Source organism: Salmo salar, chromosome ssa13 (genome assembly GCF_905237065.1).
Source record: "Salmo salar chromosome ssa13, Ssal_v3.1, whole genome shotgun sequence".
Classification (NCBI taxonomy): Eukaryota; Metazoa; Chordata; class Actinopteri; order Salmoniformes; family Salmonidae; genus Salmo; species Salmo salar.
Genome location: NC_059454.1, coordinates 105,394,744 through 105,516,639, shown reverse-complemented (window position 1 = coordinate 105,516,639; position 121,896 = coordinate 105,394,744). Strand labels below are relative to the sequence as shown.

General features: G+C 46.1%; 1 protein-coding gene across 10 annotated transcripts; it reads left to right on the top strand.

The window, feature by feature from the left end:
• Positions 1-1,987: 1,987 nt before the first annotated feature.
• On the top strand, positions 1,988-102,366 carry LOC106568497 (probable E3 ubiquitin-protein ligase HERC1). Of its 10 annotated transcripts, none has more exons than XM_045692611.1 (81): positions 1,988-2,303; positions 8,211-8,410; positions 8,668-9,450; positions 13,988-14,083; positions 14,379-14,564; positions 15,013-15,168; positions 15,361-15,516; positions 16,097-16,193; positions 16,617-16,760; positions 18,905-19,032; positions 19,262-19,406; positions 20,151-20,322; positions 20,712-20,846; positions 22,905-23,070; positions 23,314-23,439; positions 23,844-24,077; positions 24,379-24,531; positions 24,748-24,880; positions 28,740-28,940; positions 29,400-29,615; positions 31,685-31,858; positions 32,346-32,460; positions 33,007-33,133; positions 36,085-36,280; positions 36,413-36,710; positions 36,904-37,022; positions 37,331-37,587; positions 38,316-38,519; positions 41,977-42,097; positions 42,417-42,657; positions 43,054-43,220; positions 47,513-47,674; positions 47,835-47,932; positions 49,055-49,153; positions 49,347-49,514; positions 50,327-50,566; positions 50,757-50,838; positions 50,995-51,225; positions 55,981-56,293; positions 56,839-57,564; positions 57,741-57,904; positions 58,151-58,364; positions 59,010-59,188; positions 60,326-60,409; positions 62,267-62,453; positions 64,823-64,950; positions 69,864-70,072; positions 70,359-70,624; positions 70,799-70,851; positions 71,148-71,345; positions 71,614-71,794; positions 72,614-72,878; positions 73,169-73,394; positions 73,587-73,852; positions 74,092-74,219; positions 74,430-74,554; positions 74,819-75,037; positions 75,256-75,383; positions 77,741-77,940; positions 79,005-79,119; positions 79,404-79,535; positions 79,686-79,787; positions 80,071-80,244; positions 81,187-81,480; positions 81,924-81,989; positions 82,607-82,732; positions 82,889-83,027; positions 83,107-83,288; positions 84,922-85,077; positions 88,769-88,891; positions 88,983-89,085; positions 89,431-89,600; positions 90,774-90,912; positions 91,872-92,041; positions 92,417-92,586; positions 95,216-95,381; positions 95,617-95,693; positions 96,941-97,193; positions 97,553-97,705; positions 97,811-98,116; positions 99,283-102,366. In XM_045692611.1, exons 2-81 carry the CDS (start codon positions 8,249-8,251, stop codon positions 99,466-99,468), a joined length of 14,649 nt encoding a protein of 4,882 aa, XP_045548567.1. In that variant the 5' UTR covers positions 1,988-2,303; positions 8,211-8,248; the 3' UTR covers positions 99,469-102,366. The 10 variants fall into 10 exon arrangements, with proteins under 10 accessions (XP_045548567.1, XP_045548565.1, XP_045548568.1 ...); XM_045692609.1 differs by having other exon boundaries at positions 36,085-36,295; positions 55,984-56,293; XM_045692612.1 differs by having other exon boundaries at positions 36,085-36,295; positions 56,863-57,564.
• The last annotated feature ends 19,530 nt before the right edge of the window (positions 102,367-121,896 follow it).

Genomic DNA, 121,896 nt, shown 5'->3' with positions numbered 1-121,896 from the left:
GTGCTGGGTCACCTCCTGTACTCCCTGTTCACTCATGACTGCATGGCCAGGTACAACTCCAACACCATCATTAAGTTTGCCGATGACACAACAGTGGTAGGCCTGATCACCAACAATGACGAGACAACCTGTAGGGAGGAGGTCAGAGACAACAACCTCTCCCTCAACGTGATCAAGACAAAGGAGATTATTGTGGACTACAGGAAAAGGAGGACCGAGCACGCCCCCATTCTCATCGACGGGGCTGCAGTGGAGCAGGTTGAGAGCTTCAAGTTCCTTGGTGTCCACATCACCAACAAACTATCATGGTCCAAACACACTAAGACAGTTGTGAAGAGGGCACGACAAAGCCTATTCCCCCTCAGGAGACTGAAAATATGTGGCATGGGTCCTCAGATTCTCAAAAGGTTCTACAGTTGCACCATTGAGAGCATCCTGACTGATTGCACACCTGCCTGGTATGGCAACTGCTTGGCCTCCGACCGCAAGGCACTACAGAGGGTACGGCCCAGTACATCACTGGGGTCAAGCTTCCCGCCATCCAGGACCTATATACCAGGCGGTGTCAGAGGAAGGCCCTGAAAATTGTAAAATACGCCAGCCACCCTAGTCAGTTTGTTCTCTCTGCTATGCACGGCAAGCAGTAGCAGAGTGCCAAGTCTAGGTCCAAAAAGCTTCTTAACAGTTTCTACCCCCAAGCCATAAAACTCCTGAACAGCTATTCAAAGGGCTACCAAGACCCCTCTTATTGTCTATGCATGGTCATTTGAACTCTACCTACATGTACATATTACCTCAATTACTTCGAGTAACTGGTGCCCCCGCACATTGACTCTGTACTGGTACCACCTGTATATAGCCTCGCTATTGTTATTTTACTGCTGCTGTTTAATTATTTGTTACTTTTTTTCAAAATTTTTCTACATATCTATTTTTTACTTAGCACATTTTTCTTCTTAACTTCTTAAAGCATTGTTGGTTAAGGGCTTGTGAGTAAGCATTTCACTGTAAGGCCTAAGCCTGTTGTATTCGGCGCATGTGACAAATAAAGACAAATTAGATTTTTGCGTGTATTTTGTATTTGTAATTATTGTGGCTCTCCATTATCTACCCTTCCTGTGATCCAGCAAAATTAACTTAAGGCAGTTATATACAATTTTAAAATCATTAGCTACAATACATTTCACAACAGAGTTCACAAAACATTAAGTGTGCCCTCAGGCCACTACTCTACTACTACCACATACTAGCAGTCTAAGGCACTGCATCTCAGTGCTAGAGGTGTCACTACAGAAAGTGGTGCAGCAGTCTAAGGCACTGCATCTCAGTGCTAGAGGTGTCACTACAGAAAGTGGTGCAGCAGTCTAAGGCACTGCATCTCAGTGCTAGAGGTGTCACTACAGAAAGTGGTGCAGCAGTCTAAGGCACTGCATCTCAGTGCTAGAGGTGTCACTACAGAAAGTGGTGCAGCAGTCTAAGGCACTGCATCTCAGTGCTAGAGGTGTCACTACAGAAAGTGGTGCAGCAGTCTAAGACACTGCATCTCAGTGCTAGAGGTGTCACTACAGAAAGTGGTGCAGCAGTCTAAAGCACTGCATCTCAGTGCTAGAGGTGTCACTACAGAAAGTGGTGCAGCAGTCTAAGGCACTGCATCTCAGTGCTAGAGGTGTCACTACAGAAAGTGGTGCAGCAGTCTAAGGCACTGCATCTCAGTGCTAGAGATGTCACTACAGACCCTGGTTCAATTCCAGGCTGTATCACAACTGGTTTTGATTGGGAGTCCCATAGGGTGGTGTGCATTTGGCTCAGTGTTGTTAGGGTTAGGCTGTCATTGTAAATAAGAATTTGTTCTTAACTGACTTGCCTAGTTAATAAATATAGGTTAAATAAAACATATACAACATACAGTATGTGTATTTCGCCAATAAACCCGAAGAAGAATCTTGGTCTCGCGTGACGGTTTCCATGTGTTCTCGCTGACGCCCAAGCGTGATGGGCTGTGCTGTTCGTATGATGCTGTTTTTCATGGCAACCAGGCAGAATACTGTTGTTTCGTCCTGGCGAGACCGAAAACATTTAGCCGGTGCCGTGTCGGAGACTGACTTAATGGAAACCCGGATGTCTTAACTTGTTACTCATTTGTATTCATTAATTCTAGATACAGAATTATTTGCAAAACTTGTTTTCCCGTTAGCTGTCAACTGCAGTGGCACTGTAACGTTAGTTGCCAGCTGTAGCTAACGTTAGCTAACTGAGCGTACGAGGAAAGCAGAGACCGGGTGTGAATAACACTGACAACAGAGGTAGGGTTTTATTTTGAATGCATTTGTGTATGCAGTGTGTGTAGTTATGCCAATAGAAAAATCACCGTTACACATAATTTTGTGTTACAAAAACAACAATTGTTGATAGCTAGCTAACTTGGCTTGTTGCTAGCTAGCAATGCTATCTAATGTCAGAATGACACAGTGCAGTCTGTACTGCCATATCCTATTAGTCAAGATAGCTAACTATAGCTAGGTTGAGTATGGTTAAAGAGCAGTTGTCAACCTAGCTACATAGAAAGCTAAGACCTGATAGGACAGTAACTAGCTACTAGCTTGCTGCAACACAATACAGAGCTGCTAACGTCACACAATGCAGATCTGGTGCTGATTATACAATGACAGCTGTCACTGTACCAAATCACTGAATAGTTTAGGTATTGTATTGTACCTATGCAACTTAGCTAGCTTTTACAGTAGCTAAGTGTTTAGAATACCCAGCTAGTCAATGTGACTGCAAGGATAAAAGCTTGACCAGAATCCACTTTAGTCACCCTCCTGTGACTTTTATGTCTTGCAAAACAACAACGTGAGTTTATTTATTTATTTTTCCCAGCTGAATTTGTTTTCAGGAGCACATGGTCATCTTGTAGTAGATTAGCTACACTTTGAAACAGAGGTGGCACAGTATGTAAACACTTCCATACAGTCATTACACAGTAGGTAGTGTAAAACATAGAACACAGAATTTTCGTCCAATCGATTCTTCCTAAATTCGCCCACCTTTCTCAATCAATGAGAGAAGATTTGAAATAGACAAGATGGCGGAGTCTACTACATGTCTACTACATTAGCAGTTGACATTTTCTCACACTCACTGATTTGTTTTCTGCTTCCTGAAAGCCTGTCTGCAATGCCAGGATACCAGGGGGAATAGCTGTCAAATTCAAACCTGTCTTTCAAGTCACAATCATGTCCTTGGTGTTTGAATGTTAGTCATGCACTCTCATATTGTGGTCTTCTGATGACAGAAGAGTATTCAGAGACAAGTGATCAGCTTTCCACAAACCTCTGTCACAGATTCTTTGCTTCATGTAGCCTCAAGGTTAGAGCATTGGGCCAGTAACTGAAAGTTTGCTGGTTCGAATACTGGAGCCGACAAGGTGAAAAAAATAAATAATAATCTGTCGCAGTGCCCTCTAGCAAGGCTCTTAACACTAATTGCTCCAGGGGTGCTGTCCAATAGTGACCCCACTTGGGTGTCTCGGGAGTTGGAATATGCAAAAAAAAAAAAAAAAAAATCTGAATTTCTTCTACACACTTATAAATCAAGGCACCTCCTTAATGATAATAATAATTATTGTTGTCTCAGTTGTTACAGTTGCCACTGGTTTGTTGACAATGAGGAATCATGCCATTGTTGTGTCATTCGTCCCAACCCATCATGCATTGCTTTTAGGCCATTTTGCAGCTGAATTTAACCTTGGTGTATCTTACTGTTGCATCTCAGCTTAGTAAATGTTAGCTAGTCCTTAGGTATGTTGAAACCTGACATAGGGATTGAGTGATATACATTATTTACTGCAGTCTGAGGCAATCCTCGTAAAAAGGCTTGCTTCCCGCTTGTGGCTAGAAAGAAGCTTGTTCAGGCCACTTTTCTCTCTGTAATTGATTATGGTGACTTGTATATGCATGCAACGTCCTCTGTCTTATAGAGACTGGACTCTGTTTATCATGCAACCTCCTCTGTCTTACAGAGACTGGACTCTTGTTTATCATGCAGCCTCCTCTGTCTTACAGAGACTGGACTCTGTTTATCATGCAGCCTCCTCTGTCTTACAGAGACTGGACTCTGTTTATCATACAGCCTCCTCTGTCTACCAGAGACTGGACTCTGTTTATCATACAGCCTCCTGTGTCTACCAGAGACTGGACTCTGTTTATCATGCAGCCTCCTCTGTCTTACCAGAGACTGGACTCTGTTTATCATACAGCCTCCTCTGTCTACCAGAGACTGGACTCTGTTTATCATGCAGCCTCCTCCGTCTTACAGAGACTGGACTCTGTTTATCATGCAGCCTCCTCTGTCTTACAGAGACTGGACTCTGTTTATCATGCATCCTTGCTCTTTATTACAAAAGCCAAGTCACTCACCCACCATTGCACCTTGTACCAAATGGTAGGTTGGACCTCACTTTATATGCGTAGAAAGATACATTTATATGTGTTCATCTACAAAGTCCTTTTGGGTAAACTCCCTCTTTACCTCTGTAGTCTGGTTTCCTTCACCACCAGCAGGTCAACTCCCTCTTTACCTCTGTAGTCTGGTTTCCTTCACCACCAGCAGGTCAACTCCCTCTTTACCTCTGTAGTCTGGTTTCCTTCACCACCAGCAGGTCAACTCCCTCTTTACCTCTGTAGTCTGGTTTCCTTCACCACCAGCAGGTCAACTCCCTCTTCACCTCTGTAGTCTGGTTTTCTTCACCACCAGCAGGTCAACTCCCTCTTTACCTCTGTAGTCTGGTTTCCTTCACCACCAGCAGGTCAACTCCCTCTTTACTTCTGTAGTCTGGTCTCCTTCACCACCAGCAGTTACCATACCCGGTCTGCTAGGTGGTTGCTACTTAAAGTCCCCAGGACATTCACACTATTAGGCAAGACTGCATTCTCTTCTTGTGCACCAGAGGCATGGAATAGTCTACTATCCATGCTTCATCTGGATATGTTAGTGCCACTGAATGAATTTAAAATATTGTTGTGAGACTCTGTTACAGAGGACTTTTTTTAGGCTGGATCATGTTGTATTGTTGTATGTTTTAGTTCTGTAATGTACTGATTGTAGCTGCCGCCTTGACCAGGTCTCCCTTGAAAAAGAGACTCTGGGTCTCAATGGGCTTTTCCTGGTTAAATAAAGGTTAAATAAAATATATAAATAAAACTAACTCCATTAGCTAGTCTCATGAACACCAATTAGGCCTGGTTCTAGACAATTAGGCCTGGTTCTAGACAAAAAAATTGAACATACTTTTTAGGACTAGGCCTAATTAGTGTCCGGGAAACCGGCCCTAGGGTCTGTTATTTCAATACTCTGTGTATGGCGACCTAAGCTTTTTGCCTCCGGTCACCTTACTATTTGCCTTTTATTATTAGTAACATGTAACCTAACCTGCACATTTTGCTCTTGCATATAGTAAATAATCAGAGACCGCCTGACCAGTCTGAACTTGTAGGTCAACCTGATACTAGACAAAGTGTGAGGCCTCTCCTATTGACATTCATTTTAATAATGATACCCCCCCCCCATGCCCAATATAGGTCCGTCTGTTGATCCAGATGGTTGGTCAGGTGCTGGTTCAGGGATGTTGCAGGGTCAGCCAGGGAGGGCTAGGTCAGGCCTGACGAGCTATGTCAAGACCTTTACTGTAACTTTGTTGCCTCTTTTAAAAGAAGCTTCCTGTTATTTTTGTCCACTGGAAACCATAAAGGCCTAGGGCTGTGCTCTAGGCAAGCTGCCTGCCTCATGCCTGTCTGTTGGGCCTCTATTCTGACTGTTGAGCTGCAAAGAGAGAGGCTCACTCTCAGACTTCAGTCAGCCCATAACTAGCTCTCACTTCACTAATGCTGCATAATGTTAATGTATTACAGTAAGAGTTCTATGAAGGCTGTTAAATCTTAATGCACTGTGCTGTGCATCGAGTTCAATTGTCTATTGTGATGTTGCTGAGAAATCTCAACACTCCGTGTACGTACAAGGCAGAGTTGAGCGGCAACGAGTGTGGGTGGACTGAAGCTCCGACTATATCGAGTCACTGTCAGTCGATACTTGTAAAAAAATGTCAAATCTTAAAGCCTTACTGTGTACCGATATTTATCTTGTTTAAAGTTGGGCTTGTGTGTGTTTGCTGAAATCCATAGTTTAAAAAAATATGTAAAACTTGAGTCAAATACAACCACCGACTGTTTCCTAGTTTCTGTTGCTCTAAAATGGCTCTAAGACATAGATTACACTATGTAATCTGACCTTCAGTTGACGCATGCGCTGAGTTGTCATTTTAGAGCGAGGAAAACAAGGAAACGGTCGATGGTTGTATTTGACTCAAGTATGGAAGGATGGATGCCCCCAGACCTCTTCGTTAGACCAGAGAAAGGCTACTGTACTGGACAGGCTCATCCAAGCTACTGTGTTGGCCTCTGGGCATTGTAGAGACTGAGGTAACCATTGAAAGGTTTGACTTTTATCTGTCTAAAGGGAAATTAAGGGACTCTCAAGCTATTGAAACAGTTCAAGGAGATGGTTGCAATATTACCCTAGGCGTTGGCAGCACTTGGGGAAAAAAGTATACTCCAAGACTAACAAAAAAAAACGCAATTAAACTCTTATTAGCCTGCTCTTACCTTATCAGCAGTAATAACATAATTTGACATGCTTTGTTTGCTCACAGGATCACGTCTTAGGCCTATTATCAATATTATCGATAGGCCTGCTGTGGTGTTGTGTAGCTTATTGGAGTTCAAGGCTTGTGATCAGAGAGGGGTGTTGCACTAAGCAGCGTTTGTAAGCAGTAGATTGTAGAACAAGACGTCTGGAAGGTTAGTTGGCTAGACATAGAGGGTTTAGAAGAGACTGGGTTCAATGGGATAGTGTGTCATACATTCATGGTCATGTGCCTACTGCCCTGCTGCTAGACCGTTGCTTTGCTGTGCTGTGGCGTGACACTGAAACAGAATGTATTTAAAATAGAGAATCCTATTACCGTACTACTGGTACTTTCCAGCTGCTGACCAGTGACTGCTGCCACCAACTGTAATGTAAATGAATTATTTACAAGTCACAGCACCATATCGATCAGATCAAGACGAGGGATTCCTTTACTGAAAGGCCTTGAATCCAAGGACATTTCAGTTAATTAAGCTATTTTCATGTCATCTCATGTCCTAAGAATACTTTCAGACCACTTTAAATCAGATTCAAGTTTCAGTGTTTTAATTAAGGATCTGCCCCTTTTCCCCCCCTATTTTCACCTGAAATGACATACCCAAATCTAACTGCCTGTAGCTCAGGACCTGAAGCAAGGATATGCATATTCTTGATACCATTTGAAAGGAAACACTTTGAAGTTTGTGGAAATGTGAAATGAATGTAGGAGAATATAACACAATAAATCTGGTAAAAGATAAAACAAAGAAATAAACATGCGTTCTTTGTTTTGTATTTTTTTTGTTCCATCTTTGAAATCCAAGCGAAAGGCCATAGTGTATTATTCCAGCCCAGGTGCAATTTAGATTTTGTCCACTAGATGGCAGCAGTGTATGTGCAACGTTTTAGACTGATCCAATGAACCATCGCATTTCTATTCAAAATGTTGTATCAAGACTGCCAGAATGTGCCTAATTGGTTTATTAATACATTTTCAAGTTCATAACTGTGCACTCTCCTCAAACAATAGCATGGAAATCTTTCACTGTAATAGCTACTGTAAATTGGACAGTGCAGTTAGATTAACAAGAATTTAAGCTTTCTGCCAATATCAGATATGTTTATGTCCTGGGAAATGTTTTTGTTACTTACAACCTCATGCTAATCGCATTAGCCTACGTTAGCTCAACCTTCCCGCGGGGTCCCACTGATCCTGTAGAGGTTTTAATGTGCTAAGCTTTCGTTCAACAACAACTTTCGTCGGGGCATACAGCCAAATACAGTGATAGGCCATAGCTTTTATAGTGGTAGTGTTTAATAATTTTACCTTATAACATAATTATACTGTATGAACCAAGGTGTTTTCTCAAACTCCCTCTCTCCTTCGGTCTCGTCTCTGACAGCTGGAATAACTCCAGTGTAGATAATGATCAGGAGAAATGTTGCCTTGATTTTGGTATCTATAGCTTCTAGTCTAACCTTATTAACCAAGGTGCTTTCTCTTTCTCCCCTTCATCTGTTCCTGACAGCTGTAATAACTCCACAGTGTAGATAATGATCAGGAGAAATGGTGCCTTGCCAGACCCACGTGATGCTGAAGTGGCAGGAGCATCTGAACAGCTCCTGGGCGGCGGAGGACAGCCAGACGGCCACGCGCCAGGGGGCTGCAGGACTCTACGCCAAACTGCTACACAATAAGGAGGTGGTGGGGGTGGCCCAGCCTGTAATGGTAAAGGGACAGAACGTGCTCAACTCGCATCCTCTTGCATATATTATATAGCCTGAGTTCCAGTCTGTTTGTGCTTTCATGCCAACCCCCTGTCACTCATTGTCATGACAATAACAGCAATGGAGCAGGCAAGAGCATAGACTGATCTGGGACCAGGTTCAATATTAGGAAGGTGTTCCCAATGTTTGGTGTACTCGGTGTACATTTCAAAATACTTGAATATAAGTTGCAGTTAAAAGGTTTGTTTTTAATTTCAGGACTTGATTGGCCCGCGCCTGCCAGACTTCCAGTATGAGTCCAGTGCTGCTGAGGAGCGGGAGGAGTACCTGTCATCGTTACTCCACAGCCAGCGCTGCCTGGCCCACCGTGTGCTGGCCCGGACCCCCTATGCCCTGGGCCTGCACCACCGCCTCGTGGTCCTCCAGCGGATATACTACGCCCTCCACAGCAAGTACCACGACCGCTTCCGGGCTCCTGCTCCCCCTCAGACCATGGCTAGCCAGGACAGCGGGGCCATGGAGCCTGCCTCGGAGCCCTGGCTGCCTGGAGGAGCATCCAGAGTTAAATCAGGGACGGATGTTCTGATAGAGATGGGCGTACGGACAGGACTGAGTCTCCTCTTCGCCCTGCTGCAGCAGAACTGGCGGTACGCCCGTGAGGACCCTGGAGTGGCGCTGTGTAACGATGTGTTGGCTACCGCTTCTTCTGTCCTAGCCTCCCTGCCCCCTCTCTCTCTGGCCAACGAGAACAAGATCCCAGCGGTGGGGCTGGACTGCCTGGCTCAGGTGGCAGACTTCCTGAAGAAGACGTCTGTGAGCTCTGTGAGTGGAGGGGCAGATCGGGCGGGACGCAGGCTGGCTCTGGAGCTGCTGCTGGGCCTGGCTGTACAGAGGGGCTCCCTGAGATTCCTGCTGGAGTGGGTGGAGGTGGCCCTGGCTGCCTCTGCTTCCTCCTCCACGGGGTCACAACAGTTACAGTCAGAGGGAGGAGTAGGCTATGACCTCATCTATCAAACACTTCTTCAAATGAGGCAATACTCGGTACGTACGTTCCCTCACCTTGACCTTCTCCTTTCTATTCAGGGTAGGTTTCATCAATAATAGCAGTGCTCATGCTCTGCTATTTATATATAGATGATGTGTGCGTCCCAAATGGTATAGGGGCTCAGGTAAAAAGTAGTGTACTATATAGGGAATAGGGCTCTGGTCAAAAGTAGTGTACTATATAGGGAATAGGGGGCCATTTGGTACCCCTAAAGTGTAATATTGGGGGGGGGGTTCTACTAAGCTAACTTATGGAATTATTTAACAATGGTCATACCCAAGGATCATTTAGCGATTTCATTTAGGATTTTAGGACCCCTTTAGGTATATACAGTACCAGTCAAAAGTTTGGACACACCTACTCGTTCAAGGGTTTTTCTTTATTTTTACTATTTTCTACATTGTACAATAATAGTGAAGACATAAAAACCTAAGAAATAATACATATGGAATCATGTAGTAACCAAAAAAATGTTAAACAAATAAAAAATATTTTAGATTATTCAAAGTAGCCACCCTTTGCCTTGATGACAGCTTTACACACTCTTGGCACTCTCTCAACCAGCTTCATGAGGAATGCTTTTCCAACAGTCTTGAAGGAGTTCCCAAAAATGCTGAGCACTTGTTGGCTGCTTTTCCTCCACTCTAAGGTCCAACTCCTCCCTAACCATCTCAATTGGGTTGAGTTTGTGTAATTGTGGAGGCCAGGTCATCTGATGCAGCACTCCATCACCCTCCTTCTTGGTCAAATAGTGTGTTTTGGGTCATTGTCCTGTTGAAAAACAAATGATAATCCCACTAAGCGCAAACTAGATGGGATGACGTATCACAGCAGAATTCTGTGGTAGCCATGCTTGTTAAGTGTGCTTTGAATTCTAAATAAATCACTGACAGTGTCACCAGCAAAGCTCCATCACACCTCCTCCTCCATGCTTCACGGTGGGAATCACACATACGGAGATCATCCGTTCACCTACTCTGCATCTAACTCGTAACACAGCGGTTGGAACCAAAAATCTCAAATTTGGTCTCATCAGACCAAAGGACAGATTTCCACCGGTCTAATGTCCATTACTCGTGTTTCTTGGCCCAAGCACGTCTCTTCTTCTTGTTGGTGTCCTTCAGTAGTAGTTTCTTTGCAGCAATTTGACAATGAAGGCCTGATTCACGGAGTCTCCTCTGAACAGTTGATGTTGAGATGTGTCTGTTACTTGAACTCTGTGAAGCATTTATTTGGGCTGCAATCTCAGGTGCAATTAACTCCAATGAACTTATCTTCTGCAGCAGAGGTAACTCTGGGTCTTCCGTTCCTGTGGTGGTCCTCATGAGAGCCAGTTTCATCATAGCACTTGATGATTTTTGCGATTGCACAACGTTCTTGAAATGTTCTGTATTGACTGACCTTCATGTCTTAAAGTAATGATGGACTGTCATTTATCTTTGCTTATGTGAGCTGTTCTTACAATAATATGGACTTGGTCTTTTACCAAATAGGGCTTTCTTCTGTATACCACCCTTACCTTGTCAGAACACAACTGATTGGCTCAAAAGCATTAAGAAGGAAATACATTCCACAAATTAACTTTTAACACACCTGTTAATTGAATTGCATTCCAGGTGACTACCTCATGAAGCTGGTTGAGAGAATGCCAAGAGTGTGCAAAGCTGTCATCAATGCAATGGGTGGCTACTTTGAAGATTTTCAAATATATACATTTTTGTTAGATTTGTTCAACACTTTTTTGGTTACTACATGATTCCATATGTGTTATTTCATAGTTTTGATGTCTTCACTATTATTCTACAATGTAGAGAATAGTAAAAATAAAGGAAAACCCTTGAGTAGGTGTGTCCAAACTTTTGACTGGTATGAATAAAACGCAATGAATAACAGATTCGTAGATAGGAAAACAGTTAAAATCAAATCAAAATGACGTTGTTTTTGAAGCGATTCTAAGAAAGATCAGTAAAGTATTTATATACAGTGCATTCGGAAAGTATTCTAAAATGTATTAAGTAAAAAAAAATCTCATCAATCTACACACAATAGCCAATAATGACAAAGCTTAAACAGGTTTTTAGAAATGTTTGCAAATTTATAAAACTATATCTATTCTGACTTTTTGCCAGAAGACTAAACATTTTGCTCAGGTGGTTCCTGTTTACGTTGATCATCCTTAAGTTGTTTCTACAACTTGATTGGAGCCCACCTGTGGTAAATTCAATTGATTGGACATGATTTGGAAAGGCACACACCTGTCTATATGTGGTCCCACAGTTGACAGTGCATGTCAGAGCAAAAACCAGGTCGAACGAATTGTCCGTAGAGCTCTGAGACAGGATTGTGTCAAGGCACAGATCTGGGGAAGGGTACCAACACATTCCTGCAGCCTTGAATGTCCCCAAGAACACAGTGTCCTCCATCATTCTTAAATGGATGAAGTTTGGAACCACCAAGACTCTTCCTAGTGCTGTCCGCCCGGCCAAACTGAGCAATCAGGGGAGATGGCCTTGGTCAGGAAGGTGACCAAGAACCTGATGGTCACTCTGACAGAGCTCTAGAGTTCCTTTTTAGAGATGGGAGAACCTTCCAGAAGGAAAACCATCTCTGCAGCACTCCACCAATCAGGCCTTTATGGTAGAGTGGCCAGACGGAAGCCGTTCCTCAGTAAAAGACATGACAGCTCGCTTGGAGTTTGCCAAAAGGCACCTAAAGGATTCTCAGACTATGAGAAACAAGATTCTCTGGCAGCATCATGCTGTGGGGATGTTTTTCAGCGGCAGAGACTGGGAGACTAGTCAGGGTCGAGGGAAAGATGAACAGAGTAAAGTATAGAGAGATCCTTGATGGAAACCTGCTCCAGGGCACTCAGGACCTCAGACTGGGGCGACGGTTCACCTTCCAACAGGACAACAACCCTAAGCACACAGCCAAGAAAACGCAGGAGTGGCTTCGGGCCAAGTCTCTGAATGTCCTTGACTGGCCCAGCATGAGCCCGGATCTGAACCCGATCGAACATCTCTGGTGAAACCTGAAAATAGCTTTGCAGCTATGCTCCCCATCCAATCTGACAGAGCTTGAGAGGATCTGCAGAGAAGAATGGGAGAATCTTACCAAATACATCTGTGCCAAGCTTGTAGCATCATACCCAAGCAGACTCGAGGATGTAATCGCTGCCAAATGTGCTTCAATATTGTACTGAGTGAAGGGTCTGAATACTTATGTAAATGTTATATTTTTTTTGTATTTGTACTACATTTGCAAAAAATACCCCATATGCCATTATGGGGAATTATGTGTAGATTGTTTAGGAAAAAAATGACTTCATCCGTTTACAGCCTTTTTTTTTTTTTAATGTGGAAATAGTCAAGGGGTCTGAATACTTTCTGAATGCACCATTTTTTTTACTCATATTTAACCCCTTTTTTTAGGCACTAAACTATTTCCATATGGGTGTACAAAACATTAGTTTTAACAAGTGACATCCATAAGGAATCATAGCTTTCATCTGGATTCACCTGGTCTGTCTCTGTCATGGAAAGAGCAGGTGTTCTTAATGTTTTGTACACTCAGTGTGTGTATTGTGGAGGGTACTAATGCAGCGGGTGGCAGCGTAACATTTCCCCTCGTTGTAAATCATATTTACTTTTTCATTTTACTGTGTATCCTGGCCTGATGCCTGCAGCTAAAAGCCTGGTCCATTCCTCAGTGTGGTGGTGCTGCCTCGTCTGTCTGTGTGTCCACTTGATTTACTAGTCACTTAATCAATAGGAAATATTCCACCAGAAAGCTTTTATCTTCTGGGTGATAAAGAACTCCACCAGCAACTTTTCAAGTGGATCTCGAAATGTAGATATATATGACAGGGTGGTAATGTACCAACAGACTGGTTTTGAGATATTATTTCTGTGGTATTGTTTTATTGTCTTCCCAACAGACTGGTATTGAGATATTATTTCTGTGGTATTGTTTTATTGTCTTTCCAACAGACTGGTTTTGAGATATTATTTCTGTGGTATTGTTTTATTGTCTTTCCAACAGACTGGTATTGAGATTTTTTATGTGATATTGTTTTAGTGTATTTTCTATAATTGGCGGAAGGCTATGAGAAGTGGTAACTGAAGGATGTCAGTTGTGAACTGTTAAGTCTTCTCTTTGTAGTAAAACATTACCTGTACCTCCTTTTTCATTGTCCTTCAAGCCAAATGGGCTCAATTGTCCTGGAACAGTACCCTCTAATGTTCTGTCAGTGTCCTGGAACAGTACCCTCTAATGTTCTGTCAGTGTCCTGGAACAGTGCCCTCTAATGTTCTGTCAGTGTCCTGGAACAGTGCCCTCTAATGTTCTGTCAGTGTCCTGGAACAGTACCCTCTAATGTTCTGTCAGTGTCCTGGAACAGTAGCCTCTAATGTTCTGTCAGTGTCCTGGAACAGTAGCCTCTAATGTTCTGTCAGTGTCCTGGAACAGTACCCTCTAATGTTCTGTCAGTGTCCTGGAACAGTACCCTCTAATGTTCTGTTTTTATTCCCTTAGGGTTTCCGTGGAGACTCTCTCAATTCTCAGGCCCTGAAGAAGGATGCAGATGGACTCTGCAGTCTCTCCCACGTGGCTCTCTGCCTGTTTGAAGAGGTTGGTTGGACTAAAGCAATTAGAAATATCTGTGTTTTCTAGGTCTGGATCTGAATGATGACTGACAGCATAAAGCTATGGCAACACTGTATTCAATACAGTTCAGTGAACTTCATTCATCCCCCAAGGGCTTATTATTTCTGTCAGTTATACTGTAAGATACGGATCGAAAGACAAACATGCAGTAACACTTACTAAATATTTTACATCAAGCAAGACAGGCTGTTTATCTGTTTGACAGATTAGACACTGCAGCACTGTATGTAAATGTTCTTCCTTCCCCTTTCCTCATCAGATCTGTAACCTGGCATCCAACTGCTTGTGTTCGTGCAGCGCGGGCTCAGCCACCCCTGGTGGAGTGGAGAACGATGCTGTCATGGTGTATGTGTGGGGCAGCAACAGCTCTCACCAGCTGGCTGAGGGCACCTTGGAGAAGATCCTACAGCCCAAACTGGCACAGGGCTTCAGCGACGCTCAAATGGTACTCTACAACCCTGTCGAGCCTCTTTCACACTGTAGGGCCAAATATGATCAAGCCGAGCTGTACTGGGCTAGCCTGGCTATGAATCCACCATAGTTACTGGAACTTTGCTGGAAAGGACAATGTGAAAATGAAAATATTTGAGCCAGCACAGTACGGTTCAGGTGGGCTCTCTAGTGTGAATCGGGCATCTGTCTGACATGGTGGACCGCAATCTGTTCTGTCAGCTCCGAGTCATGGTATACACTTACCAAAGCGTATATTAAAAACACAGCTTCATCTGTCTCCTTGATCAGCTCACGGAAACAGGACAATAAGTTGATTACTTGCAGCTAAATGCATTTGAATGAATCAGAAATAATGTCATAAATGTCATGTCCAGTTTGAGATGATTAGTTCTGTTGAATGACATGTTTTCTCTTTCCACTTCATCTTTCCTCTGTTCTAGATTGAAGCGGGACAGTACTGCACGTTCTCTGTGTCCGCGGACGGCTCAGTGAAGGCTTGTGGGAAGGGCAGCTATGGCCGGCTGGGTCTGGGAGACTCCAACAACCAGTCCATGCCCAAGAAGCTGGCCCTGGAACCCCCGAGGAACATGTGTAAGGTAAAAGACTCACCATAACGTTGGCCCTGTGCAGTAGATCACCTGTTGGGTGTCGACGAACTCCGGAGATTCAACATGTAGAATAGTTTGGAAATGTACAGAACATGACTGTGAAGAACATGACTGTCTGTGGTCAGAGGCGATAGGGCACCTGCTGATTTGAACGGTTTGTCGTTCTGTTTTGTGCTTTAGGTTTCCTCGTCCAAGGGCTCTGATGGCCACACCCTGGCTGTCACAGGGGAGGGAGAGGTCTTCAGTTGGGGCGACGGAGACTATGGGAAGTTGGGACATGGAAACAGTGCCACTCAGAAATACCCCAAGATAATACAAGGACCTCTGCTGGGCAAAGTAAGCCTGCAATGGAGACTAACCCGTGCTCATTGTGTTTTAGGATGGATGTTGTCTCGCGGTACAGGACGTCACAGCGTGGTCTTTCAGTACAGGACGTCGTCACAGCGTGGTCTCGCGGTACAGGACGTCATCACAGCGTGGTCTCGCGGTACAGGACGTCATCACAGCGTGGTCTCGCGGTACAGGACGTCATCACAGCGTGGTCTCGCGGTACAGGACGTCACAGCGTGGTCTCGCGGTACAGGACGTCACAGCGTGGTCTCGCGGTACAGGACGTCACAGCGTGGTCTCGCGGTACAGGACGTCACAGCGTGGTCTCGCGGTACGGGACGTCACAGCGTGGTCTCGCGGTACAGGACGTCACAGCGTGGTCAGGACGTCACAGCGTAGTCTCGCGGTACAGGACGTCACAGCGTGGTCTCGCGGTATAGGACATCACAGCGTAGTTTCGTTTGAGAATCGGCTTGAATCAGTTCTGGAATCGAGGCTAGGATGAAAGCAGACATTTTTATTGAATACCCAAAAAGAAAACTACTTCCCACTTTTCATATGATTCGTCAATGTTTTCTACTTTCAGGTTGTGGTGTGTGTCTCTGCTGGCTACAGACATAGTGCTGCTGTAACCAACGATGGAGAGCTGTACACCTGGGGAGAAGGTGACTTCGGCAGACTGGGTAGAGTTCCTGTTCTTTTCATTTCAAACATTGTATGGAATTGACACTGCAATAACATCATCAGACAGAGCACCTTTCAGTGACTTCTAGATGTATTTGAAAACTGCTTTAGAAAATAAATGTTTGGTTATTATTATCAGACAAGTAAAAGTGATGGACGATGACGATCTTTCTCTCTGTCTCTCCAGGCCACAGTGACGACCACAGTCATGACGATCTTTCTCTGTCTCTCCAGGCCACAGTGACGGACACAGTCATGACGATCTTTCTCTGTCTCTCCAGGCCACAGTGACGGACACAGTCATGACGATCTTTCTCTGTCTCTCCAGGCCACAGTGACGGACACAGTCATGACGATCTTTCTCTGTCTCTCCAGGCCACAGTGACGGACACAGTCATGACGATCTTTCTCTGTCTCTCCAGGCCACAGTGACAGCCATAGTCGTAACGTGCCTACGCTGGTGAAGGATATCAGTGGAGTGGGTCAGGCGGCCTGCGGTAGCTCTCACACGATGGCTGTGGCTCAGGACGGACGCATGGTGTGGTCTTTCGGAGGGGGAGATAACGGTATTATACAGAGATGATGTCTTTCGTAAGGGGGAGATAATGGTTTGATACATAGATGATAATGTCATTCTGAGTGGGAGATAACAGTATGACACAGAGATGATAATATCCTTCGGTGAGGGAGATAACAGTATGATAGTGATGATAATGGTTCTCTGAGGGGGAAATAACGGTTTGATACAGAGATGATAATGGTTCTCTGAGGGGGAGATAACGGTTTGATACAGCGACGATAATGTCCTTCTGAGGGGGAGATAACAGTATGATACAGAGATGATAATGTCCCGAGGGGGAGATAACAGTATTACATTTAAATCAAATCAAATGTATTTATATAGCCCTTCTTACATCAGCTGATATCTCAAAGTGCTGTACAGAAACCCAGCCTAAAACCCCAAACAGCAAGCAATGCAGGTGTAGAAGCACGGTGGCTAGGAAAAACTCCCTAGAAAGGCCAAAACCTAGGAAGAAACCTAGAGAGGAACCAGGCTATGAGGGGTGGCCAGTCCTCTTCTGGCTGTGCCGGGTGGAGATTATAACAGCACATGGCCACATTTACGTCATTTAGCAGACGCTCTTATCCAGAGCGACTTACAAATTGGTGCATTCACCTTATGATATCCAGTGGAACAACCACTTTACAATGGTACATCTATATTTTTTTATTTTTTTTATTTTTTGGGGGGTGTGTGTTAGAAGGATGATACAGATATATGATGATACAGATATAATAATGGTTCTTTGGCGAGGGAGATAACAGTATGATAGAGAGATGATAATGGTTCTCTGAGGGGGAGATAACGGTTTGATTCAAATCAAATTTGATTAGTCACATGCGCCGAATACAACAGGTGTTAACCTTACAGTGAAATGCTTACTTACGAGCCCCTAACCGACAGTGCAGTTAAAAAAAATAGGGATAAGAATAAGAGATAAAAGTAACAAGTAATTAAAGAGGATCAGTAAAAAATAACAATATATACAGGGGGATGCCGATACAGAGTCAATGCAATGTGCGGGGTTACCGGTTAGTTGAGGTAGTAGGTAGAGCTATGCATAGATGTCAGGAGTTCAGGAGTCTCATGGCTTGGGGATAGAAGCTGTTTAGAAGCCTCTTGGACCTAGACAGGGCCTTCCTCTGACACCGCCTGGTATAGAGGTCCTGGATGGCAGGAAGCTTGGCCCCAGTGATGTACTGGGTCGTACACACTACCCTCTGTAGCGCCTTGCGGTCAGAGGCCGAGCAGTTGCCATACCAGGCAGTGATGCAACCCGTCAGGATGTTCTCGATGGTGCAACTGTAGAACCTTTTGAGGATCTGAGGACCCATGCTAAATATTTTCTCCTGAGCGGGAATAGGTTTTGTTGTGCCTGCTTCACGACTGTCTTGGTGTGCTTGGTGAGGTGGACACCAAGGAACTTGAAGCTCTCAACCTGCTCCACTGCAGCCCCGTCGATGAGAATGGGGTCGTGCGCGGTCCTCTTTTTCCTGTAGTCCACTATCTTCTCCTTTGTCTTGATCACGTTGAGGGAGAGGTTGTTGTCCTGGCACCACACGGCCAGGTCTCTGACCTCCTCCCTATAGGCTGTCTCATTGTTGTCGGTGATCAGGCCTACCACTGTTGTGTCATCGGCAAATTTAATTATGGTGTTGGAGTCGTGCCTGGCTGTGCAGTCATGAGTGAACATGGAGTACTGGAGGGGCCTGAGTCCGTACCCCTAAGGGGCCCCTGTATTGAGGATCAGCGTAGCGGGTGTGTTGTTACCTAACCTTACCACCTGGGGGTGGCCCGTCAGTAAGTCAGAGGTGATAATGTCCTTCGGAGGGGGAGATAAAGGGTTGAGACAGCTGATAATGTCCCTGGGCTGGTCCAATCACTTGTACAGTATATGACATTTCACTTAATCTCTCCTCTAAATACCAGACACTAACAGAACACATTATTAAAATACTCCTATCATGCATTCTCCATTTCACACCGTCTGTTTTACAGTAGCTCTATGGTCATGGTTAGTCTGGGCGCCAGTCTGGAATTGTCGTGCCAAACAACAATGGCAACGGAGTTGCCAAAAACACAAACTGATCTGAGACCAGGCTACCAGGGTGTTCAGGGTGACTGATTTTGCTGTATTTGGTGTGGCAGGTAAACTGGGTCATGGGGACACTAACCGTGTGTACCGGCCCAAGGTGATCGAAGCACTGCATGGGTTCATCATCAGGAAGGTGTGTGCTGGGAGCCAGTCATCTCTGGCTCTGACCTCTGCTGGACAGGTACGGTACTGCTCACTCAACGCCCCTAGTTCATGTTTTTTAAACATGTTATAACTGCTCATCCTGCTACAGTATGTCAGCTTTAAACCAGCTAAATAAACACTAAAATATTAACATACATTTTACATGAACACATTCGGTCTTATTTTCTCATGCAAAATCACAGCTAAAGGCCTCATAGTCATTTTGTCTACTGTTCCTGAACCCTGATCTCATTGTTCCCTCTCAGGTATTTGCGTGGGGCTGTGGTTCATGTTTGGGCTGTGGCTCCTCTGAAACCACATCTCTGAGACCCAGGTTCATCGAAGAGCTCAGTGTGACCAAGATTATCGACATTTCCTGTGGGGACAGCCACTGTCTGGCTCTGTCCCATGGTGAGAGACTAACAGATGGCCATGTTTGTAAAAGTTCTTCATGGGTCTACAATGATACCGTTCACTGACACCACTAAATCAGATTCAGATTTAGCCTACCATCCAACCTCCTCGTCATACGGATCCAGTAAATACAGACAATAACACATTATAAACTTTATAGCCTTCCCTGTAGCTCAGTTGGTAGAGCACGGTGTTTGCAACACCAGGGTTGTGGGTTCGATTCCCACGGGGGGCCAGCACAGAAAATAATGTATGAAATTGTATGAAATGTATGCATTCACTACTGTAAGTCGCTCTGGATAAGAGCGTCTGCTAAATGACTAAAATGTAAATGTAAATTATTAACTGGATGGTTCGAGCCCTGAATGCTGATTAGCTGACAGCCGTGGTATATCAGACCGTATACCACGGGTATGACAAATTATGTTGGTAACCAGTTTATAATAGCAATAAGGCACCTCGGGGATTGTGGTATATGGCCAATATACCACGGCTAATGGCTGTATCCAGGCATTCCGCGTTGCGTCGTGCTTAAGAACAGCCCTTAGCCGTGGTATATTGACCATATACCACAACCCCTTGTGCCTTATTGCTTAATTATAACACATTGTAAAGCCTCCTAACATAAAGTGTTTAGCAAAACGCATTACTTTTTCGGCTACTTGTATTAACATAAACTTGACTTGAAGACATTGAAAAATTGGACACAATCATATTCTTCTATTCCCTTCCTCCTGTCAGAAAATGAGGTGTATGCTTGGGGGAACAATGCCATGGGGCAGTGTGGCCAGGGGCACACCTCCACACCCGTCACCAAGCCGAAGAAAGTGATTGGTCTAGAAGGAGTGTCAATCCAGCAGATCACCGCTGGCACTTCCCACAGCCTGGCCTGGACCGCTGTCCCCACTGACAGGTATGAAGGAGGACCTCAGGGTCTTGTTCATTTGGAAAACAAGTATTTATTGGACAAGTTCAAATGGTTACCTCCCTGTTTCACCGTTTTTTCTTCCAGTGGTGCCTCCTGAACACTACCCAGAAAGAGTAACCGTTTGAATTGAAAACAGTCAAGCTAGCTATATGTATTCAAAGCCACATCTATCCTTGTTTGATGGATGAAAAAAAACAGAGATTTTCCGTCTAACAGCTATTTGTCTCTCTGTGTTTTTCTGATCTCATCTTGCAGCTCAGGCATTGCATTATTCATTGATGTGTTTATAAAATGAGTTATTCCTGGACAGGCAGGTTGCTTGTTTCATTATTTATTTCCTTATTTAATTGTTTATTTTCTCCTGGGCTGGACAGGCAGTTGGTGGCATGGCATAGACCGTTCTGTGTGGACCTGGAGGAGAGCACCTTTACCTACCTACGCAGTTTCCTGGAGAGATACTGTGACGGGATAGGAGGAGAAATGCCCCCTGCACCCTTCCCCTCCAAGAGGTAAAACAACATGCCCCCTGCACTCATCCCTTCCAAGAGGTAAAACAACATGCCCCCTGCACTCATCCCTTCCAAGAGGTAAAACAACATGCCCCCTGCACTCATCCCTTCCAAGAGGTAAAACAACATGCCCCCTGCACTCATCCCTTCCAAGAGGTAAAACAACATGCCCCCTGCACTCATCCCCTCCAAGAGGTTAAACAACATATCCCTTTCCTCTCCAAGAGGTAAAACAACATATCCCTTCCCTCTCCAAGAGGTAAAACAACATATCCCTTTCCCCTCCAAGAGGTAAAACAACATATCCCTTTCCCCTCCAAGAGGTAAAGCAACATATCCCTTTCCTCTCCAAGAGGTAAAACAACATATCCCTTTCCTCTCCAAGAGGTAAAACAACATATCCCTTTCCTCTCCAAGAGGTAAAACAACATATCCCTTTCCTCTCCAAGAGGTAAAACAACATATCCCTTTCCTCTCCAAGAGGTAAAACAACATATCCCTTTCCTCTCCAAGAGGTAAAACAACATATCCCTTTCCTCTCCAAGAGGTAAAACAACATATCCCTTTCCTCTCCAAGAGGTAAAACAACATATCCCTTTCCTCTCCAAGAGGTAAAAGAACATATCCCTTTCCTCTCCAAGAGGTAAAACAACATATCCCTTTCCTCTCCAAGAGGTAAAACAACATATCCCTTTCCTCTCCAAGAGGTAAAACAACATATCCCTTTCCTCTCCAAGAGGTAAAACAACATATCCCTTTCCTCTCCAAGAGGTAAAACAACATATCCCTTTCCTCTCCAAGAGGTAAAACAACATATCCCTTTCCTCTCCAAGAGGTAAAACAACATATCCCTTTCCTCTCCAAGAGGTAAAACAACATATCCCTTTCCTCTCCAAGAGGTAAAACAACATATCCCTTTCCTCTCCAAGAGGTAAAACAACATATCCCTTTCCTCTCCAAGAGGTAAAACAACATATCCCTTTCCTCTCCAAGAGGTAAAACAACATATCCCTTTCCTCTCCAAGAGGTAAAACAACATATCCCTTTCCTCTCCAAGAGGTAAAACAACATATCCCTTTCCTCTCCAAGAGGTAAAACAACATATCCCTTTCCTCTCCAAGAGGTAAAACAACATATCCCTTTCCTCTCCAAGAGGTAAAACAACATGTCCCTTTCCTCTCCAAGAGGTAAAACAACATGTCCCTTTCCTCTCCAAGAGGTAAAACAACATGTCCCTTTCCTCTCCAAGAGGTAAAACAACATGTCCCTTTCCTCTCCAAGAGGTAAAACAACATATCCCTTTCCTCTCCAAGAGGTAAAACAACATATCCCTTTCCTCTCCAAGAGGTAAAACAACATATCCCTTTCCTCTCCAAGAGGTAAAACAACATATCCCTTTCCTCTCCAAGAGGTAAAACAACATATCCCTTTCCTCTCCAAGAGGTAAAACAACATATCCCTTTTCTCTCCAAGAGGTAAAACAACATATCCCTTTCCTCTCCAAGAGGTAAAACATGCCCCCTGTTGATAAGAGCGTGACTCTAGTAAGACCAAGGTCATGGGTTCAATTCTTGCAGTGGTCAACAAACCTATTTGTGTATGTCAAAACAGAATAAGCATTTACACCTTGTTGTTCTGTAATCACTTTAGAGATAACAGGGCCAATGATCTTACCAACACAACATTAGCACAAATGCCTCTCCTGAGAGGAGTGATCATTTTATATGGTTATGAACGCTCCCTCTGTCTCTTCCTCGCTCCCTCCCTCTATTCAAGGGAAAACTTGGCACAAGTCTAGAGGCATGTAGTGAAGCTGGAGGACATATGGCCTCATCTGAAGGACAGTTACAGTTACTGAGACTCTCACTATCTCTTTCTCTCGCTCTCTCTCCTCTCTCTCTCCCCCTCCCTCTGCCTCTCTCGCCTCTCTCTCTCACCCTCCCTCTGCCTCTCTCTCCCCCTCCCTCTGCCTCTCTCTCCCCCTCCTACTGCCCTCTCTCTCCCCCCTCTGCCTCTCTCTTCTCTTTCTATCTTTCTCTCTCTCTGTCTCTCTCTCAGGGAGCACCACCAGTTTGTCTTGCTATGTATGAAGCTGCTGTCCATCCACCTCTCTCTAGCCCATGCTGGGGGCACAGGGGCCACAGTTCTAGGGGCCCAAGGGAGGCCCCTCCGAAACCTGCTCTTCAGGCTCATAGACTCCAGTGTACCTGAATCCATACAACAGGTACAACAGACACGATTAATGTCACCATATCAAGCATATCTTAATAAAGACACATTAGCTAGATTTGTGAAAGAAGTAACTTAAATGGTAGTAATTATTCTAAGCTTTTCAATAGACTCATTAGAACTACTAATGCAATTGTTTGCAGGCATTCAGGGTCTACTATTTTCTGTTGTATATATCCCCAGAGGTCCCCAGCCAGTGCTGAACTATCACTAAGATGTGTGTGTGTGTGTTCCTCAGGCGGTGATGAACACTCTGTCCATCGGAGCGTCTCTGCTGTTGCCCCCCCTCAGGGAGAGAACTGAACTGCTCCACTCACTACTACCTCAGGGCCCAGAGAGCTGGGAGAGCCTCTCTAAAGGACAGGTAGCTAAACACACCTAGCCTAGCCTACTGCTTACCTCAGGGCCCAGAGAGCCTCTCTAAAGGACAGGTAGCTAAACACACCTAGCATAGCCTAGTGCTACCTCAGGGCCCAGAGAGCTGGGTGAGCCTCTCTAAAGGACAGGTAGCTAAACACACCTAGCATAGCCTAGTGCTACCTCAGGGCCCAGAGAGCCTCTCTAAAGGACAGGTAACTAAACACACCTAGCCGAGCCTACTGCTACCTCAGGGCCCAGAGAGCCTCACTAAAGGACAGGTAGCTAAACACACCTAGCATAGCCTACTGCTACCTCAGGCCCCAGAGAGCTAGGAGAGCCTCACTAAAGGACATGTAACTAAACACACCTAGCCTAACCCTTCATATCCCATCTCCCTCTCCCCCCTAGCGTCTGCAGTTGGACATGGTTCTGAATAGCCTCCAGGAGCAGTCCCATGTGGCCTCTCTGCTGGGATACTCCTCTCCTGGGGAGCTGACTGCTGGGGCTGGCCCCCTGGGGCCACCCCTGGCCCTGACCTCCAGCCCAGACCGGCCCAGCCCCAGCCCAGAGGCCCTCCACGACCATCTCCACCTGGCTGAGATGCTGCTCAAGACCCTGTTGCTCAGCATCGGATTCTACACGGTACAACTGGCAGTGGGGGAGGTCTAATGCATTAACACATGTATTTGTGTGGAATAGATTAGAAACGTTGGTTGTGACATCTATTAAATTGTTTGTGGACCATCACAAGTATGCTGTAGTTTTTCCCTTTTGTATGAATGTTTATTTCCTCCATACACGTAGAAACATGATAGGTGTTCGTTAAAAACCCCATGTCTCCAGCTTCTCATCTATACATGTGTCAGCAAAAGTTTAATAGGGGGTTGTAACTGGAGCTGGGTAATAATGGACTATCTCTTGCTGTGTGGTGCCTGCCCTGCAGGAGCGGGCGTTTGGTGAGCTGGAGAAGAACAGTGACAAGCAGCAGTCCAGCCGGTCCCAGAGACAGACAGACCCTCCCTCTCACTTCCACAACCTCCTGTCAGCCCTGCACAAACACCTGCTGGCCCATTGTTACAGCCAGACCAACACAGAGGTACTGGTCCATTGTTGGTACTGGTCCATTTTTTACCTTCTACTGTACATGGTTAGATTTTCTTTAGTTTGACATTCTACAGATTTAGCGTGAGATACATTGCTGGAGCCATCTTGGAAAAGTGGCATAATGATGTCATGTATTATTGAATTATAAAAGAGTATGCGAGGTGCTGTGAGGTGCTCAGTTCCTTATTCCTCCTGTCTACCCCTCTAGGATGACAGCAGTGTGACGTTGCTCCACAAACACCTATGCCTGCTGCTACCCTACACTGCCGAGACCTTCAGGAGGTCCACCATCTTACTGGAGGAGAGTTCTCTGGACAAGCACGTCATCCACAAGCTACACAGTAAGATAACCATGCTTTATCCTGCAATGTCTTATGCACAAATCGTCACAGATATAGCCTACATAACACTTTATAGATCTGCACATAGAACAGAAGCACGTAATCCACAAGCTACACAGTAAGTGATCGATGCCTTATAGACTTCGTTTTAAGCATTAATCACAGATAAATCACCATTATGCTATGTTGTATACCAGAAATGCTGGAAGAAGATTCCGGAACGCCAACGAATTGCCTTCCATAATGTTTCATGCTGATTCGTTTCAGAGCACTATCGCCAACAGTTTCAGAATATTATACACATCCACATAACACTCTTTCCTTCATTTGTATAAATCGACCCCACCGTGCGGGTGTCCGGGGTCACTCAGTCAGAGCACTGTAACTCCTCCAGTGATGAAGACTCAGGACTGACTGACTCAGTGTGGTTTAAAGATGTTGCTGCGACCAGCCAGATGTTACTGTAGCGTTCTGTTCCAGTCAATACCAAATCAAATTATATTGGTCACATACACATGATTAGCAGATGGTGTTGTGAGTGTAGTGAAATGCTTGTACATGCAGCTTTTCAGGATTCACCCAACACTAGGCAGCTATTGTACATGGGTAGGGCTGTTGCGGTGACTGTATTACCGCTACACCGGCAGTCGTGAGTAATGAGCGCAGTAAAAATACCGTCGAGTCACGGTAATCTCCTGTTATGCACTCTGGACATGCGTTTTGTAGTACCCAACTCGCTAATGATCCTCAGGTCGCTACTGGCCTGTTAGTCAGGACTCTATTTTCCCTCTAACCACTCTGACATCAATGCAAATTAAATCTAAAATCACATCAAACACTGTATCGTGCTTTTAAAACTCACCTCACTGTGATTTGATCTATTTTAAAGATGGAAGTTCAACAGCAGGTTGAAACTGAGTGTAAAACATGGTCCTTGTGGATGTTGTTTTAAAGCCTAACCTATTGAAATGGACAGCACTTTCTAAGGAGGTGATTCATTCAAAACACCCAGATGAATATAAGAGTTTATCCATATGCATAGGCCTATATATGAGCCCAAGCCTGAAAAAAACCCTGAATTAAAATAATGATTGTGCCATTATACAATACATAGCCCACTGAATATTACACATGGCAGAAAACATTCAAAAAAGACTGATTGAAGATATCTTACATAAAGGTACATAAATGGTCTAGCCTAAATTAAATTCAGAGTATGCCTACAGTTATAGTGAATTAGTATTTGATTTTGAATACCCTAGTAGGAATAGGGCATTTTTTGTAATTTTCATAATGAATAGGCTGACCCGTTACCTTTAGCTACAGAATATCTCACCACCGTGTGTTTCCATCTGCTCTCTCTCCTTCATTCCTTTCTCCAGTGTGCAGAGAGAGGGGCTGTCAACAGTTGAATTAAATATCTTTCTTTATGACAACATGTTACAATCGATGTTCCTGAGCAGATTTCACTTAGTTTCCCAAATTAAGCACTGGGTAGCTTCAGGAACAGGGGTTGGAGAGCACATGGCATAAAGAGTTTGGGTGGAATATCACTTGTTGCACGGCGAAATATGAGTGAAACGATCCGGAGGGAAAGTGGCATCCAGTCGCTTTTCCAGTGCATACGGATGACATGTATTTTTCCCCTTGTCCCTGTTCCTGCCCATTTCATAATGGGCCCTTTTTAAATCAAAACTAATTTTACATCCTAGTAAAGACAAGATTAAATTGAGAATAGTCTGATGGGTGAAAATATGATCACTTGATTAGAGACCAGCGTTTCCAGCCAGAGGCAAGGAACAGAGAGCAAGCTTTTTTTTTGCTACTTTCTCAAATCATCAATAGCCTGTAGTCACACCATGCAGCCCATACAGTGCCTTGCAAAAGTATTCATCCCCCTTGGCGTTTTTCCTATTTTCTTGCATTACAACCTGTAATTTAAATGGATTTTTATTTGGATTTCTTGTAATGGACATACACAAAATAGTCCAAATTGGTGAAGCGAAATGAAAAAATAATGCATATGTATTCACCCCCTTTGTTATGAAGCCCCTAAATAAGATCTGGTGCAACCAATTACCTTCAGAAGTCACATAATTAGTTAGATTGCACACAGGTGGACTTTATTTAAGTGTCCCATGATCTGTCACATGATCTCAGTGTATATATACACCTGTTCTGAGTCTGCAACACCACTAAGCAAGGGGCACCACCATGCAAGCAGCACCATGAAGACCAAGGAGTTCTCCAAACAGGTCAGGGACAAAGTTGTGGGGAAGTACAGATCAGGGTTGGGTTATAAAAAATATCAGAAACTTTGAACATCCCACGGAGCACCATTAAATCCATTATAAAAAATTGAAAGAATATGGCACCACAACAAACCTGCCAAGAGAGGGCCGCCCACCAAAACTCATGGACCAGGCAAGGAGGGCATTAATTAGAGAGGCAACAAAGAGACCAAAGATAACCCTGAAGGAGCTGCAAAGCTCCACAGCAGAGATTAGAGTATCTGTCCATAGGACCACTTTAAGCCGTACGCTCCGCAGAGCTGGGCTTTACGGAAGAGTGGCCAGAAAAATACATTTCTTAAAGAAAACATAAACAAACACGTTTGGTGTTTGCCAAAAGGCATGTGGGAGACTCCCCAAACACATGGAAGAAGGTACTCTGGTCAAATGTAGCTTTTTGGCCATCAAGGAAAACACGATGTCTGGCGCAAACCCAACACCTTTCATCACCCCAATAACACCATCCCCACAGTGAAGCATGGTGGTGGCAGCATCATGCTGTGGGGATGTTTTTCATCAGCTGAGACTGGGAAACTGGTCAGAATTGAAGGAATGATGGATGGCGCTAAATAAAGGGAAATTCTTGAGGGAAACCTTTTTCAGTCTTCCAGAGATTTGAGACTGGGACGGAGGTTCACCTTCCAGCAGGACAATGACCCTAAGCATACTGCTAAAGCAACACTCGAGTGGTTTAAGGGGAAGCATTTAAATGTTTTGGAATGGCCTAGTCAAAGCCCAGACCTCAATCCAATTGAGAATCTGTGGTATGACTTAAAGATTGCTGTACACCAGCGGAACCCATCCTAATTGAAATGTTTGGAGCAGTTTTGCCTTGAAGAATGGGCAAAAATCCCAGTGGCTACGTGTGCCAAGCTTATAGAGACATACCCCAAGAGACTTGCAGCTGTAATTGCTGCAAAAGGTGGCTCTACAAAGTATTGACTTTGGGGGGGTGAATAGTTATGCACGCTCAACGTTTCTGTTTTTTTTGTCTGATTTGTTGTTTTACAATAAATGACGTAAATGTAATAAAAAATATTTAGCATCTTCAAAGTGGTAGGCATGTTGTGTAAATCAAGTGATACAAACCACTCAAATCCATTTTAGTTCCAGGTTGTAAGGCAACAAAATAGGAAAAATGCCAAGGGGGAGTGAATACTTTTGCAAGCCATTGTATATGTTTTGATTTCTAAGACATTCTAAGGTTTATATCATTCACAACTAAAGTTGCCAAATAACTCTAAATCTAGCAAATAGGACCTGTTTCAAAAATTTTTTGCTCAACATAGCAACTTCATATGCGTATTCTCGCTCAGGAATGGGGAAAAATATCCTTTCATTTCATTCTTCTTACTATAAAATAATTTAATATAAAATAATGGCACAGGACTTATAAGCGTATCTCATCTGGTGTTGCGGTAATACGGTCACTGCAACAGCCATAAATACAACTTTTTCCTCATTTGTGTTACTTAACTGGAGACGTAGCGGCCTTGACGTACCACATAAGCTGACAAAGCTCTTCTGAATCTCCCTCCCTCCTCTCTCCCCCCCCTCCCTCCCCCTAGCGGTGCTCCTGAGCTCTGTAGCGGGCAGCCTGCTGTGCCAGGTCATGTATTCCCTGTTGCTGCTACCCCTGTGGGTGGTACGCCCGCTGCTCACCCACCTGCTCTGTCTGCTGGAGCACCTCAATGAGTTCAACTGCCTGCTGCCAGACACCGCCCTGCTGGAGGAGAGGGAGCTGGAGGCAGCGTGTTCAGGACCGCTGGGTAGGTGTCGACTGGAGGCAGTGTGTTCAGGACCGCTGGGTAGGTGACAACTGGAGGCAGTGTGTTCAGGACCGCTGGGTAGGTGTCAACTGGAGGCAGTGTGTTCAGGACCGCTGGGTAGGACATTTAGGGGGGTAACTTCGTCCCCAGACTGGCTAATTGCCCAAAGCGTGTCTGGGAACAAGATTACTAGGGGGAGACATCCTGGTTCATTACTACTGGTTTCAAGCCCCTGACAGTATGGACCACCAGACCAGTCATGGATAGCCAATGGCATTGTTCTGTTGGGACACTGAGAGACAGGAAGAAAGATGGAGATCATTTAATGAACAGGAAGGGAAGTAACTTTTTGTGTATTAACAGAACGTCTGATTTTTAAGATGATTGCTGCTAAGAAGTAGAAAATGTAGCAGGACCTCCTTAGTGTCATGATGTTATGGATTAATTCTGTGCTTCCAGATGACGCTGAAAGGGCAGGTCCTAGCCACGGAGGGGCGGAGGACGACGGATGGGTGTGGCTTCTGGACCTGGAGAGATCTGTGGCTCTGGCGATTGGACGCTGCCTGGGCGGGATGCTGCAGGGACCGCCTCCCTCTGTCCAAGAGAGGACGTCAGAATACTGGCTCTGTAACCCTCTCCTCAGGAACGGACTGGAGATGGACTTTGAACAACTGGGTGTGTAATGACACACACACAAACATTGACCTGTATGGGAATGTTCGTTCTAGTAATTCTATTTCTATGACATGACACACACCAACTATGATGAACAGCATCCGTTCAATCTTTAAAAAGATTTCAATCTCAAGTCTAATTCCAGGTCAAGATCATCAGAAAATAAACTAGTTGTGGGGTGTTTAGGTTGTATATTTAAATGTATTTTATTTAACTAGGCAAGTCAGTTAAAAACAAATTCTTATTTTCAATGATGGCCTAGGAACAGTGGGTTAACTGCCTTGTTCAGGGGCAGAACGACAGAATTTTGTCTTGTCAGCTCGGGGATTCGATCCAGCAACCTTTTCGGGTTACTGGCCCAACGCTCAAACCACTAGGCTACCTGCTGGTTACTGGCCCAACGCTCTAACCACTAGGCTACCTGCTGGTTACTGGCCCAACGCTCTAACCACTAGGCTACCTGCTGGTTACTGGCCCAACGCTCTAACCACTAGGCTACCTGCTGGTTACTGGCCCAACGCTCTAACCACTAGGCTACCTGCTGGTTACTGGCCCAACGCTCTAACCACTAGGCTACCTGCTGGTTACTGGCCCAACGCTCTAACCACTAGGCTACCTGCTGGTTACTGGCCCAACGCTCTAACCACTAGGCTACCTGCTGGTTACTGGCCCAACGCTCTAACCACTAGGCTACCTGCTGGTTACTGGCCCAACGCTCTAACCACTAGGCTACCTGCTGGTTACTGGCCCAACGCTCTAACCACTAGGCTACCTGCTGGTTACTGGCCCAACGCTCTAACCACTAGGCTACCTGCTGGTTACTGGCCCAACGCTCTAACCACTAGGCTACCTGCTGGTTACTGGCCCAACGCTCTAACCACTAGGCTACCTGCTGGTTACTGGCCCAACGCTCTAACCACTAGGCTACCTGCTGGTTACTGGCCCAACGCTCTAACCACTAGGCTACCTGCTGGTTACTGGCCCAACGCTCTAACCACTAGGCTACCTGCTGGTTACTGGCCCAACGCTCTAACCACTAGGCTACCTGCTGGTTACTGGCCCAACGCTCTAACCACTAGGCTACCTGCTGGTTACTGGCCCAACGCTCTAACCACTAGGCTACCTGCTGGTTACTGGCCCAACGCTCTAACCACTAGGCTACCTGCTGGTTACTGGCCCAACGCTCTAACCACTAGGCTACCTGCTGGTTACTGGCCCAACTCTCTAACCACTAGGCTACCTGCTGGTTACTGGCCCAACGCTCTAACCACTAGGCTACCTGCTGGTTACTGGCCCAACGCTCTAACCACTAGGCTACCTGCTGGTTACTGGCCCAACGCTCTAACCACTAGACTACCTGCTGGTTACTGGCCCAACGCTCTAACCACTAGGCTACCTGCTGGTTACTGGCCCAACTCTCTAACCACTAGGCTACCTGCTGGTTACTGGCCCAACGCTCTAACCACTAGGCTACCTGCTGGTTACTGGCCCAACGCTCTAACCACTAGGCTACCTGCTGGTTACTGGCCCAACGCTCTAACCACTAGGCTACCTGCTGGTTACTGGCCCAACGCTCTAACCACTAGGCTACCTGCTGGTTACTGGCCCAACGCTCTAACCACTAGGCTACCTGCTGGTTACTGGCCCAACTCTCTAACCACTAGGCTACCTGCTGGTTACTGGCCCAACGCTCTAACCACGAGGCTACCTGCTGGTTACTGGCCCAACGCTCTAACCACTAGGCTACCTGCTGGTTACTGGCCCAACGCTCTAACCACTAGGCTACCTGCTGGTTACTGGCCCAACGCTCTAACCACTAGGCTACCTGCCACCCCAAATTCTTCTTTGAACTCCTCACCATGGTAGTAATACCTTCAGAAGTATTGTCCCCTCAGCCAGTAACTTGCAGGTAACAGGGTAAAAAAAAAGTCATATTGAGACAAATACGTGCCCACACAGTGTTGAATTCTTCTACAGTTTATTGAGTGCAGAATTTCACCCCGAAGGCCTTCGTCAGGCTTTTCATTGTAATAATAAGTGCCTGTGTTATTGTGTGTCTGTGCCTGCAGACTCCAGCACAGCGTGGCTCACCGAGGCAGTGCTGCTTGGCTGTCCTGATGCCAAGCTGGCAGACCTGAGTTTGAGCGAGGAGAACAGCATGTTGATGGAGTTGGCTCTAGGATCGTCTAGAGAGCCTGCCGGAGGCCTGTGGAGGAAGATGAAGGAGTACGCCATCAGCAGGGGTAGGACTAAGAGGAGACATACACAGATGCACACACACAGACACAGATGCACACGCGCACACACACACACAGACACAGACCACACACACACACACACACACACACACACACACACACACACAGATGCATGCACGTACGCACACATATACGTACACCCACCACACTCACATGTACGTACACACACACACACACACACACACACACACAGCAACACTGTGACATCCTGTGTGGGTGATAATGACTTCAGTGACTGTGAGGGGCTATTCATAAAGTGTGTTGTTTCCAGAGGAAGGACGTTTTATCAGATTATAAAATCATAAAAGCAGAATCTCTTGTCTACAGTATTTTCTTCTTGGGTTCGTCATTCATTAGAGTTATTCTGAATGAATATGATGCTGACATCACCATCAACCCAATACCTTTTTGAAACCTCTGATTTTAGAGAGGTCCTAGGTCATTTGTGGCGTTTGTGTGTTATCTTTGGCAGATTGGGATAACAGCGGTCCCTCGGGTGATTCCCTGTTAGAGACGGCGTGTCGCTGCAGCCTGGCTGCTCTCCTCAAACACACAGGGCTACAGGATGAGGCCTACTGGCAGGACAAGTGAGTGGAGCTGCTTAAATAAGCTGTGATACGATTTTCAAATACAGAGATAAAAGTTTTTCTTAAGGGGATACTGTTCGATTTTGGCAATGAGGCAATTTATCTAGTTCCCTCGTAGATACCATGTTTATGTCTCTGCGTTGCTAACTCACGCTAGCCCAATTGCTGGCTAGCGTTAGCACGATGACTGGAATATTATGGGTATCTGCCAGAATGGTACTAGATCCCCATAGCCTTCCAGTCATTGCGCTAATGCTAGTTAGCGCAATGAACACAGAGACATACAAATCGCATCCATTAGTTCATCTGACTCTGGGGTAGTAGACAAAGGGCCTCGTTGCCAAAACCGATATCCCTTTAATTCTCAGGTATTGAAACCCTACATTTGACCCATTTCTGACTTGATTTCAATCTGTAGCTGGATGTTTTATGAGATGTATCCAATATGGGTCTCTAGAGCAGATGAAATGGCTCCAGTCCTGCAATGTGTAGTGTGTGTGCCAGGAGAATGATGTATCATAACGTAATACCTCTTCTCCTTGTCAGGTACGAGCCGTGTGAGATGCTGATAGAGATCTATGAGATGGTGTATAAGATCAGGAGTGCTCTGCTGGCACACAAAGACTCTCCAGTGACGACAGCCAACACACAGGTCCTGGCTAACAGTAAACAGGTAGGACTACAGTCAACACACAGGCCCTGGCTAACAGTAAACAGGTAGGACTACAGCCAACACACAGGCCCTGGCTAACAGTAAACAGGTAGGACTACAGCCAACACACAGGCCCTGGCTAACAGTAAACAGGTAGGACTACAGTCAACACACAGGCCCTGGCTAACAGTAAACAGGTAGGACTACAGCCAACACACAGGCCCTGGCTAACAGTAAACAGGTAGGACTACAGCCAACACACAGGCCCTGGCTAACAGTAAACAGGTAGGACTACAGCCAACACACAGGCCCTGGCTAACAGTAAACAGGTAGGACTACAGCCAACACACAGTCCCTGGCTAACAGCAAACAGGTATTACCCATGAACTGATAGCTACTGGACAGATGTGCAGGACTGTTAGCCGGGATTCTTCCTATGGCATTGAGGAGTACATCATATCAGTCATTGGCTTCATCAATAAGTGCATCGATCACGTCGTCCCCACAGTGACCGTACGTACCCCAACCAGAAGCCATGGATTACAGGCAACATCCGCACTGAGCTAAAGGCTAGAGCTGCCGCTTTCAAGGAGCAGGACTCTAACCCGGAAGCTTATAAGAAATCCCGCTGACGAACCATCAAACAGGCAAAGTGTCAATACAGGACTAAGATCGAATCGTACTACACCGGCTCCGACGCTCGTCGGATGTGGCAGGGCTTGTAAACCATTACAGACTACAAAGGGAAGCACAGCCGAGAGCTGCCCAGTGACATGAGCCTATCAGATGAGCTAAATCACTTCTATGCTCGCTTCGAGACAAATAACACTGAAACATGCATGAGAGCATCAGCTGTTCCCGGAAGACTGTGTGATCACGCTCTCCAAAGCCGATGTGAGTAAGACCTTCAAACAGGTCAACATTCACAAGGTCGCAGGGCCAGACGGATTACCAAGATGTGTACTGCGAGCATGCGCTGACCAACTAGTAAGTGTCTTCACTGACATTTTCAACCTCTCCCTGTCCAAGTCTGTAATACCAACATGTTTTAAACAGACCACCATAGTCCCTGTGCCCAAGAACACCAAGGTAACCTGCCTAAATGACTACCGACCTGTAGCACTTACGTCTGTAGCCATGAAGGGCTTTGAAAGGCTGGTCATGGCTCACATCAACACCATTATCCCAGAAAACCTAGACCCATTCCAGTTTGCTTAACGCCCTAACAGATCCACAGATGATGCAATCTCTATTGCACTCCAAACTGCCCTTTCCCACCTGGAGAAAAGGAACACCTATGTGAGAATGCTGTTCATTGACTGCAGCTCAGCGTTCAACACCATAGTGACATCAAAGCTCATCACTAAGCTAAGAACCCTGGGACTAAACACCTCCCTCTGCACCTGGATCCTGGACTTCCTGACGGGCTGCCCCCAGGTGGTAAGGGTAGGTAACAACACATCCGCTATGCTGATCCTCAACACATGGAGGGGTGCGTGCTCAGTCCCCTCCTGTACTCCTTGTTCACTCATGACTGCATGGCCAGGCATGACTCCAACACCATCATTAAGTTTGCCGATGACACCACAGTGGTAGGCCTGATCACAGACAACAACGAGACATCCTATAGGGAGGAGGTCAGAGACCTGGTCATGTGGTGCCAGGACAACAACCTCTCCCTCAACGTGATCAAGATAAATGAGATGATTGTGGACTACAGGAAAAAGAGGACGGAGCACGCCCCTATTCTCATCGACGGGGCTGCAGTGGAGCAGGTTGAGAGCTTCAAGTTCCTTGGCGTCCACATCTCCAACAAACTAACATGATCCAAGCACACCAAGACAGTCGTGAAGAGGGCACGACAAAACCTATTCCCCCTCAGGAGACTGAAAATATTTGGCATGGGTCCTCAGATCCTCAAAAGGTTCTACAGCTGCACCATTGAGAGCATCCTGACTGGTTGTATCACTGCCTGGTATGGCAACTTCTCGGCCTCCAACCGCAAGGCACTACAGAGGGTAGTGTGTACGACCCAGTACATCACTGGGGCCAAGCTTCCAGCCATCCAGGACCTCTATACCAGGCGGTGTCAGAGGAAGGCCCTAACAATGGTCAAAAGACTCCAGCTACCCTAGTCATAGACTGTTCTAGCAGTACCGGAGTGCCAAGTCTAGGTCCAAGAGGCTTCTAAACAGCTTCTACCCCCAAGCCATAAGACTCCTGATCATCTAATCAAATGGCTACCCAAACTATTTGCATTGCCCCCCCCCCCTTTTACACCGCTGCTACTCTCTGTCATCTATGCATAATCACTTTAATAACTCTACCTACATGTACATATTACGTCAATTACCTCAACTAACCGGTGCCCCCACACATTGACTCTGTACCGGTACCTCCTGTATATAGTCTCGCTATTGTTATTTTTGTTATTTTACTGCTGCACTTTAACTACTTGTTACTTTTATTTCTTTTTCATATTTATTTAACTGCATTATTGGTTAGGGGCTTGTAAGCAAGCATTTCACTGTAAGGTCTACTACACCTGTTGTATTTGGCGCATGTGACTATTAACATTTGATTTGACTTAATGTCAAGACAGTTTTCTGAATGATATCTCCATTCAACCTGAAGAGCTACAGCTCTCTCTCATGTAACTGTCTCATGCTGTCTCTCATGTGTCTGGCTCATGCTGTCTCTCATGTGACTGGCTCATCCTGTCTCTCATGTGACTGGCTCATGCTGTCTCTCATGTGACTGGCTCATGCTGTCTCTCATGTGACTGGCTCATGCTGTCTCTCAAGTGACTGTCTCATGCTGTCTCTCATGCGGCTGGCTCATGCGGCTGTCTCATGCGGCTGGCTCTCTCATGCTGTCTCTCATGCGGCTGGCTCATGCAGCTGGCTCATTTTGTGTCTCATGTGACTGTCTCATATGTAACTGTCTCATGCTGCCTCTTCTATTCCTTCCAGAGTCCCAGTGGGCAGGACCGGCAGGAACCGGGTCCCTCTGGTAGGGAGCAACAGGCGGACCGGGGGAAAGATCAGGACCCTGAGCTGGGGGGTCACGGTGGAGGTCACGGGACTCACCAGGGAGGGCAGTTCCTCCCCACGACTGCAGAACACAACCAGGAGGAGGGGCCAGAGGAGGACACAACCAGCATCAGCAGTATGTACCTGCCGGGTAAACTGGGCCATGTCTTTGGTCTTCGTATGTCGCATGATGATTTTGAAGTGTAGTACACACACACACACACTCTCACACCTAAATCTCATCTCCCCATCCCTGTTTGCCCAATAGAGGTCCTCCAGTGCTTCCTGGCCACGCGGGAGGCCATGCAGCTGCAGCAGAACGAGACTGTCTACGAGTCTTCCGGGACCTCCACCCTTCCCAGCAGCGCAGAGAGCCCCGGCACCCCAGAAAGAGAGCCCCCTAACAGGCAGGGCTGGGAGCGGCGGAGGGGGTCCGAAGAGGGCATGTCATTCCCTGTAGCCTGCCACCTGGTTGTGTCCCGCTGTGTGTTTCTCCTCCTGGGGGTCCGGCCCGCGTGGCAGGAACAGAGTGAAGAGACGGGGCAGGCGGAGAGCACTGGAGCCAGGTGAGTGGGTCTGTGGATGGGAGGGAAGGAGTCAGGGTGTGTGTGTGTGTGTGTGTGTGTGTGTGTGTGTGTGTCGTGGGTGGGGTTGTTGGTTTGGGCATTGGTATCAATATGTTTGTGTATATTTCAGTACATTAGCCCTAGTATTCATTGATTTTTAATCTACTATATATACCTGGTCTGCTTTCTACAGGAAATCAACTTCATCTACAGATTCTCTACTCAGCCCAAAGACCGAACAGAGCAGATTCACCATGGGCAGTAGAAAACCATCTGCAGGCCAGTCCAGAAACTCCTTCAAGAATAGAATGGGTACTAAATGACTTACTGAATATGATCTAACTATCAATCCAGGAAGTACACAGTCACACACACACACACACACACACACACACACACACACACACACACACACACACACACACACACACACACAACCCGTCACAGCAATCCCCAAATGATATCACACAATAGAAGATGGAATGAGAGGTCTAGGTCCCGGTTTCTGTAAAGCACTTTTGTGACAACCGATGATGTAGAAAGGGCTTTATAATCACATTTGATTGATTGATGAATGAGAGGTCAACTATATAACCCCTGGTCCTCTGACCCTGACTCAGGTCTACCACTGTGTTCCCTGGGCATCATGAAGGATGCGTGGGAGCGGTTACGCCAGTGCATCAGCCCCACTACCAGCTCCATGTGCCAGGGCGGGGCAGGCAGCTCGCCCAGCGTGCTCAGCCAGGTCTTTCACTTCCTGTGTGGGAGCCTGCTCCGTCCGACCCCGCCCTCCTCGTTACTGGAGAGAGAGGCAGGCAGCCAGGCAGACCCCAAGGCCATCACACTGGCCATGTACCAACAACAGCAGAGGGCAGAGGTAAGAATTGATAAAAATCGATACAGTTACACATCGCAATATTATTTTTGGACAATATTATTATCGATATTTGCCTGCAAGTATTCATTTAGTCAAAAATAATAAATAAACTACTGTAGGTAGCGTTAGCTAGAGCTAGTTGGCTGTACCGGCGCCAAGACGCCAATATTTCTCATCCCATTGCTTGTTTTCCATCTTGTTTTTAAATAGCGAGCTAATATGTTTTCAGCACTTATTTCCTTGGCTGATCAAAACTCCATGCTCTATCTTGTTTCTCTGCAGCAGACTTAGTGATCAATATGTTTGGAATTAAATTGTAATAAATAAAATTGCAGAATTGTACCAAACAAACATAAAATTGTGAGAATCGCAATACATATCGGCACCTAAGTATTTTTTATATATCGTAAGGTCCCTAGCAATTCCCAGCCCTAGAAACTAAATACCTTCTTTTAGTGACTGCGCTAGTGGTGGGTCTATTTTCCCTACTGCAGCATTGTAGAATCATTATCAAAGACTTGAATATAAGATTTTTATTTTATTTTAACCATTTATTGAGAACGCATTCTCTTTTACAAAACAACAGTAGTCGTCCGTTCATTCAACATGGAGGGTTACAATAATGTTAGTAAAACACTGTGTTTCTCTATGCTTCTCCTGTGCTCAGGTCATTCAACATGGAGGGTTACAATAATGTTAGTAAAACACTGTGGTTCTCCTGTGCTCAGGTCCGTCTGGAGGCGTTGTGTCAGATCTCTTCCTTCCTGTCTGAGATGGAGGAGAAGAGTAGTGGTTCAGGCTCCTCTCCTCCCCTGCGGTTCCCTGGCTTGTTACGATCTGTTCAGCTGCAGTTCCTGTCTGGCTGCTTCGGACTGGGGACACCTATCACAGGCTGCCAGTCTGGAGACAACGACCAGATGAACCACTACACTGTAAGTTAGACCAGATGAACCACTACACTGTAAGGTTAGACCAGATGAACCACTGCACTGTAAATTAGACCAGATGAACCACTGCACTGTAAATTAGACCAGATGAACCACTGCACTGTAAATTAGACCAGATGAACCACTGCACTGTAAGTTAGACCAGATGAACCACTGCACTGTAAGGTTGACCAGATGAACCACTGCACTGTAAGTTAGACCAGATGAACCACTGCACTGTAAATTAGACCAGATGAACCACTACACTGTAAGTTAGACCAGATGAACCACTACACTGTAAGGTAGACCAGATGAACCACTGCACTGTAAATTAGACCAGATGAACCACTACACTGTAAATTAGACCAGATGAACCACTGCACTGTAAATTAGACCAGATGAACCACTACACTGTAAGTTAGACCAGATGAACCACTACACTGTAAGGTAGACCAGATGAACCACTGCACTGTAAATTAGACCAGATGAACCACTACACTGTAAGTTAGACGAACCACTACACTGTAAGGTAGACCAGATGAACCACTACACTGTAAGGTAGACCAGATGAACCACTACACTGTAAGTTAGACGAACCACTACACTGTAAGGTAGGCCAGATGAACCACTGCACTGTAAATTAGACGAACCACTACACTGTAAGGTTGACCAGATGAACCACTACACTGTAAATTAGACCAGATGAACCACTACACTGTAAATTAGACCAGATTAACCACTGCACTGTAAATTAGACCAGATGAACCACTACACTGTAAGGTAGACCAGATGAACCACTACACTGTAAATTAGACCAGATGAACCACTACACTGTAAATTAGACCAGATGAACCACTGCACTGTAAATTAGACCAGATGAACCACTACACTGTAAGGTAGACCAGATTAACCACTACACTGTAAATTAGACCAGATGAACCACTACACTGTAAGGTAGACCAGATGAACCACTGCACTGTAAATTAGACCAGATGAACCACTACACTGTAAGTTAGACCAGATGAACCACTGCACTGTAAATTAGACCAGATGAACCACTACACTGTAAGTTAGACCAGATGAACCACTACACTGTAAATTCAGTTACATATCATCAAATCAAATGTATTTGTCACATACACATGGTTAGCAGGTGTTAATGCAAGTGTAGCGAAAAGCTTGTGCTTCTAGTTCCAACCATGCAGTGATATCTACCAATTCCACAACAACTGCCTTGTACACACAAGTGGAAAGGAATGAATACGAATATGTACGTAAAAATATATAAATGAGTGATGGCCGAACGGCGTAGGCAAGATGTGATAGATGGTATGGAGTACAGTATATACAGTGAGGGGAAAAAAGTATTTGATCCCCTGCTGATTTTGTTTGTTTGCCCACTGACAAAGAAATGATCAGTTTATCATTTTAATGGTAGGTTTATTTGAACGGTGAGAGACAGAATAACAACAAAAAAATCCAGAAAAACGCATGTCATAAATTGATTTGCATTTTAATGAGGGAAATAAGTATTTGACCCCCTCTCAATCAGAAAGATTTCTGGCTCCCAGGTGTCTTTTATACAGGTAACGAGCTGAGATTAGGAGCACACTCTTAAAGGGAGTGATCCTAACCGCAGCTTGTTACCTGTAAAAAAGACACCTGTCCACAGAAGCAATCAATCAATCAATCAGATTCCAAACTCTCCACCATGGCCAAGACCAAAGAGCTCTCCAAGGATGTCAGGGACAAGATTGTAGACCTACATAAGGCTGGAATGGGCTACAAGACCATCGCCCCTCAGCCTGGGGCTCCATGCAAGATCTCACCTCGTGGAGTTGCAATGATAATGAGAACGGAGAGGAATCAGCCCAGAACTACACGGGAGGATCTTGTCAATGATCTCAAGGCAGCTGGGACCATAGTCACCAAGAAAACAATTGGTAACACACTACGCTGTGAAGGACTGAAATCCTGCAGCGCCCGCAAGGTCCCCCTGCTCAAGTAAGCACATATACATGCACGTCTGAAGTTTGCCAATGAACATCTGCATGATTCAGAGGACAACTGGGTGAAAGTGTTGTGGTCAGATGAGACCAAATTGGAGATCTTTGGCATCAACTCAACTCGCCGTGTTTGGAGGAGGAGGAATGCTGCCTATGACCCCAAGAACACCCTCTCCACCGTCAAACATGGAGGTGGAAACATTATGCTTTGGGGGTGTTTTTCTGCTAAGGGGACAGGACAACTTCACCGCATCAAAGGGACGATGGACGGGGCCATGTACCGTCAAATCTTGGGTGAGAACCTCCTTCCCTCAGCCAGGGCATTGAAAATGGGTCGTGGATGGGTATTCCAGCATGACAATGACCCAAAACACACGGCCAAGGCAACAAAGGAGTGGCTCAAGAAGAAGCACATTAAGGTCCTGGAGTGGCCTAGCCAGTCTCCAGACCTTAATCCCATAGAAAATCTGTGGAGGGAGCTGAAGGTTCGAGTTGCCAAACGTCAGCCTCGAAACCTTAATGACTTGGAGAAGATCTGCAAAGAGGAGTGGGACAAAATCCCTCCTGAGATGTGTGCAAACCTGGTGGCCAACTACAAGAAACGTCTGACCTCTGTGATTGCCAACAAGGGTTTTGCCACCAAGTACTAAGTCATGTTTTGCAGAGGGGTCAAATACTTATTTCCCTCATTAAAATGCTAATCAATTTATAACATTTTTCTGCGTTTTTCAGTTTTTTTTGTTGTTATTCTGTCTCACTGTTCAAATAAACCTCCCATTAAAATTATAGACTGATCATTTCTTTGTAAGTGGGCAAACGTACAAAATCAGCAGGGGATCAAATACTTTTTTCCCTCACTGAACATATGAGATGAGTATTGTAGGGTATGAAAACATATATCATCACTGCACAGGGACACCCACCATAGTAGTAAATAGTAATTACTTGAGCAAACACGAACAAGTTGGGGCGGCAGGTAGCCTAGTGGTTAGAGCGTTGGGCCAGTAACCGAAAAGTTGCTGGATCAAATCCCCGAGCTGACAAAGTAAAAATCTGTCCTTCTGCCCCTGAACAAGGCAGTTAACCCACTGTTCCCCTGAACAAGGCAGTTAACCCACTGTTCGCCTGAACAAGGCAGTTAACCCACTGTTCCCCGGTAGGCCGTCATTGTAAATAACAATTTGTTCTTTACTGACTTGCCAAGTTAAATAAAGGTTAAATTAAAAAAAATATTAAAAAGTTGATGCTGGTGGTATGAACAATGCATTAAGGAAGGGGTAAGGGGACCCATCACATGTAGAAAAGTAAGTCTTTACTGTGTGCTGACAAGGATAAGATGACTCACTGGCACGTGCTAACTACTCAACTGCTGAGGTCTAGCTCTGCCAGGTGGCAATAGTCATTTCAAGTTGATTGTGTAGTATTTTAATGTTATACCGATGTCTTTCTGTCCCCAGTCTGGGACCCAGTCAGCGTCTATGTTTACCCAGAGAGAGCTGCAGTCTGCTGCCCACACCCTCTACCAGCAGGTGGTCCGAGTCCTGAGACAGAAGGTCCTCCTGGAGAGGGAACAGACAGGTTGGGGTCCAAATACTATATGACACATTTACTTTAGACTGGTTCAAGATCTGTTTGTTTCCGTATAGCCAACTCTTTTGGCCATTGGCAAGACGGCACAAACAGATCTGGCTACAGTAACACGATTCCAGGGTCTGCTTCCATACATTCATATCTCCATCCCTGACAGTGATTTCCCCTTGCCTGATCCCAGATATGTTTGTGCTGTCTTACCATCTCGATCATAGGAGTTGCCTCCACAGCATAAACAGGTCTGAGATCAGGCTAGCAGTGAGTGTCCCCAGACTTGAACACTTTTTGTATTCCCTCCCTCTCTCAGGCTCCTACCAGCCCCTGCTGTTGGCCACAGTGTTTGCCTTGAATTTCCACTACCAGCCAGTAGATCTGGTGGTGGTCTGTAAGTCTGGCATCCTGGAGATCCTGTCGTTGCTGACAGACAACACGTGTGTTCTGATGAACCAGCGCTGGCTAGCAGCCTCTGTGTCAGGAAGCATGCTGCTGAATGGAGCCGTAAAACTGGCCTGTGCCCGCCTACTGCAGATACTGGCCATCGCTGCTAGGTGAGTAGACTCGACAGGGATGAGGAAAGGAACTAGGAAAGGAACTAGGACGCCAGGTGAGAATGCTGCCGAGTAGAGCTGTCGAGCTGGCCTGCTGGCCATCGCTGATCATTATATAGCTGCCTTGCTTAGTGCACAACAGCAGGATATGGCATCTAGGACACTTAGAATCCCACCAGATGTATTTATTTAACCAGCGACCTTCTAGTTGCAGACCTGGCTTCTCTAACGTCTAGACTACCTGCTGCCTAACTGAAGTCCACCTCTGTGTGTGTGTGTGTGTGTGTGTGTGTGTGTGTGTGTGTGTGTGTGTGTGTGTGTGTGTGTGTGTGTGTGTGTGTGTGTGTGTGTGTGTGTGTGTGTGTGTGTGTGTGCGTGCGTGTGTTCTGTCCCCAGTTTGTGTGAGGACTCCCTGCCTCTGGACGTGTCTCAGGCCCTGCTGGATGTGATGCGTGAGCAGCTCCAGAGTCTGTTACACATGGTCCACCAGCAGGAGGCGCTGGAGAACACAGCAGCAGAGGAAGCAGACCAGGACACCTCCACCAAGAGGATTCGGATAGAGGGTGAGGCAACGTTAGAGGGGAAAATACTTACTTTTACTTAGGCCTTTAAATTCCATGGACAACATAGGACATCATAGACATCATAGGTCGCGTAGAGTAGTCCAGAAGGCTAAACTGAAAAACATGAACCGAAACTTAAGCCTATATTAACCTTGACCTCTACCAAATATAACAATGGCAGAGCCGCAAAAGCACTTCTGTGCAAGGGTTTATTTACATAGTGATTCTGAAAGAAGAATTGTACTGCCACTAAAGTATACATTATGGGGACAGCTAAACAATGCTGCCACTAAAGTATACATTATGGGGACAGCTAAACAATGCTGCCACTAAAGTATACATTATGGGGACAGCTAAACAGTACTGCCACTAAAGTATACATTATGGGGACAGCTAAACAATACTGCCACTAAATTATACATTATGGGGACAGCTAAACAGTACTGCCACTAAATTATACATTATGGGGACAGCTAAACAGTACTGCCACTAAAGTATACATTATGGGGACAGCTAAACAATACTGCCACTAAAGTATACATTATGGGCACAGCTAATCAGTACTGGCACTAAAGTATACATTATGGGGACAGCTAAACAATACTGCCACTAAAGTATACATTATGGGGACAGCTAAACAATGCTGCCACTAAAGTATACATTATGGGGACAGCTAAACAGTGCTGCCACTAAAGTATACATTATGGGGACAGCTAAACAGTACTGCCACTAAAGTATACATTATGGGGACAGCTAAACAATGCTGCCACTAAAGTATACATTATGGGGACAGCTAAACAGTACTGCCACTAAAGTATACATTATGGGGACAGCTAAACAGTACTGCCACTAAAGTATACATTATGGGGACAGCTAAACAGTGCTGCCACTAAAGTATACATTATGGGGACAGCTAAACAGTACTGGCACTAAAGTATGCATTATGGGGACAGCTAAACAGTACTGGCACTAAAGTATACATTATGGGGACAGCTAAACAATACTGCCACTAAAGTATACATTATGGGGACAGCTAAACAGTGCTGCCACTAAAGTATACATTATGGGGACAGCTAAACAATGCTGCCACTAAAGTATACATTATGGGGACAGCTAAACAGTACTGCCACTAAAGTATACATTATGGGGACAGCTAAACAGTACTGCCACTAAAGTATACATTATGGGGACAGCTAAACAGTGCTGCCACTAAAGTATGCATTATGGGGACAGCTAAACAGTGCTGCCACTAAAGTATACATTATGGGGACAGCTAAACAGTACTGCCACTAAAGTATACATTATGGGGACAGCTAAACAGTGCTGCCACTAAAGTATGCATTATGGGGACAGCTAAACAGTACTGCCACTAAAGTATACATTATGGGGACAGCTAAACAGTACTGGCACTAAAGTATACATTATGGGGACAGCTAAACAGTACTGCCACTAAAGTATACATTATGGGGACAGCTAAACAGTACTGGCACTAAAGTATACATTATGGGGACAGCTAAACAGTACTGCCACTAAAGTATACATTATGGGGACAGCTAAACAGTACTGGCACTAAAGTATACATTATGGGGACAGCTAAACAGTACTGGCACTAAAGTATACATTATGGGGACAGCTAAACAGTACTGGCACTAAAGTATACATTATGGGGACAGCTAAACAGTACTGCCACTAAAGTATACATTATGGGGACAGCTAAACAATGCTGCCACTAAAGTATACATTATGGGGACAGCTAAACAGTACTGCCACTAAAGTATACATTATGGGGACAGCTAAACAGTACTGCCACTAAAGTATACATTATGGGGACAGCTAAACAATGCTGCCACTAAAGTATACATTATGGGGACAGCTAAACAATGCTGCCACTAAAGTATACATTATGGGGACAGCTAAACAGTACTGCCACTAAAGTATACATTATGGGGACAGCTAAACAATGCTGCCACTAAAGTATACATTATGGGGACAGCTAAACAGTACTGGCACTAAAGTATACATTATGGGGACAGCTAAACAGTGCTGCCACTAAAGTATACATTATGGGGACAGCTAAACAGTGCTGCCACTAAAGTATACATTATGGGGACAGCTAAACAGTACTGCCACTAAAGTATACATTATGGGGACAGCTAAACAGTACTGCCACTAAAGTATACATTATGGGGACAGCTAAACAGTACTGCCACTAAAGTATACATTATGGGGACAGCTAAACAGTACTGGCACTAAAGTATACATTATGGGGACAGCTAAACAGTACTGGCACTAAAGTATACATTATGGGGACAGCTAAACAGTACTGCCACTAAAGTATACATTATGGGGACAGCTAAACAGTACTGGCACTAAAGTATACATTATGGGGACAGCTAAACAATGCTGCCACTAAAGTATACATTATGGGGACAGCTAAACAGTACTGGCACTAAAGTATACATTATGGGGACAGCTAAACAGTACTGCCACTAAAGTATACATTATGGGGACAGCTAAACAGTACTGGCACTAAAGTATACATTATGGGGACAGCTAAACAGTGCTGCTCCATCAACAGCTCAATGAAAAAGGTTCCCTCTTGATCTGAGAGGCTCTTTTTGTAGGGGAAGCCCCTCCCACCAGATCATACCAAACTCATGAATGAATTAAGCCATTACAAACATCAAAGCCTACATTTATCAGTCAGCTAAACATATCATGAATTATCTTCATTTAACCTTTGCGATCGGTTTATCATAATACTATATAGCACAATATAATACATTTACATAACCCCATCGATACTGACATGGTGTCTTCCAATACACACATTCACATGATCGTGCAATTCGGGACAGGCTCTACAAAGCCAGCCTGATTGCTGTAGTTCGGGTCCTTATTCCAGCAGACCCAGAAGCTACAGACGGAGAGAGAGGAACAGAAACAAACAGTTCTCATCCAAAACATTGATAAGTACAATAATGACTAATGAATAAGTGTTGCTGTCATGACACCAACAGGACAGGGTAAGCCCCGTTGTATAATGTTTTCAGTTTACTTTCTGTTCACTTCCTGAATTGTTTTCCTAAATTGACTGAATTGAAATGGAAGTGACCCCAACCCTGATTGCAACAAATCCATGAACACAGAGAGGGAGAGAAACAGACATACTGAACCCTCTCTCTGCTGTTTGATAAATTTCATCCAGTTCACACACGTTAGTAACCTTGTCTAGTTCATTAGTGGGGAGGCAGGCGGACTCGTTAGTGGGGAGGGGCAGACAGACTCGTTAGCGGGGAGGGGCGGGGCAGACGGACTCGTTAGCGGGGAGGGGCGGGGCAGACGGACTCATTAGCGGGGCGGGCAGACACTCATTAGCAGGGGAGGGGCGGGCAGGCGGACTCATTATCGGGGAGGGGCGGGCAGACTCGTTAGCGGGGCGGGGCAGACGGACTCGTTAGCGGGGAGGGGCGGGCAGACTCGTTAGCGGGGCGGGGCACACTGACTCATTAGCGGGGAGGGGCGGGGCAGGCGGACTCGTTAGCGGGGAGGGGCGGGCAGACGGACTCGTTAGCGGGAGGGGCGGGCAGACGGACTCGTTAGCGGGGAGGGGCGGGCAGGCGGACTCGTTAGCGGGAGGGGCGGGCGGGCGGACTCGTTAGCGGGGAGGGGCGGGCGGGCGGACTCGTTAGCGGGAGGGGCGGGCGGGCGGACTCGTTAGCGGGGAGGGGCGGGCAGGCGGACTCGTTAGCGGGAGGGGCGGGCGGGCGGACTCGTTAGCGGGAGGGGCGGGCAGGCGGACTCGTTAGCGGGGAGGGGCGGGCAGGCGGACTCGTTAGCGGGGAGGGGCGGGCAGGCGGACTCGTTAGCGGGGAGGGGCGGGCAGGCGGACTCGTTAGCGGGGAGGGGCGGGCAGGCGGACTCGTTAGCGGGGAGGGGCGGGCAGGCGGACTCGTTAGCGGGAGGGGCGGGCAGGCGGACTCGTTAGCGGGAGGGGCGGGCAGGCGGACTCGTTAGCGGGGAGGGGCGGGCAGGCGGACTCGTTAGCGGGGAGGGGCGGGCAGGCGGACTCGTTAGCGTGGAGGGGCGGGCAGACCGTCTCATTAGCGGGGCGGGGCGGGCAGTAAGGGAGAGAACCTAACAGGTCGGTTATGACTTTAATGTGTGTTCTGAGTGTAAAATAAAGTATTCACTGTTCGTTAACGCCATTGTTGGGGCCCAGTATGAGATGTTAGCTGGAGTGGACATAATGTCAGGTGGGATGAACCTTCACAGTTTACATTTCTCTGTAGGGATGGAGGTGGTGCGGAGCAGTAGAGTCATTGAGTCTCAGCTCGCTGACTTCTTGGTATTCCTGAGGCGTATCCTGTCGCTAAGGGTGACCAAGAGAGTTTCTGCCTTCATCAAGTGGATCGATCCACTCATGACCATCATCTCACATAAGTGCTCTTCGGGTAAGGGCTGAACGCAGTCAACAACTCCGTTTTGTTTCTCTTTACACTGCGGAAGATTGTGGGGATGTGTCATGTCTCTGCACTTGTATCGCCTTTTAAAATGTTTAATCAAATATAACTTGATCAGCTGCTTGAAATGAAGATGTGACGTTTCCATTAGGTTCTCCACGATTCCGGAACTTGAGAACCAAACTGCTAGCCTTCCACATTCTGGAAGGTCTGTTACCGGCCTGTTCTGATACAGCACAGATTGAACAGGTGAGACCACAGAGTATTCTACTGTCACTGTCTGTCTGAGACCACAGAGTATTCTACTGTCACTGTCTGTTTGAGACCACAGAGTATTCTACTGTCACTGTTGTCTGTCTGAGACCACAGAGTATTCTACTGTCTCTGTCTGTCTGAGACCACAGAGTATTCTACTGTCTCTGTTGTCTGTGTCTGAAACCACAGAGTATTCTACTGTCTCTGTCTGAGACCACAGAGTATTCTACTGTCTCTGTCTGTCTGAGACCACAGAGTATTCTACTGTCTCTGTCTGTCTGAGACCACAGAGTATTCTACTGTCTCTGTTTGTCTGAGACCACAGAGTATTCGACTGTCTCTGTTTGTCTGAGACCACAGAGTATTCGACTGTGTCTGTTTGTCTGAGACCACAGAGTATTCGACTGTCTCTGTTTGTCTGAGACCACAGAGTATTCTACTGTCTCTGTTGTCTGTGTCTGAGACCACAGAGTATTCTACTGTCTCTGTTGTCTGTGTCTGAGACCACAGAGTATTCTACTGTCTCTGTTGTCTGTGTCTGAAACCACAGAGTATTCTACTGTGTCTGAAACCACAGAGTATTCTACTGTCTCTGTTTGTCTGAGACCACAGAGTATTCGACTGTCTCTGTTTGTCTGAGACCACAGAGTATTCGACTGTCTCTGTCTGTCTGAGACCACAGAGTATTCGACTGTCTCTGTTGTCTGTGTCTGAAACCACAGAGTATTCTACTGTCTCTGTCTGTCTGAAACCACAGAGTATTCTACTGTCTGAAACCACAGAGTATTCTACTGTCTGAGACCACAGAGTATTCTACTGTCTGAGACCACAGAGTATTCTACTGTCTGAGACCACAGAGTATTCTACTGTCTGAGACCACAGAGTATTCTACTGTCTGAGACCACAGAGTATTCTACTGTCTCTGTCTGTCTGAGACCACAGAGTATTCTACTGTCTCTGTCTGTCTGAGACCACAGAGTATTCTACTGTCTCTGTCTGTCTGTCTGAGACCACAGAGTATTCTACTGTCTCTGTTGTCTGTTTGTACCTGCCAGTTATAAAGAATGGAACTAACTTTTTTTCTCGTCTTCCACTTTTCCCCTCCCTCCCCTTCAGATTGTTGATCAGCTGTTTGGACTTCTCTCAGTGTGTATGTGGGAGGAGCCTTTAGCTGTGAAGAAGAACCAAGAGAAAACAGCAGAGCGCTCCAACAGGGTATTCACAGTAACAATATAATGGACATTTTATGAACTTGGTGTTGAGTTTGAGTAATGTGGTCCTGTGTATCCCAGTTGGTAGCTTAAAAGGTCGTGGGTCATGAACTTACTGTAAGATCGTGGGTTAGGAACCTACTATACTCTTAAGTCACTTATGATAAAAGCGTATACATGTTCATGCTGTGTTCCAGGACCCAGGGAGTGATGATGAGTCTATTCCTATTGGAGACTTCTCCTTTGACCCCTACAAGCTGATCTGCTGCTCGTTGGAGAGCGGCAACGTCCTGTCTCATGGATCAGGAGGGAAGGGGTACGGCCTCGCCACCACAGCCATCAACTCCGGCTGCTTCATATGGAAGGTATTAAAGTACTTTATTTAATGAGTCAAATGTACAGGATAATATAAGATGGATCAGGAGGGGTATGGCCTCGTCGCTACCGCCTATCCACTCCATCACCTCAGGCTGTTTTTTATGGACGGTAGACTGACCTGAGCAAGGTCAGGCACAGAATCTCTAATCTTGATCGTACGGAGTAGTAGTATTTTAGGATTCAAGGTGAGGCACAGAATCTCTAATCTTGATCGTACGGAGTAGTAGTATTTTAGGATTCAAGGTGAGGCACAGAATCTCTAATCTTGATCGTACGGAGTAGTAGTATTTTAGGATTCAAGGTGAGGCACAGAATCTCTAATCTTGATCGTACGGAGTAGTAGTATTTTAGGATTCAAGGTGAGGCACAGAATCTCTAATCTTGATCGTACGGAGTAGTAGTATTTTAGGATTCAAGGTGAGGCACAGAATCGCTAATTAAATCAAATTGTATTTGTCAGATGCGCAGAATATAACAGGTGTAGACCTTACAGTGAAATGCTTACTTACAAGCTCTTAACCAACAACGCTTTAAGAAGTTAAGTAACAAATAATTAAAGAGCAGCAGTAAAATAACAATAGCGAGGCTATATACAGGGGGTACTGGTGCTGGGGCACAGGTTAGTCAAGGTAATCTTGATCATACTGAGTATTTAGGATGCGTGATTCTGTACAGTTCGACTACAATGTCAATGATGTCAGACATACACAATGATTAAAACATATGTTAAGTTGCCTAAATCATGAAATCGGGCAACATTGTATCCTCCTAATTCCACTTCTTCATCACCCTCCTCCAGTTCAACATCACCAAGGAGAACAAAGGGAACGAGGGCACCTGTATCGGAGTGTCTCGCTGGCCCATCCGGGACTACAACCACCGCACCACCACAGACATGTGGCTGTACCGGGCCTACAGCGGTAGTTTGTACCACGGAGGGGAGCTGGGCCGGGCCCTGCCATCCTTCACTCAGGGAGACACCATCACCTGCATCCTGGACATGGAGGCTAGGACCATCTCTTTTGCCAAGAACAACAAGGTCTGTATACTTTACATCCTGGGGAGGAAGGGAATTCAATTCAACCCAATTAAATTCAGTTTAAAAAGGCAATTATTACGATACAATATAATACTTTTATTGTCCATTTCCATGACATTTGTTGCTGGCAGGCATAGGATATTCGTCGGAATATCATTAGGACATGCCTAATATTGTGTCTTGTTGACAGGAGCCTAAGCTGGCTTTTGAAGGTGTGGAGGCCACGGAGTTGTACCCTTGTGTGTTATTCTACAGCAGCAACCCTGGAGAGAAGTGTGTGTGTGTGTGTGTGTGTGTCTTTAATTGGCTCTTTTAATACAAGGTAGATGTCTATGTAACATTTTGAAGATACTAAGTTACAAGCATAATACTATCAGTCTGCTTTCAATGGACTAAAGCAGGACTCACCACTACCGTGCTCTACCCCTAGGTGGCGCTGTGTGACCTCCAGATGAGAGGCATGCCCAGTGACCTGCTGCCTGGTGAACCACTGTGTTCCCCCCGCACCACAGTACTGCTGGAGGCCACGGTTCAGCTCCTCCGCAGGCTGCACCAGTGTGACGGCTACTGGACACAACACATCAACCAGCACATGCAGAGCCGGCTGGAGCTCATAGGACCGCTCATGAAGGAGGGAGGCCTGGGGACCATCAAACATGGTCAGCCACTGGGCGCACACACTTAGCAGTATGATACATTTAGCTTTTTAGTCATTTAGCAGACGCTCTTATCCAGAGTGACTTAGTTAGTGCATTCATCTTAAAAAGCGAGGTAGGACAACTACATATCACCGGCATAGAAAGTACATTTTTCCTCAATAACGTATCAATCAAGTGCTGGTTGTTATTTTTTTATTTGAGGGAGGGGGTCGCGATGAGGAGGATTATTTAAGATACTGTTTGAAGAGGTAGGGTTTCAGATGTTTTCGGGGAGATGGACAGGGACTTTGCTGTCCTAGCTTCAGGGGGAGCTGGTTCCAACATTGGGGTGCCAGGACAGAAGAGCTTGGACTGGGCTGAGCGGGAGTGCCAAGAGACCTGCGGTGGCAAAACGGAATGCTCAGGTTGGGGTGTAGGGTTTGAGCTTAGTCTGAAGGTGGGGGGGTGGGGGGCAGTTCCTCTCGTTCTGTCGGTAAGCACCACAGTCTTGGTTTTGTGGAGTGTGCGCAGGAGCGAGGTGACAGAACTTGGGAAGGTTGAAAACCAAGAGCGCTGCAGCGTTCTAGATCAGTTTCAGGGTTTTATGGCACAAGCGGGGAGCCCAGCAGTCCAGACGGGAGAAGACAAGTGCCTGGATTAGGACCTGTGCCACTTCCTGTGTGAGGTAGGGTCATACTCTACGGATGTTGTAGAGCATGAACCTGCAGGAGCGAGTCACTGCTTTGATGTTTGCAGAGAACAACAGGGTGTTGTCCAGTGTTACGCCAATGTTCTTTGCACTCTGGGAGGGTGACACTGGAGTTGTCAACCGTGATGGAGAGGTATTTGAGCGAGCAGGCATTCCCCCCCCCCCAAGGAAGAGCAGTTCCGTCTTGTTGAGCTTGATGTGGTGGGCCGACATCCAAGTTGGGTGTCGGCAGGAGAAAAATATTTAAGTGTCACCCGCATAGCAATGATAGGAGAGACCATGTGAGGATATGACGGAGCCAACTGACTTGGGGTATAGAGAGAAGTGAAGAGGGACTACAACCGAGCCCTGGGGGACACCAGTAGTGAGAGTACGTGGTGCAGACACAGATCCTCTCAATGTCACCTGGTAGGAGAGACCTGCTAGGTTGGATGCAATACAGGAGTGTGCAGAGCCTGAGACGTCCAGCCCTGAGAGGGTGGAGAGGAGGATCTGATAGATCCTGAGACGCCCAGCCCTGAGAGGGTGGAGAGGAGGATCTGATAGATCCTGAGACGCCCAGCCCTGAGAGGGTGGAGAGGAGGATCTGATAGATCCTGAGACGCCCAGCCCTGAGAGGGTGGAGAGGAGGATCTGATAGAGCCTGAGACGCCCAGCCCTGAGAGGGTGGAGAGGAGGATCTGATGGTTCACGGTGTTGAAGGCAACGTATAGATCTAGGAGGATGAGAACAGAGGAGAGTCAGATTTGGCAGTGCGGAGAGCCTCCGTGACACAGAGAAGAGCAGTCTTGGTTGAGTGACGTGTCTTGAAGCCTGACTGGTTAGGGTCAAGAAGATCAGTCTGAGATGAGAAAGTTGATCAGAGACAGCACCCTCAAGTGTTTTGGAAAGAAAAGGATATAGGTCTATAATTGTTGACGTCAGATGATTAGAGTGTTGGTTTCTTGAGGAGGGAAGCAACTCGGGCCATTATGAAGTCAGAGGGGACTCAGCCAGTGGTCAGGGAGGAGTTGAGGGAATTCAGGAATGGGAGAAGGTCTCCAGAGAGAGTCTAGAGAAGGGAGGATGGCAGGAGGCCAGACCTCACTAGTCAAGAGAGAGGGGGAGAAAGAGGTCAAGGCTTTACGGTAGTTCTATGTGAGTTGAGACCAGTGGACTCAGTAGGCTGAGTGAATGAGTAGCGGATGTCGGGAGGCGGTGGGAGGAGAAAGTAGAAAAGAGTTTCCTATGGTTAGAGGCAGAAGCTTGAAATGTAGTGATAGAACGTGGCTTTAGCAGTGGATACAGAGGAAGAGAAGGGACTGAAAGGATAATAGGTCCTCTGGAAGTTTAGTTTTCCTCCATTTTTGCTCAGCTACCCGCAGCCCTGTTCAGTAAGCTCGCAATCGAGCCAACCTGGAGGAAAGGGGACAGTGCAAATCATGGGATGAGGAGAATAGTGTCGAAGAGGCAGAATCAGGAGACAGGAGGGAGAAGGATTTAGCAGAAGGGAGAGATGATAGAAGAGGAAAGAGTAGTGGGAGAGAGAGAGAAGATTGCGTCCGCGCATGACCATCTGGGTAGCGGCTGAGTGGTCAGGGTTGGAGGAAAGGGAGACAGAAAAGGAAATCAAAATAGTAATCTGAGACCTGGAGAGGGGTTGCAGTGAGATCAGTAGGAGAACAGGGACCTGGAGGGGGGTTACAGTGAGATTAGTAGGAGAACAGACCTAGAGGGGGGTTACAGTGAGATTAGTAGGAGAACAGAGACCTGGAGGGGGGTTGCAGTGAGATCAGTAGGAGAACAGGGACCTGGAGGGGGGTTGCAGTGAGATTAGTAGGAGAACAGACCTAGAGGGGGGTTACAGTGAGATTAGTAGGAGAACAGAGACCTGGAGGGGGGTTACAGTGAGATTAGAAGGAGAACAGAGACCTGGAGGGGGGTTGCAGTGAGATCAGTAGGAGAACGGAGAGGGGTTGCAGTGAGATCAGTAGGAGAACGGAGAGGGGTTGCAGTGAGATCAGTAGGAGAACAGAGATCTGGAGAGGGGTTGCAGTGAGATCAGTAGGAGAACAGAGACCTGGAGGGGGGTTACAGTGAGATCAGTAGGAGAACGGAGAGGGGTTGCAGTGAGATCAGTAGGAGAACGGAGAGGGGTTGCAGTGAGATCAGTAGGAGAACAGAGATCTGGAGAGGGGTTGCAGTGAGATCAGTAGGAGAACAGAGACCTGGAGGGGGGTTACAGTGAGATCAGTAGGAGAACGGAGAGGGGTTGCAGTGAGATCAGTAGGAGAACAGAGACCTGGAGGGGGGTTGCAGTGAGATCAGTAGGAGAACGGAGAGGGGTTGCAGTGAGATCAGTAGGAGAACAGAGACCTGGAGGGGGGTTACAGTGAGATCAGTAGGAGAACGGAGAGGGGTTGCAGTGAGATCAGTAGGAGAACAGAGACCTGGAGAGGGGTTGCAGTGAGATTAGTAGGAGAACAGAGATCTGGAGGGGGGTTGCAGTGAGATTAGTAGGAGAACAGAGACCTGGAGAGGGGTTGCAGTGAGATTAGTAGGCGAGCAGCCTCTAGTAAAGATTATGTCAAGCTCATTGCCTGCTTTTTGAGTTGGAGGGGATTGGGAAAGGGTGAGGTCAAAAGAGGCAAGGAGTGGAAATAAATTAATCGAAGGCAGATGTCGGGAGGTTGAAGTCGCCAAGAACGAAGAGCGGTGAGCCATCGTAAGGAAATTAGCTTATCAAGGTGTCAATCTCATTGAGGAACTCTCCCAGGGTACCTGGTGGTCGATAGATGACAATGTTAAGCGTGAGTGGACACGTGACAATGTGGAATTCAAATGAGGAAATGGACAGGTGAGGGAGAAAGAAATCTCCACTGAGGAGAAATGAGTAGACCTGTGCCACCACTGCGACGACCAGATGCTCTCGGACTATGGGAGAAAACAATCAGATGAAGAAAGAGCAGCTGGAGTAGCAGTGTTCTCTGGGGTGATCCCTGTCAGGGACAAGTAAAGAGACTGAAGGGCAGCATAGGCTGAGATGAACTCTGCGTTCTTGATCGCAGATCAGCAGTTTCAAGCGCTGCCAGAGACCTGAGAATTCCATGGTTTGTGCGCGCAGGGTACACTAAATTATAAGGGTAGCAGCCGAGAGGTGAGGAGCGTCTGTAAAGCCTACAGGGAGAGGTGCGAACAGGTATAGAAAACACACAGAGCTACAAAAAGAGCAAAATGAGAATCTATAAATAACTAGGTAATATACTGAGAGAGTGGTGTGGAGCCTTCCACGAACAACTCGGGAAGAACTTACAGCTGCCACTGCGAAACCAGTGGAGAATGAAGAACTAACACTAATTGCCAATTGCCTAGCAGACGAGGAGAGCACACCTCCCTGTACTAATTGCTGATTGCCTAGGAGAGGTGAAACCACTCCCCCCTCCAATACAGCCAATGGTTACCAAAACAAGTCACACATTGCCCTGTCCCTTGATCCTGGTTGATGTGTCTACAACTATCTGCAAATGATGAGCAGTCATCAGTCATCAGTTCACACACCAAAGTAGACTACTGGGAAGACAGGCAGCACTTAAAGTAGTTGGTCCTAGCTAGGAAAAAGACAGTACTAGACCACAACAAGTAATCACTCCTGGAGATATCAGGAGTCCTCTAGATATAGTATATATATATATACATATATATATATAGAATGAAGTACGCTGAGATGGCGGCTGAGAAGTTGGTTATATATACTCAGAAAAGAGATGAAACCCCTCCCTCTCCAATACAGCCACTGATTACCAAAACAAGTCACACATTTACACACCTGAATACGAATAGAGAAAGAGCTCAAACTAACTGTAGCTATGCAGCATTGTCTGCAAGGCTAGTGGGATTTGAAGACGTTTTTACTATGCTATGATCGTGATGTGGTTGTGGTACCTATTTTAGTTGAATACACAGATTTAAGTCTGTATGTTCTGCTTCAGTCTATATCTGACTAAAATGTAAATGTAGCCTTAAAAAGATGAAAAGTAACTGTCACTATTCAACAATGAGTTTCTTTATCTGATTGGTGTTAAAACCAGCAGGCCCGAGACCTAAGGGAATTGATGAAAGGGAGAAGAACAAGGAGCAGGTCGGGAGTTGTGTTGGAGATGAGACTGTAGACCCAGGGGACTTGGTGACGGGACCCTCAGGCCTCTCTGAGACCCAGCTGGGTGCTTTGTGCTCTGAGGTGTGGCCGGTGCTGGCCCTGATCGGAGGAGTGGACAGTGGGCTCCGTGCAGGGGGGCTCTGCCTGCACAAACCCAGTGGGAGAAGGGCCACCCTGCTGGGGGTACTGAAGGAAGGAAGCCCCCTAGCCAAGCTTCAATGGGAGGAGGCTGACCTCTCTGTCAGGTATTACAGTAGAGATTGCACACACACACACACACTCAAATGTAGAGAATTGTTTTCATGCACATTGCTGTTTATTTCTAGACTTTTGTGATAGCAAAGCAACAATAGATGTCTTACAATATCTGTATCATTAATTCATCTCTCGCTCGCTCGTCTGTCTGTCTGTCTGTCTGTCTGTCTGTCTGTCTGTCTGTCTGTCTGTCTGTCTGTCTGTCTGTCTGTCTGTCTGTCTGTCTGTCTGTCTGTCTGTCTGTCTGTCTGTCTGTCTGTCTCCAGTTCCATCCTGTTGTGTATGTCTGTCTGTCTCCAGTTCCATCCTGTTGTGTCTCTCTACAGTTCCATCATGTTCTGTTGTGCATGTCTTTCTTTTCTGTTTATTTCTGTTCTGTTTTAATCATGTGTCTTTCCCTCGGTTACCTAATTCACCCTTCTTACCTTTCCTTTTTCTTCCTTTTTGTTTCTCTTCTTTTTTTGTCCTCCCTCCTTCATCCCCTCCCCCCCTCTCCATCTGTTTCATGTCCTGGTTCTCTCACCACTAACCAAAGCTTCCTGAATTCTTGGTCACCCAGCGACACCCCGCTCTCCTCCTTGGAGCCCTGTGACGTGCCCCAGTGTGACGTCAGCAGATTCCGAGGCCTCAAACCCTCTGTCCTCTTAGACCTGATCTTCCTGACTGGCCTCCTGGAGGAGCAGGAGGAGTCCCGGGGACGAGGAGGCGGCGCAGGGAGAACCAGGAAGAGCTGCTCCTCCGAGCAGGAAGAGGAGGGATGGAGCATCCCTCGGAGCGTGCTGGAACGCAGGCTAGATGGAGACATCACCCGCGTCATGATGGACGATGATGACATTGAACGAGGCACAGGGCTAACAGAGGAGAGGGAGGAGAGGGAAGGAGAGAGGGAGAGGAACAGTCACCCGTCCCCAACTAGAGCTCTCTCAGAGTCCTGTGACGAGCCAGAGGAGGGTAGTACTTCGTCCTCCTGCCCCCCAACTCCAACCCCAACCCTACCAACCCCCTCCCCCCATCAGACCAAGCCCCAGACAGATGTCTTCTCCCTGGAGCTCCGGGCTGTAAGGGTTTCCTACCTCCTGCTGGGAGCCTTAAAGTCCCTGGCTGTCATCCTCAGCAGTGGGAAGTTTACTGACCTGCTGCTGGTGCCAAAGCATCAAGACCCCTCTACTGCTGCCCTCCTGACCAGTAGCAGCCCTGACCAGGCTAAGCCAGGGGACTCTGGTTTGAGCCCTGGGGACGACAGCAACGCTGCTGAAATGAGGTAGAACAAATTCAGAATATAATACGTATATATATGATTCATATAGTGCTTTTCAAATACCCAAATAAAATGACATTTACATATACATTTAAAAACAAGCATTTATAAAATAAATAAAAAACTATCTAGCATAACTGTGTCGTTGAATTCCAGTATTTCCATGGTGGTGTTCCTAGGTCTGTACTACAGTTTATGGTGCGGAGCATGGTGAAGTGGGCTGTGCGGCCCTGCCCTATCAGACAGACTGTTGCCCTGTCAGACCTGGAGAGAGCTCAGGTCCTAATCTTCAAAGGAACTCTCAACAGACTGCAGGAGGACAAAGGAGCCAAAGACCGTAAGGGTACTAGTACTGTTATTATTGAGTTATAGAAAATGTAATGTTCAAAATAGACGTATAGTCCTCTGTTTTGGCTAGTCGAATATGGCTTCATATTTCTCTCTGGGTTATTGGGTAAAAGGTTAAGCTTAACGAGTGGTACGAAATTCTTGTTTTTTAGACTTGTTCAAAATTCAAGTTCTTGCAATTCAGCTTGTTTCTGCCGCTGAATAATAATTTAAAATAATTTTCTCTAATTTCTCCCTGTAGAGCCTGGTCACCACTCCTCGTCCCAGCCGTTGTCAAAGTCTTCCAGCTCTGTGTCTCTCTACAGCACGGGGTCAGAGGGCACCGCCATCTTCGGTCAATCAAACGGAGCCTCTGCCTCGTCCTCCACCAATGACCTGGCTGCTTCTCTGCTCTCTGCGCTTCAGGCTGATGGCCTGGAGAACTTTAACCCCTTCATCCCCATCAACTTCCTGCAGTGAGTACAGATCCATACATAGATTCTATTTCTATGTCATTTTATTTCTATGTTATGGTACGTTTAGTCATTAATGAAGGTTAATGTCTGAATCACAGTAGTTCTCAGTCCTTTTCAGGGTACACACACACACACACACACACACACACACACACACACACACACACACGCATGCAGGCACACACTTTCCGTTGACAGCCTGGGTTATTGATGTTCTTGCTCCAGATCCATATCAGTAGGCAGCTCGTCTGAGACACAGAAGACTCAGAGTGGTGGTGAGTGTGTGAAATGAGACTGTGCTCAAGGCTTCAGCTCTGCTGCAACTCCCCTGGTTCTGATCTAACTGCTGGCTTCCCAAAGACAAGCAGACTTACAGCACAGTTCAACTCTATGAGGCGGTTTCCTGGACATTTTCAATGGAGCAATCGGACCCAACATGTTAAATGTAACAAACGTTTTCTACCTCTGATGATGAGGCTATGAAGAGAATTGGAAGCCTCTGTTGTCACTGTGCTCCATTCTGTGGGCTCCCTCTGTCCAGGAACTTCTAGTCCTAACACACAACCAGCGGTGCCTCTGTATCTCAGCTGTCTTTGTGCTAAATGCAGCCCACTACCACTGTGTTGTTGGCTTGGCTTCCTCTAGGCGGATGGTGTTAGCACGGTTCCCTACCCTGGCTGGCCTGGTTAATAACCCCCCCATGTTGCACGGTCCTGGCCCAGGCTTCGGCCTGGCCACCTCGTCTTCCTGTGAGGGCTTCACAGAGCAGCAGACCAGCTTCATGGAGCCCTGCGCTAATACTCAGGCCAGGAGCCATGGCGCGGGTAAGAAAAACGCTTGTAGAGAAATACATGGAAGATTGAAGGCAATTTGGCTGCGTTTAGACAGGCAGCCCAATTCTGATATTTTGCCCAATTATTGGCAAAAGATCTGATCTGATTGGTTAAAAGACCAATTAGTGGCAAAAGATCAGAATTGATCTGCATGTGTAAACAGCCTTTTATGGTGTGCTGCCCATCTCATTCAAGATGAGAACCAGTCACATAGCAACACGGACCAACTAGCCTGGTCCCAGATATGTTAGCAGTTGGCTATACAGCGCAGACAGATCTGAGAGCAGGCTATAGATCAACTCCGCTCTGTCAATAACAGGACAGGATAGATACTTGCTCACGGGGAACTTTATGTCTGCCTGTTGCATGTCATGGCATGTTGAATGACATGTCCAGCTAATGTTCATTGTCCAGCTGGTTATTTGTGTTATGGGTGCTTTGACAACCAGAGTTTGTGTATTTGTATATGAAGAGTTGATTGATTGTATGCATGAAATCAGTTTGTCATCTACTCACATTGCTTGAATGGAACCATGAATTTGTGTTGAAAATGAACAGTCCTAAATAGAACAGCAGGGAAGCCCTCTACATAGAGAATTCATCCAGTTCTTTCTGTATAAAACCAAATATTTTTTACGATGGTGACAATTGTTTTGAGAAAGGTGCAGCCTGCTCAATGAGTTCACACTGATCTGCAAATCAATATCGGGACTTCCTGTGGTAAAATAAGTTAACTTTTTTTGTTTGTAAGGACTTTGAGTGCTGTTACTGCAATACTACTTACAATGCATTCGGAAAGTATTCAGACCCCTTCCCTTTTTCCACATTTTGTTACTTTACAGCCTTATTCTAAAATTGATTCAATATTTTTTTCCCCTCATAAATCTACACACAATACCCCATAATGACAAAGCAAAACCAGGTTTTTATACATCTTTGCAAATGTATTCAAAATAAAAAACAGAAATAACTTATTTACAATATATTACTACTGAAATACTTTTGCATTTCAGCCCGATAGGAAGTTGTCGTTGCCTTCATTGTATGATGACATGTCAAACATTTTACTGTCGATGACAGATTTGTTGGCTTGTTTTTCTTTTACCTTTTTTTCTCCTCAATTTCTAGAACGGCCTCAAATGTTTGTCCCAGTCCGCTTACTAGAAATGGGCTTCTCTATGAGACATATCTACAAGGCCATGGAGGCAGCAGGTATTGCTGTCGCTGCGCTCTGTGTGTTTAGTGTGGTGTGTAACTGTGCTCCATCCGCTTTCTGTGTTGTAGGCTAGTTCCTGCTTTTCCAGAGGGGTCTGGGTTTCTTTCTTTTAGGCCTACTCCTATGTCTTTCCACTTTGCATGTGGTCTATCGAAACGTGTCGTAGTATAGACACTAGTATTTTACAATCAGGGGTTGGAACCAAAATTATTTTCCAATCGTTTCGTTCTGAAAATAACCATTATTTTATTAATTCCATTCCACTGTTCTGACAAGGAAAATAACGTTCTGAACCGGTTCAACCCTCCTCTTTTTTTTTTACATTTAGCTTGACGTTAAATTACTTCACCAATCAGTGCGGATAGAGCAGCTTGCTATGGTGCGGGCAAGCTATAGTTGTTTACATGCGTGATGGACAGACAAGTGTAGGGCACGAGATGCGACTGAACTTTTTCTGGTGGGGAGAGAGGTTGGAGGAGAAGGCTTCGCTTGAAGCGCTGGGCATCTTGTTATGACATGCATTATATGAATTAGGCCTGCAGAATTATACCTATGGAGGAGCGACTTCTATGGAGGAACTTTAAAATGTCTTTCAACTCCCGAGAGTTGGCTTAATGTTGGACAAGAGTTTCTGTAGCTTGCTAACAAGCTTGTGTGTGCAGAGCGGCACCAGAATTAAAAACACTTCTTACCTTTTTGTAGTTAATAAATCCAATGTGAAACGTGATAACTATAGTATCCTTAATTAGCATTAAGAAAGTTAATTCCGTTCTTCTCTACTAAAAAATCTCTCTCTAATTTCTGAATCACGCTGCTACATCAGTAGGATACAGTAGCCTATGCTTCGGAGAGGGAGAGGCAGGTAACCTGCACACGCGCACACACACACTGGCAAAGATTTTCAGCTGGCAGGCAGACACTGGAAGAAGTTTCTGAGTGACAGAGTGAAGGCTTTGCGAAGGCGCTTTGTTGCGTTTTTTTGTGGACTGGAAAAGAAATCCTAAAACATGAAATAACGTTATTATCTGGTTCCCATTCTTTTTTTAAAAACGGTTCTGTTCCAGAACAGTATAGATCACTTTCATTTCCGGTTCTGATTCCGTTCCTCTAAAAATGTTTTTTTTCTTCTGGTTTCTGATTTTGTTCCCTGAACTGGTTCCAACTCCTGATTTACAATAGACATAGATGTTGTTAGGCATTTTTTCATTAGATTATAATCAAAAAATTATATATCGTGATTCATGAATTTAACTTTTTCAAACCAGCCAGCAAATATGTGAAATGATAGGCTCATGGTGATACAAATGGTAATTTTCTGTTCCCTCTCCTTGGCATACTGTACCCCACTCAAATCTGTCTGGATCCTCTCAATTAAGCCCTGTTAACCAGGTTTCTGGACTACTTTATCTACTTTTACTATATAATGAGAAAGCATTTTAGATATTGATATTGATTCATATACAGTTCAGGTTAATTGTAAACACCACTGTTTGGTTAAGCACATGAATCCGCACGTGCATGTTTTCAATACAAATTCTATTTTATTCTTATCCAATAAACCTAGCCGTTGAATTAGATTCAATAGGACCCTCACTCTCCATTTCTCACACTTTTGTTTGACTTCTTTACTCCTTCGCTAGTGCTGTCGTCCTTCTTCCCGACATTAGTTTGGATTGAATGTACTTACATCACAAACTTTCCAATCTAACACTCTGTATAATGTGTCCCTTTCAAATGATTGACTTTGACTTCTATTGTCATTGCCTTTATGCAATATCCCCCCTTTTTAAAAAAGGGCCTGCGTCCCCTCACTTGGACTTGATCTCTTACCTCTCCTTGACCTTTGACCCCAGGTGTGGCTGGTGAGGTAGACTCGCGGACCATCGAGGTGCTGGCTAGCTGGATGTTGGAGCACCCCCTGACTGAGGAGCTGCAGATGGAGAGCCAGCCAGCAGGACCCTCCACCACTGAAACCCCCTCCCCTGACGGACCGGAGACCGTACAGTGCCCCGAGGCCCCCACCAGCGAACCCAACGAAAGGTCAGACACAGAAACAACCTTTTTGTTTTCTTTTTTTTTTTTTTTGAGTTATTAAGGGTAGTAGAGCTGTGTTGATGAATCAGCTATGAGTTATTAAGGGTAGTAGAGCTGTGTTGATGAATCAGCTATGAGTTATTAAGGGTAGTAGAGCTGTGTTGATGAATCAGCTATGAGTTATTAAGGGTAGTAGAGCTGTGTTGATGAATCAGCTATGAGTTATTAAGGGTAGTAGAGCTGTGTTGATGAATCAGCTATGAGTTATTAAGGGTAGTAGAGCTGTGTTGATGAATCAGCTATGAGTTATTAAGGGTAGTAGAGCTGTGTTGATGAATCAGCTATGAGTTATTAAGGGTAGTAGAGCTGTGTTGATGAATCAGCTATGAGTTATTAAGGGTAGTAGAGCTGTGTTGATGAATCAGCTATGAGTTATTAAGGGTAGTAGAGCTGTGTTGATGAATCAGCTATGAGTTATTAAGGGTAGTAGAGCTGTGTTGATGAATCAGCTATGAGTTATTAAGGGTAGTAGAGCTGTGTTGATGAATCAGCTATGAGTTATTAAGGGTAGTAGAGCTGTGTTGATGAATCAGCTATGAGTTATTAAGGGTAGTAGAGCTGTGTCGATGAATCAGCTATGAGTTATTAAGGGTAGTAGAGCTGTGTCGATGAATCAGCTATGAGTTATTAAGGGTAGTAGAGCTGTGTCGATGAATCAGCTATGAGTTATTAAGGGTAGTAGAGCTGTGTCGATGAATCAGCTATGAGTTATTAAAGGTAGTAGAGCTGTGTCGATGAATCAGCTATGAGTTATTAAGGGTAGTAGAGCTGTGTCGATGAATCAGCTATGAGTTATTAAGGGTAGTAGAGCTGTGTCGATGAATCAGCTATGAGTTATTAAGGGTAGTAGAGCTGTGTCGATGAATCAGCTATGAGTTATTAAGGGTAGTAGAGCTGTGTCGATGAATCAGCTATGAGTTATTAAGGGTAGTAGAGCTGTGTCGATGAATCAGCTATGAGTTATTAAGGGTAGTAGAGCTGTGTCGATGAATCAGCTATGAGTTATTAAGGGTAGTAGAGCTGTGTCGATGAATCAGCTATGAGTTATTAAGGGTAGTAGAGCTGTGTCGATGAATCAGCTATGAGTTATTAAGGGTAGTAGAGCTGTGTCGATGAATCAGCTATGAGTTATTAAGGGTAGTAGAGCTGTGTCGATGAATCAGCTATGAGTTATTAAGGGTAGTAGAGCTGTGTCGATGAATCAGCTATGAGTTATTAAGGGTAGTAGAGCTGTGTCGATGAATCAGCTATGAGTTATTAAGGGTAGTAGAGCTGTGTCGATGAATCAGCTATGAGTTAAGGGTAGTAGAGCTGTGTCGATGAATCAGCTATGAGTTATTAAGGGTAGAAGAGCTGTGTCGATGAATCAGCTATGAGTTATTAAGGGTAGTAGAGCTGTGTCGATGAATCAGCTATGAGTTATTAAGGGTAGAAGAGCTGTGTCGATGAATCAGCTATGAGTTATTAAGGGTAGTAGAGCTGTGTCGATGAATCAGCTATGAGTTATTAAGGGTAGTAGAGCTGTGTCGATGAATCAGCTATGAGTTATTAAGGGTAGTAGAGCTGTGTCGATGAATCAGCTATGAGTTATTAAGGGTAGTAGAGCTGTGTCGATGAATCAGCTATGAGTTATTAAGGGTAGTAGAGCTGTGTCGATGAATGAGCTATGAGTTATTAAGGGTAGTAGAGCTGTGTCGATGAATCAGCTATGAGTTATTAAGGGTAGTAGAGCTGTGTCGATGAATCAGCTATGAGTTATTAAGGGTAGTAGAGCTGTGTCGATGAATCAGCTATGAGTTATTAAGGGTAGTAGAGCTGTGTCGATGAATCAGCTATGAGTTATTAAGGGTAGTAGAGCTGTGTCGATGAATCAGCTATGAGTTATTAAGGGTAGTAGAGCTGTGTCGATGAATCAGCTATGAGTTATTAAGGGTAGTAGAGCTGTGTTGATGAATCAGCTATGAGTTATTAAGGGTAGTAGAGCTGTGTTGATGAATCAGCTATGAGTTATTAAGGGTAGTAGAGCTGTGTTGATGAATCAGCTATGAGTTATTAAGGGTAGTAGAGCTGTGTTGATGAATCAGCTATGAGTATTAAGGGTAGTAGAGCTGTGTCGATTAGTCAGCTATGAGTTATTAAAGGGTAGTAGAGCTGTGTCGATTAATCAGCCATAAATTCAATATAATTGTTTCAAGAAAAATTCAAGACGTAAATCAGTTCGAGAGATTGAGATCAATAGATTATTCACAGAAACAAAGATTGTGTTGGCTTGGTTGAGTTGGAAGATTAGTTACTGTTATGTTATTGTGTTGCAGTCTGCTGGCGGGCCTAGACCTGGTGGAGAGGGAGAACTTCCTAGATGTCCACCTGACCAGGAACAGGCCTCCCCCGGCCAGACGCCAGCGCTCCAGCTTGGGGCACAGAACCTCCTTTAGGAGAGCAGGTCAGCACAACCTCCAACAGGAAGATATTTGGGTAGCTGACCTGAAGCTCTCTGTCTGTGACATTGATTGGATTCTAAGGGGATATCATGTGGTGTCCCTCTGGGCTCATACTAGGACCTCTACTGTTCCTGTTACATGTAAATGAAATTCCAGCAGCAGTGAAATGTAAACTCCTGCTGTATGCAGACAACTCTGCCTTGCTGGTGTTAGGAAAGGATTCTGTGTGGATTGAGGGGCATTAAGCAAAGTGCAGTACAATGCTTTCATACGTTATCCTCTTTAAGGATTCATATGTGAGGCTATGTACTAAACATCCAAAGATTTTAAGACTAAAGCCTGGTTTATACTACGGGTGTGTTCGTAAATTTAATCAGGAGTGCCTGAGTGCGCTCTGGGCATTAGTAAACTAAGAGCGTTGTCAGATTGGCCGTTCGTAAATTCTGAGCGTTTCGCTCTCGGAGCACTCACTGGACGCTCTGGCCCGAAAAGTAGGTTTGATCCGAGCGTTCTGACCTAACAGCAGTCAAGCACCCAAGCTGACTGGCTAACGTTGGCTTGCTTGCTAGTTACTTCCAGACACAAATTAGAGAACTGACCATTTTACTAGTCCCAGCAGAGCTGGTAAGGCTGTTTTTATGTTATCCAGAGCATTGGTGACTGCAACTGTGCTACTGGCAACAATATAATTACACATTTTTTGGCCAAAGTTTACTGACACCGACCATATTCAACAGGTGTTGAGCATTTGTAAATTCGTCAATTATTCTGCGCTCTGGCACCCTCAGATGAGAGTGCTCTGAAATCGGATCAGATTGCCAGAGCGAATTTACCAGCTACGTCTATAGACAGTTGTCGCAGTGACATCATAAACATTCTATTGAAATAGTTACTTGCATAGTGGAGACTTTTGTTTACATGTTGCTAGCTAGCTAAACAATGAACCATAAACTCATAACGTTACTAGCCTGCATGAATCTGCAGGAAGCTAACCAACCAGGGTCAATGTTAGCTAGCTAACATTAGGCTCTAACTAGCAATGCAAATGGCTCTGAGAGACAAATAATATTACTACACAGATCATTCATGTAACGTTAGCATGCTAGCTAACAGTACACTTTACCTTGAAAGGAAAACTACTTTCTGACAAAATTAGAAACGTGTAATATCTGAAAATGTAGCTAGTTAGACTCTCTTACCCGTATACATGGATGGACGCTTCTCCCTCTCTGTCATGGATGCCATGGATGCCCCTTAGTTTGAAGATGTAATCCGGAGCCTTCTGTGTTCTCTTTTCGACTCCGTCTGCATATTTGCAATCAAACACCAGAATTTTCTCCATCTCCTTAGCTATCATACTCTAATTCTACTGATTTCAAAACTCGGTCTTCCAGAAAGTGGAGAGCAATACTTATGCAGTTCTACTACGTGATATCTTTCAAAAAAGCTGCGTTAGAAATTATTACCGACACATACTGATTAGCTCATGTTATAGAGAGAAGTGTGCTACATGGCAGACCAATCTGAACTCATCTCGCGGCATGTCCAGCCCACTCATTATCTTAACCAATCATGGCTAGCGGGAAGGTTTCCCGCTTTTTCCGTGGCTAAACCAACTAGGCTCATAATTGAACAATGTTATTTGTATTTACAGATGGCATACAAGTTTGTTATTAAGGCACATGAAAGTTCACGTTCCACAACGCATTAAAAAAAAGTTTAAGTTCAAAGGTCCCCGTCTTACCTCAGTTAGGATCACCACTTTATTTTCAGAATGTGAAATGTCAGAATAATATTAGAGAGAATTATTTATTTCAGCTTTTATTTCTTTCATCACATTCCCAGTGGTTCAGAAGTTTACATACACTCAATTAGTATTTGGGTAGCATTGCCTTTAAATTGTTTAACTTGGGTCAAATGTTTTGGGTAGCCTTCAACAAGCTTCCCACAATAAGTTGGGTGAATTTTGGCCCATTCCTTCTGACAGAGCTGGTGTAACTGAGTCAGGTTTGTAGGCCTCCTTGCTCACACGTGCTTTTTCAGTTCTGCCCACAAGTTTTCTATTGGATTGAGGTCAGGGCTTTGTGATGGCCACTCCAATACCTTGACTTTGTTGTCCTTAAACCATTTTGCCACAACTTTGGAGGTATGCTTGGGGTCATTGTCCATTTGGAAGACCCATTTGCAACCAAGCTTTAACTTCCTGACTGATGTCTTGAGATGTTGCTTCAATATAGCCACATAATTTTCCTGCCTCATGATGCCATCTATTTTGTGAAGTGCACCAGTCCCTCCTGCAGCAAAGCACCCCCACAACATGATGCTGCCACCCCCGTGCTTCACAGTTGGGATGGTGTTCTTCGGCTTGAAAGCCTCCCCCTTTTTCCTCCAAACATAACGATGGTCATTATGGCCAAACAGTTCTATTTTTGTTTCATCAGACCAGAGGACATTTCTCCAAAAAGTACGATCTTTGTCCCCATGTGCAGTTGCAAACCGTAGTCTGGCTTTTTTATGGCGGTTTTGGAGCAGTGGCTTCTTCCTTGCTGAGCGGCCTTTCAGGTTATGTCGATATAGGACTCGTTTTACTGTGGATATAGATACCTTTTGTACCTGTTTTCTCCAGTATCTTCACAAGGTCCTTTGCTGTTGTTCTGGGATTGATTTGCACTTTTTGCACCAAAGTACGTTCATCTCTAGGAGACAGAACGTGTCTCCTTCCTGAGCTGTATTTTATTATTTTACATTTATTTAACTAGGCAAGACAGTTAAGAAGAAATTCTTATTTTCAATGACGGCCTAAGAACAGTGGGCTAACTGCCTTGTTCAGGGGCAGAACGACGGCTGCGTGGTCCCATGGTGTTTATACTTGCGTACTATTGTTTGTACAGATGAACGTGGTACCTTCAGAGGTTTGGAAATTGCTGAGTTTGAAGGTAGGCCTTGAAATACATCCACAGGTAAACCTCCAATTGACTCAAATTATGTCAATTAGCCTATCAGAAGCTTCTAAAGCCATGACATAATTTTCTTGAATTTTTCAAGTTGTTTAAAGGCACAGTCAACTTAGTGTATGTAAACTTCTGACCCACTGGAATTGTGATTAAGTGAAATAATCTGTCTGTAAACAATTGTTGGAAAATGACTTGTGTCATGCACAAAGTAGATGTCCTAACCTACTTGCCAAAACTATAGTTTGTTAACAATACATTTGTGGAGTGGTTGAAAAACAAGTTTTAATGACACCAACCTAAGTGTATGTAAACTTCCGACTTCAACTGTATGTTATCCTCTGGGCAGCTATCTGTCCTTCACATGTTATCCTCTGGGGCAGCTATCTGTCCTTCACATGTTATCCTCTGGAGGGGCTATCTGTCTTTCACATGTTATCCTCTGGGGGGGCTATCTGTCCTTCATATGTTATCCTCTGGGGGGGCTATCTGTCTTTCATATGTTATCCTCTGGGGGGGCTATCTGTCCTTCATATGTTATCCTCTGGGGGGGGCTATCTGTCTTTCACATGTTATCCTCTGGGGGGGCTATCTGTCCTTCACATGTTATCCTCTGGGGGGCTATCTGTCCTTCACATGTTATCCTCTGGGCAGCTATCTGTCCTTCACATGTTATCCTCTGGGCAGCTATCTGTCCTTCACATGTTATCCTCTGGGCAGCTATCTGTCCTTCACATGTTATCCTCTGGGCGGCTATCTGTCCTTCACATGTTATCCTCTGGGCAGCTATCTGTCCTTCATATGTTATCCTCTGGGCAGCTATCTGTCCTTCACATGTTATCCTCTGGGCGGCTATCTGTCCTTCACATGTTATCCTCTGGGCAGCTATCTGTCCTTCACATGTTATCCTCTGGGCAGCTATCTGTCCTTCATATGTTATCCTCTGGGGGTCTATCTGTCCTTCATATGTTATCCTCTGGGCAGCTATCTGTCTTTCACATGTTATCCTCTGGGCAGCTATCTGTCCTTCATATGTTATCCTCTGGGGGGGCTATCTGTCCTTCATATGTTATCCTCTGGGGCAGCTATCTGTCCTTCACATGTTATCCTCTGGGCAGCTATCTGTCCTTCACATGTTATCCTCTGGGCAGCTATCTGTCCTTCACATGTTATCCTCTGGGCAGCTATCTGTCCTTCACATGTTATCCTCTGGGCAGCTATCTGTCCTTCACATGTTATCCTCTGGGCAGCTATCTGTCCTTCACATGTTATCCTCTGGGCAGCTATCTGTCCTTCATATGTTATCCTCTGGGCAGCTATCTGTCCTTCATATGTTATCCTCTGGGCAGCTATCTGTCCTTCATATGTTATCCTCTGGGCAGCTATCTGTCTTTCATATGTTATCCTCTGGGCAGCTATCTGTCCTTCATATGTTATCCTCTGGGCAGCTATCTGTCCTTCATATGTTATCCTCTGGGCAGCTATCTGTCTTAATTGGGGGCTATCTGTACTTCACATGTTATCCTCTGGGCAGCTATCTGTCCTTCACATGTTATCCTCTGGGGGGGCTATCTGTCCTTCACATGTTATCCTCTGGGCAGCTATCTGTCCTTCACATGTTATCCTCTGGGGGGGCTATCTGTCCTTCACATGTTATCCTCTGGGCAGCTATCTGTCCTTCATATGTTATCCTCTGGGGGGGCTATCTGTCCTTCATATGTTATCCTCTGGGCAGCTATCTGTCCTTCATATGTTATCCTCTGGGCAGCTATCTGTCCTTCATATGTTATCCTCTGGGCAGCTATCTGTCCTTCATATGTTATCCTCTGGGCAGCTATCTGTCTTTTTAAGTGTAAATAAAGAAGGAGGAAAAGACTATTCAGAGACAGTCATGTACTGTTCATTGTGACTCTTTTCTTCTTGCTAACCTACTATATTTCCACCACTATCCTTTCTTCATCCAGACTCTCCATCCCCCAACCCCATCCCACCGCTGTACAGGCAGGACCCAGGGGTGTCTGAGTGGCCGGAGCGGGCAGAGACGCACCCCTTCGCTGCTGAGGAGGAGTCAGAGTTGGGGTACATGGATGACCCCTACCATGAAGAGCCCTACGAGGAGCTACAGTTTAGAGAGTTCATCAGCTCGGAGAGAGACACCCTCTGGATGGTCGAGGTACTACATCACAATCACAGATCCGGGAACCTAAACATGACGTTTAGGTTAAAAACATGACGTTTAGGTTAAAAACATGACGTTTAGGTTAAAAACATGATGTTTTGGCCGCCCAACGGCCTTCGTTAAAAAGAGCAAACAGTACAATAGGACTGGAAAAAAAGGTTTAGGTCAGGGTTGGAATCAATTCCATTTCAAATCAGTCAATTTCAGGCAGGTAACTGTAAAAGTTGAATTGATCCCAGCCCTGGTTCGGTCCAGTTGATATGGTTGTTGTTTCCCTCAGGGGGGCGAGGAGCACCAGCCCCATGACATGGTACAGTGTGATCTGTGTAACACCCTGACTCTGCAGTTCAACAACCACATGAAGAGGCATCACCCGGGCTGTGGCCAGAGCGCTGGGCGGCGAGGGTACCGCTCCACCGGGGCATACGTGGACGGGTGGTTCGGAGGGGAGTGTGGGTCCGGTAGCCCTTACTACCTGCTTTGTAGCACCTGTAGAGAGAAGTACCTGGCAGCTAACCTAGGGGAGATTGGATCCAAACATGACCGGTGAGTAAGAAATACACTTTATGCTTAAGAATGCCTTTTTGTGCAGGAGTCACACACATATGCTCTTTTTCATAGTCCTTGGAGCTGCATAGTAACACTGTATATGCTTGTTAAAAGTACTACAACAGTTGAGTCTGTCAGTTACTCCCAGGCATACTGTTCTTCTCTCCTCAGAATGAAAGGGCTTGCTTCTGATTTAATTGGACGACTGGACAGCACCTCCGATGGTAAGGATTTGACCCTCTATTTGTTACGGTTTCTTCTGCTCTGTGAATCATATGTTTAAGTGACTCCCTTGACCTCTTATTATTGACTTATGCCTCAGTGAATCAATGTTTTCTTATAATAAAATCACCATGTGCTCGGAGACAGTGAATCATCTGGTGAATCATATCCAGGTCCCCCTCACAAAAGAGGTTTCTAACCTCAAGGGTCTTAAATAAAGGTTAAATGAAAATATGAATAAATACATTTAAAATAAATAAAAAGATGACTCATGAAGATATCTGCTTCTCTCACCCAGAAGACTGGGAGCTGGGCCCGCTAGATGACTCTGACCCAGACCGGCTGACTGGGCTGGAGGACTTTGGGGTGTTGCTGAGGCCTCTGGGTCTGAGTGAGAAGAAGCTGTTGCCAGACCCCATCCCCTTCACAGAGAACGACCCGCTGGGAGCGCTGGTCAACAGCACCAGTAACCCTGACGGGTCCCTGATCCAGAAAGGTACTGTACTTCACATACAGCATTATGCAGCAAACTAGGGTTGCAGAATCCCCAAATTGTACCAAAACTCCATGGTTGGAGAATTTCTGGAGTCAACGGGAAATAAGCTCCAAGGAAATCCTCCAATTCCTCAACTGGGATTTCTGAAAGAAACCAGAGAATTCATGGGAAGGTTTCAAACTAATGCAAACATACAGCTCAAATTCTGTGAAATATGTTGAAATGCTCACACAGATGTTGTAATGTATTGTGTATCTCTGGTATACAGGTGTGGTCAGCACTGACACTAAGGGGTTAGGTTCCTCCAGTCCTCTGACTCTGGGGGAGCAGGCTGCATCGCTGAGAGACCCTCAGGACAGACTACAGGCTCTAAGGAGAGTCACCTCTACAGCCCAGATACTACTGGCATACAGCATGGTGATGAGAGCACTCTCCCAAACATCCTCTAGGTTGGTTGGTTGCTTTGTTTAATTGGATCGATATCTCACAATGTGGGGTAGCCTAATGTTCAGAGAGTCCATCAACAACATATTCCATTCACTGTACAGTGCTTACATTCCAGGCTCCTCCTCTGATGAGGTATTTCAATACACATTTGCTACTGAGAACTTCCTTATTTCACCCACAACGTTGTTTTGTTAGTCTTATGAAACCATTTAAATTGGTCTGAAAACAGTGAGCTGTAAGCTTCTGTTATTGTTTTTCTGACAGGCCAAATGTCAGAGTTTTCATCAAACAATTCCTGTGCCGTTGTTCTAGTGATAAACTGGTTTTAAAATGTTACAGATCATATGTTATGGTTGATGGCTCAGTGTTAGAACACTACAAAGCTAGGTTGTAATCAGTTACCTGTAGAACTCTACAAGGCTGCAATGTGTTACCGTAGAACACTGCAGGGCTGTGATCTGTTACTGTAGAACTCTACAGGGTTGTAATCTGTTACTGTAGAACTCTACAGGGTTGTAATCTGTTACTGTAGAACTCTACAGGGTTGTAATCTGTTACTGTAGAACTCTACAGGGTTGTAATCTGTTACTGTAGAACACTGCAGGGTTGTAATCTGTTACTGTAGAACACTGCAGGGCTGTGATCTGTTACTATAGAACACTGCAGGGCTGTGATCTGTTACTGTAGAAAACTACAGGGCTTTTGTGTGGAAAATCAGAATACAATTGTGTTCCCCTCATATCACACATCTATCTTTCCTCCCCTCCCTCCCTGCATCTCTACTTTCTCTTTCTTTATACTTCTCTCCCTCTCTTGCCCAGTGTGTCAGTGTGCAGTGCCTCTAGTGGTCTGGAGGGCTTGGGCCTGGCAGACATCCGTATCCTGGTGCGTCTGATGTGCCTGGCGGCGGCAGGCCGGGTCCATACCAGTGTTGACCAGCAAGGGGTAGCAGGGGGTAGCAGAGGCTGTGGTGGGGCTACAGAGAGAAGCAGCTCTGCCTTCCTCTCCTTCCTTAGCTCAGCTATAGGCAGCCTGGTCTCGCACAGTCCCACAGCATACAGGGAGCTGGTGGACATCTGCACTCAGGTGTGTGAGTCTGTACTCTGACTGGCTCCATATGTCTTAGACTGTCTACCAAGGTTGGGGTAATTCCATTTCAATTCAGGAAGTAAACTTCAAATTTCAACTCCAATTTTAGTTGTCTCCAGCATGTCTTACATTTGGCGTAGTCGGCAGGATATGGAATTTCGGTTTTCTTCTGGAATTGACCCCAACCTTGGTGTCCACCTTTTTCCATCACCGTCTGTAGAATATATGGTGCTCTTGTAACTAATCTTTCTCTACTTACACTAATGTCACCCCTTGGTCCGGTGTAGGATCTGATGGCAGCTGCCACAGGGATGAACCTTGGTGCCATCAGTGATCCTGCACAGAGAGTTCGCCTGACCTCCACCCTGAAGAGGGCGCCACAACAAGATGTCACACCCCTCACACCTCCCACCTTCCTGGTCACACAGAGTCTGGTCTCCCTGCTCACAGAGAAGGGCATCCGCTACCGCTATTCTCCAGACAGAACCGTTACCGAGCAGCACGAGTCTAAAGGTGAGAGGAAGGTACTTTTTATGCCAAAGTCACAGAATAAGTTGTTGTGTTTGGTAAGGTACATATTTTTCAGGTAGTACATCCACATTGCACTCTGTAGCATTTCCCCCCTACTGGACACAACCCTGTAGAGCGGTTTGATTGGTTGGTGCTACCTCATGACGGCTGTTGCGTTTCCCCCGATTGGTCCAGGTCCAGACGCTGGTAGCCCATCTGCTGCAGTACCACCTCCCCAGGTGGGGGCGAGAGTGGGCCCTCTGGAGCTGGCCAACGCCCTGGCAGCCTGTGCCCTGTCTGCCAGGCTGACTAGTAAACACCGTCAGTGGGCAGCCCAGCAGCTGGTCCAGGCCCTGGCAGCCTCAGAGAGGGACAACCCCATCCGGCCTCAGACCTATAGCGACATGGCTGGAGACCTGAGAAAGTGTCCTCTGAAGAAGCTAGAGGGACATCACGGCAGGGTACGGGACAAAGATACTCAGGCTCAAATATTCATATCCTCTCTCCTCACATCCTTCTCAAAACGCATTGAAGGAGATGGTCCGAGGGGAGGGACCTTTTGACCATCTCTTCCAATTGGGTTTGAGGAGAGAGGAAAGACGAATTGAAAAAGCCCTTGTGAAAGTGACGCTTACTAATGAGGTTCCTATGATCAGTTCCTGTTTGTTGGATACTGATGTTGACCCGGTTGTTGTTGAAGGTGACTAGCTGTACTTGGAACAATGAGCAGGGTCTGTTGGCCACTGGAGCTCAGGACGGGACAGTCAGACTGTGGGACGTCAACCAGAACACTGCTGACCTGCAGTGCACACACTCCTGTAGCATCAGGTGAGGGAACATTAATTCAGAAATGCATCCTTCTTAGTTTCCTTGAGGTAAGCACAGCTCATGTCAATACAAGGTTACCACCTTATTACTTCCACCAATGCAACCAAGGTTGAAAAGAAGGATGCATTTCTAAAGTATTGGAACAGGGACATGAAAGATGTGGTGCTGTTGGGAGTAGAGCTAAAAGCCAATCCTGTCCTACTCCCCCAGTGATGACAGACGGAGCTCTGAGGCAGCAGGTGGAGCTCACCTGGTGTCTCCTGTCTACTGGAGCTCTGGAGGTACCCTCCTCGCTGCCTTCCAAAACAAGATCATCAACATCTGGACTGTCAACGGTATGTACAGTAGTAACTGGTCCTCAAACCTTTTAACAATGTGTGTGTCGTTCAGCTGTGTTTTCATATGTTCGGACGCTCCGATGAAGGTCAACCGGGACCGAAAGCTTGGCAAAAAAAAAAGGTTTTCCGTTGCTCTTCATTTCATATGTTGAAAGCATTAAATATGTATCTTATCTGAGATTCTGATCAATGGTCTTTTTAAATTAAAATAATCCCAAACTTTATCATTCATTTATAATCTCTCTGTTGTGGTTCATTCAGGAGCCCAGGGCCACGTGGAGGCCCAGCCGTCCTGGGTGACAGCCCTCTCCTGGGTGCAGACCTCCAGCCCCTTCCCCTCCCAGGGGGGCATCGCCGGGAAGGATGCCCAGCCAGAAAGCCTGTTGGTGGGCCGTCTGGACGGATCCCTCTGCTGGCTGCAGGTCACTGAAGACTTCACCATTGAGAGCACAGAGCTCACCCGCTGCCACAGGAAAGAATGTGAGTTACATTTATACTGACTGACTGCTGATCTATTTTTAATTATTATTATATAGAGGAAGCAAGTGGTCAAATATAGCTGCCAGCAGCCACAACAAGCCAAGTTGCCATTAAGTCAGAAATGGCTTTGTTTATGACAAATTGGTCAATAAGTAGTGTTCTCAGTGGTCATGGACTGCTTGCTGTGTGATATCTTGCTCCTCTCGCTCCCCTCCCAGCTCCTCAGTGTGTGGTGTGGCACAGTGTGGACAAGCCCTTTGCTGTGGGTTACCCTGATGGGAAGATCCTACTGGCTACCGCTGGATCCTACGAGACTGAACAACCCCTACTACTGTCTGCCTTCCCTGTAAGTCAACACAGACTTTTACATCCATATAATTGTATAGTAATTTACAGGCCACTCTTTAACCAACTCGGTCACGTCGTTACCATTGTTATCAACGTTCTACAGACGCTGCAGCCATGTCCTAAAGTAGAATGGGGGCTAATGACTCTTTCGTTTAATTTACACTATATGGGCTTGGGAATATGACACGATTGCAAATTAGGCGCAAATTGAGTAGGAAACAACTTTGCCATCATCATCATGTTGTCAAATTTACTTTAGACAGTTGGCTATGTAATTAGCTAGCAAAGTTTGTCAAAAATAGCCAGCAATGCTAACATTAGCTAGCTAAAATCTGTAGGTCTCCTCTCAATCTTAGCTAGCTAGCCAGTGTTATACTAAAGTCAATCTGGCAACATCAAAATGATGACAAAAGGGTTTTCTACTAATTAAACTCAGCAAACTTAACATTTGTAAATATTTGTATGAACATAACAAGATTCAACAACTGAGACATAAACTGAACAAGTTCCACAGACATGTGACTAACAGAAATGGAATAATGTGTCCCTGAAGAAAGGGGAGGTCAAAATCAAAAGTAACAGTCAGTATCTGGTGTGGCCACCAGCTGCATTAAGTACTGCTGTGCATCTCCTCCTTATGGACTGCACCAGATTTGCCAGTTCTAGCTGTGAGATGTTACCCCACTCTTCCACCAAGGCACCTGCAAGTTCCTGGACATTTCTGCGGGGAATGGCCCTAGCTCTCACCCTCCGATCCAACAGGTCCCAGAAGTGCTCAATGGGATTGAGATCCGGGCTCTTCGCTGGCCATGGCAGAACACTGACATTCCTGTCTTGCAGGAAATCACGCACAGAACGAGCAGTATGGCTGGTGGCATTGTCATGCTGGAGGGTCATGTCAGGATGAGCCTGCAGGAAGGGTACCACATGAGGGAGGAGGATGTCTTCCCTGTAACGCACAGCGTTGAGATTGCCTGCAATGACAACAAGCTCAGTCCAATGATGCTGTGACACACTGCCCCAGACCATGACGGATCCTCCACATCAATCCCGCTCCAGAGTACAGGCCTCGGTGTAACACTCATTCCTTCGACGATAAACATGAATCCGACCATGACCCCTGGTGAGACAAAACCGCGACTCGTAAGTGAAAATCACTTTTTGCCAGTCCTGTCTGGTCCAGCGACCGTGGGTTTGTGCCCATAGGCAACGTTGTTGCCGGTGATGTCTGGTGAGGACCTGCCTTACAACAGGCCTACAAGCCCTCAGTCCAGCCTCTCTCAGCCTATTGCGGACAGTCTGAGCACTGATGGAGGGATTGTCCGTTCCTGGTGTAACTCGGGCAGTTGTTGTTGCCATCCTGTACCTGTCCCGCAGGTGTGATGTTCGGATGTACCGATCCTGTGCAGATGTTGTTTCACGTGGTCTGCCACTGCGAGGATGATCAGCTGTCCGTCCTGTCTCCCTGTAGCGCTGTCTTAGGCGTCTCACAGTACGGACAATGCAATTCATTGCCCTGGCCACATCTGCAGTCCTCATGCCTCCTTGCAGCATGCCTAAGGCACGTTCACGCAGATGAGCAGGGACCCTGGGCATCTTTCTTTTGGTATTTTTCAGAGTCAGTAGAAAGGCCTCTTTAGTGTCCTAAGTTTTCATAACTTTGACCTTAATTGCCTACCGTCTGTAAGCTGTTGAGTCTTAACGACCGTTCCACACGTGCATGTTCATTAATTGCTTATGGTTCATTGAACAAGCATGGGAAACAGTGTTTAAACACTTTACATTGAAGATCTGTGAAGTTATTTGGATTTTTACGAATTATCTTTGAAAGACAGGGTCCTGAAAAAGGGACATTTCTTTTTTTGCTTCGTTTATTTGCTTTTAGAAATGTCATCTTATTTTCAAGCCACAGGAAGGCACTCTAGACCAAATGTTCACCAGCGCCCAATGAGGATACATTGAGTAGAATGTTCAGCTGGTCATCAGTCCTAAAACAAAAGTTCAAAACAATGTGATGCAACGTGTCATCAATGAATACTTGAAAATACAGTAAATTATTTCAATTCAGCAAACTAAGCTGAAAATCAACACATCCAGGAAATCCAAGATTGCAAGCAAAACATTTGTCAAATTCATTCAGAATTATCCGTTTACCTGATGTAGCCGGCCCTCCTCACGTCTCTCTCTCTCCCCCATCTCTCTCCCCCATCTCTCTCCCTCCTCTCTCTCTCTCTCGCTCTCTCGCTCTCTCGCTCTCTCGCTCTCTCTCTCTCTCTCTCTCTCTCTCTCTCTCTCTCTCTCTCTCTCTCTCTCTCTCTCTCTCTCTCTCTTGCAATCTCCCCTACCTCTCTCCAGGAGAGTGTCAGCATCCTGCGCTGGGACCCCACGGGTCACCTCCTCCTCTCCACGGGCCGCTCTGAGGTGGTGAAGATCTGGGGGCGGGCGGGAGGCACCTGGATCACCCTCCACTCCCTGTTCCACACAGGCACCGTCAACACGGCCGAGTGGTGCCCACTGCCAGGCAGAGGTCCCGAACCACGCCTTATGATGGCTGTGTGAGTACCAGGGAATAAGGGGAGAGTGTGAGTACCAGGGAATAAGGGGAGAGTGTGAGTACCAGGGAATAAGGGGAGAGTGTGAGTACCAGGGAATAAGGGGAGAGTGTGAGTACCAGGGAATAAGGGGAGAGTGTGAGTACCAGGGAATAAGGGGAGAGTGTGAGTACCAGGGTATAAGGGGAGAGTGTGAGTACCAGGGTATAAGGGGAGAGCGTGAGTACCAGGGTATAAGGGGAGAGCGTGAGTACCAGGGAATAAGGGGAGAGCGTGAGTACCAGGGTATAAGGGGAGAGCGTGAGTACCAGGGAATAAGGGGAGAGCGTGAGTACCAGGGAATAAGGGGAGAGCGTGAGTACCAGGGTATAAGGGGAGAGCGTGAGTACCAGGGAATAAGGGGAGAGCGTGAGTACCAGGGAATAAGGGGAGAGCGTGAGTACCAGGGAATAAGGGGAGAGCGTGAGTACCAGGGAATAAGGGGAGAGCGTGAGTACCAGGGAATAAGGGGAGAGCGTGAGTACCAGGGAATACGGGGAGAGCGTGAGTACCAGGGAATAAGGGGAGAGCGTGAGTACCAGGGAATAAGGGGAGAGCGTGAGTACCAGGGAATAAGGGGAGAGCGTGAGTACCAGGGAATAAGGGGAGAGCGTGAGTACCAGGGAATAAGGGGAGAGCGTGAGTACCAGGGAATAAGGGGAGAGTGTGAGTACCAGGGAATAAGGGGAGAGCGTGAGTACCAGGGAATAAGGGGAGAGTGTGAGTACCAGGGAATAAGGGGAGAGTGTGAGTACCAGGGAATAAGGGGAGAGCGTGAGTACCAGGGAATAAGGGGAGAGTGTGAGTACCAGGGAATAAGGGGAGAGCGTGAGTACCAGGGAATAAGGGGAGAGCGTGAGTACCAGGGAATAAGGGGAGAGCGTGAGTACCAGGGAATAAGGGGAGAGCGTGAGTACCAGGGAATACGGGGAGAGCGTGAGTACCAGGGAATACGGGGAGAGTGTGAGCTGTGTACACTGAGTAGACATTAGATTCAGTTATTCCCTGTATTTCCTCTGTGTTTTTAGAGGGAGCCAGAATGGTCTTCTGAATGTGTGGACGCTGCCACAAGGGGGCACTAATGTGTCCGTTCCTAAGTTCCTGGGCAGCTCATCCAGTCAGGAGAACAACAGTGGCATCAAGGTCAGTACAGTACAGTCAGTGTGTTCTGTAGCGCTCAGTTATGACTGAGATAAGCGGCTTCGGTTATGTCTCCTTTCTTCCCCTCATTTCCTCCATGACACCTAAATGGGAAGTAGAATATTGTCAGTTGTCTTTGTGGGGGAACAGAACTTCCTCATTTTCTATTATTCTATTCTTCTTCTTATCCTTTTGGATTCTTCTAATAACTATTGTATTTGTCAATTCAATTCCAGTTACTCTTTTATTCACTGTGTCCTGATCTATGTGGCGTTTGGCCTCCCTAGCGTGGCAGTGCCAAGTGTGTGTTCAGACTGAGTGGTCACATCACAGCGGTGAAGACCCTGTCGTTCTGCCCCAGTGGTCTGGCCCTGGTGTCTGGAGGTATAGGAGGACTACTCAACATCTGGTCTCTACAGGTGAGAGCTGTAGCATGACAGACTACACTACTAATAATGCACTGTGTTGCATATCCAGTGTTATCAGTAGTTAAGATTATCTTAAAGCTAACATAATGGAGTTATCAGTGCCGTGTGTTCTAATCTTATCCCGGTTCCCCCCTCCTACAGGATGGTTCCATCCTACAGACAGTGGTGACAGGCCTAGGCTCAGTGGTCAGTACCACCTGGATACCAAATGTAGGGGTGGCTGCCTGCTCCGGGAGGTCAAAGGTTAGTCCAGTATGCCTTTCATTGCATTAGACCTCAGGCTCTATCTCTTAACGATCTGTCCTGTCCTTGTCTGTTCTCGTCTCCCCCTTCATCTCCACTGATTGGAACAGACTTGACAGGTGGAAACAGTATGGTGGGAGATCATCATTAGGCTGTCTTTCTCTTGGTCACTTCTTTCAGATCAGTGCATTTGAAAGAGAGGGGAGGAGATGAGAGGACAGCTTTTTAGACTGAGAAAGAGACTTAATGAACAGGATCTGATGTCTGACCTCCCCTCCAACAGGATGCTCTGCTGATCCGCTGTACGTCAGACTGGATCTCCCAGAACCACGTGTTGGCATCCTGCCGCACCGTCCTCAGAACACAGGGCATTCTGGGTCTGAACCGTGCACCCTGCATGGCCGTCTTCCTGGAGAGACTTCCCACAATGCTGCAGGAACAGTACAGCTACGAGAGGGTTAGTACAGTGCAGCTAGTTAGTCAGTTTACTACATGGTTTGTTATCTACTTGGGTTATCTACTTGGTTAGTTATCTACTTGGTTAATTATCTACTTGGTTAGTTATCTACTTAGTTATCTACTTAGTTATCTACTTAGTTATCTACTTGGTTAGTTAGCTACTTGGTTAATTATCTACTTGGTTAGTTATCTACTTGGTTAGTTATCTACTTGGTTAGTTATCTACTTGGTTAATTATCTACTTGGTTAGTTATCTACTTAGTTATCTACTTAGTTATCTACTTGGTTAGTTATCTACTTGGTTAGTTAGTTTGGCCCCAGCATGACAACTTGTGATTTTGGTGCATTCCAGAGGTTGTAACTTTATGCAAGTGCCTTTCTGCAAGTGCCTTTCTGCAATTTTATCCAAGTTTTACTACAGGGAACGCTTGGTGGATATAATACAGCCTTCGCTAGTGCTGCTGAACTCAACAAACTGAAGGCCAATTTACAGACAAATGTCCCGTCTCTCTGCAAGGTTATTGAGCCCGAAGGAACATCGGCTAATACAGTACTTTTCCACCTCATTGGATCTTGAGGATTAATTAGTGTGTCTGTGTGTGGGGGGTGTCTGCCTGTGTGTGTGTGGGGTGTCTGTCTGTGTGTGTGTGGAGCGTCTGTCTGTGTGTGTGTGGGGCGTCTGTCTGTGTGTGTGTGGGGTGTCTGTCTGTGTGTGTGTGTGGGGTGTCTGTCTGTGTGTGTGTGGGGTCTCTGTCTGTGTGTGTGTGTGTGTGTGGGGTGTCTGTCTGTCTCTGTGTGTGTGGGGTGTCTGTCTGTCTGTCTCTGTGTGTGTGGGGTGTCTGTCTGTCTGTCTCTGTGTGTGTGGGGTGTCTGTCTCTGTGTGTGTGGGGTGTCTGTCTCTGTGTGTGTGTGTGGTGTCTGCGTTTCTCTCTCTCTCTAGAGTCACGTGACAGCGGGTGACCAGTTGGTCCACAGTGCCTTCCTCCAGAGTCTGGCCTCTCTGACCGTTGGTCTTTCCCTGGAACACTACCTGTGTCGGCCGTGCCGACCCCCCCACCACCACCCTGCCAGCCTCGACCACACACACTCCTGCCCCATGGAGTGGAGCTGGCTCCAAACCTTCTCCACCACTGTGAAGAGTGCAGAGGCCATCGCCAGGGGAACAGCGTTCCCAGAATCCTTCACTGTCCCAGAGTTCCAGCAGGCAGGAGCCACAGAACTCACCAAGCCCCTGGTGAGCAGAAAGGAGAAGCTTCCTGTAGCTTCCTCAGACTAGGATGGTGTCTGAAATGAAACCCTATTCCCTATTAGTGTGTACTGCATAGAGAATAGGGCACTTGGGAGTGTGTGGGGTTGAGTTATTGGAGAAACAGGCTAGCTGCCATCCAATTATGGTATTCATTCAACTGTTTTTCTTTTTACTTGTAGTTTTATTTGTTCATCTTTCCATTTACTGTGATGTATGGCAGCTCACACAGTTTGTTGATGCGCTCTCTTCAATTCACTTCTTCGCTTCACTTCTTCTCATCTCTTCACTTCTCATCTCTTCACTTCTTCTCATCGCGTCGCTTCTCTTCTTTGCTTTGCTTCACTTCACTTTTCTTCTTCGCTTCTCTTCTTCTCTTTGCTTCACCTCTCTTTACTTCTTCTCTTCTTTTCTTCTCTCCTCTTTCTCAGGACAATAGTAAGTGGAGCTTCATGATGGACGAACAACTCATGTCCTGGGCCACCACCAGACCTGAGGTAAGATTTCTGTCTCTAATACCATACCTGCATCCCAAATGGCACCCTATGCCCTATATAGTGCACTACTATTGACCAGGGCCTACATAGGGCTCTATTCCCTATATAGTGCACTACTATTGACCAGGGCCTACATAGGGCTCTGTTCCCTATATAGTGCACTACTATTGACCAGGGCCTACATAGGGCTCAGGTCAAAAGAAGTCCACTATATTGGGAATAGGGTGCCATTTCTGATGCAGGCCATATCTCCTGAGGTAAGATTTCTGTCTGTAAAACCATATATCCTATTGTCTTAATGTCATTACTGTATCACTTGACATACCCTCAGCAGCTCTGGGAGCCCACTCCCTGGGCCAGGCCAGCCTCATGACACAGCTCCATCACTTCATGTTCATATAGCTGTATCACTAGCTATTGTTCACACTGTTCAGTGTTATAAATGACTGTTCCCATAAAGATATCCTGTCCTTTATTAGTCATTTTGAAGGTGTCAATAATGCTGTCTTGCCAACTGTTTTGGTCATTGTTAGAAAGACGGGACAAAGCGATCTGAAACCAGACTACTTGAAGCTACTTTAACAGGCTTTCCCACCTCCTCTTACCGTATTTGACAGGACTGGCAGCAGGGAGGGAAGAGTCAGGTGTTTCTGTGGGGCAACGGGCGTCACGGACAGCTGGCAGACGCAGGGACCAACCTGATGGTGCCTACTATCGCCCCATCTCTGTCCCAGACACATCAGGTAGAGTTCATAACCTACTAATACACCAGGGTTACGTTCATTACAGCACATGTAGTGAGCATTTCTGATTAGGCAGCTCCAGATAGTTCTTAGACTTCTTACATTTTGAGCCCAAAGAGTCTCTGTTGTTGACCTGTGATACTCTACTCTCTGCAGGTTGTGTGTGGGCAGAACTGTACATTCCTGGTACAGGCTAACGGTACGGTGCTGGCTGTAGGAGAGGGTAGCTATGGGAGACTGGGCCAGGGCAACTCTGATGACCTATATACCCCCACAGTCATCTCAGCCTTACAAGGTAACATCTTTATCTCAGGTTGATCTCTAACCTTGGACACCTTTGACCCCTCTGTCCCCCTTGTTGACCCCCCCCCCAGGCTACGTGGTGACCCAGCTGGTGACCTCTTGCGGTTCTGACGGCCACTCCCTGGCCCTGACGGAGACGGGGGAGGTGTTCAGCTGGGGTGACGGGGACTATGGGAAGCTGGGACATGGGAACAGTGAGAGACAGAGACGACCCAAACAGGTGGAGGCCCTGCAGGGAGAGGAGGTTGTGCAGGTAGGACTGGAGATGAGGCCCTGCAGGTAGAGGAGGTGGTGCAGGTAGGACTGGAGATGAGGAGGTGGTGCAGGTAGGACTGGAGATGAGGCCCTGCAGGTAGAGGAGGTGGTGCAGGTAGGACTGGAGATGAGGAGGTGGTGCAGGTAGGACTGGAGATGAGGCCCTGCAGGTAGAGGAGGTGGTGCAGGTAGGACTGGAGATGAGGAGGTGGTGCAGGTAGGACTGGAGATGAGGCCCTGCAGGTAGAGGAGGTGGTGCGGGTAGGACTGGAGATGAGGAGGTGGTGCGGGTAGGGCTGGAGATGAGGAGGTGGTGCGGGTAGGACTGGAGATGAGGAGGTGGTGCGGGTAGGACTGGAGATGAGGAGGTGGTGCGGGTAGGGCTGGATATGAGGAGGTGGTGCGTGTAGGAATGGAGATGAGGTGGTGGTGCGTGTAGGAATGGAGATGAGGTGGTGGTGCGGGTAGGGCTGGAGATGAGGTGGTGGTGCGGGTAGGACTGGAGATGAGGTGGTGCGGGTAGGACTGGAGATGAGGTGGTGCGGGTAGGACTGGAGATGAGGTGGTGCGGGTAGGACTGGAGATGAGGAGGTGGTGCGGGTAGGGCTGGAGATGATGAGGTGGTGCGGGTAGGGCTGGATATGAGGAGGTGGTGCGGGTAGGAATGGAGATGAGGTGGTGGTGCGGGTAGGGCTGGAGATGAGGTGGTGGTGCGGGTAGGACTGGAGATGAGGAGGTGGTGCGGGTAGGACTGGAGATGAGGAGGTGGTGCGGGTAGGACTGGAGATGATGAGGAGGTGGTCCGGGTAGGCTGGAGATGAGGTGGTGGTGCGGGTAGGACTGGAGATGAGGTGGTGGTGCGGGTAGGACTGGAGATGAGGTGGTGCGGGTAGGACTGGAGATGAGGAGGTAGTGCGGGTAGGACTGGAGATGATGATGAGGAGGTGGTGCGGGTAGGACTGGAGATGATGAGGAGGTGGTGCGGGTAGGACTGGAGATGAGGAGGTAGTGCGGGTAGGACTGGAGATGAGGAGGTGGTGCGGATAGGACTGGAGATGATGAGGAGGTGGTGCGGGTAGGACTGGAGATGATGAGGAGGTGGTGCGGGTAGGACTGGAGATGAGGAGGTGGTCCGGGTAGGACTGGAGATGAGGAGGTGGTGCGGGTAGGAATGGAGATGATGAGGAGGTTGTGCGGGTAGGACTGGAGATGATGAGGAGGTGGTGCGGGTAGGACTGGAGATGATGAGGAGGCGGTGCGGGTAGGACTGGAGATGATGAGGAGGCGGTGCGGGTAGGACTGGAGATGAGGAGGTGGTGCGGGTAGGACTGGAGATGAGGAGGTGGTGCGGGTAGGACTGGAGATGAGGAGGTGGTGCGGGTAGGACTGGAGATGAGGAGGTGGTGCGGGTAGGACTGGAGATGAGGCTCACCTGACAGGTCACACCTAACATTACTGGGAAGTTAAATTACATTATATGAATCCCTCTTACTGTAGATTGCATACCCTTCATTGTATTTACATTAGATGTTTCATTCTAAGTGGTAGGCCAGCATGGAGACGTTGTCTTGGTTTCATTTATCCTGAATAGTTTCTCTGTCTCTGTCATTCATCATTCCTTCACACAACAGTTGGCGTGTGGGTTCAAACACTCAGCCGTGATTACAGCAGACGGGAAGCTGTTCACCTTCGGTAGTGGCGACTCTGGTCGTCTGGGTCAAAGATCAACGTCCAACAAGATGCTGCCAGAGAGAGTCACGGCACTGGAGGGATATCACATTGGACAGGTAAGATCCGTCATATCAGACATACTAAACCGTATTGGCACACTACATGGTTGCCATTGCACTCAGGCCAGGTCCATCAACAACAAGACTGCTGCGCAGGCCTACTAATAACAGAGCGATAGCACCTTAATAACAGAAATATAGGGATACTTAAAACATGAACTTAACAAGACAGGTAAGATCCATCATATCAGACAGGTAACATCCATCATATCAGACAGGTAACATCCATCATATCAGACGGGTAACATCCATCATATCAGACGGGTAACATCCATCATATCAGACAGGTAACATCCATCATATCAGACAGGTAACGTCCATCATATCAGACAGGTAACGTCCATCATATCAGACGGGTAACGTCCATCATATCAGACAGGTAACGTCCATCATATCAGACAGGTAACGTCCATCATATCAGACAGGTAACGTCCATCATATCAGACAGGTAACGTCCATCATATCAGACAGGTAACGTCCATCATATCAGACAGGTAACGTCCATCATATCAGACAGGTAACGTCCATCGTATCAGACAGGTAACGTCCATCGTATCAGACGGGTAACGTCCATCGTATCAGACGGGTAACATCCATCGTATCAGACGGGTAACATCCATCATATCAGACGGGTAACATCCATCATATCAGACGGGTAACGTCCATCGTATCAGACGGGTAACGTCCATCGTATCAGACGGGTAACGTCCATCGTATCAGACGGGTAACGTCCATCGTATCAGACGGGTAACGTCCATCGTATCAGACGGGTAACGTCCATCGTATCAGACGGGTAACGTCCATCGTATCAGACGGGTAACGTCCATCGTATCAGACGGGTAACGTCCATCGTATCAGACGGGTAACGTCCATCGTATCAGACGGGTAACGTCCATCGTATCAGACAGGTAACGTCCATCGTATCAGACAGGTAACGTCCATCGTATCAGACAGGTAACGTCCATCGTATCAGACAGGTAACGTCCATCGTATCAGACAGGTAACGTCCATCGTATCAGACAGGTAACGTCCATCGTATCAGACAGGTAACGTCCATCGTATCAGACAGGTAACGTCCATCGTATCAGACTGGTAACGTCCATTGTATCGGACGGCGGGTAACGTCCATTGTATCAGACAGGTAAAGAGCTGATGATAACATGTTTGATTTTCTGTCCTGTGATCTGTGATGGCCAATGCTGCCTAAGGAGCAAAAGGTTTTAAAGCTGGGGGTCTCAGTCAGGGCCTGGTGTATTAAAGCAGGGGGTCTCAGTCAGGGCCTGGTGTATTAAAGCAGGGGGTCTCAGTCAGGGCCTGGTGTATTAAAGCAGGGGGTCTCAGTCAGGGCCTGGTGTATTAAAGCAGGGGGTCTCAGTCAGGGCCTGGTGTATTAAAGCGGGGGGTCTCAGTCAGGGCCTGGTGTATTAAAGCGGGGGGTCTCAGTCAGGGCCTGGTGTATTAAAGCAGGGGGTCTCAGTCAGGGCCTGGTGTATTAAAGCAGGGGGTCTCAGTCAGGGCCTGGTGTATTAAAGCAGGGTGTCTCAGTCAGGGCCTGGTGTATTAAAGCAGGGGGTCTCAGTCAGGGCCTGGTGTATTAAAGCGGGGGGTCTCAGTCAGGGCCTGGTGTATTAAAGCGGGGGTCTCAGTCAGGGCCTGGTGTATTAAAGCGGGGGTCTCAGTCAGGGCCTGGTGTATTAAAGCAGGGGGTCTCAGTCAGGGCCTGGTGTATTAAAGCAGGGGGTCTCAGTCAGGGCCTGGTGTATTAAAGCAGGGGGTCTCAGTCAGGGCCTGGTGTATTAAAGCAGGGGGTCTCAGTCAGGGCCTGGTGTATTAAAGCAGGGGGTCTCAGTCAGGGCCTGGTGTATTAAAGCAGGGGGTCTCAGTCAGGGCCTGGTGTATTAAAGCAGGGGGTCTCAGTCAGGGCCTGGTGTATTAAAGCGGGGGGTCTCAGTCAGGGCCTGGTGTATTAAAGCAGGGGGTCTCAGTCAGGGACTGGTGTATTAAAGCAGGGGTCTCAGTCAGGGACTGGTGTATTAAAGCAGGGGGTCTCAGTCAGGGCCTGGTGTATTAAAGCAGGGGGTCTCAGTCAGGGCCTGGTGTATTAAAGCAGGGGGTCTCAGTCAGGGACTGGTGTATTAAAGCAGGGGGTCTCAGTCAGGGACTGGTGTATTAAAGCAGGGGGTCTCAGTCAGGGCCTGGTGTATTAAAGCAGGGGGTCTCAGTCAGGGCCTGGTGTATTAAAGCAGGGGGTCTCAGTCAGGGCCTGGTGTATTAAAGCAGGGGGTCTCAGTCAGGGCCTGGTGTATTAAAGCAGGGGGTCTCAGTCAGGGCCTGGTGTATTAAAGCAGGGGGTCTCAGTCAGGGCCTGGTGTATTAAAGCAGGGGGTCTCAGTCAGGGCCTGGTGTATTAAAGCAGGGGGTCTCAGTCAGGGCCTGGTGTATTAAAGCAGGGGGTCTCAGTCAGGGCCTGGTGTATTAAAGCAGGGGGTCTCAGTCAGGGCCTGGTGTTTTAAAGCAGGGGGTCTCAGTCAGGGCCTGGTGTTTTAAAGCAGGGGGTCTCAGTCAGGGACTGGTGTATTAAAGCAGGGGGTCTCAGTCAGGGCCTGGTGTATTAAAGCAGGGGCTCTCAGTCAGGGCCTGGTGTATTAAAGCAGGGGCTCTCAGTCAGGGCCTGGTGTATTAAAGCAGGGGCTCTCAGTCAGGGCCTGGTGTATTAAAGCAGGGGGTCTCAGTCAGGGCCTGGTGTATTAAAGCAGGGGGTCTCAGTCAGGGCCTGGTGTTTTAAAGCAGGGGGTCTCAGTCAGGGACTGGTGTATTAAAGCAGGGGGTCTCAGTCAGGGCCTGGTGTATTAAAGCAGGGGGTCTCAGTCAGGGCCTGGTGTATTAAAGCAGGGGGTCTCAGTCAGGGCCTGGTGTATTAAAGCAGGGGGTCTCAGTCAGGGCCTGGTGTATTAAAGCGGGGGGTCTCAGTCAGGGCCTGGTGTATTAAAGCAGGGGGTCTCAGTCAGGGCCTGGTGTATTAAAGCAGGGGGTCTCAGTCAGGGCCTGGTGTATGCATGCTGCTTAAGTCTTGCTGGTGACATCCAATTTCCCCTCATAGGATAATTATTATATATTTTTTTAACCTTTTATTTAACAATGATGGCCTTCCCTGTAGCTCAGTTGGTAGAGCATGGTGTTTGCAACGCCAGGGTTGTGGGTTCGTTTCCCACGGGAGGCCAGCACAAAAAAAAAAAATATATATAATTAAATAAATGTATGAAATGTATGCATTCACTACTGTAAGTCGCTCTGGATAAGAGCGTCTGCTAAAATGACTAAAATGTAAATGTAAATGTAGTTAAGAACAAATTCTTATTTACAATGACGTCCTACCCCGGTCAAACCCAGACGACAGTGGGTCAATTGTGCGCCGCCCTATGGGACTCCCAATCACGGCCGGATGTGATACAGCCTGGAATCGAACCAGGGACTGTAGTGACGCCTCTTGCAATGAGATTGCAGTGCCTTAGACCACTGCGCCACTCGGGAGCTCTATTAATAACCTTGTTTGGATTCAATCAGGCCCCCTGCTCTGCTTCCTATTGGCCCCCAGGCTTATATCTAGTTCCTATTGCCAGTGGATCTCCTTAAGCTTTGATCAACGGTTACCTATATGTTGACAATGTCTTTCTCCCATTGTGACTAGGTGTCCTGTGGTATCAACCACACCCTGGTGCTGTCCTCCGATGGGATGAGTGTCTGGTCCTTTGGTGACGGGGATTATGGGAAGCTGGGGACTGGTCCCTGCACTGTGAAGTCTTATCCTCAGGTTGGCTACAGTGTTCCTCTCACGTTTCAACAACTTCCACAATACTATACAAGCTTATTATTCATCTTTTTCATTATTCTTTACTTTGTAGAAAGTGGAGCAACTGTGTAACAAGGGAATCAAGAAGGTTGGCTGTGGGACACAGTTTTCTGTTGTCTTGGCCAAAGATGGACATGTTTACACCTTTGGACAAGGTAATGAAGGTAGTTTTATCATGTGAAGCTACACAGCAGACTCGACTACAGTAGTAGGCTAACTTGTTGTTTTTTAATGGACCACCAGCTTTGCTTTTTGTGGAGGCACAGCAGCTACATCATAATATGTGTCAGTCCCCCCACCTATTGTAATACGTCCGTATCTAAGTGGTCTCCTGTGCATTGATTATGTGGTGCTTGAGCTAGATAAACATTTTTTGACAGTACTTTAAGACCTATTTCAAGCTGTCTTGTCTCTCCTTCCTTCCTTCCTTCCTTCCTTCCTTCCTTTCTTCCTCTTCTTTCTTTCTTTCTTTCTTTCTTTCTTCCTTCCTCTCCCCTCAGAGCGGTTGATCGGCCTGCCAGACTCTCTGTTGAAGAACCACAACCGTCCTCAGGTGGTACCAGCCCTGGAGGGGGTGTTTGTAGAGGACATAGCTGTGGGCTGTGAGCACGTCCTGGTTTTGTCTTCTACCGGAGATGTCTATGCCTGGGGCTGTAACTGTGAGGGACAGGTAGGAACACAGCTTCACTACTCTACCACAGTATTAGATGAGTTCTTCATTCATCTTTCCTCAATTACTTGCGTCCTTTCTCCTCGCCTCTGAGAGTATGGGGCTGAGAGAGTATGGGGCTGAGAGAGTATGGGGCTGAGAGAGTATGGGGCTGAGAGACTATGGGGCTGAGAGACTATGGGGCTGAGAGACTATGGGGCTGAGAGACTATGGGGCTGAGAGAGTATGGAGCTGAGAGAGTATGGAGCTGAGAGAGTATGGAGCTGAGAGAGTATGGAGCTGAGAGAGTATGGAGCTGAGAGAGTATGGGGCTGAGAGAGTATGGAGCTGAGAGAGTATGGGGCTGAGAGAGTATGGAGCTGAGAGAGTATGGGGCTGAGAGAGTATGGGGCTGAGAGAGTATGGAGCTGAGAGAGTATGGAGCTGAGAGAGTATGGAGCTGAGAGAGTATGGGGCTGAGAGAGTATGGGGCTGAGAGAGTATGGAGCTGTGAGAGAGTATGGGGCTGAGAGAGTATGGAGCTGAGAGAGTATGGAGCTGAGAGAGTATGGAGCTGAGAGAGTATGGAGCTGAGAGAGTATGGGGCTGAGAGAGTATGGAGCTGAGAGAGTATGGGGCTGAGAGAGTATGGGGCTGAGAGAGTATGGAGCTGAGAGAGTATGGAGCTGAGAGAGTATGGAGCTGAGAGAGTATGGGGCTGAGAGAGTATGGAGCTGTGAGAGAGTATGGGGCTGAGAGAGTATGGAGCTGAGAGAGTATGGAGCTGAGAGAGTATGGAGCTGAGAGAGTATGGGGCTGAGAGAGTATGGAGCTGAGAGAGTATGGGGCTGAGAGAGTATGGAGCTGAGAGAGTATGGAGCTGAGAGAGTATGGGGCTGAGAGAGTATGGGGCTGAGAGAGTATGGGGCTGAGAGAGTATGGGGCTGAGAGAGTATGGAGCTGTGAGAGTATGGGGCTGAGAGAGTATGGGGCTGAGAGAGTATGGAGCTGAGAGAGTATGGAGCTTGGACCTTTTCCTCCAATGAGGAGGTGGTGACTAGATAAGATGTGAGGAATCACTGAAAGACTGAGCTGGAGCCTAAGACTAGTGGTGGGTGTATAGATTTGCCCTCTCATTCAGAATGTGACTTTCCACTGAAGTCAGTCTTGGTTTTGTGTTGATATGTCTTTCAGCTTGGCCTGGGTCACTCAAGCCCAGTGAAGGAGCCCACCCTGGTGACAGGCCTACAGGGAAACAACATCAGACAGATCTCTGCTGGTCGCTGCCACAGCTCAGCCTGGACCACACCCTCATCCTCTGTCAAAGCCTCAGGTAAACACACAGCTCAGCCTGGACCACACCCTCATCCTCTGTCAAAGCCTCAGGTAAACACACAGCTCAGCCTGGACCACACCCTCATCCTCTGTCAAAGTCTCAGGTAAACACACAGCTCAGCCTGGACCACACCCTCATCCTCTGTCAAAGCCTCAGGTAAACACACAGCTCAGCCTGGACCACACCCTCATCCTCTGTCAAAGCCTCAGGTAAACACACAGCTCAGCCTGGACCACACCCTCATCCTCTGTCAAAGCCTCAGGTAAACACACAGCTCAGCCTGGACCACACCCTCATCCTCTGTCAAAGCCTCAGGTAAACACACAGCTCAGCCTGGACCACACCCTCATCCTCTGTCAAAGCCTCAGGTAAACACACAGCTCAGCCTGGACCACACCCTCATCCTCTGTCAAAGCCTCAGGTAAACACACAGCTCAGCCTGGACCACACCCTCATCCTCTGTCAAAGCCTCAGGTAAACACACAGCTCAGCCTGGACCACACCCTCATCCTCTGTCAAAGCCTCAGGTAAACACACAGCTCAGCCTGGACCACACCCTCATCCTCTGTCAAAGCCTCAGGTAAACACACAGCTCAGCCTGGACCACACCCTCATCCTCTGTCAAAGCCTCAGGTAAACACACAGCTCAGCCTGGACCACACCCTCATCCTCTGTCAAAGCCTCAGGTAAACACACAGCTCAGCCTGGACCACACCCTCATCCTCTGTCAAAGCCTCAGGTAAACACACAGCTCAGCCTGGACCACACACACACACACACACACACACACACACACACACACACACACACACACACACGGCATGCCTCAGCTCTGTGCTTGGAGACCAGCTGTTATCCATAATATCTCCTGGAGTTGGACATATCCCAGGACTGTTACCCAGTCTGACCTCTTCTTCATCCTCCATTAACAGTGTCTGCTGATCTCTCTCTTCCAGGTGCCTCAGCCAACCTCCAGCTGGGTCTTCCCCAGTCTATCCCTCCCCAGTATAACGCTCTGAAAGACTGCAGCCCTGACGTCCTCAACACCCGCCTCCGGGTGCTCTACCACTTCTCTGACCTCATGTACAAGTCCTGGAGGCTGCTCAACCTCCACCCCAGGAACCAAGTAATGAACAAGCTGCTCTCAGTTTATCTTGTCAACCTCACATTATCTCTGATGTCAGGGAATGAGTTACACAGTCTTACCGTTAGTCTCATGTCTTACCTGTTACCCGGTCTTTCTGTCACACGCCTCGCTCGCTCACTCACTCACTGTTTTTATGTTTACTGTGTCCATCTAGATTGAGAGGTCTTCTGTGAAGTATATTAAGACCTGGTGATGATGCATATCAAAAAAACAGTTTAACCTGACTTGGTGTTTCTCTCTCTCTCTCTCTCTGTCTCTCTCTCTCTCTCTCTCTCTCTCTCTCTCTCTCTCTCTCTCTTCTCTCTCTTCTCTCTCTTCTTCTCTCTTCTTCTCTCTCTCTCTCTGTGTCACCAGGTGTCTTCATCTCGCTACAGCTCAGGGACAGCAGCCATCGTCCAGGGCCAGCTGAGAGGCCTCCTGTCCCCCAAGGTCAACACTCTACCCCTGGTCAGATCAATAGGGAGGACCATGACCCAGGGCAAGACCTACGGACCCCAGATCACAGTCAAGAGGATCTCAACCAGGTAACTTTTTTTGGGAGGGTGAAACGTTTTTTACAGACACACGTCCATTGTTTCTGAGCAGGTGCCGGATATCACAAAAGGTTCAATAAAAGGTGAAAAGAAACTCTCTACTGCGTTCTACACTGAGTGTACAAAACATTAAGAACACCTGCTCTTTCCATGACATCGACTGACCAGGTGAATCCAGGTGAAAGCTGATTCCTTATTGATGTTACTTGTTAAATCCACTTCAATCAGTGTAGATGAAGGGGAGGAGACAGGTGGGTTGTGTATGTCTGCCATTCAGAGGGTGAATGGACAAGACGTGCAGACTGTGGAGTTGGACGAACAGGTCAGTCGCAGCGCAGCGCAGCACTCCTGGAGCAGTTAGCAGCTTCTGCCCTTCATGATGAGAAAATAACAAATAAGATCCCCTGGGGTTCCATCCTGAGGTTACACAGTGGATCCTGTTCCCCTGGGGTTCCATCCTGAGGTTACACAGTGGATCCCGATCCCCTGGGGTTCCATCCTGAGGTTACACAGTGGATCCTGATCCCCTGGGGTTCCATCCTGAGGTTACACAGTGGATCCTGATCCCCTGGGGATCCATCCTGAGGTTACACAGTGGATCCCGATCCCCTGGGGTTCCATCCTGAGGTTACACAGTGGATCCTGATCCCCTGGGGTTCCATCCTGAGGTTACACAGTGGATCCTGATCCCCTGGGGTTCCATCCTGAGGTTACACAGTGGATCCCGATCCCCTGGGGTTCCATCCTGAGGTTACACAGTGGATCCCGGTCCCCTGGGGTTTATACTGAGGTTACACAGTGGATCCTGGTCCCCTGGGGTTCCATCCTGAGGTTACACAGTGGATCCTGATCCCCTGGGGTTCCATCCTGAGGTTACACAGTGGATCCCGGTCCCCTGGGGTTCCATCCTGAGGTTACACAGTGGATCCCGATCCCCTGGGGTTCCATCCTGAGGTTACACAGTGGATCCCGGTCCCCTGGGGTTTATACTGAGGTTACACAGTGGATCCTGATCCCCTGGGGTTCCATCCTGAGGTTACACAGTGGATCCCGGTCCCCTGGGGTTTATACTGAGGTTACACAGTGGATCCTGTTCCCCTGGGGTTCCATCCTGAGGTTACACAGTGGATCCTGATCCCCTGGGGTTCCATCCTGAGGTTACACAGTGGATCCTGATCCCCTGGGGTTCCATCCTGAGGTTACACAGTGGATCCTGATCCCCTGGGGTTCCATCCTGAGGTTACACAGTGGATCCTGATCCCCTGGGGTTCCGTACTGAGGTTACACAGTGGATCCTGATCCCCTGGGGTTCCACCCTGAGGTTACACAGTGGATCCTGATCCCCTGGGGTTCCATCCTGAGGTTACACAGTGGATCCTGATCCCCTGGGGTTCATACTGAGGTTACACAGTGGATCCTGGTCCCCTGGGGTTCCATCCTGAGGTTACACAGTGGATCCTGTTCCCCTGGGGTTCTATCCTGAGGTTACACAGTGGATCCTGTTCCCCTGGGGTTCCATCCTGAGGTTACACAGTGGATCCCGGTCCCCTGGGGTTCATACTGAGGTTACACAGTGGATCCCGTTCCCCTGGGGTTCCATCCTGAGGTTACACAGTGGATCCTGATCCCCTGGGGTTCCATCCTGAGGTTACACAGTGGATCCTGGTCCCCTGGGGTTCCATCCTGAGGTTACACAGTGGATCCTGTTCCCCTGGGGTTCCATCCTGAGGTTACACAGTGGATCCTGATCCCCTGGGGTTCATACTGAGGTTACACAGTGGATCCTGATCCCCTGGGGTTCCATCCTGAGGTTACACAGTGGATCCTGGTCCCCTGGGGTTCCATCCTGAGGTTACACAGTGGATCCTGTTCCCCTGGGGTTCTATCCTGAGGTTACACAGTGGATCCTGTTCCCCTGGGGTTCCATCCTGAGGTTACACAGTGGATCCTGTTCCCCTGGGGTTCCATCCTGAGGTTACACAGTGGATCCCGGTCCCCTGGGGTTCCATCCTGAGGTTACACAGTGGATCCCGGTCCCCTGGGGTTCCGTACTGAGGTTACACAGTGGATCCCGGTCCCCTGGGGTTCCGTACTGAGGTTACACAGTGGATCCCGGTCCCCTGGGGTTCCGTACTGAGGTTACACAGTGGATCCCGGTCCCCTGGGGTTCCGTACTGAGGTTACACAGTGGATCCCGGTCCCCTGGGGTTCCGTACTGAGGTTACACAGTGGATCCCGGTCCCCTGGGGTTCCGTACTGAGGTTACACAGTGGATCCCGATCCCCTGGGGTTCCGTACTGAGGTTACACAGTGGATCCCGATCCCCTGGGGTTCCGTACTGAGGTTACACAGTGGATCCCGATCCCCTGGGGTTCCGTACTGAGGTTACACAGTGGATCCTGATCCCTTTAACATGTTAACTGAATATGATTGACAGTTCATTACCCTTGGGTTAGCCCCCCATGCATCGTACTGTAACATGTTAACTGAAGATGATTGACAGTACATCACCCTTGGGTTAGACCCACCTGCAAGGCTGCATTTTAGTTTCGGATGCTGATTGATATTCGTACTTCTCAATGATTAACAGTAACAACGGCCATTGTCCCCCGCACCACAGGGGGCGCTCCAGCAAGCCCATCTTTGTGCAGATCGCTAAGCAGGTGGTCTCTCTGAACCCCCTGGAGCTGAGGCTGCCCTCCAGGGCCTGGAAGGTGAAGCTGGTGGGGGAGGGGGCTGACGACGCAGGGGGGGTGTTTGATGACACCATCACGGAGATGTGTCAGGTAGGCCCTGGTTCAAGGTCAGCTTTTTTTGTACAAAGATGCTAATTAAATTTCTACTCAGTATATTCAGAAACTTAACTGAAATTATAATTCTTTTATTGTTTTTTGGGGGGAATTTCAGTTCACTTTCTGAATTCATTGAAATGAAATGGACCTCAACCCTGCTCATTGTACATACATGTTTGATGTGAAAAGATGAATATGTATGTCTTGCTGTGACATGTTCCTTTCTCAGGAGTTGCAGTCTGGTGTGGTTGATCTGCTCATTCACACCCCCAACAGCTCTACTGACGTGGGAAGTAACACCGACAGGTACATCATGAGTCTCTGCTCTCCACATGGTCACATATTATCTCTGCTCTCCACATGGTCTCATGTTCTCTCTCTGCTCTCCACATGGTCACATGTTCTCTCTCTGCTCTCCACACGGTCTCATGTTCTCTCTCTGCTCTCATGTTCTCTCTGCTCTCCACACGGTCTCATGTTCTCTCTCTGCTCTCATGTTCTCTCTCTGCTCTCCACACGGTCTCATGTTCTCTCTCTGCTCTCATGTTCTCTCTCTGCTCTCCACTCACGGTCTCATGATCTCTCTCTGCTCTCCACTCACGGTCTCATGATCTCTCTCTGCTCTCCACTCACGGTCTCATGTTCTCTCTCTGCTCTCCACACGGTCTCATGTTCTCTCTCTGCTCTCCACTCACGGTCTCATGATCTCTCTCTGCTCTCCACTCACGGTCTCATGATCTCTCTCTGCTCTCCACACACGGTCTCATGTTCTCTCTCTGCTCTCCACACACGGTCTCATATTCTTTGTCTTGATATTCCTTTTCATGGTAAAGCCATCGATCTTACCAGCTGTGAGTTCCTTTAAATCAAAGCTCTGCCTACCATGTGCATAGTGAAGCAATAGACCTGGGGCTGGATGCATTCAACATCCTAAAGTTAAATCCTCCCTTTTCCCTTAAAGTTTCACAGATCATTTGAAGGAAAACCTACTCTGTAATCTTGTTTGATGTGAAATGTATTTTATTATCTTCTGAATCAATTTGTTTTTCATGTCTTGAATGTAGAAGCTCTATTTTTGCGATCTCCCCAAATAAATACGATCTCTTTGACGAGAGGTTCAGTCAGTGAAGGTTGTCTCCCGGGTAACCAAGAGACTCTTTCTGCCGTACATGCGTTCAAACTACCGTAAAACCACTTAAGTATGCCCTTACCTAAGGAAATGTTTTATGGGCTTTATGCAACACCCTTAAAAACATTTCCTCAGGTAAGGGAAAATGATTCCTTAAGGGAAACACTTAAGATGTTTTATTCAACCAGGCCCTGTCCCTGGGAAAGTTTCTGCTTGTTGTGACGTACTTTACACCGGCTTTGCCCGCTGGGGTCTGGTGTCTCCCGGGGTTTGATTGGATTATGTGACGTAATGACATCATTTCAGCCACCTTTGCCTGCTGGGAAAGCTCCTACTGTGTGTGAAGTGAACCAATAGGCCTTTCCTGTCTTGTGGTTCTGCTGGAGTTTTGGTTGAACAATCTGATTCTAATTCCCCCTGTCAGGTTTCTGCTGAACCCAGCGGCAGTCTCTGAAGACCACATGGTCCAGTTCCGTTTCCTAGGCATCCTGATGGCGGTGGCCATCCGTACCAAGAAGCCCCTGGACCTGCACCTGGCCCCCTGGGTGTGGAAGCAGCTGTGTTGTATTCCCCTGGGTGGGCCGGACCTGGAGGAGGTGGACCTGCTTACCTACCGCTCCCTGCACGGCATCCTGCACCTGGACAACAGCGGCATCACAGAGGACAACTTCCACGTGGTGAGGGAGGATATGATACATACAGGGTTGTTTCCCAGACAGAGATTAACCCTAGCTAGTTCTGGACTAAAAAGCTATTCATTTGCAATGGGTGTTCTCTATTGAACATGCTTTTTAGTCCATGACTATAGGCTTAATCTGTGTCCGGGAAACTGGATAGATCCCACTCTTTTCCTACTTTAGCCAGTGACATGTTCAAACTGACCTGCATCACCATGTTCCTGCTGCAGCTGTGGACTGTGCAGGGATGTCATTTTTCCGGACTACTTAGCAATTTCTCTTTTTTTCATACACCATTAAAACGCATCTGTCACTTTGTTCTGAGAGTTATGTGTAACCCTCCTGTCCTTTCTCTCCAGATGATTCCTCTGGACTCATTCATGGCCCACAGTGCAGATGGGAAGCTGGTTCCGGTGGTCCCTGGGGGACACAACATCTCTCTCACCTTCTCCAACAAGAGTGACTACGTAGAGAGGGCTCTGGACTACCGGCTGCACGAGATGGACAGACAGGTAGTGTTATTGTACACTGCTGTATCGTCATTGTGCTGTGTCTGTCCCGGCTGTTGTGATGGTTCCAGCTGGTCTGAGGTCTGTCTTGTTGTTGTTTACCTGTAGGTAGCAGCGGTGAGAGAGGGCATGTCCTCCATCATCCCGGTTCCTCTCCTCTCCCTCCTCACGGCGCGCCAGCTAGAACAGCTGGTCTGCGGTCTGCCCGAGGTCTCCGTGGAGATGCTCAAGAAAGTAGTCCGATACCGCGACATCACAGACAGTCACCAGCTGATTGGCTGGCTATGGCAGAGCCTGGAGGAGTTTGCCAATGAGGAGCGGGTTCTATTCCTGCGCTTCGTGTCCGGCAGGTCCAGACTGCCCTCCAACCCCGCTGACATCACTCAGAAGTTCCAGATTATCAAGGTTGACAGGGTAAGTACTCAGTTTTTATTTCAGTTTGAGTGACATTAATCCCTAGCCTGGTCCCAGATCCAGGGGTGCTGTCTCGCCAATGACCATAAGAGTTGGCAAGATGATACAAACAGATCTGGGACCAGACTAATTAATCAGGCTAGTTGTATTGTATATAAAATATACAATATTTGGGTCATCTGTGTACTCCACTCTCAGAACTTTTTTCACTACTTAATAAAAGGTGAAAACAACCCTTCTTCCCTGTGAACCCCCCTCTCCTTCCCTGTGAACCCCCCTTCTCCTTCCCTGTGAACCCCTCCCTCTCCTTCCCTGTGAATCCCTCTTCCCCTTCCCTGTGAACCCCTCCTTCCCTCTTCTCCTTCCCTGTGAATCCCTCTTCTTCTTCCCTGTGAATCCCTCTTCTCCTTTCCTGTGAATCCCTCTTCCTCTTCCCTGTGAACCCTCTTCTCCTTTGAATCCCTCTTCTCCTTCCCTGTGAATCCCTCTTCTCCTTCTCTGTGAACCCCTCTTCTCCTTCCCTGTGAATCCCTCTTCCCCTTTCTTGTGAATCCCTCTTCCTCTTCCCTGTGAATCCCTCTTCCTCTTCCCTGTGAATCCCTCTTCCCCTTCCCTGTGAATCCCTCTTCCCCTTCTCTGTGAATCCCTCTTCTCCTTCCCTGTGAATCCCTCTTCTCCTTCCCTGTGAATCCCTCTTCTCCTTCCCTGTGAATCCCTCTTCTCCTTCTCTGTGAATCCCTCTTCTCCTTCTCTGTGAATCCCTCTTCTCCTTCCCTGTGAATTCCTCTTCCCTGTGAATCCCTCTTCTCCTTCCCTGTGAATCCCTCTTCTCCTTCTCTGTGAATCCCTCTTCTCCTTCTCTGTGAATCCCTCTTCTCCTTCCCTGTGAATCCCTCTTCCTCTTCCCTGTGAATCCCTCTTCCCCTTTCTTGTGAATCCCTCTTCCTCTTCCCTGTGAATCCCGCTTCTCCTTCTGTATGAATCGCTCTTCTCCTTCCCTGTGAATCCCTCTTCTCCTTCTCTGTGAATCCCTCTTCTCCTTCTCTGTGAATCCCTCTTCTCCTTCCCTGTGAATCCCTCTTCCTCTTCCCTGTGAATCCCTCTTCTCCTTCCCTGTGAATCCCTCTTCCTCTTCCCTGTGAATCCCTCTTCCCTCTTCTCCCCAGCCTGTGAACGGGCTCCCCACAGCCCAGACGTGTTTCTTCCAGCTGCGTCTGCCTCCCTACACCAGCCAGGCCATCCTGGCCGAGAGGCTGCGCTACTCCATCCACAACTGTCCCTCCATCGACATGGACAACTACATGCTGTCCCGAAACACCGACCCGGCCGACGGATCCGACACAGAGTACTGATGATACTGGTGATGCTGATAGTGATGATACTTGTGATGTTGATAGTAATGATACTGAGTACCTGATGAGACCCTGCTCAAAAACAACAATAACAACATGGCTCAACATTACTTGAAAGCTCAAAGCGTTTGTCATGTCGTTTCTCCATCTTCCTCATATCTTCTTTCTTTTTACTTTTCTTTGGTACAATAGTCAGTGCTAGTCTCTGGCTCTGGGCTCTGTGTGGCTGAATGACTAGCTGAATGAGGTGATCTCTCTTATCGCTCGCTCTGAGAGAAACATTTTTAGTTTTTAAGCCTTTTGTTTTGAATTCACAGTTTCTGCATGGTACAGAATATTTGTTAAAGAAGAATAACTTAGTTTAAAGAGAGTGCATAATCTACTGAGACGCATTGATGTAGGATGAACCTTGTTGCATTAAGCGGCTGAATAACCTTTATACTACAGGAAGTATGAGTAATATGACTGTTGTAGGCAGAAAGAAAAAGGCTGTGAATAATAATGAATAATAAGTCAAAGTTGGCAGACGTGAAGGCCATCTTTCGTTCAGACTATGATAGCATAGCTTCCTGGCTTGAGTGAGATACACGCACACCAACATGTGGTGTTAGCTAGCTTTATTTCATTTATCTGGTGTGCTCTAAACCGCCAGTGGGCTGGCTGGCTGGCTGGCTGGGAAATGTTACTCTAGTATTGGGTAGGCTATCTGTTAGGGCTCTGTTCAGATGTCTATACTGGCACACCATTTACAATGAAGCAATGTATTGGGCCTGCATCCTGACTGGATATTGAAATGTAGCCTACGTTAAGAGATATAGCTAACACTCTATTGACCATAGTATATTAAGTAATGTTGCTGTCAGAGCTGTGTCTGAGAGAGAGAACAGAGACAGTGATAAAATTATGATTATACTCTGGGTGGTTCGAGCCCTGAATGCTGATTGGCTGACAGCTGTTGTATATCAGACCGTATACCGCGGGTATGACAAAACACTTATTTTTCCTGCTCTAATTACGTTGGTAACCAGTTTATAATAACAATAAGGAACCTCGGGGGTTTGTGGATTATGGCCAATATACCACGGCTAAGGGCTGTATCCAGGCATTCCGCGTTGCGTCGTGCATAAGAACAACCCTTAGCCGTGGTATATTGGCCATATACCACACCCCCCCAGGCCTTAATGGTTAATAATAATGGAGTCCCAAATGGCACCTTATTCCCTTTTATAGTGCACTTGTTTTGACCTGTAATGTACTATATAGATGCCATTTGGGATGGAGACTAAGTCAAAGTCCCAAAACAAGCCTCAATCTGTGTCCATATAGAGTACCTACTAATGTATCGTCTTGGATGAATGTAATGCCACCTAATGAACAATGCACTTGACAGATTTAAACATTTGCCAAAACTTGAACTGTACTGTACTATGTTGCTGCGTATTTATAAGTGGGTTTGTGTTTTTTGCAGTTTGTGAAAAGTGTAGTGTTTTAAATTGCAGTGCTTTCTCCCTGAAACAAAGTACAGGGATGTGATGCGATGGTAAGTTTTTGAAACGCATAGGTCAAAGATTTAGAAATACATGCTTTAGTTTTTTTTTGTTGCTTAGCCCAAAACACTAGCGCATGAACTCTTGGAGAGAGACAAAGACCCTCCCAGACTTCTGACTCTTGGAGAGAGACCCTCCCAGACTTCTGACTCTTGGAGAGAGACCCTCCCAGACTTCTGACTCTTGGAGAGAGACCTCCCAGACTTCTGACTCTTGGAGAGAGACCTCCCAGACTTCTGACTCTTGGAGAGAGACCACCCAGACTTCTCTTGGAGAGAGACCACCCAGACTTCTCTTGGAGAGAGACCACCCAGACTTCTCTTGGAGAGAGACCACCCAGACTTCTCTTGGAGAGAGACCACCCAGACTTCTCTTGGAGAGAGACCACCCAGACTTCTCTTGGAGAGAGACCACCCAGACTTCTCTTGGAGAGAGACCACCCAGACTTCTCTTGGAGAGAGACCACCCAGACTTCTGACTCTTGGAGAGAGACCTCCCAGACTTCTGACTCTTGGAGAGAGACCTCCCAGACTTTTGACTCTTGGAGAGAGACCACCCAGACTTCTGACTCTTGGAGAGAGACCTCCCAGACTTCTGACTCTTGGAGAGAGACCCTCCCAGACTTTTGACTCTTGGAGAGAGACCACCCAGACTTCTGTGTCGAGGGCAAGGCGTCAGTGAACTACTGACTGTGTGCTGTGGATTACAGTAGCATATAGCTACATTGTTCTACTTTTTAAAAGGTGTTTCTTCCCTTAAAGATTTTGGACTCGAGGAGCATTGTTATAAAGTTTGGGACTACGTTAAGAAGAGCTTCGGGGATAAAGAAAACAAGATTTAAACTAAAAAGTTAAATAAAAAAGTGTCATGATTGGTTGTTGTGATGTTTTCGCACTTTATAGACCTGTATACATTGTTGCTTGTGCAAAGAAAAATATATTAAAGGGGATTTCTTGCAGAAAATCGTAATTGAATATCCTGTTCCTCACCCCCTGGAATACTGGAGTGTAACTTGTTCCTCATGCCACATCAAATCGTCTAGTCTAAATGTCGATAAGATGAGAACCTGCAATACCACTCTTTCAGGGATGAACTGTGGGACACGTTCACAATAACAGCAATCCTCAATTAAGAGGATATGAAGCTATATGAAAATAATAAATTATGTTTCTCCATAGATGTGCTGTGATGATATAGCCTAGTTTGAGTGTTTTTGATTTGATAGCTATAACATTTGTTGTACTTAGTATGTAAGGCGGGGAGGAATGGTATACAAATAATTTTTCTGTTGGACTGTCTCATTTAAGAGCAGGCAGTATTATGTAGATTAAACCATGTGATTAAATATGAACGTTGGTGTCATTTTTTTTTTTCAGTCTCAATGCTGGCCTCTTGATAAGCCGTGGATCGACAGTTGAAGTCTTCTATTATGATTAGTCTAACCCTGCGTCACAGGTTCCCAGTCTTAACTGGATAGTTCTCTTTAGAAATTGTTAGACTTTATTTGGACAATTCCCAGACTTCAAGCAAATCAATTACTCCAGAACCTTTTCAGGCTGGGTTGTAAATAAGATGTTCTATATTCTGCTTCTAGAATGGGGAAACATTCTATTTCTATGTTCTACCTTAATGCAAAGGAGTCATTTCCATCTTTTTTAGGAATCAGGAAAATAACTAGACATTTCACAGACCTGTCTCTATCTGTGTTTGCCTTCAGGCTGTATTTTTGTGATACTAGCGTCACTATCTTGTAGAATGTGGGCTTTTTAAGGTGTGTCCACTGCACCAGTGTGACCACACTGCAGTAATCTATTCTGATATTATATTCTTCGATACTTGACAGGAAAACTGAAAATGTATCACTAAAAAGTTCCTTTTTTTTCATGTCAATATATTATTTACATTCATTGTGAAATCAAGTGTTACAAACCATGTATACAATGAATCTCTCCATTCTCCTGTCCCAACCATAACAGGTTGCTTAATTTAACCACCAGACTGCTCTGCACTACAAATGTATGACAATATCAAAGTCCCATAGGGCGGCGCACAATTGGTCCAGCGCCATCCGGGTTAGGGTAGGCCGTCATTGTACATAACAGTTTGTTCTTAACTGACTTGCCTGGTTAAATAAAGGTTAAAATATCAAACCTATTGTAAGATGCAGACATGAGAAAGTGTGTGATGCAATGCAGCTGAAAGCTTCTCTCTGGTACATGTAGCATGCTTTGCATGCAGAACGGTCAGGTGGAGCGCTTTAATTCTTCTTGCTCTGCGATGATCAGTCATTTGATGAATGGTGCTTGGCAGAGGCACAACGAGAGAAGAGGAAGATGATGGAGATTATTATAGGTATCCTTAAAGCGGTGCTATGAATCATGGGTAGGGAAAAGGGCCAGGTCAGGTAGGCACGTTATATAACTGAGCTGAGGTAATGTTGTGCTGAAAGAGTCATCTTAATGTAGTCTTATTATGTACAGTAAAAATGTATCTGGGTTTTTTAATCTTTTTTTTGTTGTTTTGCGTGGAATATGTATAGCTACAATATACACCAATTGTATACAAATTGTCCTTGTTAGTATCGTCAACTAAAGGGCTGTTTTCCTCGGACACAGCTCTCCCTTTAAAGGTGTTTGTTAGCCCAGGACTAGGCTGAATCTGTGAAACCAGCACTAATTTGTATTACTCTGAATCAGCACAGCTGTAGGTGTATCTCTTGTCTGTGATGTGATTTTGTCTGCTGCAGAGAGAGGTGATGCTACATCTTCTGTTCCTTCTCTACCGTGACCTTATTGCCCATCTGTTTTCTGTGTGCCGTGCAGCCGAGCAGGCCGTTCTACAGAAATCCCAGAGTCGCCAGTAAAGTAACCTAGTAGTGCAGCTGGGATGGGAGTGGATTGTTTAGTCATCACACCCTGTACTGTATAAATAGATCCATTAATATATCAATGGAAATAGAGGATATAAAGTATAGAATAACATTTCTTTTTTCAACTCCATTGTTTTCTAGTCTAGATAATAATATTGGGATGCTAGACTACATGGTATAAGATGAGTTTTAGGGTGACATTGTCCAGGTAACCTTCTGGAGCTGGGTATAATCCTGGGTTGTCATCATGAAAATGAAAGGAAACCTGGTGGTACTGTCTGAGCCAATAAGAAAGACCTGTTTTCATTAGGTCTGAACACGACCCAGGATAAACACTAGCCTCCAATAGTCTCTCTGAACCAATAAGACTTGTTTTCATTAGGTCTGAACACGACCCAGGATAAACACTAGCCTCCAATAGTCTCTCTGAACCAATAAGACTTGTTTTCATTAGGTCTGAACACGACCCAGGATAAACACTAGCCTCCAATAGTCTCTCTCTAGAGCAGACTGCACAGACAACCCACCTGGTTCTCCCCACAGAGTGGACTGGCTCAGCCGTACCGTATCTTTGGAGGAGAAAGGTCTGTCTGTCTGCCCTGAGATAAAGTGGGATTTAGGCCTGATCAAGATGTAAAAGGTTGTGCAACACACAGACAGACAGAGAGATGGATAGAGACAGACTGACTGGCTGACTGAGAGAAGGATAGAGAGACAGACTGACTGGCTGACTGAGAGAAGGATAGAGAGAATGAGAGAGACAAGAGAGAGAGACAGACTGACTGGCTGACTGAGAGAAGGATTGAGAGAGAGAGACTGACTGGCTGACTGAGAGAAGGATAGTGAGAGTGAGGAGAGAGACAGACAGACAGATATGGATAGAGGGACTGACGACTGAGAAGGATAGAGAGAGACAGAGGGATAGAGACAGACTGACAGAGAGGGATAGAGACAGACTGACAGAGAAGGATAGAGAGAGAAACAGAGGGATAGAGACTGACTGACTGAGAGAAGGATAGAGAGAGACAGAGGGATAGAGAGACTGACAGAGAAACAGAGAGGGATAGAGAGACTGACTGAGAGAAGGATAGAGAGAAACAGATATGGATAGAGACAGACTGACTGAGAGAAGGATAGAGAGAAACAGATATGGATAGAGAGAGACTGACTGAGAGAAGGAGAGACAGACAGACACATATGGATAGTGACTGACTGACTGACTGAAGGATAGAGAGGAGGAGAGAGAGAGAGGAGATCGAGGAGAGAGAGAAGGATAGAGAGATAGAGGTAAGAAGAGACAAGGGGTCAAATATGTTCAGATCAGATGATGTGTCATCTATAGATTAGTGTGGCCAGCAGGGAACACACCCACTGGCAATACACAAATACATTATACATTGTTTGAGTGCCAGAAGAGGATGAGAGAGAGACGAGGGCAGATTTGATTGGCACGGCTTACCATCCCTTGACTGTACCAATGTGAACCTTCAATACCTTGAAGCAACTCTTTTAAATATTGATATTTCATTAAAAAAAACGGATGTATTATTTAGACAAGAAGAGTTCCTAATTGGCAGTAAGCTTCGTGACACGGTGGAGATTGGTCTCTGAAGTTATTAACTGTCACTGATGTAAGATTGAAAAGGTTCAGTCTTTTTTTTCCACTGTTGACTGACTGTGACACTGCTTTGATTTGAAAGCCCAGATTTAACTGTAGCTATGAATAATTCAAGCTTGGGCTAGGAGGGGGGACTCACTCTAACAGCATAAAGGATTATCACAGACTGTGGTTCCATTGATGGCCACTGGGTGACAGTGTTGCTATTGCATTCAGGTTCTCTGCTGTGTCACTAAGCAAGGTTTGAGCTGGGGAAAAACAGAGGCTTGACAATCCAGAGCTCCAGCTTTCCACTGCAGCTCAGATCATGACCGTCTGAACGGGTGGGTTTGATCAGCCAGGGGAATAGCCTGCTATATATGTCACAGAGAGTACAGAGCAGACAATATCCTCTGTTCTAAAGTCTAGCTTTGAATCTGTAACAGCTAGACCCTCTGCCTGTCTCTGTCTTTTACAGCCTCACATTCTCTCTCTCTCTTCCTCTCTCTCTCATTCTCTCTATTCTCCCCCTCACATTCTCTCTCTCTTCTTCTCTTCCTCTCTCTCTCATTCTCTCTATTCTCCCCCCTCACATTCTCTCTCTCTTCCTCTCTTCCTCTCTCTCATTCTCTCTATTCTCCCCCTCACATTCTCTCTCTCTTCCTCTCTCTCTCTCATTCTCTCTATTCTGCCCCCTCACATTCTCTCTCTCTTCCTCTCTCTCATTCTCTCTATTCTCCCCCTCACATTCTCTCTCTCTTCCTCTCTCTCTTTCTCTCTATTCTCCCCCTCACATTCTCTCTCTCTTCCTCTCTCTCTCTCATTCTCTCTATTCTGCCCCCTCACATTATCTCTCTCTTCCTCTCTCTCATTCTCTCTATTCTCCCCCTCACATTCTCTCTCTCTTCCTCTCTCTCTTTCTCTCTATTCTCCCCCTCACATTCTCTCTCTCTTCCTCTCTCTCTCATTCTCTCTATTCTCCCCCTCACATTCTCTTCCTCTCTCTCTCATTCTCTCTCTTCCTCTCTCTCATTCTCTCTATTCTCCCCCCTCTCATTCTCTCTCTTCCTCTCTCATTCTCTCTATTCTCCCCCCTCTCATTCTCTCTTCCTCTCTCTCATTCTCTCTATTCTCCCCCCCTCTCATTCTCTCTCTTCCTCTCTCATTCTCTCCATTCTCCCCCCTCTCATTCTCTCTCTTCCTCTCTCTCATTCTCTCTATTCTCCCCCCTCTCATTCTCTCTCTTCCTCTCTCTCATTCTCTCTATTCTCCCCCCTCTCATTCTCTCTCTCTTCCTCTCTCTCATTCTCTCTATTCTCCCCCCTCTCATTCTCTCTATTCTCCCCCCTCTCATTCTCATTCTCCCTCTTTCTCTTTCTCTCTATTCTACCCCTCTCATTCTCATTCTCCCTCTTTCTCTTTCTCTCTATTCTACCCCTCGCATTCTCTCTATTCTACCCCTCGCATTCTCTCTATTCTCCCCCCTTTCATTGTCTCTCTCTCATTCTCTCTATCTCGCTCTCTCATTCTCTTTATTCTACCCCCTCTCATTCTCTCTATCTTCCTCTGTCTCTCATTCTCTCTCTTCTCCCCCTCTCATTCTCCCCCTTTCATTCTCTCTCTCTCTCTCATTCTCTATTCTCCCCCTCTCATTCTCCCTCTTTCATTCTCTCTCTCTCTCATTCTCTCTATCTCTATTCTCTCTCTCTCTCATTCTCTCTATTCTCCCCCCTCTCTTATTCTCCCTCTTTCATTCATTCTCTGTCTCACTCACACCCCTCCCTGTGAGTTAACCCTGTTGAGTTAACAATGCAGGTGAGTGACAGGCCCACTGAACTCTGATTCCTCCGTTTCACCCTGCCAGTTCATTTCATATTGACAAATGAGATCCCCGTAATGGGGCAGCCTTTTCACAATAATGGGTTTGCTTTGTTGATAATATGTTCCTATAAAATGTGTACTTTGTTCAGTAGAAACAATTGTCTGCAACCTAACATGAGATCTATCAACAATGCTAGTTTGTTGTCATTTGTGTGTGTGTGTGTGTGTGTGTGTGTGTGTGTGTGTGTGTGTGTGTGTGTGTGTGTGTGTGTGTGTGTGTGTGTGTGTGTGTGTGTGTGTGTGTGTGTGTGTGTGTGTGTGTAGTTGGATAAATCTCAATTATGTATAGGTGGCCTGTGGAGCACATATAGGTATTGTAAATCATTTTGAAGATGTTGGAAGTGGTTTTATGCATGCAAATAAGAATATGCAACACATAACACATGCATTACTAGGATCCATTGTTTTTCAGTCATAAAAAGCTTAAAGGCTATTAGCAGTGGGTGGCACACGTTGTGTTTCAGTGAGAAAAAGCTAAAAGGCAGCAGTGGGTGGTAGACAGTTATGAAACATCTTGTGATATCTCATCCGGTATAAAGACTGTTTCTCTCTAAACCTCTGGGTAGAGATGAGCCTCTTCATCAACCCTGAAAGCATGACTCCACACTCTCATTATTCATTCACAATCCACACAGCTAACAGAATCAGGAGATACAGTGAATCTTTTTAATTCAGTTTATTCGTCAGGTTTTACCCTTCCTGCCAGTGGAACAGATGGTGGGAGCTCTACTGCTTGGGGGGAGGAGGGAGGGAGGAGAGAGGAGGGAGGAGGAGGGAGGAGGAGGGAGGGGTGGAGAGGGAGGAGAGGGGAGGAGAGGGAGGAGGAGAGGAGGGAGGAGGAGATGGGAGGGAGGAGAGGGGAGGAGAGAGAGAGAGGAGAGAGGAGGGAGGAGGGAGGAGAGGAGAGAGAGGAGAGGAGGGAGGAGGAGGGGGAGGAGAGGAGAGGAGGGAGGAGAGGGAGGAGGAGGGAGGAAGAGAGGATAGGACATCCACAGATCAGCATTCATTCCTTCTCACCTCTCTGTTTCTCTCTTCTCTGCCTCTCTTCCCCTCTCTCTCTTTCTCTCTTCTCACTCTATCCCTATTCTCTGCCTCCCCCCCTCCTCTCTCCCTACCTCTTCTCGCTCTCTCAGTACGCTACCAGGTTAACGCTCTCAACTCCTTAATAAGGATTTCTCAGGATCATTAGAATTCTTCAAGGGTCTATCTTCACCTACTCTTAGCTCCTCCTCTTCAATAGTTCAGTGGTTCCAGAGGAGAGGGTTCAATCCCCGTAGTGATCACCAACTAATAATGGATGCGCTCACTGTACCAAGTAGCTTTGAATAAACGTGTCTGCTAAGTGGCAGTGTGAGTGGAGTGGATGACACAGTAGGTAAAGTATCATTTAGTGTAGGAAGACCAAATTTGAACATTTAAATGTGTGCCCCCTTAATTGGTATTTTTCTCACAAGCCAATCCACTAATATGGTAACTTATATGATATATTGTATTATAAGCAGGGACAGGACAGTAATCTGGTTGGATCCATAAAAAAATGACTTCAGCACGGCAGTGACCTTGAGGTGACCACCTACCACACACACACACCCTCCTCGACTGGCTCTCCTTTTCCTCCTCCGTTTCTGCCGTCGCCGGCCTCTTCTCCTCCAGTCAGATTGCAGCGTCTCCGTGTCGTGGCACACCATTGGCTGTGTCCATGTGTCTCTGTGGCTGTGTCCCCTAGTCGCAGCCAGCCAGCCAGCCAGAGAGTGTGGGTGGTGGTGTTGAAGATGAGAGAAGTTGTTGAAGTGTAACAGGTCCATCAGGGAGAAAGTGACGTCTAATCATGACAGAGACCCTGAACAACACCCAACCGTGTGTGTATGTGTGTGGCACTGATCAACACTCACACACAGAGACCAGGCTCAGGTTGAGGCAGATTCTATATAAAATTGAAGGCATCAATCCTAGTCAGTGAGAGCTCTCTCTCTTTCTCTCTTCTCTTCTAAACCTCTTCTCCTCTTCAGGCTCAGCTGATATATGACGCTTGTCTCTCTAGGTCTCAGACCTGGGTTTATTTACTATTTGTAATGATTTAAAATACTGTATCTGTGCTTGATTGAACTTGTCTGTTGCAATGGAACCGATAGAAAAGTCCCGGTACTACAGACAAGCTAAAGAAACACCCAGGTGTGCTCCTCTCTCTATCTAGACCTGAGCGTTGATATGACAGATGGCAGGCCAATGTGAATCAAAGGGAAGCATGTGCCAAAACTGAGAGAATCTTGCCTTACCTCTCCTAGACCCACTCTGGTTCTGAGTATCTTGCCTTACCTCTCCTAGACCCACTCTGGTTCTGAGTATCTTGCCTTACCTCTCCTAGACCCACTCTGGTTCTGAGTACCTTGCCTTACCTCTCCTAGACCCACTCTGGTTCTGAGTATCTTGCCTTACCTCTCCTAGACCCACTCTGGTTCTGAGTACCTTGCCTTACCTCTCCTAGACCCACTCTGGTTCTGAGTACCTTGCATTACCTCTCCTAGACCCACTCTGGTTCTGAGTACCTTGCCTTACCTCTCCTAGACCCACTCTGGTTCTGAGTATCTTGCCTTATCTCTCCTAGACCCACTCTGGTTCTGAGTACCTTGCCTTGAGCTCTCCTATAGCCATCCGTCCCTCCCCCCTCTACACCCCCCCCTCACTCCCTCTCCACCTCCCCCTCCCACCCCCCACTCTCCACCTCCTTCTCTCCCTACCTCCCTCTCTCCACCTTCCTCTCTCCCTACCTCCCTCTCTCCCTACCTCCCTCTCTCCACCTTCCTCTCTCCCTACCTCCCTCTCTCCCTACCTCCCTCTCTCCACCTCCCTCTTTCCCTACCTCCCCTCCCCACCTCCCTCTCTCCCTACCTCCCTCTCTCTACCTCCCTACCTCCTCTCCCCACCTCCCTCTCTCCCTACCTCCCTCTCTCCCCCTCCCTCTCTCCCTACCTCCCCTCTCCACCTCCCTCTCTCCACCTCCCTCTCTCCACCTCCCTCTCTCCACCTCCCTCTCTCCCTACCTCCCCTCTCCACCTCCCTCTCTCCCTACCTCCCCTCTCCACCTCCCTCTCTCCCTCCCTCCTCTCTCCCTACCTCCCTCTCTCCCTCCCTCCTCTCTCCACCTCCCCCTCTCCACCTCCCTCTCCACCTCCCTCTCTCCCTACCTCCCCTCTCCACCTCCCTCTCTCCCTACCTCCCCTCTCCCTCCCTCCCCTCTCTAGGCAATTCTCATATGATGTCCTTTGATAGAGACCACAGGGTTTGAGATGCTGATATGCCTCATCATCACATACAGTATATTAGTACTGAGGCAGTAGACAGAGATGACCTACAGTGTCTGTGAATTTCTGGGCCTAAAGCTGAGACCATGCACCACTACACCAGGGCTGTGTCCCAAATAGCAACCTATTAATACGTTATGTTGTACCCTATGTAGTCCCTATGGGTCGTGGATGAAAGTAGTGCACTATGTAGAGAATAGGGTTCCATTTGGGACATAGTCCAAGGGTTTTTTTGTTTAGTGGGGAAGACATAATCTCAGAACCTGATTAACAGGGCTTTCAATGTTTTTTTTTGTTGGGGGGGGGGGGAGGTTTAGCAATGAAAAGGTTTATTGATTTTCTCTCCCCTCACAAAATTAAATGTGGTGGTTTTCCGGTGAACTCACCAGTTCAGACCAGTTCAGACCAGTTTCTCTATTTGTCACTCCTGCTGAACTTCAAAGATTTGTAGTCCTGTGTGTGTGTGTGTGTGTGTGTGTGTGTGTGTGTGTGTGTGTGTGTGTGTGTGTGTGTGTGTGTGTGTGTGTGTGTGTGTATGGTTTTACTTTCCTTGTGAGAACCAGAAGTCCTAAAAAGGCAACTGGGGACATTTCACCAGTCCCCACAAGGGAAAAAGCTATTTTAGTCTTAGGGGTTAGGTTGAGTAGGGTGAGCTGCAGCATTAGGTCTCTATGGATCCAAAATCCATCTGTGCCTTGGGCCTCACTATGGTAATAAATAGGGCTCGGAGCAACCAGTCCGTCGCCAGCCCAACTTGGTCTCTCTCTCTCTCTCTCTCTCTCTCTCTCTCTCTCTCTCTCTCTCTCTCTCTCTCTCTCTCTCTCTCTCTCTCTCTCTCTCTCTCTCTCTCTCTCTCTCTCTCTCTCTCTCTCTCTCTCTCTCTCTCTCTCTCTCTCTACCATCTCACAGGAGCATCAATTGCCAAAAAAAGAGTGTCTGGGAAAAATCTTTCTTCCTTCCTAAAAATCAGTCATCATTGGAGCTGGGCTGCAGACTACAGTTGTAGGTCCCTGTGGATCCAGAATCTATCTGTGTTCAGCCTGGCTGTGATGGTTATGTATGTGTAGCTCCGGGCCTGTGGATCCATCCGTGCTTCTAGCCTCGCTGTGGTAGAATAGAATATAAGCCTCAGAGAGACTCAGTCTCACAGGAACGCCCATCCCATCTCCCAGCAGCCCCATGACTCATACTCCCCTCCTCCTCCTCTTTTATGTTGGGACTGCCAGACAGAGGATCTGAGAAGAGATAGAAGAATACCCATAATTCCTCTCTTCCTCCTAAAAGTCTAGGGATTATGCGTCTGGATCTAACTGCTGTTGTGTGGTCTAACAACAGTCTGTCAGTTGGTTTGATTGTTATCAGTAGTGAAAGACACATTCAGAAAAGGGTCTGTAGATTCCTAGACTGTGTTGTTCTAATAAAAAAAAAACACCTTTGGAGCACCAAGGGTCGGCTATAATGGAATCTTGATTTCCGGCTTGAATTCTCAGAGTGAATATGAGTCTTAAGAACTCTGGTAAAGCTAGAATGGCCACAGTAGAAAGGTTTATTTGCCATCCTTCCACTCTGTAATGGTTAAATAAACACTAGTTCTACAGTAGTTGTGTTCGCCACAAGCCATTTATAGTTGTTTATCTGAAGTGCTTTTTCTGAGTGGTATGATGCTTTTGTTCGTTTAACCTATTCTATTCAATTTGTCTGAAATCAAATAATGAATTTGACAGATCAGTGTGATAATTTTTTTTATTTGAATGAAAGCTTCTTAATTGCTTTCAACACCTCATGTGCGTTCCCATTGTATAGTGGTGGGTGCACTGTAGCCGTGGCAGCCTTTCAGAAGAGTTGGGGCCATGGCCTATGGCTTTCAGTTTGTTATTTTTGGCCACCCGTGAGAGTGAATGTCATTCCAGGTAACGTGAGATGGTCACCGTTTGGTTACAATATCATAACCAGTTAATGTGAAAGTATTATGTAAAGGTGTTTGGAATCATTTTTTCGTGTTATGGAACCAACTTAATATCTTGATTAACAGGAAATTGACTGAGTTGCTAATAACCCAATTGAAGAAATTTGGATAGATAATTCCAAAGTGAGAAAAACTTGGTACATCATGAAAAAATGGGCTATATATATATATAGTTAGTGTTTAAGTTATTTATTAGGTTAAACCAAAGGGAAAAAGTAAGTTGAGTGTTGAATGAAATAGGATGCAACTTGAAATATAGGTTAACCAAATATAACAGTTGGCATTGAATCATATATTTGGTTTCTAATTTACATGTATCCAGTTGACCCAATTTTTAATTAGCTTGATCCAAAGATTCATTTTTAATTAGCTTGATCCAAAGATTCATTTATAATTAGCTTGATCCAAAGATTCATTTATAATTAGCTTGATCCAAAGATTCATTTTTAATTAGCTTGATCCAAAGATTCATTTTTAATTAGCTTGATCCAAAGAGTCATTTTTAATTAGCTTGATCCAAAGAGTCATTTTTAATTAGCTTGATCCAAAGAGTCATCTTTAATAAGGTTGATCCAAAGAGTCATCTTTAATTAGGTTGATCCAAAGATTCATTTTTAATTAGGTTGATCCAAAGAGTCATCTTTAATTAGGTTGATCCAAAGAGTCATCTTTAATTAGGTTGATCCAAAGATTCATGTTTTATTAGGTTGATCCATATAGTCATTGTTTTACAGTGTGGAACATATGCTAGTGTTAAATGTTAGCCGGGCCAGCTTGGACTGCATGTTACTCCAGCCATGAGTTTTGTACCATTACACGGTCACACTTAACAGTGTAGGAATTTACATAAAATATCACTCCACCAACACACACTCTCTTAATGTACAGAACACTTACAGTCCTCAACTGTCATGAATAAAACATTGAACTGGGAGTAGCAAGACCCTGGATACAACATCAATATGGATTAGGGGGAGTGTGTGTATGGTGTGTGTGTGTGTGTAGCCACTGGGCCTGTTTCCCTCCTCCTCCTGCTTCCTATTCTACATTATGTAATAATGTTTTTTATGCATCTCTCAGAGGCTAGGCATTAACCCACAATGCACCATGGTGATACCTCAGTCAGACAACTGAGTGTCTGAGACTCTAGTTTTGTGAAATAATCCCAGCTACCAGGCGGGGCCCAAAAGGTAGACCTTTCTCACCTTGGTCCTTCATATAGCTATTTCTGTTCCTCTTCTTTTAACAACCTAACCATTCTATTTGTGTGTCAGCCTTTTTTAAAATATTTTTTTATTTTGCCATTACACCAAACCACATATTGTTTGATTGTTTACTAACACCCTTGGGGACGTTTAGAGGTACTGTATGTATAGGTACTATATTACCTGACCTACGCATGTTGATGCTCTATAATTAACCAATAAGGCACGGAGGGGTGTGGTATATGGTCAATATACAATGGCTAAGGGTTGTTCTTACGCAAGACGCAATGCAGAGTGTCTGGATACAGCCCTTAGCCGTGGTATATTGGCCATATACCACAAACCCTGAGGTGCCTTATTGCTATTATAAACTGGTTACCAATGTAATTAGAGCAGGAAAAACAAATGTTTTGTCATACCCGTGGTATACAGTCTGATATACCACAGCTGTCAGCCAATCAGCATTCAGGGTTCAAACCACCCAGTTTATAATTCAGCCTAAGGGCCCTATTCATATTTATACAAGAGCCTGTATATGAGATAAAACTAAGGGCCCACTTCAGTCTACAACCACTGACCGGTTTCCAGGACATGAGTAGATATGTTTATTTATATGTTGACTTATACACACAAACACCTTTCTGTTGATGACACTGTAGCTGACTTTGTCTTTGTTACATTATAAAGCCCTTTAACTCAGGGGGCTCTCACCTGCATGCAGTAACTTTTTCATCTGTATAAGGGTTAGAGTACCTGAGTGACCTATTCTGTTAGTTCAATCCAATCACTGAGCCTTGCTCAAGGGTAGAGGAGGGAGAGGAGAGTTGCACACTTGAGATTTGGAGCTTGAGATGTTTGCCTTGATCGCGACCTGAATGCAAATGATTTGAAATCTTTCAAATACTTTGAGCCTTTGCTCTATCCTACCTGGAGTGCCAGATGAGTTCACAGCTGTTTGACTATTTTTATTGGTTCCATTAAACCAGTCAAACTCAATGAAGAATATGGTAAAGGATTTCTATTTGAATGCAGGACTGTCTTCATCACAACCTATCACAGCAGCCATCCAGCTAGATAGATGGATGGCTGAATAGCTGGCTATCTATCCAGTCAGCCAGCCAGTCATTTTCAGTCAGTCAGCTAGCCAGTCATTTCCAGCCAGTCATTTTCAGTCAGCCATTTTCAGTCAGCCAGCCAGCCAGCCAGTCATTTCCAGCCAGTCATTTCCAGCCAGCCAGTCAGCCAGGCAGTCAGCAAGTCAGCCAGCCACCAAGCCAGTCAGAGATTATGTGCTGTGCTGTGCGGTATTGCTGAAGCAGAGCAGTGGTATGATTGTCTAATTATGAAACGGCTTCAGCACATTTGCTATCAGGTGACCATGAATGTTATGAGTGTGTAATTGCCTTCTGACTTCAAAGCCTTGCTACCCATCTGTTTCTCAGTGGCTCACATAAATGAGATGAGAGGGTTATGTAAAAGGGAGAGAGGAGAAAGAAAGATTCAGTTCGGACAGATAGACTAACAGGGGAAGAAAAACATACAAATGTCCTTTTAGTCAATTATGCTCCTAATGATGTTGAATGTTTAGCATCAGCCAACGAAATGAGGAAGAAATCTCATTGAGAGTCAATGCCATCTTGAAATACATGGTGTGGTACAAAAAGTCAGAGATAGCAGAGAAAATACCACAGTAGTAATAGAGGTCTTGCACTGCCAGTCATCAAACGGTAGTTCCAGAGAAACCATCAGCACTCTACCATACCATCATATGTAGGAGGAGCACGCTGTTCAACACATTAGCCAATGGAAAAACAAGCTTTTTTTGTACAAGAGCTTTGTGAATGAAAAGAGAGCAGTGTATCGATCTACGTGACTTCAAAGAATGCCAGCCTACTTCCTGGTAAAGAATGCAGTGATGTGTACTGAACCTGTAGTACACTATGGTAAACTGCATCTAATAACTTTAATGAATTGGCAGCTGCATTCATGTAGATGATGATGTGATCCCAATGGCTTTATTAATCCAGCGCTCTTCCATCGCTCTTTGATGATGTCATCATTATTAAGTGTACTTTTATTCAATACTAAAGGTGAATAAGAGTAAGTCTGATTGAATATCTATGATGAATTAAGCTGCATTTTTTTTTGCATCATATTGCTGTATTATAAATACCTTAGGTTAGGCATAAATCCCTGTCATTCGTGTCTGGATTGATTTAGCTTTTAATCCTTGAGAGAGTCTGGAAAAATGCATGGAAGACTGAACAAAATGAATGCCATTATCAAATAAAATGTTTTCAGTCTGAGATTGAGGGACTGCCCCACAAACTAATCCCTTTGAAAACGGCCTGTGTTGAATCGATATGAGTCAAACATTTATTCTTGTGTCAATTGACTACAAAGTGAAAATAGGATAATTTTTGTTCGTAAAGTCAGTCTCGTCTAAAATGGAGTTTGGAACCTCAGTGTATCACAACGAGTAAATGGAAGGTTGGGTTTGGATTACAATTATGTCAACAAATGATGCCCCCTTTTGCCAAGCTCCACGTGCAAATCGCCCTTCCGCCCACTTCGCTTCCCTTCATTGAATGGGGCTCTGTTGTTTCATCGCTCCCAACCAACGCTTTCAAAGGATCAAGGCTGTTTGAGACTGAAAAGCTCTATACAGATTGACCACGCAATGCATGTTTCCAGCAGGATGCAAAAGCTAAAACTATGGTTTTCATGCCCTGTCGAAGGACCCTATCATGTGTAATAAGTGGTTGGAGTTCAGTATACTGGTAGCTAGACCAAAGACTGCTGGTTATATATCAGGTTATATATATTTTGATTATCACTATCATAGCTGATGTTAGCTAGCTACCAAGTAGCTAGCTAGACGCCTAACTAGCTAGCTAGCTACCTGGCTAATATTAGCCTACCGCAATACAACTTGGATTTGGCTTGGAAACACGATAACATTTAAAAATAACACAAATAGTTAGTAGGAAAACCTTTTGTCATGATTGTGATGTCCCCAGATTGACTTTAGGTGCAGCATAACTTTAGCCAGCTAACTAAAATTGAGGGAACCGCTGTATTTGAAATTTGGTTTTTAACATTGGATAAAAGTACAGACTTGGAGCTTCAAAATGGTATATAATACACTGCAATTGGAGGAACAATGGGATAGTAATGCTGCTTTGAAAGTTGATAAACTTGTAACCTCACTTTTGAGAAATGGCCCATGAAAAGTTTTGGAGTGGGTGAATGGAAAGCGAATCAGCCAATCGGGCAGATTTGTTGCCACTCAATACTTTTTTGCGTGGCTGATTGGGCTGCACTAGGAGATAGCAACCAGTGCTCCTGTGTTGTGCCTGCAGACTTCAAGTGCTTGAGATACTGGGTATCATCGTCGCGTCGCCGGCGGTAACTACATGGCCACTTTGTGTAGGAGAAAAGCCTATACAAGTAATAACTAATGTTGATAACCATCTAGATGTCACTTTGATACATAGACTATATACAGTTTACTAGTCAATGGGGAGGACATGAATGACAACAACACCGGGACACAGTGCCAGTGTCCAGCAACTGTGTGGGAAGTAGCTACCTAGTATCCAATATCAGAGTGACAATCACAGTAAGCACACACATACAACACAAGAAGCAACAGTACACCCATCATCAGTACTTTTAATCAAAAATAAACAATTGTCAGTTTAATAACAAAAACAATTTACAAGGTTGTGTAAAACTAACAGTGAAATATGATTCAGACTCATCCTCTAGGCTTCAAAACAGAAGTACAAACTCTCACGGTATGGTAGCTCAATGTACTGGTAGTTGCATGGTAAGAAACTAAGAAAGAAAAACAGCTCAATCAAAACCGTCTAACTCTAACCTATAGCAGAGCGCTTTTGACACACCCACTCCTTTCGATAGCCACTCGCCCATACTCCGGTCGGCATATTGGGATGCAGTTACCCCCTTATCGATCATACACGTAGCTAGCGAGCCAGACAGCTAATTAGCTAGCACGCTTTAACTTGCAATGAAAAAGACATTCTGACAAAATTAGAAACATATAGTATCTGAAAATGTAGCTAGACTCTTACACGTATGCATGGATGAATTCTTTGCGGCCATGGTTGCCCTTAGTTTGAAGATGTAGGTGTTTTATACAACAGCCTTCTGCATTCTCTTTTCGCCTCCCTCCGCATTTCCAATCAAACATCAACGTTTTCTGTATCTCCTTCTCATACTCCTCTTCTACCGGACATTACACTAATTTCAAAACTTGGTCAACTTCTCCCGTGACAATAACACTTTATCTCAGTTTCTTCCCGATCACTGTCATCAGAAGGCTACAATGTCTGGTTCAATTAAAATGTTTTGTACTTAAAGCTGCAATATGTAACCTTTTGGGCGACCAAACAAAATTCAAACAAAATTCAAACAAAATGTGAGTTATAGATCTGTCATTCTCATTGAGTCTAAGAAGCAGTATATCTGTTCTATTGGCGCTATTACTATGCTTCCTGTTGTTAAGTTTTTTTGTTGTTGAATCTTTTACCCCTCTTTTGTGAAGAAGCGACTCCAGGATGCTGGCCTTTTAGACAGAGTTGCAAAGGAAAATCATGTCTCTGTCCAGTGTTTGTGTTCTTTTGCCCATCTTAATCTTTTATTTTTATTGGCCAGTCTGAGATATAGCTTTGTCTTTGCAACTCTGCCTTGAAGGCCAGCATCCCGGGGGTCGCCTCTTCACTGTTGACGTTGAGACTGGGGTTTTGCTGGTACTATTTAATGAAGCTGCCAGTTGAGGACTTGTGAGGCGTCTGTTTCTCAAACTAGACACTCTAATGTACTTGTCCTCTTGCTCAGTTGTGCACCGGGGCCTCCCACTCTTTCTATTCTGGTTAGAGCCAGTTAGAGCCATAGCGTTGAATGAGATCTTCAGTTTCTTGGCAATTTCTCGCATGGAATAGCCTTCATTTCTCAGAACAAAAATAGACTGACGAGTTTCAGAAGAAAGGTCTTTGTTTCTGGCCATTTAGAGCCTGTAATCAAACCCCCAAATGCTGATGCATCAGATACACAACTAGTCTAAAGAAGGCCAGTTTTATTGCTTCTGTAATCAGTACAACAGTTTTCAGCTAACATAATTGCAAAAGGTTTAAAGGTTTAAAATGACAAACTTGGATTAGCTAACACAACGTGCCATTGGAACATAGGAGTGATGGTTGCTGATAATGGGCCTCTGTACACCTATGTAGATATTCCATACAAAATCAGCCTTTTCCAGCTACAATAGTCATTTACAACATAAGCAATGTCTACACTGTATTTCTGATCAATTTGATGTTATTTTTATGGGCAAAAAAATTGCTTTTCTTTCAAAAACAAGGACATTTCTATGTGACCCCAATCTTTTGAACGGTAGTGTACATTGCAATTATTCTCAGATGAGCGGCCGTTCATGTGCAAAGGATTAGCATTTCAATAAATATAATTATCCATTGTGTGTAGTGAATCCATTTTGTCTTTCCCACTCTTTCTCAATCCCCACCCCTTTCCTTTGTCTACCAAGCCGTCATATCGGCTTGTCCGCTAGGGACTTTTTCTTTGTATCATGTAGTAACCCAAATATCTACTGTTTGTTTGTTTATGTAATTCTGTGTGATTATTTAGTTAGTTAGTAAATAAATAATTAAGACAATTTGTATATCGCTGATTCATGATTTAGGCTAGGGTAGATATCCAAGGGTTTGCGACGTTCAGTAATGAGAACTGATAAGGTAATAATAATCATTAATTAATTGAAGACTGTAATTGATCAGATATTAAAATAGCTGAAGAATTATATTCAGAAAATTATAACTCTGTAAATCTCAACATTTTCCGTGGTGCCCTGACTTCCTAGTTAATTCATGTTTACATGTTCAATCACGTAACATTTAAACCTAGAGAACTGATTTGATATAAATAAGTCTTCACATTTAATGATTGTCCGGACACGACAGGTGTGGTGAGTCTCTTACCACTCAATGGGGCGGTTTTCACTGACACAGATTAAGGGCTCTGTTCAGTCAGATCCGCTTTAGCCGACATCCGCATAGTGGTTGTTTTGGCGGTGTTGGAGGTGGAACTGCATTAGAGTGGTCAAATCCACAAGTGGCTCAAGGCATTATACCTAAAGCAGATGGTCACATTAACGGAAATCACACTAAATGCCTCTGACACCACCAAAACATCTCTGACACCACCAAAACATCTCTGACACCGCCAAACCGTTCTGACACCGCCAAACCACATCGGACACCACCAAAATATCTCTGACACAGCCAAACCATTCTGACACCACCAAAACGCCCTGACACCGCCAAACCATTCTGACACCGCCAAAACGCCTGACACTGCCAAAACACCTCTGACACCGCCAAACCATTCTGACACCACCAAAACACAGAGCTATATGTAATTGTTTTAATTAAGAAGGTCATACCAAGGATCATTTTGCTATTAGATTTTGAATTTTAAGACCCCTTGAAATGTCCCCCCAAAATATATACAACAATTATTTGATGAATTTTTTTGGGGGGGCCTTACTGCTATTAACCCATTCAAACAAATTGAATAACAGATTCACTACATGTAACAACAGATAGTTCCCCCCCAAAAAAATCTAAAGGAAGTTCTGAAGTGTCTGTCCTATATCTAAGAGATATCAGAAAGATCAACCCCTTATTTTTGGCACTAAACAGTCCCCATAAACTCCATAAACCGGGGGCAAACTACCTGCCCTCCAGGACACCTACAGCACCCGATGTCACAGGAAGGCAAAAAAGATCATTAAGGACAACAACCACCCGAGCCACTGCCTGTTCACCCTGCTGTCATCCACAGGCGAGGTCAGTACAGGTGCATCAAAGCTGGGGCCGAGAGACTGAAAAACAGCTTCTATCTCAAGGCCATCAGACTGTTAAATAGCCATCACTAACACAGAGAGGCTGCTGCCTATATACATAGACTTGAAATCACTGCCACTAATAAATGGAACACTAGTCACTTTAATAATGTTTACATATCTTGGACTACTCATTACATGTGTATATATACTGTATTCTATACTATTCTACTGTTTCTTAGTCTATGCTGCTCTGACATTGTTCATCCATATATTTATATATTCTTAATTCCATTCCTTTACTAGATTTGTGTGTGTTAGGTATTTGTTGTGAAATTGTTAGATATTACTTGTTAGATATTGCTGCACTGTCGGAACTAGAAGCACAAGCATTGCGCTACACCTGTAATAACATCTGCTAAACACGTGTGTTTGACCAATAAAATTTGATTTGTAATGAATAACTTTTCGTGTTTACACATGGCATTTCATCTCTTTTGTCCTGCTCTTCTTTTAACCGCTAAGATAATTATACAATATTATTGGGTCACATTTTACTTTACGCTACAGAAATTTCATGACGAAATAAATGGTAAAATGGTAATGACACAGTAATAACATATGAATGACTTGTTTGTGTCTTTTAGGATTCACCCAACAAGCACCACTACTAGGCAAGTACAAAATATATTGAATTCTGTGTTGAATATGAATTAGCCAGTCAGGTTATTTAAGCTCAGCGTCTCCTGTGTTGCTCAGTTGGTAGAGCATGGCACTTGCAACATCTGGGTTGTGGGTTCAATTCCCACGGGGGACCAGTACAAACAAAAATATGAAAATGTATGCACTCACTACTGTAAGTGGTTCTGGATAAGAGCGTCTGCTAAATGACTCTGTACCAGTACCCCCTGTATATAGCCTCCACATAGACTCTGTACCAGTAGCCCCTGTATATAGCCTCCACATTGACTCTGTACCAGTAGCCCCTGTATATCGCCTCCACATAGACTCTGTACCAGTAGCCCCTGTATATCGCCTCCACATTGACTCTGTACCAGTAACCCCTGTATATAGCCTCCACATTGACTCTGTACCAGTACCCCTGTATATAGTCTCCACATAGACTCTGTACCAGTAGCCCCTGTATATCGTCTCCACATTGACTCTGTACCAGT

What these genes read in the sequence shown, in the direction of transcription:
- LOC106568497 (XM_045692606.1), top strand. Translation starts at nt 8,249, where the DNA reads ATGGTGCCTTGCCAGACCCACGTGATGCTGAAGTGGCAGGAGCATCTG. An exon ending in CTCCTTCAAGAATAGAATGG is followed by an intron (nt 37,023 to 37,330) that starts GTACTAAATGAC and finishes ACCCTGACTCAG; the next exon opens with GTCTACCACTGTGTTCCCTG. An exon ending in CTCACATAAGTGCTCTTCGG is followed by an intron (nt 47,675 to 47,834) that starts GTAAGGGCTGAA and finishes CGTTTCCATTAG; the next exon opens with GTTCTCCACGATTCCGGAAC.